Genomic DNA, 120,307 nt, shown 5'->3' with positions numbered 1-120,307 from the left:
CGATGACGGATGGAAAAATAGGGTTTTCCTCCGTCTGCAGAATCAGAGGATTGCAGAACCGGGTGAGATTGGGTGTCAGCAGATGTTCATCCGCTGACACCCGCAATCTCATAGGGACCAATGTATGTCCCTTTTTTCATCCGTACACAGATGGATGAAAAAGCAGACATACGGTCCGCCCGTGTGAAAGAGCCCTTATTGTTTTCAATGGTACAGTTTTCACCAATGGATTTTTATTTTCAGCCTTAAAAATCCTGCTTAGTTTCTGCATATAAAGTGCACTATGCATTTGCTTTTTAATACAAAAAGCTGCAGAGAAGTCTTCAACTACCCCAACTCCCATATCTAAAACAAGTTTAAAAAAATAAAATAAACACACATTCCCTGCACAATATGTTAAAAAAAAACACATTTAAATGCATATGATGTAAATGGGCCCTAAATTTTTTGACATAGGTCCAACTTCAAAAAAGCAAAGAGCAATGCTCAAACGCACTTACCCATAGCAATCAATCATAACTCTGCTACGATAAAAGCTTGTTGCTATGGGATGCTGCACATCGCTGCTTATTTTATTTGCACTAAACAGCAGTATACTTTTTAAATGGTTAATTTGAAGGCTGTGGCATTACACAGCTTTTTTTTTTTTTGAGCTAACCATTTTCTAACATATTAAGAACCATGAACTAGGTCTTTAATATCGGTCTTATTTCACCCACTGTGGTCATGCAGCTTACACAAATAATAACGGCCAAAGGTTAGTGGACCGCTAGTTGAGGCATATTTTAAATAGAGCTATTAATTGATGGACAAAGCGATATATTGATTACATGTATAAATATATATAGAGAATTTTGATAATTATAGTTAGCTGCATAAATGTCTAGTGTAAGATGTATATATTTCAGAAGCACGTGATAAAGTAATATCCACATTTTAAACTGTTAATCGGCATAAAATGTTATATCTAAAATTGATACGGTTTTAGAAATAGTTAACAAATATCAATAAAGCAATACTAATTTAGCTTAATTACAAGTGAGACCTTTACTACTTCTTTGATGGCATTGACCCATTGATGACAGTTGTCTCATCTGAAAAAATGTTAAAGTGTGAAAACGCTATTAAGGGATTTCACAAGTATTTGAGCTGTTAACCACTTTAGCCCCAGACTATTTGGCTGCCCAAAGACCAGAGCACTTTTTGCGATTCGGCACTGCGTCGCTTTAACTGACAATTGTGCGACGTGGCTCCCAAACAAAATTTACGTCTTTTTTTTTTTTTTTTGTTTGTTTCCCCTGAAATAGATCTTTCTTTTGGTGGTATTTGATCACCTCTGCGGTTTTTATTTTTTGTTGCTTTATTTTTGTTTATAGCGCAATTTTGGAAAAAAGCTTTTTTTTTGCTATAATAAATATTCCCCAAAAATATATAAACAAATCTTTTACATATATTTGGTAAAATCGCAACAAGCGTTTATTGATTGGTTTGTGCAAAAGTTATAGCGTCTACAAAATAGGCGATAGTGTTATGGCATTTGACATATATATATAAAATATTTTTTTTACTAGTAATGGCGGCAATCTGCTTTTTTATTTTATTGTGACTGCAAATTTAAGGCAGACACTTTTGGGCCTAATCACATTTATAAAGCGATCAGTGCTATAAAAATGTACAGATTACTGTGTAAATGTGAAGGGGTTAATCCCTAGGGGGCTAGGAAGGAGTTTGTGTGTCCTAGGGAGTGATTCTAACTGTTGGGGGGGGCGCGCGCGCGTGGCTTTTTTGTGATACGACACTGAACGCTGCTCCTGATGAGAGGGAGCAGATGATTATTGTCCTGTCGTTAGGCAGAACAGGGAGATGCTTGTTTAGACTGGCTTCTCCCCGTTCTGCAGCTCCGTGACACCGGCAGATTTAGAGTCCGCAGGTACGATTACAGCGCTCGTGGCAGGGGCGCACACTCCCACACAGCGGCAAATTTAAAAGGGACGTGTATATATACACACACACACGTCGATTTGCGTGTCTGTGCCATTCTGCCGACATAAATGTTCGTGCGGCGGTCCTTAAGTGGTTAAAGTAAACCGGCCAATACTATTGGGAAAACCTTAAAAACATTTTAGTAACCGAAGAGCCATGAAAGCTCAAAATGCAGGAAAACCCTAATATACTAATTTCATCACTTCTTTAAGAGTCAAGCACTGTCCAGCCTCTCTCTTACCTGTCTATTGGTGAGTAAGGTCATAGTGATGGGCCAGTAGATAGGTGCAGAAAGTGACAGGACAGGTCTTGAAACTGGTAGAAAACGTAAAACCTAATTGTGGTGTGCCTTGATATCTTAGGGATTTTAAAGTATTTTTTTAGAAGTATTTAGTTTATAGTTATCATACTGACAGACGTGGCGGCTTACTGTCTAAATATGAAAGGATTTGCCATTTCTGAGCTGAACCGAAATTTAAACTAGATAGTTTACATGATTGTGGACTGTAAAATATTACATTTCCCTCTCTATTTCTGTAGAATCTGCCAAGTCGTGTCTCGCTGCTCCCCACTCCCTAGGAGTTGAACTCTAATTATCCATAGATTCTTTAAGACAAGTATGCAGTGGGATCCACATTATGAAAGGCAGAATAGAAGTGGTTGTAAACCCTTATGTATACCCACTGAAGTGTCTAGCCTCAGGTGATACAAAGAGATTAAACAAATCCTCCTACATAAGTTGTACCTATTTATCTGCAGCCTGCTCTCCTGTACATCCTCCTAAAGCACACATTTTAAACAGTATATCTGAGCTTCAGAAGGCATGTATCTGATGACACACACTGCATAGCAGAGTGTAATCTGGCAGCTGAGTGGAGAGAATGGACACCCACCCCATACACTGTCTCTCAGAGAAACATGCACAGCCAAGGCTGTAAATCACGTGTGTGCCAAGATGGCGAGGCTGTCTCCAAAGCTTTTTAAGTGTGTTCAGAATGGAATCATGGAGATACCAGATGAATGGCAGTGGATAGACATTACACTAGGTGCTTTCGGTCAAAGCAAGTACACACTAGAAAGATAGGCTTTGTTTATTTTCCATTTTAGAGGTTTACAACCACTTTAAAAGCAATACTATCAATTCAGCAGGAGATGGTAATCTGTAAAATCTTTGTCTGATGAATCTTGGTACAGCTCACAAAATGGCTCTCACTGTGTGGAGGTGAGAAATTGCACTTTAATTCCTGCCTGCTGATATAATTCCATATGTAAATGTTATGTTAATGTTTTTATCTGCACAACTTCCGAAATTCCATGATAGTCTACAAATCACAAAAAAAAAAAAAAAAAAAAAAAAAAAAAAAATCCTTGTACTGTTAAATCTGACCAAAAAACACTTAATAACAAACTCTAGGACTAAAATACATTTTAAAAGACTTTGGTGTCATTTGTTATAAAAGACAAATTTTTCATGGCAGCGTTTGTAAAGGAAATGTAAAAAAATAAAACGGACTTGTTATACTTGCCTGCTCTGTGTAATGGTTTTGCACAGAGCAGCCTTGATCCTCCTATCTTTGGGTCCCCTGCTGGTGCTCTGGGCCACTCCCCCCTTGTAAAGGGCCTCCATAGCAAGCCGCTTGCTATGGGGGCACTTGTACATGCTCGCTCCCAAGCCAGCTCTCTGTGTCCATAAAACACACAGTGCAGCTCAGCCCCTTCCCCTGCTTTTCCTGAAGCGGGAGAGCCTCAGCTCTCATGCACATCACTGGATTAGGCTTAAGCAAGTATTATGGGGGAGTTGCTACTAAAGGTTTTTACCTTCATGCATAAAAGGTACAAAAGCATTCAGCCTTTACAAACACTTTAAATTCTTTACTATATTGACACATACTGCAGCTTTTCAGTGTATAAGGGTAAAAGGAGCCCTAACCAAACCCTACCCTGAGAAGGTTGTCCCGAGTATCATAATCTCTCACTGATCAGCTAACAAATTTTATATTAGAAATTAAATTCTATTGGTGGAGATATGTTTAGCAAGCTTTTGTAGTTTGCACCTTTATGTATATGTAAAAGATAACCTGTGTGTGATCTATTTTTCATTAACCTTTTAAGAAGAGGACTTCTCTAATAAATTCTGCCTACTTATAAAAATTAAATAAAGTTTGATACTATTTCCATGTTGTTATTGTGTGGCTGCTAATGAAAAGACAAATGTACCCTGTACGTGTTCAGAAGATGACCTTGGTTTGCAGAGACCTGTAAAGAGAGTAATATTGAATTACATCTAGTTGCTAATAGGACACTTTTACTGTAGCTGAACACATCTATTTATAGGTAGTGGTCTGGGGAGGGTCCCCTGAGATCCCTTCCAATACAGTCACTGAACAAAAAGGACAAGTCGCCCTCTACTGAGCTGTGAACGTGCTGGAGCAATGACCTGCTGACAAACAATCCCCTGCTTACAGCTTCTCTGCCCAGCCACTAATTAAAGGCTATAAAAATAAACCTTTTCACATTGGATAATTAACTTTGTGTATCAGGCTACAAACATTTAATGAGAAGGCAAACCTTTCCTGAACATCCAGCTGCATAATTACAAAAGCGGAAATTTTACCAGTAGAAAAACTTTTGCGGAACACAAACTTTCCAGTTTGATATGATGGCTTCAAGGTCTATTGGAATTTGTGTGTGATTATATATCTCTATACATATGTGTACACACACACAGTGGGGAAAATAATAATTTTAATCTCCTGCAGATTTTGTACATTTGCCACTTACAAATATATATGAAAGATCTATAAATTTTTATCATAGGTGTATTTTAAATGATAGAGACCAAAAATCAACCAAAAATCCAGAAAAAAAATACACACACAATACAAATGTTATAAATTGAGTTGCAGTTCAGTTATTAGAATAAGTATTTGATCCCCAAGCAAAACATGACTTAGTACTTGGTGAAACCCTTGCTGACAAGCACAGAGGTAAGACATTTCTTGTAGTTGGTTACCAGGTTTGCACACAGCTCAGGAGGAATTTTGGTACACTCTTCTTTACAGATCTTCTCCAAATCCTTTTGGAGAATACATACACTTTAGGTTACACTTACCAGATCTGTTGTATTACCACTCTATGTAATACAACTCATGTACTTTGCATGCAAAGTCATCAATTCAATATTACAGATAAAGTGACTCAGTGGCTGTGTACATATTTTTTTTTTTTTTTTTTAAATGACGGAGTAAAGACTAAAATATAAAAAAAAAATAACAGGTAAACGAAATATTGCATAAAATATTTTGTATATTCCTTTTTGAGCAGGGAGAGTGTTATGCTCTTTATTATATGTTACCAGTGGCGGCCCGTCCATAGGGACGCACGGGCGCCGCCGCCCCCCCTGCAGTCACACACAAAAAAAAAAAAAAAAAAAAAAAAAAAAAAAAAAAAACACACGGGCCCTTTAAGAACTTTTATTCGGCTAAAATTCAATTTTTACATTTTAACCGCAGTTCTGGCAGCCTTCTATAGAGGGCGCTGCAGCGCCACCCCCTCTCGCAAATAACATACATTCGTGCATAATTGCACGGATGTATGGTATTGTTGGTTGCCAGCTGCCTGGTCTATTAAGATAACCAGACATAGGGCGCCGGTTACCTGAATAACGGCAGCTGGTTGGCTGAGCGGAACTGCCTATCAAAGCCATCGGCTCTCATAGGCTTTTCAAGTACAGCCCTCCGGCTCTCGGATGTCTATTCTCGGAACGCAGGCCCCCTGCGTTCTTTGAAAAAGACTGACGGCCGTTTCAGCCAATCCGGTTCCCGGATTCTGGTTATCAGGAACCTGATTGGCTGAAGCGTCACCAAGCGGGACAAGACATCAAGGGAGCACGTGGAAGCTTCAGGTAAGTTCATTTTACAGGGAAAGGGGCGACAATGGGCACAGAGAGCGGCAAAGGGCACAGTGGCATTAATAAATAGGCACAGTGACAACAAGGGGCACAGCACAGTGACAACAAGGGGCACAGCACAGTGACAACAAGGGGCACAGTGACAACAAGGGGCACAGCACAGTGACAACAAGGGGCACAGCACAGTGACAACAAGGGGCACAGCACAGTGACAACAAGGGGCACAGCACAGTGACAACAATGGGCACAGAGGCGACAATTAAAGGGCACAGTGACATGCACAGTGGTGACAATTAGCACAGTGGCTGCGTTTGATGACATGGCACAGTGGTGACAATTGATGGCACAGTGACTGCGTTTTATGGGATGGCGAAGTGGTGAAAATTGATGGCACAGCGGCTGCGTTTAATGGCATGGCACAGTGGTGACAATTGATGGCACAGCGGCTGCGTTTGATAGGCACAATGAGGGTACAATATTTTTCATTTGCGCCCCCCCCCCCCCAAAAAAAAATTTTGAGCACCAGCCGCCACTGTATGTTAACCAGTTGCAATAGCGTCTGCTAAAAACACATTTAATCCTAAATACCACACAAGCTGAAATATACACATAGTAAATCAGAGAGCTTCTCCCTTACTGAATGGCTTTAAAATGATTGACTGCGGTTTCACTAATAACCTGTATCTGCCTGAAAAGAATGGACTACTGCTGAGCTGTCATTTTTAGCCAACCCATAGTGCTCTGGGAATCCTGCCATGTAATAAAAAAAAAAGGGACTCGAAGCAATCATAAATTTATTGAAAGCCTCATTTCCACTGCAGAGGTGTACGCAAAAAGAAAAGATCCACCACCACATATCTATCCAGAGAGAAGGGAAGCACACATTCTGCAGAGAGGTTGCATTTGTGAACAGAGATCTTTTTTCCACCTCTGTCTTGTGTTTTAGTGTTACTGCAGTTAGAAAAAAAAAAATCCTGCATGTTTATAATTAATGGAAGACCACAGAACCTTGGACTTTGGTTGGACAACAAGAGTAGCTCTTCCATCAATTGTGTGTCACACAATATGATAAAGCCCTTTATTCTCAAGCACTTAGGCCATCAAATAGTCATTCAATGAATAAGAGTTTGCAGCACAGTACCAAAGAATGACAACCCCCCTTTGACAAGGAAAGCCCATTTTAAATAAAACATGTGTAATTATTTTAAGAAGAAAGGAATCCAAGTATGAATAAACAAGTGTTTCTGAAGAAACACTCATCTTTAAACATATCTGGCAGGAATCTTAGTTGTGAAATAAAAAAAAACACACATTTCCAGGGGTTATTGTCACAAGTAAATAAAATCCATCCAGTATTTCGAATATGTAATGTAAAAACAAGGAAACAAATAAGTTGTGCTGCTAAATACAGTTGCTACAAATGAAACAAATGTCAGCACAAAGGTAGTTTAGGTGTATCAAGACTTACCTTACTAACCCATACAGCACAGACACAAATTTATTATAAGGAACAAAAGTGACAACACCATCCTTTTTTGTGGCTACCTAGTGATATCCACTGATACCGATTTATCTGGCTTGCATTGGTGACTATAATCCGCAAAATGCTGATTATATGATTTGTATGCAAATGCCTTTAGAATAACCAACATTATGCAGTACAACAGCCTATTTAAGGAGCATTTGCTAGATTTCAAAGTTATATAGAAATAAAATAATATGCTTAGAGGGCTATAAAATAAAACAAATCTAATTCCAGTATAGTGACCCATAAATGTGTTGTAGGTCAGGAGACTGTACAATCAGAACGTAACTCTTGTGACCAGGTTCACTTGTCAAGAGGCAGATATATTTCAAAGAGGCTTACCTAACAAATAAATTAGATAACATCTATAAAGCCACAGGATAAACTCAGCAACAGGTTTTAGAAACAGGTTTTAGAAACAAACGACTGATGAAAAAACTAAATTCTACAGAAGTGTCACCATTAACAAACTTTATTTCACTGTAATGAGTCGCTGTAATGATTCTTGAAGAGAAAAAGTCAGAAGTGAAATGCTAGACAGTCACGTAGCTGTTGAATTTCCAGGAAGAGTATGATTTCGTTCCCCAAGAAAAGAGCAGTCTACAATTTAGTCTGAATTCACCAACATCACTTGGGTAGTCTTGAGAGAGCAGATGAAGACTTTTCACCCAAACAGCATGTAGGAACATGTGATTGTTTCATAAGATGAACACTAAGTTTTCACCATATCCAAATTCAGTCGGAGCTTTGTGGATTATGTTAACTACATCGCAGGTTTAGGGGGTTTTACAAAAACCAGCCATGAACCTTTAATATCTCCTGTGGCCTCACTCCAAGCATGGCTGGAATGCAAAGGTGACTTAATAGAAAGGTAACCATTGGTGGGAAATCTTAGAAAATAAAAAGCAGAGCTGGGCTCAAGTCTCTAATTAGGAATCAGACGTAAGATCAACTCTTGTACTTTCCTTTCTTCACTTGAAGTTGGCCCGTTGCCTCAAGATATTTGTTGATGATTTCTTCTTGCACACTGGCTAAGCAAGGCTGGTACTTCTTGTACTCCATAGTGTATTCACCCTTCCCCTAAACAAAGAAACAAATACATGAGCACAACACAAAAAAATGCATTTTCTTTAGTTGATTTGTTATGACTAAAAGTTAGAAACGTATATTAAATGCTTAGAGTCTATAAAACAGAACGGGACGGGATGACCAGGTTTAAATTCATATCCCAAATTCAACTCAAACCATCAGGGAATTCATCCCCTCAACCAATCCCACTGCCTTTAAGCAACTCTGCCTAAAAACTTCTTCCATTGAACATGGACATTCTGTTTCAAATAAGCTACCATGACAAAGGGGTATTGCAAACTGCATACAAATCTTCAATTTTCAGTAGAAGAGAGGAATCTTGTTAGAAGCCATTAACTCTTTGGTATTGGGTTCCAAAACCTTACACAAAATGTTCCTGCAGTACTCAAACTTTTGCTGGAGATACCTACAGTATTGAGGGTGGTTACTAAATATTGTTTGAAACAGGACCTCGACTGTGGAACGCGTTACCAACTAACATCCGAATGGAAGAAAGTCATCGGGCCTTCAGAAATAAACTCAAGACCCACCTCTTCTGAAGGCTAAGGAAGAAAATGTATAAAAAGAGTGGTACTAATGCGCTACCAAATAAAACCAAAATAGGAAAAAACCCAGCAAAAAACAACAAATGATAAAAGCTGCGTATCAAAAAAAGTGAACCAAAGATAATAGTGAATTGAGTATAGATAGCGCTGATTATCAACTAGTGCAAGGTGAGTACAAAGGAAATAAAAATATATAAAAATATTTAAAAATATTCAATAGTGTGAATTATAAATGTAGGAAACAACAACACTATGTCAATATTGCCTATCTACATGAGAGTGAGTCCGTAATGGGTTAACTAGACTGAACCCATGTGCAGCCCTGCAGGAAAATCAGCTGATATCTCCTTCTCACTGCTTCAGAATAGATAGGATAGATCCTCCCAAAGATTCCAGCCAGAAACTCCACATGTAGGTAAAAAGAGAAGAACAAGAGGACAAGCCTCCTAGTGCAATATTGTTGGTAACAAGGAAGGGAGACAAGGACTACACCGACGGTGTGTGAACTCACAAATCCGCCGATTAACACAGGCTCTGAATCTGGTTGCCGCTCAGTGTGATGGTCTCCTCACTCGGATCGTGTCCCGTCACATAGGCTCCTCCCCCACGCGTATCGTCACGTGACTTATCCACGCGAGCAGCCCATGATTAAGTCACGTGACGAGTGACGATACGCGTGGGGGAGGAGCCTATGTGACGGGACACGATCCCAGTGAGGAGACCATCACACTGAGCGGCAACCAGATTCAGAGCCTGTGTTAATCGGCGGATTTGTGAGTTCACACACCGTCGGTGTAGTCCTTGTCTCCCTTCCTTGTTACCAACAATATTGCACTAGGAGGCTTGTCCTCTTGTTCTTCTCTTTTTACCTACATGTGGAGTTTCTGGCTGGAATCTTTGGGAGGATCTATCCTATCTATTCTGAAGCAGTGAGAAGGAGATATCAGCTGATTTTCCTGCAGGGCTGCACATGGGTTCAGTCTAGTTAACCCATTATGGACTCACTCTCATGTAGATAGGCAATATTGACATAGTGTTGTTGTTTCCTACATTTATAATTCACACTATTGAATATTTTTAAATATTTTTATATATTTTTATTTCCTTTGTACTCACCTTGCACTAGTTGATAATCAGCGCTATCTATACTCAATTCACTAAGAAAATGGATACCAAGCGCCTTGAGGTGATTCAGTTTGCATTTGGAGCGCTATACAAATTATTCACTCACTCAGTCCAGTCATACAAGAGTTTTGGGATAAAATCCATGACCAACTTCCAACTGACCATTGCGAAAGCCTGCATTGCACTATACTGCAGACTTCTACCCCTGTTTGGTTTGTGGATAAGCAAGGTCAATGAAATTAGAACTATGGAGGGTTTTATGGCAAAGAGTGTACCACACTGAAGAACTATTCCTTAAAACCTGATTCTATTGCTCAGTCTTCCAAACCACTCCCAGGATACAGTGCCCTTAGTGCGATGCAGGGACTGGTTGGACGCACTCTCTAAAAGGACCTCACTCCCTCACCTAGTCTTGTCTTTGCTTGCTAAGTTTCCTGCACTGTCTTCTCCTTCCTTTGCTTCCCTGTGGCGTTCGAGGGCCTTCTTCTATGTCGGGATACATATAGTCCATGTCCCAAGAATTCTACATGGCTCTATGTTCAGACGTGTCTTTAAATGAGGACCGAGTTCTCAACCTTTATTTACCAATGAGGTTATTTCCAGTTCCAGTAATGCCTCAATTATACGATACTCCTCCCTCCATGTTAATTGTTTATCTGACATTTCCCCCTCTATCTAACCGTCCTGTTGCTAAGGGCCACATGGTGGGGATGATGTCGATCCTGTTAGTTTGGTACTTGGTATGTTAGCTATTATAGGCTGTATCTCCCTGGGAGTCCGAGTTGTGGTGATCTTTACCTATTTGTGTAGCCTCACTATGTACCCGACAACCCTGCTCTCTGGTTTGTGTTACGAGTCTGAATTTTAAAGAATTAAAAAACAAAAAAAAACAGACGCATACAACACAACACAGAAATCACTTTCTACAGATTTTCTGCTGGATTTCAAAGATATCTACCAAATTCTTAGAATCTATAAAATAGAGCAAATATACACCTAATGGACTTACACAAAAAAGCAAGTCAAAGAGCCAAGATCATGTACAAAGGGCAAATTCCCATTAAAAACTAAGGGCCAGATCCACATACAAATAGATCGGCGCAGCGTATCAGAGATACACTATGCCACCGTAACCTTACCTGGCGTATTTTCGAATCCTCAGCGAGTTCGCGCCTTAAGTTAAGGAGGCGTAGTGTATTTCTGGCGGCGGATTTCAAATTGGGCGGGTTGGGGGCGGGTTTCATTTAAATGAAGCGTGTCCCCGCGCCGAATGAACTGCGCATGCGTCGGTCCGAAATTTCCCGCCGCGCATTGCGCTAAATGACGTCGCTAGGACGTCATTTTTTTAACTTAGACGTGAGTTACGTCCATCCCGATTCACGGACGACTTACGCAAAAAAAAAAAAAAATCAAATTTCGAGGCGGGAACGACGGCCATACTTAACATGGCAAGTCTATCTATACGCCGCAAAATACCAGCTTTAACTATACGCCGAAAAAAGCCGACTACAGACGACGTTAGAAAATGCGACGGGCGCGCGTACGTTCGTGGATCGCCGTAAATCGCTAATTTGCATACCCGACGCGGAAAACGACGCAAACTCCACCCAGCGGGCGCCGAAGTATTGCATCTAAGATCCGAAAGCGTACGAAGCCGTACGCCTGTCGGATCTTACCCAGATGCCGTTGTATCTTGGTTTGAGGATTCAAACTAAAGATACGACGCTGGAAATTTGAAAGTACGCCAGCGTATCAGTAGATACGCCGTCGTACTTGCTCTGTGGATCTACCCCTAAAATTCTGTCACTTGGGTATGAGGGAGGCAACGTTGGGTTTAAGTTTATTATTATAGCCTATAAGGAAGCTGATGCATAGGACATTTGGAGGGCTGATACAGTAATGCTGCAGGTACGCTTCTGAAGATTTTGGTGCATACTGTACAGCGCCTTATTAGAATTGCCACACACGTGGAAATAAAATTATTGGACACAGGTCTGATCATTTACATGATCTTGATTAAAAACAATTATTTTACACAACAAAGTAAACAATTTAAATCATATTTCCTTTTAACCACTTCAATACCGGGCTTTAAAACCCACCTCCTTCCCGGGCCTATTCTGGCACTTCTTTCCTACATGTACAAATCCTCATTCTTTTGCTAGAAAATTACTCAGAACCCCCAAACATTATATATGTTTTTTTTAGCAGACACCCTAGGGAATAAAATGGCGGTCATTGCAACTTTTTATCTTGCACCGTATTTGCGCAATAATTTTTTAAACGGCTTTTTTTTGTAAAAAAAACGGTTTCATAAATTAAAAAATAACAAAACAGTAACGTTAGCCCAATTTTTTGGTAAAATATGAAAGATGATGTTACGTCGAGTAACTAGATACCTAACATGTCACGCTTTAAAATTGCGTACACTCATGGAATGGCGCCAAACTTCGTTACTTAAAAATCTCCATAGGCGACACTTTAAAATTTTTACAGGTTGCCAGTTTAGAGTTACAGAGGAGGTCTAGTGCTAGAATTGTTGCACACGCTCTAACGCACGCGGCGACACCTCACATGTGTGGTTTGAACGATGTTTACATACGTGGGCGGGACTTACGTGTGCGTACGCTTCTGAGCGCGAGCTACCGGGGACAGGGGCATTTTAATTTTTTTATTATTATTTTTTCTTTTTTATTTTACTTATTTCTTTATTTTTTACACTTTTTTTTACACTTTTTTTTTTTTCAATCGCTTTTATTCCTATTACAAGGAATGTAAACATCCCTTGTAATAGGAATGTGCATGACAGGTCCTCTTTAAGGAGAGATGCAGGGTCAATAAGACCCCACATCTCTCCTGCAGGCTGGAAAGAATGAGATCGTGAAAAAAAATTCACAGATCTCATTCAAACTAGCCGCAATTGCGGTTTGTTTACTTACGGGGACCCGGGCGTGACGTTATCACATCGCGCCCGGGCCTCCGACGGTCATAGAGATGACTGGTGACCAGATGGTCACCAGTCTTCTCTATGGCAAACATCCGGCGGACGGCGATCATCTCTCCGGGCCCCCGGTGGGACGGGAGAGCCCGGAGAAGCACCGGATGGCGGCGGGAGGGGGGGGATGTCCCCTCCCGCCGCCTGTAAGAACGATCTAGCGGCGGAACCGCCGCTATGATCGTTCTTACGGTGCGCAGGATCGCCGCCGCTAAAAAATGATATCTCAATGATGCCTCCGGGTGCAGGCATCATTGAGATATCCCCCCCGCAAAGCCCATCACGTCATATGACGTCCACCCAGGATAACAGATCCCCGTTTTGGACGTCATATGACGGCGTGCGGGTGTCAAGTGGTTAATATAATTCATCGTTTATTAAATTGCACTGTCAATTCAGTGCAACTGATTTTTGAGAAAGGATTCTTTCAATGAAACCATCATTGGACTGAATGATCATATTGTAACATGTATGCACAGTATTTATTGTCTTAATAAGCGTACCTTAACTGTTGTTACATGGGGCAATAGATCAGAAAGGAATTTGACAATCGAATACTGGAACACCCAACAGCTTTCTACATTTATATTAGAAATCTAGATATACTGGACTGGTCTGGTCAATTACAAATTCTTTCACATCACTTGGCGTGAAGCAAATACATGGTAGAGAGATGTGTATTATCTCCCCAAATGGTTGGCAATAATTACATATATTATTCATGAGATTAAGCCCAGGTTCACATTGGTACGATTTGAAATGTCAAATCGGGCAGCATTTGCCGGCAATGACACTGTCCTAATTAGTGCAACGCCGAATCTGCAGCGCTGCACCGATTTTTAAAAAGTCGTTTCTGTACTACTTTTTGCGATTCCGGGCTGCAATTTACATTGACATCTGTGCAGAAACCTGCACAGATGTCTCTGGAATTGCGGCCAAAATCGGGACAGACAAGCGGGAGTAAAATTGTTCAGCTGAACTCACTCGGCTTCATTCCCGCAGCTCAGTGTGAACCTGGGCTTATCGTGTAAAATACTTATTAAGATAAATGCATCGACTTCTTACATCTACACTATTGTACAATAACACATGTATTTGTTAATATAAAATTGTTAATATTGCCTGTGATCTCCCTGTAGCTTATCTATTCCCTATTACTGGTTTACAATGCCTTGTTCTGCTTTCTCGCTTTCTCATATCAGAGGTTCCAGGAGGGAGTACAGCGAGAAGCACAGTAGTAGCATCATCAATTCTCACTCCAAATATTCTAAAATGAACCCAGGGTAGCAGTGTCTTAGATCTCACACTGTAGATACACAGCTATAAGGTTGTAGGTGCACAAATGCCTTGGCATCCTTACATACCAGAAAGTGCACTGCTTTTTTACAGGAGGAATTCAAAAAGGTAAATCTTTCAAGGTAATGCTTAGGCACAACTATATGTTCCCTATAAAAAAAAAAAACATTGCTTTGAGGTTAGGTCAACTTTCATAATAGATAAAAATCTCAATATCCCAATTCTGAGCAAACAATACATATAAAACAAGTTATAAACAAACCTCTGTACATGATCGGAGTTCAGTTGCATATCCAAACATATCATTCAGTGGAACCTTCAAAAACAGAACAAGACAAATCACTGCATCACGTAATTCACAATATTCATATTTAATTCTAAAGGTGCTTACAGACATACATTTTTTTTTTTTAAAGAAAGGTCGTTTTAGAAACAAGCACGCATGTTTGCCCACCAATGGAGAGGGGCAATGTTCAGTTTGTATTGTAGTCAAACAGCAAATTGTCTTTGATTACTTAGCTCAGCTTTAAAGAGGAAGTAAACCCTCCAAACAAAATGGGAAAAATACAAACCCTGCAAGACAAAGGCATAATCGGCTAGTATGCAAAGCATACTAGCCGATTATGTATTACTTACCTTCAGATTGAAGCCCCCGCAGTGGTCCACGTCCCCCCCTCCAGTCGCCCACATGTTGCCGTGGAGTGAATTCTGGGTATCGCGTCGCTGGTGCTGTGATTAGCCGGAGTCGCGATGACTTCAATCTCGCGCATGCGCCCGGGAACGCCACAGTACAACTGAAGCAACGGCACATAGTGTCGTTGCCTCAGTTGGCTCAAGTGTGCATATGCCGCATGACGTCGGCACATGCAAATACAGGGATATTTCCTAAACTGTGCAGGTTTAGGAGATATCCAGTGCAGCTACAGGCAAGCACTTTAAATATTGCTGTCTGGGTTTGTACAGTGAGGAAAAAAGTATTTGACCCCCGATTTTGTACATTTGCCCACTAACAAAGAAATGATCAGTCTATAATTTAACGGTAGGTTTATTTTAACAGCGAGAGACAAAAAAACTGAAAAAAATCCAGAAAAACGCATTTCAAAAAAGTTATAAATTGATGTGCATTTTAATAAGTGAAATAAGTATTTGACCCCTTCCCGAAACATGACTTAGTACCTGGTGGCAATCCCTTGTTGGCGATCACAGATGTCCGACGTTTCTTGTAGTTGGCCACAGGGTTTGCACACATCTTGGGGCTCTATTGCTTTGTACAGTGATATCAAACACTGAACAGAGCTAAGGCGTTATTGGCACAAAGTAGACTTCATCATTGTGCTTCTTCTCCTTACTTTGCAGTAATTAGCTGAGCAAGATCCTGGAGCAACAGGATTTGCTTATCTGAAGGTAGTCTGAATGGAGATAACACACTAAGCTATCTGGCAGGGCTCCCTACATAACAAGTCTGGCTGAAGAAAACTAGTGAGAATGATTAGTCCGTTTATTGCTGTGTGTTCCATTGAGATTTCCCTCAACCGTCTGTCCTGTAGATGCAAAAGGAAATTAGAAGAAAAGTCTCCAAAGTAGGAAACCTCCCTCAAATAGTTGTCATTTGAAGTCCACATTGGAAGATTTCCCATCACCTCCCAATAGAGTCAACTAACATTTTGGATTTAAGATCACTTTCTGCCCCAGTGACAGTTGTCGCTAGAACAATTCCAGAGGGTAAATCTTCCCAGTGGAGCACAAATAGCAATAAACATGACCAAGGTTGTACATCCCTGTCCATGAATTTTAAACTGAAAAAAAAAACAAAAAAGTTGTTATGAATACAGTTCTAGCTCAGAAGCTGTGAGATAAAGCCACGTGTACTTACATTAGCATGGATAGTGCAGTAGTCATCTGATCCATCTTGACCCAGAATAATACCATGCCTGCGGTTAAGACCTGCAATGACTGCTCCCTGGAATTCATGTGGTGCTACAACTTCCACAGACATTATTGGTTCCAGGATGACCACAGTTGCATTCTCCAAAGCTGGGGCAAAAAAGAAAGAGAACACGTTTTAGATCGAAAATTATAAACTATAGTAAACCTGTTAAATCAGAATACTAAAGGTCTTCTACTTATGAGGTCTCACTCACACTGGCTATTTTAGGTCCAACAGTTTATTCCTGCAACTGAAATCACAAGTGATTCCTGACGGCTGCCACAGTTGGCCTGTACCAAAAGAAAAACAACAAAAAAAAAATATCTGTCCCACACTCTTATCAATTTATTCACGAGACACCTAGTAGGTGATCGGTCTCCCGACCCCATAGGTATCTATGGGGTGCTACTGTGCATATACCGATATCAGGTGAAGAAGCCAGTACCAAGATTGTAAACAACGGGGTAGACTTCTGTGGCAACAGCCCAGAAAATATGGCGTTTTATTTGGGTGGCGTGCCATTTCAGCTCAAGGGGTAGGGACAAAGCACCATGTATTAAAATAATTGCCATTTTGGATTAATAAATATGTTTTTCACTTTTTTTTTATGCTTTTATAACATATTAGCACTGCTAATCGCCTGCAGCCACTGTCTGTCTGGATGAATATTACATTAACATGTCATTGCTTATTGACATGTCAGTAATTGGGTTTACAAACACTTCATAGGGAGGTACTTGGTGAGCACCCCCAAATCCTAGGGCCGAGGAAGTGTTTACATCACTTTGTGCTGTGCCAAGATAAAATCAGTATGACATTAAACTAAAAGCTGGGCACAGCACTACCAGAAATATCACAGACACCATTAGCATAATGCCGCATACACACATCTGGAATTTCCGATAAAAAAAGTCAGACGGAATGTGTATGCCCCATCAGACTTTTTCCGTCGGAAATTTCCGACGGACTTAGAAAGAGAGCACGTTCTCTTTTTTTCCCGGCTGACAAAATTTCTATCTGAAATTGCGTTCGTCTGTATGGAATTCTGACGGAGAAAAGAAAAAAAAGGCAAACTCGGAAACAATTTGACGCATGCTCGGAAGCATTGAACATTTTCTAGGCTCGTCGTAGTGTTGTACATCGCCGCATTTTTGACGGTCGGAATTTGGTGTGCGTGTGTGCATCTTTAGAAGAAGCTTCCTTCTGGGACGACAGCCATGCAGACCAATTTGATGCAGTGTGCAGCCAATGGTCTGAGCACTGACAGGCTGACCCCCCAACTTCTGCAGCAATGCTGGCAGCACTCATACGTCCATTTCCCAAAGACAGCCTCTGGATATGACACTGAGAAAGTGCACTCAACTGCTGGCTGACCATAGAGAGGCCTGTTCTGAGTAGAACCTGTCCTGTTAAACGGCTGTATGGTCTTGACCACCGTGCTACAGCTTAGTTTCAGGGTCTTGGCAATCTTCTTAAAGCCTAGACCATCTTTTTTTCAGATTCTCAGAGAGTTCTTGCTATGAGGGGCCATGTTGAACTTCCAGAGACCAGTATGAGGGAGTGAGAGCGATAACACAAAATTTAACACACTTGCTCCCCATTCACACCTGAGACCTTGTAACACTAATGAGTCACATGACACTGGGAAAGGAAAATGGCTAATTGGGCCCAATTTCACTTAGGGGTGTACTCACATTTGTTGCCAGCGGTTTGGACGAGAATGGCTGTGTGTTGAGTTATTTTGAGGGGACAGCACATTTACACTGTTATACAAGCTGTACACTCACTACTTTACATTGTAGCAAAGTGTCATTTCTTCAGTGTTGTCACATGAAAAGATATAATGAAATATTTACAAAAATGTGAGGGGTGTACTCACTTTTGTGAGATACTGTATATTTGCATCAAATATGATGAACCCTCTAGTATTGAATTATATTGTAATTGCACTGCCTGCCTTTACTTAGTAAAGTGCTGTGTAAACTGTTGTAAAAGCCCCCCCCCCCACCTGACAAGTCTGTGACCCATAACTATATTCCTATCACCAAAGCCGAATATGGCTGGGTGTGACTGAATACCGCACAGTTGCTGTGCATACAGAACCAAACAAGAGCACAGATTACATTTTCTGTCAAACATTCAGACTTTGTCAATCAGCACCGAGGAGGGAGAGGAGATGATCATGTGCCATTTGGAAGGGCCTTGCTTTTTTGGGGCTGTGAAAATGATCTGGCGGCTTTGTAATCTTGTCTACATCCCTGCGCACATTTTACCCCTTGTTGCCATTATGCATTCAACATACCACTGGCTACCTATGAGAGGGACAGACAAGATGCATGCGAAATTTCTGAGACGACTGAGAAGAAATAGCCAATAGGAACAAACATTACCTTGTTTTAGGGCTCCTTCAGCTGCTCTCATGAAGGAGAATTCACTGGAATCCACCATGTGATTAGCACCATCTTCCAGGACAAATCGTAAGCCAGAAATCCTGTGTCCAGTCAGAGGACCCTTTTCACAAGCATCGCGAAAACCCTGCAACAAACAAATTGCAGAGTGACATAAAGAACGAGCTGATAAAATATATACAAATGTGAAAATCTAAGTATTAAATTGAAAAGCAGTCCATGACCAGGCTGAATTCCCAATACACCATCTGCAGGGACATTATATGTTCTTTGTGTGGGATTTACTGCAGATGTTCCAGTTTACTCCCACAATCCATAAACTAATAAATGTCCATACAGGACTGAGATAAGTACATAAGACTGGAGCTCCTTCAGGGACAAACACTGATGTGAAAGTTAACACACATACACGCAAGTATTAGTGCCAAGTGATTTCATGTAGTGTCATCAAATGACTAAAGAAAAAAAACAAGTGTATCCCATTGAAAATTGTGCAGCAAGCGCCCCCTGGTGGTACTACCTTCACTTCTCCTAATTCTTTTGAGCTGCTTCATATCATGTTTCACAAACATCATATAGTTTAACTGAACTCTTGCTATCGGTAGGTTTAGAACTCCTCCAGAACCAAATTATTTTACAGTTGAGAAAATTGCTATTATTGTTAACATGTTTGCTTCCTAAATTGAGTCGAGGTTGTCGTTTCGTTTTTGCAGCACTCAAAGTGATTGTAAGCGATCACCTTGTAAAACAACATTTAGTTTAAAATAGAAATTAAAAGCAAAACATTTTTGTATGTGTAATTAATATATATATTTATATATATATATATATATATATATATATATATATATATATATACACATATATACACACACATATATACACACACACACACACACACACACACACACACACACACACACACATATATTATATTTCTCTTATCGTCCATGGACGGACAACAGCCTTCACAAGTCTTGACAAGTGGGTTATGTTCCTGTTCATCGGAGAGGACTCTCCGATGAACAGGAACATAACCCACTTGTGAAGACTTGTGAAGGCTGTTGTCCGTCCATGGATGACAGAGAAAAGGATTTTACGGCGAGTACAAAAAATCCTATTATTATAAATACCTTTTTTCCCTTTTTTATAAGTGATCACATTCTCTCTGTTCTCAGCTGCATAACAGCTGGGGGGAGGAAAGCAGCAGGACACTGAGCTTCCTGGTGAATGACTGCGCAGTGGGAGCGTGTCAGGACAAGTCTGATCATTGGAGGAGAGCAGGCCGAGTTCCAAGCATATCTAGAGAACTGACCATGATGTGCTCTCCTGCTTAGTGTGGTCAGTTTTTAATAGGAAAGCAGGAGGGACTGGCCGGAACATCAGGGATTTCATATAGAGGAAGCAATAAAAAGAGCACAGGATACTTTCTCATACAAGTACATGGTACAGCAGGAATATGAAGTGTTGGGGTAACAAAACGCTTTATCCATTATTGTTCACAAAAGCAATGTCTTTTTGTTCATTCCACAAATACAAAAAGAAAATGTTTCAACAGATAGACCAGTGGCCCCCAGTACTTATTCCTCAACTACATAGTCTCTGTACTTTTTTTTCCCACCTGCTTGTTTCAAGACTTTCAAAATAAAACCCAAAATAAATTCTGCTCCTTTTTTATCTTAGCCCTATTTAATGCCAAAGATCTGAAACATTTTTTTGCGATGTATAGTGCTGCTCATCATTTAAACAAGCATTGACATGTGCACACGACCTTCATTAACCTCCATAGTGCAAGGGAGCTGTTAACATGCAGAATGGGTCATAAAGAGAATCACGATTCTTTTGCTTAGAATTAAGATCACGATCCTCTCGGCGTAAAAATGTTCACATTATACAAAAAAATTTGGGCTAACTTTACTGGTTAGTTTTTAGGTGGAGGTATTCATGTAGGAGGAGGAAGGTGGAGGTGTTCATGTAGGAGGAGGAAGGTGGAGGTGTTCATGTAGGAGGAGGAAGGTGGAGGTGTTCATGTAGGAGGAGGAAGGTGGAGTTGTTCATGTAGGAGGAGGAAGGTGGAGGTGTTCATGTAGGAGGAGGAAGGTGGAGGTGTTCATGTATGAGGAGGAAGGTGGGATCTTCTCCATACATGAGGAGGAAGGTGGGATTCCTCCTTGTGTGGAGTCTGGAGAAGTCCGGAGAGGCTGGCAATGAATGGGGCCCTGTTGTGTAACTCACCGAAGTCCAGGAACTGCTTCATAGAGAGGTGTGAGGGGGAGAACTTGGAGTAGTAGTCCACCAGTCCCTGGGTGCTGCTGCTGTTGAGGGAGGCACTTCCCACGAGAGCCCTGAGCAACCTCATTGTGAGAGCGAACAGGGCTCTTCTCCTCTCCAGCTACCACATAGGCACACACTGCCTCCCTGCCATAGGCCGCACATCCCGGGCTCCCTCCGTGTCCTCTCTCCGTTTCAAGGATGCATCTTCTCCACTCACACACTTTCCTCCTGCACTATCTAATCACAGGAACACAGCCAGGGGTGTGGCTATACCAATTAACAACCATCGCCGTGTTCCTTCCCCTGGTCAATCTCGTTATCCAAAGAGGACCGTGTCTAATGCGTCTCTGTCAATCGCAGATTCTGAGAAAAGCAGAGGTAGCTGACCAATCAACAGTGTGTTTATCTATCCCTGCACCGCTGACAAGCAGTATCCACACTGGTTCCAACTACTTCAGCTACATACCAGGCTACATCCTGCTAGACCTGAAAAAATCACGGTAACCTCAAGCTGGAGATCGTGGGGGGGTGAATCGAGACTGCGATTAATATACGATTAATCGTGCAGCTCTATTGTGCACTGGGTAAACATACTTGTATCACAATGCACTTACTTTCTCCACAGCTGGTACAAACTGTTTGGGGACATTTGTTCCTACTGTTAGGTCTTCAAATTCCAATTTCGTGTTATCTTCGGGATCAAGAGGCTCAATATAACCAATGACTTTACCATACTGGCCTGCACCACCTGACTGCTTTTTATGGGTGTAGTCAAACCTGCAGGACACAAAAAAACAAAACAAAAAAAAAAAAACACAATTATGTAAAGCTAAAACTGCATAAACCAAATACTATTCACAGGTGATAGAGTATAACAAGTGGATTTAATAAAAAAAACATTTTTAAAATTTGGCTTAGGCAATCTTTAAATAACATGTTAAGGTAGATGAAAAACTACTCCTTAGTAAATTTTAGTATAGATAAGCATATGTGCGGTGCTTTAAATAAATATTCTTCCTAGTTTTTCTCTATATACATCAATAAAAAAAAAAAACATTACATCAGCAAATATTATAATATGCACCCCTTATAAGTGAATAAGTATATACAGTATACACACGACTTGTGAGACATGAAACTTTATACGTTCTTAGTGCAATTCCCTTTACACTTCTTAGATAAAAATTTTGTTAAACACTTCTTCTGGTGAAAAACAGCTTCTGTGCAGGTGTTTAAAAGATACCTGGATGATAAATAGCCTTTTTCCAAAAACACCAACTTCAAAAGTTCAAACAGAACAGAACAGATACCTCTTTATCGCAGAAGGTCAAGATGAGTCTAATGGAGAACCCCATCTCCAACCTCAGGATTGATCCTACCTTTCTGGCCACCAGCATTTCAGCAAGCCTTCATATGGCAGTGATGGCAAACCCTGGCACCCCAGATGTTTTGGAACTACATTTCCCATGATGCTCAAGTACTCTGCAATGTAGTTGAGCATCATGGGAAAATTAGTTCCAAAACTTCTGGGGTGCCAAGGTTTGCCATCACTGCCTATGGTATCTCCCTTATCGGAGCCCCTCAGGAAGAAATCACAAAAGACATCTAGTGGGTCATTTACCAAAGTTGGAGAATGCTACCATGCACAACTGAACCAGATTCTATGTGCACCAGTTTTAGAAAATCTATCCCTAGGGCAGGGCATGACAAATTTGCTTTGAATTTAGGAGCCATGTGAGTTTTGACTAATAGGGCTTCATATTTGGTGATAGAGATGGCCAACCGTTGATCTCTAAAAGGGGGGTCGCTGATAAAAGGGGACTCCAAAAAAATGGGGGGTGGGGGCGGCTTTAAGGAGGGTGCTAATATTAAGGGACTATGTACTAATGTGGAGAGGGCTAAAGGATCGTAAAGAAACCCTGATGGGGGGGAATCCTCTATGCGGCCTTTCCTAAAACTGCAAGACGCATCAGGCGGGGAATACCTATAGCTGGGACAATGTGGTTAGAGGCATACATCCCTGTCAGACACAGTCCCCCCTCCCCATACATTCCTGTCACACACTGTCCCCTCCCTTCTCGTACATTCCTCTTACACAGTGTGTCCCCCCCCCCCCCCCACCCTCCTCATACAGTGTCCTCCTCTGTTCCTGTTGGTAGGGCCCTTGGGCTGCCTCCTATCACCTGGGAAGTAGAGTTTGGCCAGGTCACTCTCAGTCATCATGCAGAACAGGGGGTCACTGTCAGCTCCTCTATGCGACCTCCTCGCTATATTCCTGGCCAGCCAATTGGAGAAGCCGCTGTCCCCAGACCACCTCCCAATTGGGGGAGAGTCAACAGGGGGTGGGAAGCTTCGGCCAAAGGAGAGGCAAGAGGCTGTCCAATCATTGCTCCACCACACAAGTAGGCATGTGATATGCAGCCATTGGAGAAGAGAAGGCAAGGAGCTCAGTGGGCGGCTGCCCGAGGCGTTGCTTGCGCCTGGCGCCACTGCCAGCGGTGGGTGGGCTGCAAGGAGCCTGAGTGTCGGGATCTGATTTCTGGTCACCGTGGCGATCTGGGCTTTTTCGAGCTCTGCCTTAGTGTCCGGTCACACAATTTTCATTAAAAGCAAGCAGCAAACACACATTACAATAGATGAATCTTCAGCATTGAAAACAGGTTAAACCACAACATCAATAACTGTCTTACAGGTACCACTCTATTCATATTCTGGCTATTAGCAACTCACATAGAGCAGACCTGCATGGATGTGATGACATCATGAGGGAAAGCTCCACCTTATGAGTTACGTCCCCATAGTGGGACTTTATCAGAGGATTTTGCATAATCAATGAGGTCCACACTGATGTGGAGACTTAACTGTCAGCTGGTGTGTTTCGTTTGGGTTTGATATGTCATATTTGTAGATAAGAAAAACATATTGTTTGTGGGAGTAGTATTAAATGTTCACACTTTTTTTCAAGAATAGCTTCTAATCACCCCATTAAACATTTGCCAGCACATCATTTATTGTGTACTGGGACACAAACGCTTACTTTATTCACTATACACTGCTGCCAGGTCCAGGTTCCTTAAACTTCCTGTTGGGGAGTGCGTGTACTGAATATCAGGCGATAGAGGAACAGCGCAGGCACCAACAGCCGTCCCTCAATTAGCTTGGAGTAAAACGACAACATCAAGGAGCAGTAGACTGTACCTTGTAAGTTAATTCTCTAGCATTTGAAATGGATATTACGGATATACAGTATGTTGTAATATCTTTAAATTGTTGCAGCTATTGAAAAAGTTAAAGGGCTGGTCCACACCACAAAAAAGCAATCCAGATCTGTTCTGCATGCTTTTTTGCATGCGTGTTTTAAATGCATTTCCAGATGCTTTTTTTCCTTTTTCAACTGTACTGGGGTCCGGTGCATTTTTTGTGCGTGTTTGATGTGTAAAATATCTGCTAAACTTGCACCGTCTAGGAGAGATTTACTTGTGATGTCACCGGCGCATGCGCTCTAAAGGAATGACATACCCACACTCCTCCCACAGAAACCATCCATCAGAGTTGTAAAGCGGCCGCGAGTCACGTAACCGGTCTGAAGACAGCTCAAAATTGGTAATTACGACGCTCATTTTTTTTTAAATAGCTTACATAGTGTGCTATGCCAGCCTCTAATAGAGGGGTTGGCATAGACATAAAATGGGTTAACAAACATTTTAAGAAAAAAAAAAAAAATGACCCCAAATCCTTATGTGTCCCTTTTACACCTGTAGGCTGGGCCCATAGGAATTAATGGAAGACAGGACAGAGTCTCTAGAATAAAATTTCCAAAAGCAGTCTTTGTGCAATGTATTCCCTTTATAGTGATAAAGTGCTATTTAAATTGCACAAAGGCTGCTTTTGCCTTTGGAACTTTTATTTTAGAGACAGTTTTTTAAAAGTGTATTGCAGTACAATGACAATCGTGTTTTTTACATAGGTTGTACGTCATGGGTGATGTGGTATTTTGTTTATGATTTGGTGCAATGTAAGAGGAAGGTGTATTGTAGTTCAGCTATGCAACAACTTTTTAGCACCTTATTTTCATAGATTACGTGTAGTCCCAACAAAGGGGCCTTGATCGAGACTCATTGATATTGTTTCTTCAAAGGAGGGGAAGATGTATTGTAGTACAATTAACGTTTTTTCAGCATTTGGTACATTTTTTGGGATACGTTTGATATTCTTATCTGATATCTAATGAATTTATTTTCTTAATCTAGTTTTTAGAAAGAGGGAGGTGTATTATAGTACGCCCATAGCGCCACACATAACATTTTTGCATGTTTTAGCCACTCAAGTGGTAGGTGTGGCTTTGTTAGGTGATTTTTTTTTTTTTTGATTTTTGATATGCTTTGTAGCACAGGAATTTCACTTACCTGTACATCATTGAATGTAGAATGAAGAGATTAGCAGCAGCAGTAGTTTAGACACAGTGAGCAGTTTTATCAGATTGTGGGATCTTTTTGTAAAGGTGGTCATAGATGGATCAAAATTTGGCTGTTTCAGTAGGGACCAGACACATTTCGATCCATTTGTGCCCACTACAGATGAACAGAAGTCGATCTACTGGTTGACTGCCATTCAACAGCCCTGTGCAATAAAAGCCACTCGATCAGCGGCTGCAGTGCTGACCTGTGTATTCTGACAGCGGGAAGGTCTCCCCACATTTTTTATTTGCTAGAAAATGTAGAACACACAAACATTATATATCATTTTTTTATAACACTCTAAATAATAAAATGGCAGTTATTGCAATACTTTCTGTCACATTGTATTTGCGCAGCGGTCGGTCTTACAAGCGCACTTTTTTTTGGAAAAAAATACACTTTTTTTTTTATTAAAAAATTAAGACAGCTGTAAAGTTATCCCAATAATTTTTTTTATATTGTGAAAGATAATGTTACGCCGAGTAAATTGATACCAAGCATGTCACGCTTTTACCCTTAAAAATCTCCATAGGCGTTGTTTAAAAAGGTCTACAGGTTACCAGTTTTGAGTTACAGAGAAGGTCTAGGGCTAGAATTATTGCTCTCACATGTGTGGTTTGAACACCGTTTTCATATGCGGGAGCAACTCACGCATGCGTTCGCTTCTGGGTGGAAGCTTGTTGGGACGGGGCACTTTAAATTATTTTTTTTCTTATTTGACTTTTTATTTTGACACTGTCCTTTTAAAGAAATTTTTTGGGTCATATTTATTCCTATTACAAGGAATGTAAACATCCCTTTTAACCACTTGCTTACTGGGCACATATACCCCCCTCCTGCCCAGGTGAAATTTCAGTTTCCGGCACTGCGTCGCTTTAACTGACAATTGCGCGGTCGTGCGACGTGGCTCCCAAACAAAATTGACGTCCTTTTTTCCCCACAAATAGAGCTTTATTTTGGTGGTATTTGATCACCTCTGCGGTTTTTATTTTTTGCGCTATAAACAAAAAGAAGCAACAATTTTGAAAAAAAAAAACAATATTTGTTACTTGTTGCTATAATAAATAGCCCAATTTTTTTTTCCAAACATTTTTTTTCTCAGTTTAGGCCGATACGTATTCTTCTACATATTTTTGGTAAAAAAAATAAAAAAAAAATCGCAATAAGCGCTTACAAAATATGGGACAGAATTATTATTATTATTTTTTTTAATTTATTTTTTTACTAGTAATGGCGGCGATCTGCGATTTTTTTTTATTGGGACTGCGACATTATGGCGGACACATCGGACACTTTTGACACATTTTTGGCGCCATTCACATTTATACAGCGATCAGTGCGATAAATATGCACCAATTACTGTATAAATGTGACTGGCATTCAAGGGGTTAACACTAGGGGGTGAGGAAGGGGTTAAATGTGTGCCAGTATTGTGTTCTCACTGTGTGTGGAGGGGAGGTGACCGATCTATGTCCCTATGTACAAGGGACACAGATCGGTCTCCTCTCTCCCCTGACAGGACGTGGAGCTCTGTGTTTACACACAGAGCTCCACGTCTTGTCCCTGTAGTCGCCGATCCCGAGTGCCTGGCGGACATCGCGACCGCCAGGCACGCGCATCGGCATCTCTGGGGCGCGCCCCCCAGTGGCCGGAGGAATCCAGGACGTCAATTGACGTCCTGTTGGATATTCAGAGCCACCGTGAAGCCGTCATTTGACGATGGCCCGGGGCTCAAGTGGTTAATATAAACAAAGCATGACAGGACCTCTTAAATATGAGATCTGGGGTCAAAAAGACCTCAGATCTCATATTTACACTAAAATGCAATAAAAAATAAATAAAAAATAAAATAAATTCTCCTTTAAAAGCTATGAGCAGAAGTGACGTTTGACGTTGTTTCCGCCAGTCAATGCTATGGACTCGAGTGGGGGCCATCTTCCCTTTAATCTGCAGCCAGCCAAAACAGGGGAGAGGACCAATGGAGCGCAGCAGGAGGGAAGGCTCTCTCCCACCCCCGATAAAAGATATCTTGCGACGAATCCACCACAGACTACTTTTATCTGAAAGCGGACCGCCCGCTGAAGAAGAGGATACTGGGATTATGCCTGTTATCTGCTGCCATAACAACGATATTCCTCTTCAAAGTGCCGACGTACATCCACGGTGGGCGGTTGGTTAAACAAAGTAAAAGTGCAATAAATATGGCATGATACAAATGTTCATGTACATGATTGGAGAAATACATCTGGAGACGTCTTTAACCACTTAACCCCCGGACCATATTGCTGGTCAAAGACCAGAGCACTTTTTGCGATTCGGCACTGCGTTGCTTTAACTGACAATTGCGCGGTCGTGGCTCCCAAACAAAATTGGCGTCCTTTTTTCCCCACAAATAGCGCTTTCTTTTGGTGGTATTTGGCGGTTTTTAGTTTTTTTGAGCGCCAATTTTGAAAAAAAAATGAATATTTTTTACTTTTTGCTATAATAAATATCCCCCAAAAATATATAAAAAAATATATTTTTTCCCTCCAAAAAAAATTGCAATAAGCGTTTATTGACTGGTTTGCGCAAATGTTATAGCGTTTACAAAATAGGGGGTATTATGGCAATTAATATTTTTTTTTTACTAGTAATGGCGGCGATCAGCGTTTTTTTTCCGGTACTGCGACATTATGGCGGACATTTCGGACACTTTTGACACATTTTTGGGACCATTGGCATTTTTATAGCGATCAGTGCTATAAAAATGCATTGGATCACTATAAAAATGCCACTGGCAGTGAAGGGGTTAACACTAGGGGGCGGGGAAGGGGTCAAGTATGTTCCCTGGGTGTATTCTAACTGTAGGGGGGGGGTGGATTGACATGGGGAAATTACTGATCTTCTGTTCATACATTGTATGAACAGAAGATCAGCATTTCTCTCCGACAGGACTGGGAGCTGTGTGTTTACACACACAGCTCCCGGTCCTCGCTCTGTAAGGAGCGATCGCGTGTGCCCGGCGGCGATTGCGCCGGCCGGGCACGGGAGTGAGCGGTGGGCACACGCGCCTCCGGCGGCACGCACGCGCGTGGCCTAGTGGCCTGCGCGAGAGCAGACGTATAGCTACGTGCTCTCGCGCAGGGAAGCCGGCCTGCCGCCGTTAAACGACGGCGGCTGGTCGGCAACCAGTTAAAGAAAAAAATGTAAATAAAATATGTGTTTGGGGGTCTGGAACTTTAAACTGGTGCAGAGGCTCCATTCACACCTGAGCGACAAAACGCCTGAAGTGCGACGCTCAGATACGCTGGAGGGGAAAAATAACATTGTTGTCTATGGAGATGGATCACATCTCCACGCCGAACGCCGAAACGCAGATCGCGTGAAGCTCAAACATGTCCCGGACCCTTTTTTGTCGCGCGTAATCAGGCGGCTTCAGCGTTCGGCATAGCCGACAATGACATGTAAAAAACCGGGGTTAAAAACGACACGTTTTGTCGCGACAAATTACGGTACAAAACGCCGCGCTAAGATGTGAATGCAGCCTAAAACCAAGTTACTTTCAAACCAGGATTTTACTGTATTTTTATTCAGCTAAAGCACATGAAGGCTCCAATACTGGCAGCTTGCTATAAATTGGTCATAATAAGGAGTACATACAAGAATAAATCTAAATTTGCATTTACATTTCACCCAATGCATTATTTGCAAATATACACATAAGCATACAACCATATCCTGTGGCAACCCTGTAAATGTTATATGGCTTCCTACCAGAAGTGCAAGACTGGCATAAATAAGCATCCTAGGACGACATCAGGAAGCTTAAAGGTAAAAAAAAATTCCCTAAATAGCTTCCTTTACCTTAGTGCAGTCCTCCTTCACTTACCTCATTCTTCCATTTTGCTTTTAAATGTCCTTATTTCTTCTGAGAAATCCTCACTTCCTGTTCTTCTGTCTGCAACTCCACACAGTAATGCAAGGCTTTCTCCCTGGTGTGGAGTGTTGTGCTCGACCCCTCCCTTGGAATACAGGAGAGTCAGGACGCTCACTAACACACAGCTCCTTTCTCTATCTGCAACGTAGAGAGCGTCCTGACTCTCCTGTAGTCCAAGGGAGGGGGCGAGCATGACACTCCACACCAGGGAGAAAGCCTCGCATTACTGTGTGGAGTTCTCAGAAGAAATAAGGACATTTAAAAGCAAAATTGAAGAATGAGGTAAGTGAAGGAAGCCATTTAGGATTTTTTTTTTTTTTACCTTTACAACCCCTTTAACTTACCATAAGCCATCATTAACAATTACATTTGTTTTAAAATGTTAATTACATTCAAGAATCCAAATTTACTGTGAAACTGATTAATTCTCATTAACAGTGTTGCAATAGTAAACTGTAAACTACGGCTATACCAGGAATTTGAAATGTTATCATTCTACTTCCAGGCAAATTTACAACAGTTCGAAGTTCACTTTCCATTCACAGGGAGAAGATCCTTTGCTCCTCCCCCTGATGTCAGCACTTCCTGATCACAGACTGCAACACAAATCCTGGCAGTGCTCTTTGCAATCTCATTCTTACAAAGTAGCCAGCGTATAAGTGTGTGTGATTACAGCTCATTGTATCAGATCACTGTCCTGCAAGCAACATGGAGCCTATTAACCCTTCACACTACCCAGCCTCGAGAGCAGCAGCTGTTGTGCAGCACTACATCAATTACAAGATGGGGACACCGCATCGGGTTTATGAAAGGCAACAGGTGACAAGCGCAAGCAAAGAGGTGAGCATAACAGAGACAAATATCCACTTCCTACACAGTGTGGTCTTAGCAATGAAATACAAAACCAGCAATTACTTTAAATTGTACATATAAAAAAAAAAAAACCTGAGTGCGGTGGATTATAATTTTACTTAAAGATAAAAGCTTTGTCTCCTTCCACAGAGAACTTAACATTTTAAAGAAACTGATGAATGCAAACAGAACAAGATTACATACATGTTGATACCAGCAAAAGGTGTGGCTACCTGCAGTGCCACGGTCATCTGTGCCCTGGCCAGTTCCAACCCAGTTTATCCAGTTATCTGGCTAAGGTGTGCCCATATTTTACCAATCTGAATGCAGCACACCATTACTAATCCTTATGCACGCAGTGCATGGGCCCAAAAAAAACAAAAACACGAACTGCATTCAGAACCAATAAAAAAAAAAATGGTACTAATGAAAACAGTAGTTTTGTGGCCGTTATAGACATGGTATTTCTGGCATAAAACTTCCCACGTAAAGGATCAGTAAAATGCTTCTGTTTAGATGTGTTTAAATGCTCAAAGACATGCGTTTAAATGCATAAGATTTGCATACTGTTGTAGTTCTCTATTTTTAGGACTCTTTCACACAGAGGGGACCGTTTCTGGGTCCGCTCCGTGTGTCCGCCAAAGCTCAGTGGGGATCCCCGCTGAGCTGTCGGCGGATAGGGCGGTCCCCGCACACAGTGCAGGGACCGCCCTGTCTCTGCTCCCCTCTCCCCTATGGGGGACCGGATGCAGACGGACCGTCTGCATCCGGTCCGTTCCGCCGAACGGAAGAAAAATAGTGTTTCTTCCGTTCGGAAAAGCGGATCCCGACTGACGCGGACGCTAGCGGAAGCTCCATCCGCTAACGGACGCGTTCCCATAGGGATTCATTACAAGTCCGTTAACGGACTTGTAATGAACGGACGAACGGTCCGCTCGTGTGAAAGGACCCTTAATCTCAGAAATCGCTTGCCGTTACATGCATTTACACCCTTACGTGGGTATGATGCATGTCCTCGGATGCACATCTTTCAATTATTAGGTATAGAGATGAATACAGAGCGTGTTTACTCACTTGCATGTCCTCATTGAAAGTAACATACCTGCATTCAGATCCCTCCACAACAACACTTTGAATATGTTTTTTTTCCTACAGTCCTGTGCATGTACCCGTAGAGCAGGGATATGCAATTAGCAGACCTCCAGCTGTTGCAGAACTACAAGTCCCATGACGCATAGCAAGACTGACAGCCACACGCATGACACCCAGAGGCATGATGGGACTTGTAGTTTGGCAACAGCTGGAGGTCCACTAATTGCATATCCCTGCCCTAGAGTAACTGGCTTTTTATTACATCATAAGATCTCAAAAGGCCAGACATACACAGAAAGATCTACACAGAAAGATCCATGAGGCTCAATGACAAACATCTGTATATCCCAATGTTGGCACTCCCATGGATTAGAGTGGGAACATAGGGCCAGATCCACAAAAGGGATACGCAGGCGTATCTGCCGATACGCCGTCGTATCCCCGTTTCTATCTATGCGACTGATTCATAGAATCAGTTACGCATAGATATTCCTAAGATCCGGCAGGTGTAATAGTTTTACACGGTCGGATCTTAGGATGTAGTACCGCGGCCGCGGCTGGGGGCATTTCTTGTCGAAATTCCGTGTCGGGTATGCAAATTAGCACTTACGGAGATCCACAAAGGTTTTCCCCTTTGTTAAGTCTCCGTAAGTGTTAGTTTGCCGTCGCAAAATTAGGGCTGCTTTTACAAAGTGTAAACTTAGTACACCATGTAAAAGTATACCCTTCTTTCCCGCGTCGCTGTCAAATTTTTTTTTTTTAATTTTTTTTCCCCCGCCGCATCTCTTTTTTACCCGTCGCGATTCACAAAACTCGGCGCAACGCAACGCAAAGCACGTCGGGAAAATCGCGTCGGGAGCATACGCAGTACGTCCGGCGCGGGAGCGCGCCTAATTTAAATGGGACTCGCCCCATTAGATTGGGCCCGCCTTGCGCCGGACGGATTTAAGTTACACCGCTGCAAATTTCAAGGTAAGTGCTTTATGGATCGGGCACTTAGGTAGAAATTTTGCAGCGGTGTAACTTAAATCGGAATATTTAAGTTGCGCCCGCTGGCTGTGGATCTGGCCCATAATTCTAGAGAGTTAGCTTAAAGGTCATGGCCATAGTTGTAAGCCTAGATATGCATATAGTAAACACAACCTGCTTTCTCAATCATTCAGCCCAAGTTCTCACTGCTGCGGGACTGAAATCGTGCAAGTTAAGCTGAACTGGCACCATTTCATACCTGCATTTCAAGTCAGTCCTACTTCAGGGGCGATTTCAGAGACATCTGTGCGGGTTCCTGCACAGAGGTCTATTGAAATCACACCCGATGTCGCCAAAAGAAGTACAAAAACGACTTTTGGGAATCAGTGTGGCGCCACACCAATTCGAACGGTACTATTGCTGGCAATAGCTGCCAATTTGGCATGTCAAATTGCATCAATGTGAACCTGAGCTTAAGCACAGCTGTAATGCACCAGACCATTCTGATCCTTTTTGTCAGTTATCTGGTGATATGGGAACCCTCTTTATCTTACGTTTCTTTGAAAGAGGAGACGATGCACCAAATCAAAGATATACTTTTATTACATCTCTAACATACAGAAAGCTGGCTCAGAATGTCCATATTAAGACATTTCTCACAGTTTGAAATTTGACTGCATTGGTTTGCATTGCATTCAGATTAGGAAAAAGCAATTAAATTGTGTGACTTTAAGGCCCCTTTCGCACGGGTGCCGTTCAGGTCCGCCTGTCAGTTTTTTTTGGCGGACCTGAACGGGCGCTCCATGCTCATCTATTTAGCGTCGGATGTCAGCGGTGACCATGTCCGCTGACATCTGATCAAATCAGACAGATGGCGATCCGTCGCCATCCGTCCTGGTGAATCGGATCCAGCGAGATTTGATGAAAACGGACATGCAGTCCGTTTTCGTCCGATCTCTCCATAGACAAGCAGCGGCTTTCGACAAGCCCCTCCACGCTCAGTGAGTAGAGAGGGACCTGTCATCCACCGGCTCAGCGGAGATCAACGGAGAGATCTCCTGCTGAGCTGGCGGACCACTGCAAACAGATCCGTCACCATGTGGAAGGGGCCTAACACAGCTGCAGCGTGTCCTTGATAGCATTATCAGTAATTGATTGATTTCATGATTTGCCTGGAATTGTTCTTGTAGGCACCATTCACACTTGCGAGTGGGGCTGTTACCAAACACATGCAGGAGACCCAGTGATTACGCATGTGTGTGCAGCCCCGTTAAAAAGTCATGGAAGGATAATTGATCCCACACCTAAACATGACCAGTCACATGTAATGCTCATGGAGCAATTATCTGAGATGACGCAGACTGTGTTTAGGTCTGATCACCACATGTTAATCACTCCATGAGCAAATACATGCTCATGCAAAGTACTTTGGACTTTTGTACACATGATCGGAAAATCCGACAACACACAATTTTAAAGCATGCTATCCAACATTTGTCCGAAGGAGCATACGAACGGTAGGATTTTTTGACAACAGCCTGTCATCACACAATTCCTGTCGATTAATCCAATTGTGTGTACGAGGCTCTAGAGCTGTCTTGAGCAAGCTTTGCCTTTAATGGATTGTAGCACCTTTCTGGAGGGCTGGGATCATCTATGGCCAAGGTCTATTCAACTACTTTTCTCTCTATGTATAAATCTCACTGTTGGTACTCTCAAAGATAATGGTGTGTGACAAATGTATACAAATGACACATCTACTTATCCTAAAAGCAGATTTTAAACTAGGCCCCTAAGAAAAATTACTGACCTCAGTGAATATGTGCTCATGATTATCTGCTTTTTTTCTACAGGAATTAGACTGACATTTTTTCTCCTTTTAGCATATTTTAAGAATGTGTCTAAAAACAACTTTATACCCTGTACACACGGTCGGGATACCCGATGGGTCAAGGTCCGTCGAAAAACCTGATGGGAAAAATTGAGAACCTGCTCTTCCATACACACGAGCGGGTTTTCTGACGAGAAAACCCAGATGAGAGCTTTTGGCCGAGAATCCCGGCTGTGTGTATGTTCCATCTCAAAAATGGTTGGTTTTCTCGCACACAAGGCCAGGGTTTCTGACGGGAAAAAGTCAGTCGGGAATCCCGGCGGGAAAAAAAAGAGAGCAGGTTCTCTTTTTTTTTTTGTTCGGCGTTTTTTGGCAGTTTTCCAGTCGGAAAAACTGTGAGGGAGCATACATACACACGGCCGGGAATCATGGGCAAAAGCTCTCCTCGCAGTTTTCCCATCGGAAAACCCGCTCGTGTGTACGGGGCTTTAGAAAATACAGCCGCTATAACGAAGTGGTTTACACTTTAGTCAGCTGAAATGCAAAAATATTTACTTTTATTAAGGGAGTCCCAATTCTGCAGATCCCAAAAGAATGCAATGGGATGTAACACAAAGTATAAATAAAAATGAAGGTTTTGAAGATACATGTATAGAGTGTGTGTGTGATAATCAGGATGTTGGATTTATTTTACAGATCATTGCTGGAGTGGGGAATACATATCACCTGACATTTTCCATAAAAGATACTGTAAATGAGGTACGTGCATCTATATTTTAGACCAGCAAATGTGTGCAAATGTGTGCTCGTTTGTAAAACAAATGTAACCACAAGTCCAGATCTGTTTCACCCCTCCCAGTTCAGGCCATGTTTCAGCGCTGTCACACTTTGAATGACAAATATTTTTTTTGGTGGTATTCAAATCATTATATATATATATATATATATATATATATATATATATATATATATATATATATATATATATATATATATATATATATATATATATATATATATATATATATATATATATATATATATATATATATAATATCTGGGTTTCCCACATATAATTGGCAACAGTTGGCCTTATAATCAGCCTTACTTCTGTACTTAGGAGTAACCGGTGATGTGTATAGCTGCCTGTACAAATCAGATCGGAGTGTATACATGTATGGATATACACTCCTGGACACAGGCTGTCTGCATTGCAGGGCATGCCTCTGTACCTGTAAGCATGTAAATGCATAGACCTGCCTTTAGCAGTGTACAGGTTATCAGCCTAAATGAATTTGTGTACCTTAAAGTGGTTGTAAAGCTTCACTTTAAAAAAAATAAAAAACATGTCATACTTTCCTCCACTGTGCAGCTCGTTTTGCACAGAGTGGCCCCGAACCACGTCTTCTGGGGTCCCTCGGCAGCTGTCTCAGCTCCTCCCCGCATCAGCTAACCCCCTCTGGGAAGCTCCCTCCCAAGAACGTTAAGCTTGCGGGCACGTTCCCGAGTCCTGTATCTGGTGTCCATAAGCCGCCAACTACAGGACACGACCCTGCACCCGGGTCATTGGAGTTGATTAATAGCAGCGCGAGCCAATGGCTGCGCTGCTATTAATCTATCCAATGAAGAGCCAAGAAGACCGGGCCAACATCAAGGTGTTCTCGACCTTGATGTTGGATGCATTAAGGTGAAAAAACATGAACCTTTACAACCCCTTTAATGCATTCTCTGCATTATGGTAACCCCCCCCCCCCCCAGACACTTACCTGAGCCCAATTTAGATCCAGCACTGTGCCCAAGAGCAGCATTCCTGCTCTCTCTACTCACAGGCTCAGGGACAGCAGCAGGAGCCATTGGCTCCTGCAGCTGTGTATCAAATCCTGTGAGCAAAATGCAGGGGGCAGGGCCAAGCTGGACTGTGTGTGTCAATAGCAAGCAGTAAGAGTTAAAAAAAAAAAAAAAATGCAGTTTGAAAGTTACTTTATCCTTTAGTTTAAAATCAAATAATGCAGTTATGTATGCATTTGTCAGTATATTGCACAATAAGCAGCATTAAACTCAAAACAAAAAATGTAATTTCCTGGCCCACCTCACATCAGCACATAACGTGTTAACACTTCATTATGTGCTGACGTGAGGAAGGGCTAGGAAAGGAAAATGATGGTATGTATTTGATAACAATTTTCCGTTATACTGCAGTTTACCAATCATTGAATATGGTGGCTGCATTCCTATTATTATTTTTTTAAGGGATTGTAAAGGCAGGTTTTTTTCTATTTATCTTAAAGTGGATGTAAACCCTCCATACACTCAGTGAAGTGAACAGACTCAGATGATACACTGAGATTAACCAAATCTCCCTACATAGGTTTTACATCCATATCTGCTGTCTTCACATTTATATACTGTTTAGGAAGTTCGGATCTGTTAGGAAATGTTCTCTTCCTGTTTAACACAGAGTGTGATGTCTGGGCATACAGCCAAGATAGCAAAAATTGCTGATTGGAGGAAAGGCACTCACCCCCCTCTCCACATAGGCAGAGACTCTCAGAGGTGTTTTGAAACAGGGCCAGCTATCTGCTAATGTATTTATAGCAACCTGCCCTGACAGAAATTTCAGGCTGGAGTTATCAGGCTTATAACAAAGGAACGGGTCAGGAGGAAGCTACAGGACATAGTTCTTTGAAGAGAGATAACAAAACACTGCAGATATATGTGCCCATCTCATATTTTTATGAATCAGGTTTACATCCACTTTAATGCATACTATGCAGAAGGATAAAAAGCCTTCTGTGTGCAGTCAGCCAATGAGGAGAGATGGGGTGGGGCCAGGTTGGGGCTTCGTGCCTGAATGGACACACGGAGCTCTGATTCGGCTCAGGTGCCCCCCCATAGCAAACTGCTGGCTGTAGGGGGCACTCAATGTAAGGGAGGGGCCAGGAGCACAGAAGAGGGACCCGAGAAGAGGAGGATCTGGGCTGCTCTGTGCAAAACTAACTGCACAGAGGAGGCAAGTATAACATGTTTTTTTTTTTTTTTTTAAATAACAGACAGGAAGTCCTGGCAAAAACTAACTAACGATAAACCTGCTCTCTGTCACATTCTAAACCAAATCTTTCTAACCCTGTAAAGCAGCGGTCGCCAACCTTTTTGACACTGGGGACCGGCTGCGTGAAAAAAAATTATGCCAAAATCCACCAGTGGGTAAGCGATACTTTGCGGACAATTTGTTGAGGCAATGGCTGGCGTTTGCACTTCAATCCTAATGGCACCATGGTTGATATGATGTCAGGATGATTGAAGCGCATAATTACCATTATTACATTGTAACAAAAAGGTAAAATAGTTCAACCATAATGCAGAATCAGTGGGAACCCTGAGTGTGTCACTTGCCACCATCGCCTGCTACCAAATTCAGCTTGCCAACAGATGCGGCTTGTCACCTGCCAACCTGAAACTTATTGTAGTATTCGCGGCTGGCTGTGAGGTCTGGGCGGTGGTGATGTGCGGCGGGCGGTGAGAGATGATGTCACCTCTCTGCTCGCACCAGCACCTCAGACAGTGTTGTTTTAGCAGCCGTCTGTGAGGGCGGAACAGCTGTGATGCGGGGCGGGTGGCGAGAGGTGATGTCATCTCTCTACTCGCTCGCTGCCACCAAACCTCTGAAAGTGCAGCCTTGTCTGGAGCCAGTCTGCAAACAGGCAACGGCCCAGCAGTGGACGGGGGTTGGGGACCCCTGCTGTAAAGCATATATTGCAGTACTTGCCTATTCTGCAGCTGATCTGGTCCGGTTTCCAGCGGCAGAAGCTGTGTACAGGAGAGGGCCGACAACGGCTGTGAAATGAACGGGAAGCAACGTCGCCCATAGAGTTACTATGGGGCTTCAGTTGTCAGCTGCCTCTCCTGCTCCCCTCTCCACACTTTGAAGCTGCCGCTGACAGCTGATGCTGGGACCGGACCAGATCAGCTGCAGAATAGGTAAGTACAGCGATTTTTACTTTACAGGTTTAGAATGTGGCAAAGATCAGGTTTTGCTTGGACTTCCACTTTAATACATCATTTACATGGTTTTTTTTTTTTTTATACAAACTGTGCACGTACCCGTTTACCTCCTGCAGTTCTTCTACAGCAGAGCTTAGAGAGAGGAAGGGAAGAAGCAGCACAGAAGGTCTGCCAGGTTTGCTGCAGTACAAGGAGAATGCCGATAGGAGAGCAGAGATGGATAAATGAGCTCATCATTCTACTCCTTTTGGTGGGGATGGAGAGAATGAAGCTGCAGCAGAGGGAGATCAGGTCCCACCAAGCTTTGCAGCTTCTCTTCTGCAGTTTACTTCCAATCCCTAAGAACTACATATTCGGGACAATCTTCCAATCAGGGTGGCTTAGACATTAGTGGACATTGCTGGAGAGAGATGGGGCTCAGGTAAGTACATTAGGGGGTGCTGGAGAGGCTGATACATAGAAGAATTTTTATTTTAATGTATAGAATGCATATACAACTTCTTTAAGGATTACAGAACTGAACCAAACTGTGCCTTTTAAAATCAGTCTGAAACTCAGCTTTAACAATGGAAATCAGTAAGGGTATGCTCAAATTATACAATTATATATGCATTTCCAATTTTATTTCAATTATTTCTATGCTACTCCTATTAATCTGAGCAATCTTAAAGATTATACACTTAGAGTTTGCTATGCCTTGTTGATAGGCACTGCTGTGTCACAGATTTCACAGAGCCTGTCTTCTGTATTACAGAGGTGCTGAAAGGAGGAGATTCAGGGGGCGGAGTCAGTACAGAAATCACTGCTTGCAGGCAGAAAGGCACCATGGGATATGTAGTCTTAGATATTGGAAGTAAACAGCAGAGGAGAAGCTGCAAAGCATGGAGGGAATCCAGGATGTTGTGGAAAGTGATGGCAGCAGACAGGCAGAACTCACAGCATGAAAGGAGATTTTTCACATAAACTTTTATTGGATTGCCACAAATTACTTTTGTTTGTATCGCTATAACAATTTTAGAGTTATGAAATTAAAAAGTGTATGATGAGACTAAAGAATGCCTTTAAATTTTCATATCTCTGCAGCAACCTGAAATCATGTGCACTGCAGCGGTCTTGTATTACAGTGATGAGACCAGTCCTCCTGATGTCAAATTTACCTTACAAACCAAGCCAGAGAATTACACAGCAACTAAGGACAAAGAATTTTACACAAAAATGAAAAACAACAAAAAGCCGCTGGTAGCTGAAAACATTCCAGGTATTTCTTAAAAAAAAAAAAAAAAAAAATCTTTAAAGTGGATGTAAACCCACTCTCGTCCTTTCTAAACTACTTCCATAGTGCTGATATATAAGGATATACATGCCTCCTGCATGTATCCTTACCTGTCAAATGTTTCCCCTCTGTCTGTTATAAGAACTGAAAAACTGCAGATTCTGTGGGTGGATCTGTTGTCTCCTCTACACTCCCCTTGTCAACATGCATTTTTTTCTGTGTATTCCTTACACTAAATTCTGCTATGATCACCAACATCCAGGCAAAATCCAGAAAAGTAACCACATGACTTCAGAAAATGAGTGGGGGTGGGAATTAAAAAATAATGCCCGTCTCCAGGCTAGTGCATGAGATATGTAAATAACCTGTCACTCACAGCAAGGGGGTGGAACGGACTAAGGTTTTTCTCTGCAAGTCCGTTTTATTTCACTGAACAATAAAAAAAAAGAGGATTGCTCAGAGCTGGATTAACTCTGTGTAGCAAGACTGGGCACAGATGATAGGAAGTCTTATACTCTACATTGTGACATCAAATAAATAAATAAAACATTTCGGGTTTACATTTTCTTTAAAATACACCTAGTCATTTCATCTAAGCACAAGATTAAACATACCAAAGAAGATGCCTTCGGGGAAAATGAAAGGTAAAATGATCAGCAGCTGATGATAAATACAACGTCCAATATTTTTCTGTAGAGCTATGGTCACACTAGCCTGGACAGTTAAATGCATAATTTTTACCATGCAGGCTAGGGCAGTGCTGGCAGTAGCGTTACAGCGCATTACACTGCTTGGCTTTATTAATTCCCCCCCAACTATGTGATACTTCATATATGTGTGTTGCGGTGTCATGGGGTGCCATCCAGTGCAGTGTGGAATGTTGCATTTTTCTGTGGCACACATCACACCAGCATTGTGATGTGAATAGGGCATGTGCTCTATGAGCTCTAATGGTGATCTGCGTTTATCCAGTGCAGAAAACTGCAGGTCACGGCATATAGTGTGCATGAGCCCTAAAAGTCAAATTTGCTCCACACTGTCAGACTTCTATCCTTCTTATTGGTCAGTGAGGCCATCACATAAGAGGATCAACGTGGAAGCTTAGGAGGTTAAAGAGGGTAGTGCCAAGCCTGACTTTTACATAAAAACTAAGATTTGGATATAACTTATCTGCAATTTCTCTCTGAATCTACTAACTGTTTGATTGTCATTTTTACAGTAGTCTCTGTTTTATGTCATCATATGCCTGTGATATAGAAACAAGTTTATCTGACCGTTTAACTTGCAGATATGTTTGGCAATGTAGCACCAGATATGGAGCCTGTACGGAATCTATCTATAGCTGCTGCTGGTTTTGTCAAGTGGAAAAATTCAACAGAAAAGACATTATTTGCAATGACGGTTATTGACAAGGTTGAGCAAAAGGTATGTATAACATACGCTGTACATGAAGAAAAAAGAAAATTGTTGCATAAGCCATCAGTCAAAACTGAATTTTGCAACAGCTCACAAACGTTACTAGAAATGCTCTTTGCACAAACATTTAGCACAGAAAACATAAGTGGATCACAAATCCTTTACCCTTTAACACCATGTCCACTGTGCTGCATTTTCCTGCACACTACCACGCTTGTACAGTATGAAGGGAACAAGGCACATGGAAAACGATTGTTTTATGTGCCCTGTTCACACTAGAAATACACAATGGTGTGCAGAAAAAGGCAGCTCAACATGGTATGAAAAAGTCCTGATCCTATAACTTTAAGTTTGGTCAAACTGCTTAACAGCTGAGTTTGTTTGCAGATAAGAGATGACGCGCTGGAATTCCTTTACAATGTACGGATCCATGAAATGGTTACTCAGGTATGCACAGACTGAAAGTACATGTGTTTTGCTGGTTATACGATGTACATTCATGCTTTAAAGTGAAAGTGATTGTAAAGTCAAAAGGTTTATTTTATCTTAATGCATTCTATGCATCAAGATAAAACGCTTTCTGTGTGCTGCAGCCCCCCCCCCCCCCAATACTTCCTGAGCCCCTTTTCGATCCAGCGATGTTGCAGGAGAGACTCGGCTATCCAGGAATCTCCCTCCCTCAGACCGCAGCAAAGCGCCATTGGCTGCCGCTGCCGTCAATCAAAGTCAGTGAGCCAATGAGTTGAGAGAGGGGGCAGGGCCGCGGCTCTGTGTGGGAATGGACACAGGGATCTGCAGCTCAGCTTGGGTACCCCCATAGTAAACTGCACCATTTCTAAACAGGATTTTTAACACTCTTTCAGGTGCCATAGCAGCTAGGACAGTGTTTAACCACTTAAGCCCCGGACCAAAATGCAGGTAAAGGACCAGGCCCCTTTTTGCGATTCGGCACTGCGTCGCTTTAACTGACAATTGCGCGGTCGTGCGACGTGGCTCCAAAACAAAATTGGCGCCTTTTTTCCCCCACAAATAGAGCTTTCTTTTGGTGGTATTTGATCACCTCTGCGGTTTTTATTTTTTGCGCTATAAACAAAAATAGAGCGACAATTTTGAAAAATAAATAAATATTTTTTACTTTTTGCTATAATAAATATCCCCAAAAATATATAAAAAAAAACAAAAACATTTTTTCCTCAGTTTAGGCCGATACGTATTCTTCTAAATATTTTTCGTAAAAAAAAAAAAAAAAAAATATATCACAATAAGCGTTTATTGATTGGTTTGCGCAAACGTTGTAGAGTCTACAAAATAGGGCATAGTTTTATGGCATTTTTATTAATATTTTTATTTTTACTAGTAATGGCGGCAATCAGCAATTTTTTTTCGGTACTGCGACATTATGGCGGACGCTTTGGACACATTTTTGGGACCATTGGCATTTTTATAGCGATCAGTGCTATAAAAATGCATTGATTACTATAAAAATGCCACTGGCAGGGAAGGGGTTAACACTAGGGGGCGGGGAAGGGGTTAAAGGGGAGTTCCACCCACAATTTCACTTTTTAAATATAAATACCCCTGTAATACACAAGCTTAATGTAGTCTAGTAAAGTTAGTCTGTAAACCAAGGTCCGTTTAGTTAGGTTGTTAGAGCATTTAGTTAGTTTATAATCTAGAAATAGACCGTGGCCATCTTAAGTGTGGGCATCGTGAAGCCAGACTGTATGACTTCCTAGATTTCAGCCTTGCAGATCTCGCACATGCTCAATGCTGCACAAGCGATGTAATAGGTTTCAGTCAGTTTTCCATAGCAACGGGAGTGTCAGAGGAAGTTGCCGCCCCTTCTCTATGCAAATAGGCTATTTGCAAGGACTACTGGGATACATGATGTCTATCCCAGAAACCCTTGCGAAGTCATGAAGGACTACAAAATAAAAGTATGTACAAGCAACAAAACAAATACAAATTGTCCATTCTGAACACTATGAGATTAGGGCATGCAGCACAGACAAACATAAAAAAATGGGTGGAACTCCACTTTAAGTATGTTCCCTGGGTGTGTTCTAACTGAAGGGGGGGGGGGTGGTCTGACTGAGGGAAATGTCTGAGCGCTGTTCATACATTGTATGAACAGACGGTCAGGCATTTCTCCCCTGACAGGACCGGGAGCTGTGTGTTTACACACACAGCTCCCGGTCCTCGCTCTGTAATGAGCGATCGCGGGTGCCCGGTGGCGATCGCGGGAGTCAGGGGCGCGCGCCCCTATTGGCTGCTCGGCGAGATGACGCATAGCTACGTGATCTCGCCCAGCAGAGCAGACCTGCCGCCGTATAACTGACGGCTGGTCGGCAAGCAGTTAAAAGGCTTTTGTCTGTAAACAAAGTTTGGGCACCAAAGTTGAATAGCATTTTGCAGACACATGCAATTTTAAGGCATGACATGTGTGGCATCTATTTACTTGACGCAACCTCATTTTGTATTTTACAAAAAATGGGGGCCATAAATTGTGTTTGTGTGTACTAAAATTAACTTTAGTGTATTTATTTTACTGAAAATATGCATTTAATGAACATTAACAAGTAAATGCCCATATTTGGGTCAATTAGTATGGTTCAAACATGATTCCTGTAACTTATCAATATCTGCTTAGATAGGAAATGGCTCAGATGGTAGATGTGGTTACATAACAACATATATTGGATCATAAACAGCAATTGTCTCTTGCGCATAAGCAAGATTGCCCGGCAGAAGTAATACATCACAGCACAAAGGATATTGCTCAAAGCCTTGCTGCTACCCAAGACTGGGTATGACCTTGAGTCTTTATGAAAAATAAATGAACAAAAAAGAGAGTGCACCAGCCTAGTGTATTATCCCAAAGCAGTTATTGAAAAGTAAAATCATAGGAACTACCTCACAAGCATAGGAAAAAGATCGGTTAGCGAGCCACTCATGCGTAACTCAAGGGTCCTATACTTATTAGTCTCCAGACCATGGAGGGACCTCACCGGGATCCCTGCTGGCTAGACGAATTTCAAAGGAATATCCTTGTTCTTCAGAGCCTAGCAGCAGAGGCTCCTTCAGCCGAATATACACACTCATGCAATCATACCCACATCATAAGAACTGAGAACACCCCTAAGTGGGAGGAGTCAAGCCTGATAGAAGAAAAAGCCCACCCAAAGGTTCAAAAATTTATAATAAAACTATTATTTCACAGAAATTCACATGTAAAAATACTAATGCTGCCAACCCGGCCTTCTGATGTTGCACTCTGCCAATGATTGAACACTAGAAAAGAAATAGAATGGTATACCTGTAATGCAACTAGCTTCATAATTTGCAATGTCCAATTTGCTAAAAGCGGCAAAATAGACAAACTCCTCCCTGGTGTCCAAAATGGCAATCTAATGTTTGGAGTGCAACCAGAAGTTCGGGCCGCCACATCCGGTCCGGTGGCACCCACCATTTTGCTGGAGTCGGTCACAAGAGGCAAGCCATGTTGAGCTTCAGAAGCGAGGACCACATCAACATCCAGAGCCCAAGTAACAGGTCACTGCGGCTAGTTCTCGAAAGTTCCTTTGAAACACATTAGCCAGCAGGGATCCCAGTGAGGTCCCCCTATGGCCTGGAGACTGCCAAGTCTAGGACTCTTAAAGGGGTTGTAAAGGTAAAAAAAAATTCCCCTAAATAGCTTCATTTACCTTAGTGCAGTCCTCCTTCACTTACCTCATCCTTCCATTTTGCTTTTAAATATCCTTATTTCTTCTGAGAAACCCTCACTTCCTGTTCTTCTGTCTGTAACTCCACACAGTAATGTGAGGCTTTCTCCCTGGTGTGGAGTGTCGTGCTCGCCCCCTCCCTTGGACGACATGAGAGTCAGGATGCTCTCTATGTTGCAGCTAAAGAAATGAGCTGTGTGTTAGTGGGTGTCCTGACTCTCATGTAGTCCAAGGGAGGGGTCGAGCACGACACTCCACACCAGGGAGAAAGCCTTGCATTACTGTGTGGAGTTACATACAGAAGAACAGGAAGTGAGGATTTCTCAGAAGAAATAAGGACATTTAAAAGCAAAATGGAAGGATGAGGTAAGTGAAGGAGGACAGCACTAAGGTAAAGGAAGCTATTTAGGGGGGGGGGGAAAATTGTACCTTTACAACCCCTTTAATCTACGGAAGAGTGGCTCACTAAGCGATCTTTTTTCCTATTCTATGATTTTACTTTTCAATAAATGCTTTGGGATAATGCACTAGGCTGGTGCGCCCTCTTTTGTTAATTTTCTATTGGCTCATGCCTGGTAAACAATGTTTGGCAAATTGGAAAATGGGTCTTTAGATTTAGCCATGAAACATAACTGAATATAAATAAATGACCCAGCTACAAAACATGTCAGATCAAGAAAATAATGGTTATAGTGTAAGAGAACCCTTCTGCTGTTACTGATGCATTCTATATTTAGTACAATGTAATACACTGACAAACCTCTGAATTACAGGAAATGATTTCATGGCAAATGGAAGTCACTTGGAACCCATCAGAAGGATTAAAAATAAAAAATCAGAAACGACTCCCAAAAAGAAATGAAGACAACTAAAAAGTCGACACTCCAGAGACTGGACATGACATAATGATTTTATACTTACGGCACTCTTTTGTTGACAGTCTCCCTAAATGCAACTTTTGGTTTGCCCATAGTGCAAGGACAGATATATTCTCTCTCCATTCTCTGTGGGAACAATACAAAATTGTAAAAGAATAAGGGGAAGAAATATATATATATATATATATATATATATAAATAAAAAAATAAAAAAACTAGTTTGGTTCTTTGGACGTATGTCCAAATAGTGAACCATGAAGCACAAGCTGAGCCCCGGGACCACATCCAGCCACTTCAGGATGAAGTTGAGGAGTAGACTGAGGCAAACTAAAGCCTTGATCTCCTCTGTACTAAGGTCGAATTCACACTGGGCAAATCTGTAAAATCGCAAAGCAGCTGCAGCGATTAAAAAAATGTATTAACATTTTTTTTTAAAAGGAGTAGTGCGGGGTTTGAAAAAAAATAAACATTCATACTCACCGATGTATATGTAGCATCAAACCTATGCTGCATCCGTTTTCTGCTGCCTCTACACCGAGAACTGAGCGACCACAGGCCGCTGACTGCTCAGTTCTCAGATCTGCTCTGAGCACAGAGCAGTGACTCACTGGAGCACCAGGCCGTAAAAGGAGTGGGAGCAGCTGGCTCAGGCTCCTAGCTGCACACAGAGGCTGAGTCAGCTGCCAATCAGGCATCTGGGTAGTTTCCAACATTATTGTCAGAATCCTTGCAGAGCCTGGAAAACACTGACGCCAGCCCACAGCAGACTTTAGCCCGCTGTTGGCTGAATCTGGGTAACAAGAGTGCAGAACTAGATGCACTCCTGTGACTTACAGAAGTATAGGCAAAATAGCTTTGACAACACTTCCCCTTTAATTATAACCCCTATTGCTTGTGCACACCCGCAATTGAAAACGCACAACCAGGGTGTCAATGTGTAAACTACAATGCAGCACATGTGAGGTATCGCCACGAATGTCAGAGTGAGAGCAATAATTCTAGCACACAAGCCTACAGTTAACGCTTTTAAAAAAATTTTTTAAAGCTTTTAAACTATGGAGATTTTGGGGTAATGTAGAGGTTTGCGCACAATTTTATGACTTGAAATGCTTGGCATCCATTTACTTGACACAACCTCATCCTTTATATTTCACCAAAAAAAAATGTTTTTGCACTAAAATTCTTTTTCTTACATTTCTTCCTGAAAACTTGTGTTTTAATAAACATTTATGCAAATATCATGCAACATTTTTATTGTACAGTGTCTCTGGTTTTAGAAAATGTTCTGGGGGTTTAAGGTAATTTTATGGCCAAATAAAGATTTTTACATGTGTTCAAAAAATGAAAAAATAAAATAAAAAAACGCTCTAATGCCAAACTAGGTAAATAAAGATAATTTGACCAAGCAGCCTAGATTGATTACATTTCAAGTCTTATCTAAAGTTTTTAGTAACAATCTGCAGTTTCCTATAAGCGGAGTTCCACCCAAAAGTGGAACTTCCGCTCATCTGATTCTTTCCCCCCTCCAGTGTCACATTTGGCACCTTTGACAGGTATCCTGTCCCCACTTCCGGGAGTCACGGCCTTTGATGCCACGGCTCCGCTCCCTCCTCCTCCTTCCCCCGCCACCGGGCCATTAAGAGAGAGCGGAGCCTCGTGCATGCCTAGTAGGGTTCCCAATGTGAAGCTGTAAGGTTACACTGCCAGGTTCCCTTACCCACAATGGCGGCGGCAGCACCCGACAGCTGATGGTAACAGAGTGCCTAAAATCTGACTTGTATCTTAGTGCAGACTTCTGGGAAAATCTGAGCCAATCACACAAGCAGGAAATTACATTTTTGAAGGCCTTCTGTACACCAACAGTGTAGAGAATGCCCCCAGGTTACAAAATTTCATTGACTTTTACAGAAAATTACAGTGCTGTAGATTTAAATGGTACTTTAATAACATTAAAGCGTTAGTTCACCTTTACTAAAAAAAATAAACTGCCTATGTAGATAAGAGCAAACTGTGCAGCTTTGACCAAAGCTAAATAATGCCCTTGCTATAGGTGTAGGTAATTTATGTACCTCATGAAGCCTGACTGGAAAACTTCTAGGACATAGAAGAGAAGAGAAGCCTAGCCGTTACTGCTCACCTTTCAAACACCGAGCTCAGAGCTACTTCATCCGGGAGAGCAAAAGCATGTGAGGGGGTTTGAATCAGAGAAAGTGCGCACTTCTGTGATGGTGAACAGGAACAACTAGGCTTCTCTTTGCAACCATCTCAGAGTTTTCCAGTCAGGCTTTATGAAGTATGACCTACACCTATAGCAATATAGCATTATGCAACTTTGATCAAAGCTGCACAGGTTGTTTTGATCTACAAAAGCAGTATATTTTTTATGAAGGTGAACTATGCCTTTAAAATTACATATGGCTTTTGTAGCAATCGCATGTGACTTTTTTTTCCTACAAAATTTGAGCTTCCCTTTAAGTTGGCCATACACCAAGATTTTATGGTTCAATAAATATTTTACAAACTTTTTTTACATTATTTACAAGAACTTAGTACAGAACATAACAAAAATTGTACAAAGTGCACCAGGAGGGGTCACAATGCCCCTATACCGGTACCAAATATACAAGAAAACACACAAGACTATAATCGTCCGTATACAGAGGAGTTGTGTCCAGTGGCGATTCGGATTCAGCACAAAATGAAGAAAGGCACTGAGAAGCCCATACCGTTGGGGTCAGTCAAAGTGCAACTCATCATAAGGAAAGGGGAATGGAAAAGACTAGAATGGAAAGAGGGGGGGAGGAAGGACCAGGGGAGAGAAAGATGGAAGACCAGACTTTGAGAAATGCATTATATTTGTCTTCCAGTATAGCCATTCATTTCTTGTTGACCATAATGCTATTTAGGCGGGTCTTGACTCCCTGAAACTAATTGCGGGTGCTTTCCAAGAGTGAGCAATAGTTTGCTTAGTGGTAATGAAGATGAAAGTAATTTGTTTTGCTTGCCTTTTACGCACTGCCGGTATAGGTTTATGTAGCAAGGCCTCAACTGGGTCTCTTAAAGGGGAGTTCCAGCCTTTTTTTAGGTTTATTAAAAGTCAGCAGCTACAAAAAGTGTAGCTGCTGACTTTTAATAAACAGACACTGAAACTGCTCCATGGTCCAGCAACGCGGCCACCCAGAGCTCCTCTCCCCCCTCTCCGGCCGGTGCCTCCATTCATAGCATGGGAGATGACCTAAAGGGAGGGGCCACCTAAGGCGAGAAGAGAAGTGGCCGAGGCGGTCCCTGGGGGGAAGGAGGAAGTGGGACAGGAAGTTCCACTCCTACCGAAAACCCCACCCCCCCCCCCCCCCAAAAAAAAAAATAGGACATGCCAAATGTGGCATGTAATGAGGGTGAGGAGCGATTAAGGCGGAAGTTTCACTTTTGGGTGGAACTCCGCTTTAAGGTTGCAGTGGAGGAGCGTGTCAATCAAGGTATACACGGAATCCTTAACCTGCAAACCTCCAGGCAAGTGGACCGTACACTTATATCTTTGTTTAAAAAGGTTTATATTAGGAATTATACTCTTCACCTGCACTCAAATGCAGCTGCTTCCTCCTCCGCAGCCAGCAAGAATTTACTTCAATGTTTAAAGAAGCATGTGACCTACTCTCCTGCTCCCTATTGCTATGGCCAAGCACTGTCACATGATGTCAGCACTTCCCTCAAATCACTGCCTGTAGAGAAGCAAGGAAGCGCAGGCATAGTGAATATAAGAGAAATGGAGGACGTCCCTGCTAAAGAAACCTTGCCTGCACCCACGCACTGGTAAACTGACCCTCACTTCACCATCTAGTGCAGTGGTTCCCAATGTGTCACCTGTAGATATGTGGTCCTTTTTCTGCATCTAACATCTATCAGCAAGTATCATCCACTTCACATACTAGTCAGTGTGACTCTCACATAACAGCTTACAAATATGGTCTTTCCTCCGGCTTACTAAACATGAAATTCATCACATTTCAGGTGGATATTTTATTAGGATTTCCCGAAGTAAGAATTATTTAGGCATTTCAGAAATCAGTGTAAGGCCAGTTACACACGAGGCGGACTCCGTCTCCGCCTTACACCGATTTCTCCGCAGATCTCCGCTGAGCCGGCGGATGACAAGCTCCTCTGCTCACTGAGCGGGGAGGGGCTTGTGCAGCGCAGCTGTTTCCTATGGAGCGATCTGATGAAAACGGACAGCATGTCTGTTTTCATCAGATCTCACCCGATCCGATCCGCCTTGGATAGATATGGACGTATTGCCATACGTCTGATTTTGGGGGATCGGATCGGGTCGGATGTCAGCGGACACGTCTCCGCTGACATCCGACGTTCCATAGGACTGCATGGAGCGGCCATTCAGGTCCGCTGTCAAAACTGACAGGCGGACCTGAATGGTCTGTCCGTGTGAAAGGGGCCTAAATGTAAATTGTGATCTTCAGAATGTAAATATCTTACTGCTAAGGGTTACATCATGTATTATACAAAATTATGAGTATATAAGAAGATTGTTGTTAGATTACCTGAGCATAGATCTCCAGGTGAAGCTCTCCCATGCCAGAAACAATGGTTTCCTTGCTCTCATTATCAAAGTGCACTCTAAAAGTTGGGTCTTCTCGTGTAAACCGACCGATACCTTTGGAGAACTTATCTAGATCATTCTGGGAGTAAAAAAAAAAAAAAAAAAGGGTCAACAATAACTGGCCAATCAAGATTAACATTCAATTTGTGTTTACTCAATTGGTTAAAATATATTTGAATCTAAAATTAAAAAAATCATTAGGAGCAAAAAAAAAAGAAAAACAGATTTTGCCTATTGTGTCCTTATGCGCAACAAAATTAGAGAAGAAAACTTTTCATTTATACTGACACCTTGCAAACCTTAAAAAGTGTAAATTAATATATCACCCTTCATAAAAAAAATATATTGGGTTTATATTGGCGATTTTTTTCTTTTTCTTGAATGCTTCATGTGGTGTGGAGTGTGGCGGTATCGAGACTACAAGAATATAGCCTGGAATTAAATCTTTACTCATGCCCAATTTGACCTCTTTTTAGTATAAGCGGTCAACATCTTGCGGTAAGGTGCCATCCATGAGCACTTTTGGTGATTTTTCTTGCTTTGGTGAAGGTGGAAATCTTTAATTAATCAAGTTGTATCACCTTTCAAGTAGCTGTTACTCATCTACTTCACATATGGACTTTTTTGCACAATAATCAATCATGTATTCACAACTTATGTGTTTCCCCAAGTGGGGGCTGTCACTTATAATTGTATTCATTTGATTGTTTGTTTCATCTTATTTTCACTCATTATCCAATGGTCACTTTTTTATTAATTTATTGGTATGCAACATATGTGCTAGCGCCTCTTATTTCTCACCCAATTGTTCAATTACACCCCACTGTAATTTTAGAGAGCAGCTCAGCTTTATATTATTTATGATATTCACAAAAATAGTTTTGGCGCAAGATTCCATTTTTCTTTTAACATATTAATTCTGTTCGCATATTTACATTCTGCCATAATGAAAGTGTTAACAACACCAAAAAACAGTCTGGATAACAAACAATGATCAACGAAGCAAACAAGATGGCTGTCAGAATCTTACCTTGTTGGCAGGTTTCATGGCTACAGAGATGACTGGATCTGGTACATGGATGGACTCCTGTAACCAAGAAGAGGATCTATCATTTCTAACAGAAAACAGACGCATCAGTGTACTATACAGATCTTAAATTTTACACAGCTTATTAAAAACGGTCCGTTTTGACCATTATACAAGTAAATCTGGAGGTAGGGGTTGCTTAGCAACATATTACACCCTAAATATTGCTATAACATGTAATATGTTGCAAAAGTTGTAACTGGACTTTGAAGCGTTAGTTCATGTTTTCACAAATAAATGAAAAGTCAAAGTAACTCACAACATTGGTAAGTGCAGTCACATGACCAACGCGGACCAATAAGTGTTTTCCATTGCTTGCATAATACATTTTACACAGCCTTTGGCACTGCGTAGTAATGTTTTAAAGTGCCGGACTGGGCAGGGAGGCAGAAAATGGGCATCACATAATGTACATGCAACAGGAGGAGAAGTGGGGAGGGTGTTAGTTGACTTTTTTGTGAAAAGATGAACTGACCCTTTAATTAGAAGAACAGTAAATTAACCTTTCAACACATGTGCGGCATTATTTCACTGGCCTAGCAATGAATACCTCCAAGGAGGAAAGCTAGTCCCGCACCAATTTCTGGTGGTATCCAGATACTGAAGACCATCAGCAAAGTTTCACAAAATTACAACAACATGGCAGTTTTTTGAGCTCTGACAAATTAGGTTTGCTATAAACCATATCCTGTTGGTGCCACTAAAGGTTGTGAAGAGGAAACTCCACTACAGTGTTGACCAATTAATAAATTATGTATAATATATATATATATATATATATATATACACACACACACACACACACACACACACACACACACACACACACTAGCTACATAATGGGCAATGTTGACTAAAGACACATGTCTTTCCTGTCCACATAGCTGAAGTGAAAGGCAGTTCCACATTTTTACTGCTCTGACAGGAGAAAAAAAAAAAAAACCCTAAAGCCGGGTACACACTCTTAAAAAAAAACGGTCAGCTCCAGTCGGCGCCGCTGTACTAACCATGCAAGGCGAGTTCAGCGAACTACCCGCTGAGCTATTGTGCTCCAACACAGGCCCCCCACCAGAACACTCCAATTAGTCCTTTTAGACAATTGCAGAGAGCGCTAATCAGGAGTCTGTCAACTGCTGGTTTTCCAGCATGCACAGGCGGCTTCTTACGGTCAGACCAACATACATACAGGCCGAATGTTGGCCATTTTATTTTTTAACCGCCCACTGTCTTCCGACATTTGACCCATGTGTACCCTGCTTTACACAGTTTAAGATTACATTGTTTCTCATCCAACTGCATGTTTGGCTGTATGACTTCAGAGACCTTAGATTAAATAGCTAATTTATGATACTGTAGTTACGATTGATATTTTTGTTTATTGCAACCATATCCCCTTTTTACTGGCTCTTCTCCAGGAAGAATAACTTTAGTTTCTGTAGTCGTACTAAGGATGTCTGTTTAAAACCATGGGCATGCAACTTACCATAGATAGGTTGTCATTGGATTTGCTGGTAAAGGTGTCTCCACTTGCACAGTCAATCCCAAACAATGCACAGATGTCTCCTGCATAGGCCTCATCTACATCCTTGAAAAACAAGTTTTAAAGAAACAGTTTATTTTAAGGGGTGTAATCATTCAGAATAGAAAAAAAACTGAATGTTTTAATACTAATGAAATGTTAACGTGCACCTAAATTCACACTTCAAATTTAAAAAGAAAACGGAATCCCTGGCGCTCACCACTGAAACCAACAGGGGTACACAACACCTCGCCAGAAAATTTCTGCCTGAGAAACCAATAGAGTAATACAGAATACAGGTCCTGTATGACTGAGAAGAAAGCATTAAGTCTAATAAATGGTGAATACTTGCACTTTAATCCCTTCCCGCCACCTGCCCATTTAAGTGCTTCTAAATGCCAGATGGTGGAGGCAGGCATTCGATCATGTGACCACTGTGACTGGCTGTCACATGATCCGAAAGCTTCCGATCACAAGTAAGCATCGGGAGCTTTTCAATCCCCACCAGCAACTGTGCAGGGGACGCGCACGCAGCACAGAAATGTTTACAATTAGGCTGAATATATGCGGCCTCTCTGCGTTAAAGCCCATCATAGTAGAACGGAATACTAGCTTCCCACCTAGTGACCAATTAAAGTGGAGAAGAGTGGTAAACAACTGGGGGGAGAATGCGGCATTGTTGAACAGCCAGGTCCAACAAAGTCCTGTACAGGTGCATCAGATATCACAGGAGAGGAAAATACCGAGCAGGCACGACTAGAGCTCCGTCTCAGGCGGCGATGCTTTTTTGTTTTTAGTCCCAGAACTTCTTCTTTGGGAAGACATATTACCAAGCAAAGCCAAGGTACCAAAAAATGCATATACTACTGTGCTAGTTTAGCAATTTCACATAAGTATGCAACTAATAACACAGTTTCATGCTAGAGTAGGCGTCTTATTTTGGGAGTGCTCAGCCAACCACATGGAGATCTTACGTGCCCTTACGCTGCTGTGTCTCTTTAAAGGAAAGCTCCACGCTAGTGAAGGCTATTTTATCACTTCCTGCCTGTATTTGCCATGGAATAGCACACGCGCGTCCGAGCACGCTCACGGGTCCGCCCGCCCTCTCCTAATGCTAAAAGCATAAAGCGTGCCCCTGTGCGCGCAAGACCTAGGGGCTAATGGCGGTGATCAGACACAAGGAAGATATCCCTGATACCTGCCTGAGAGGATGGGAAAAGACAGCCATTCATGGTAGAGCTTCTGCAGCGGAAGGAGTGTGCTGTCTGAAGGAACTGACACTGCTCTGGAGCATGGCGAGTGGAGCTCAGCTCTTTACTCCCTCCAGTGGTGGCCAGGAAAGAGACACCTACTCAAAAATAGGAAAGGTCCTTAAGTTAAAACTTAAGACTCTTTCTTAGCTTACCTTGTCCCCGCCGCAGGTTTTCTGCCAAGCAGAAACGATCTTCCCCCATCACGGCGGTGTATGTGTGTCAACCTTCAGGGATATGGGTTCCTACTTAAAGGAGGCCTCTTCCCTGGGCCTTGTAAAAGACTCTGCCAGGACTTTTAGCGTAAGTAGCTAAAGTGCTGGACCTTAGAGCCCAGTCCTCTGAAGAGAGACATAACAAGCGACACCTCGTCCGTGAGGTCCAGATACCATCCAGTTTTGGCGTAAAATTTTAGGCGACTTGGATGGACCCGAAAGTGTAGCTTTTTTACCCCCCCCAAGGGTTTCTTTGGCAGAGCTTCCTTAAACACATCCTAATTGCATCCAACACCTTATGCCTAGTACACACGAGAGGATTTATCCACGGAAACGGTCCGGAGGACCGTTTCCGCGGATAAATCCTCTGGCGGATTTTGATCTCATGGTTGTACTAACCATGAGACCAAAATCCCCGCGGAATTCCCTCCGCGGTGACGTGTCGTGCCGTCGCCGCGATGACAACGCGGCGACGTGCGCGACGCTGTAATATAAGGACTTCCACGCATGCGTCGAATCATTACGACGCATGCGAGGGATGGAATCGGACGGATTGATCCGCTGAGTCTGTACAGACCAGCGGAACAATCCGCTGGACTGGATTCCAGCGGATAGATTTCTTAGCATGCTAAGAAATTCTGATCCGCTGTAAATCCATCGCCCGGAAAAATACATGCGGATAAATATATCGTACACACCAGCGGATCTATCCGCTGAAACCGGTCTGTGGATAAATTTCAGCGGATCGATCCTCTCGTGTGTACGGGGCCTTAGACACTGGCGAAAAAACTGAGGTAATTCCCTTAGGGGAGGGGTTATATGGAAGGGAACTTGTCTTCATTGGTTGTGCCAGTGTCCAATCACCTCTGGTGACCATACAACCCACTATGTAATGAATAGAGGCCCTGTGTCCCGTGGCGTACGATAAATAAATGTTTAAATTAAGTAGAGGAATGATAGAACCCCTGTCAGCTTTTTAATGTTCTATATCCTGTACATTCTAACAAATGAATTATAAGTAAATATCACCAATGCAAACTATGGCTGTTGGTTTATACAAGTATTAAACAAATCAGGTAAATATATTTTCTCAGTACTCATGAAAAGCACTGTACCTCCATTACGTCTGCATGAAGACAGACAAGCCTCTGTACACGGACTTTCTTTCCAGTTCTTGTATTGTAAATATAGTCTCCCTTCTTCAGCATTCCCTGGTACACGCGGACATACGTCAGCTGACCAAAGCGACCAGCCTAATACAGACGAAAAAAAAAGGCACATTTTACACTTAAGAAACATGCTACTTCCTGATTGGGTTATTAGATCATACACAGTCAACTTCTGCAAAACAGACTTAAACAAAACCTGTCAGGCTAGCAATGAAGGAACAGTTAAAGTTGACTTTGAAGGTTCATGCCCAGAGTTGTCATTCTTATCTTACTACTTTGGGAGCCACAGACTCAGTTACACATCAGGGTGTCCCGACAAACATGTTATGTTGATTCCAGGTTAGTGACTCACCAAGCAGTACAGTAACAATAGGAATAACAGCTTTAGAACGCAGGCCTTCAAGAAGTAGTCATATATGGCATACATATACATGTCATATATAGTAGTGCTCATTTTTATCCTGACAGATTCCCTCAAGGCCAAAACTAAGTGAGGCGTCAAGCCATAGTCTTGTCTTACATATGACAAATTCAATTAAAAACCTAATAAAAAAAATACACCTACCTCTAGCTTGAATGCCAGTCCAACAAACGGATGAGTGCCATCCCTGAGAGAGCTCATTAATATCTTTGCAGACTCTTCAGCTCTTAAAAGAAAAACAAGTTTACCATTGTTAAATGAGTTAAGAAAAAACGTACACATTGAACAATTGTCACCCGTTTACACAGCAAACATCTAGTTCAGTTACATAGAAAACACAAAACCCTATATACATTTTTACACAGATTATCAACAAACATATGTGCATTTAACCCTTCCACTGCCAGACATTTTTGCAGACATTTAAAAAATCTTTTTAGGCCTTACGATTATTAAAGCCCCAAAACATAAAAAGAAAAAAATCTGAAAGCAGACACCCTGTAGTCTGAAAAAGTGGTAGTTTCAATTAGGGCTGCAACTAACGATTATATTCATAATCGATTAGTTGGCCGATTATTTTTTCGATTAATCGGATAATAGCCTTAAAAAAAAAAAAAAAAAAAAAATGAATAGCATTTTTTATTTTTTTGGCGCACACAAAATGCCGCAAAAACACATTACATGCTTTTCTGCAGCTTCTCAATTGAAGTATATTGAAGAAAAAAAATAGCACCGTTTTGCGTTAAAAAGTCCTCGCCCTTTCCAAATACGCAGCAGCTAAAAAAAATCATGGATGTGAACGTGTCCCACAGGAAAACATGTAAATGAACTGTAATGTCTTTCTGCAAAAAGCACAAAAACACAGAGGTGTGACCCCAGGCCTGAGATGTGTAGTAAAATAATTGGGGTTACAAAAAAAACAAAAATAAGTACAAAAAGAGCAAATAATCGCTACTGTAAGGGGTTTGTTTTTTTACTGTGGGACAGTGAAATATTTACAGTAGATTTGCTTTTTTGTACTATAAAGGGCTCATTTTAGTTGCTTTTTATGTTACTGGCCGATTAATCGATTATGAAAATTGTATTTCATAATCGATTAGTTGTTTCGGCCCTAGTTTCAATATTTTATGTCATCGATATTAGCGCAACAGTAACCTAATTTTAGGAAACATAAAATGTATTAGCCATTTTTTGGGTAAAATTTTAAAGATGAGGTTGTGCCAACTAAATGGTGTGAAGCCTCGTACACACGATCAGTCCATCCGATGAGAACGGTCTGAAGGACCGTTGACATAGGTTAATCTATGAAGCTGACTGATGGTCTGTCGTGCCTACACACCATCGGTTAAAAAAACGATCGTGTGAGAACGCGTTGACGTAAAACACAACGACGTGCTATAAAAACGAAGTTCAATGCTTCCAAGCATGCGTTGACTTGATTCTGAGCATGCCTGGATTTTTAACCGATGGTTGTGCCTACAAACGATCGTTTTTTTGCCATCGGTTAGGAATCCATAGGTTAAATTTAAAGCAAGTTGGCTTTTTTTTAACCAATGGTTAAATAACCTATGGGGCCAACATACAATCGGTTTGGACCGATGAAAACGGTCCATCAGACCGTTGTCCTCTGGTTAACCTATCGTGTGTACGAGGCCTAACAGTGCCAGACCCTGCCACTGTGTTAGTAAGAATAAAAATTACACAGGGTTACTGTGGATGCAGGTTGAAGGGCTCCAGCATGTCAGAGTCAAGAAAATTGGCTTTTCATTTTTTGAAATCTTAGCTTGGGGTCCAGAGGCTTGAAATGTTTTGAGAGGAAAGAAGCCTCTAATACTGGTCCAAGATTTGTGTGTGCAGGTGTAGACAGCCTTTTAAAATTAAGGACCTAGCATTAAGGCTCCACCCAGGAAATAGAAGGTTCCCTGCCCCGAGGTCTGGGTGTGGGCAGGTACAGCAGGGCGAAAGGGAGGTACAGATTGTAAACGTGAGTACAGTGGTGCTGTGAATCAGTTAGGAGGAACCGACATGATGCCTAAAGCTTTAAGCTGGAGCTGGGATACTCCAAGAAGAAGCCCAGAGACTGTCATTTTGCTTTAGGGGTACGGAGTGGTGTTGGGAACCCCTGCGAAGATAACACTGTAAGTTACAGTGGGACTTCTTTAAATAAAAGTGAGCCACGCGCCCTAATACAGCATTTCCTGGCTGGTCTAATATCACTGTAAAGCACTAACTACTTGAGCGAAACCCCCAAATATCACAACGAATACCCAACAAGTCAAGTCTTAAAATTGAACGTGCCTGTGAAACGACAGCAAACTTTGATAACTTAAATTCTTCATAGGCACCACTTTAAATGTCCCTACTGGTCTTTAGATTGGAGTGAACTGCGAATAATGGCCTTAGAATTATTGTTCTCACTCTCATGTGCAGGACAATATGTAACATTTGTAGCACAATTAATGATTTTGCTTGCAGAGGCCCCCCATATGTGCATGTATGTAGGGGAAAGTGCTTGTGTAACTTTCTCACTAAACTTTTTATATCACATGTGGGATAAACAGTCCCCTATGTAAGACTGTTACAGGTTCTCCCTTTAGATTCCTGATGTCTTACTAGTCCATTGAAGCTAATAAAGCACAGAATGTGCTCCATTAGCTTCAAGAAAGCCAATGCAACCACCACCCCCAAGAGGTAAGTTGCCATGTGTTATTACGTTTTCATTCTAGAATTTAGATACTCTTTATCCAACATTCATGAAGCATAACCTGCCAGTCCTCACAAGGCCAGCCCAACACACACACACATTTTTCCCTGAAATGTGTGTAATAATTACTATAATAGTACATAAAATAAATATGTTCAAACTGTGTATGCATTTTTGCATATCAATTGAAATTGGTGCCTTTTTTCCCCCAGATTTTCAATCCCAATCAAAAGCAGCCAAGAAATAAAAAAAAAAATTCTGCCTTCATGTACACCACTGTAAAGCTGGCTCTATGTGGATCGAAATTTGGTCTGATCAGCAAGAACTTGCCAAATTTCGATCCATGTACAGCCACTATGCTTAAACAGAAGTTGATCTGCTGGATGACTTCTGTTCAACCGCTCTGTTGAAAAAAAGCTGCTTGATCAGCATGACAGGCTATAGACTTGCAGCGCTGATCAGTTTAAAGCGGGAGTTCACCCATTTATTAAAAAAAAATGTTTTTCCCCTTAGATTCCTGCTCGTTTGGTCTAGGGGAATCGGCTATTTGTTTTAAAATATGAGCAGTACTTACCGTTTTCGAGATGCATCTTCTCCGTCGCTTCCGGGATATGGGTCTTCGGGAGCGGGCGTTCCTTCTTGATTGACAGTCCACCGAGAGGCTTCCGACGGTCGCATCCATCGCGTCACTGGTAGCCGAAAGAAGCCGAACGTCGGTGCGGCTCTATACTGCGCACCGACGTTTGGCTTCTTTCGGAAAATCGTGATGCGATGGATGCGACCGTCGGAAGCCTCTCGGAAGACTGTCAATCAAGAAGGAACGCCCATTCCCGCAGCCCATACCCGGAAGCGACGGAGAGGATGCATCTCGTAAACGGGTAAGTACGGATCATATTTTAAAACAAATAGCCGATTCCCCTAGACAAAACGAGCAGGAATCTAAGGCTAAAAAGTGCTCTCTAAGGGTGAACCTCCGCTTTAAGTTTGATGACAGAACACAATAACATTCATCTCAAATGTGTGGATGGGGGAATCGTGTCAGTTTTTTTCCTTCAACCTGCTAGTTGTATGGCCAGTTTTTGACTTAATGCTGTAGACACCTAGCATAGAAATTAAGATTTTCTTCTTAATCTCCAAGCTTTTTGATGAATGTTTATTTGGGAAATGCATCTAGGAACTAAAAATTACAAAGATTTCCTAAAAGAACAGCACCCTTGGCTGTGCCCTCAATTTACACTTCAACATTTTATTGCCAATAATGCACAGAAACATAACCTATAACTTATCTAACCCTGACTTACTGTTCATTGAGGATGGCATAGTTGGACACCTCAGCGGGGTTTGGAAGATAATCTAATACAGAGTCTAGCAGGGGCTGGACACCCTTATTTTTTAGGGCACTTCCCACCAGAACAGGTGTAAAAACCCTATTCAGTGTAGCTCTTCGGATGGCCAACTGAGGAAAAAAAAGTGAATGTTAGTCTCCTCATATACAAGAAAATGAAAAAAAGGGAAAAAGACAGTCATATTAATTTCCATGGTCCACCTTTAAGTCAGCAGTAGATGGGATTTTCTCTTCTAGGAACATCTCTCCAAGGATTTCGTCCGAATTGGCCACACTTTCTATCAGCTCTTGTCGCCTATCTGCAACCTCTGCTCTGAACTCAGCTGGAATATCGTCGTATCGCACATTCTGCCTGTAAGAATATTATAGAGCATATTTATTACAGTGGTGGTCTAAGCACAGTGAGAACATAAAAGGTTTATATCTGATGCTATGGCTTACAGCACATCGTTGCTTATGGCCCAATAATAATAAATAAGCCAATTGCTTCCTTATCTCTACAAATGCAAACAATAAGATAGAGAAAACACTTTGCAAACTATACATACCCAAATTCTCCATCAAAATATATAGCTCGTTCTTCAACGAGGTCTATGACACCTTTAAAGTTACTCTCAAGTCCAATAGGAATCTGGACAAATGCTGCATTGTGGTTCAGTTTGGACCTGTTGTATAAACAAAAAATAAATAAAAAAAATGGCCAGGGTCCTATGACTTCTACATTATATGATCTCTTCCGAAATCGATACAAAACATTCAGTGATACTCACTTGAGCTGCTGTAGGGCCCTTGCAGGATTGGAGCCTTGCCTGTCGAGCTTGTTGATGAAAGTTAGAAAGGGGACACCGTATCGCTTCATCTGTCTGTTAACTGTCATAGTTTGGCACTGAACCCCTCCAACTGCACACAAAACAAGGACAGCCCCATCCAATACCCTCAGTGACCTCTCCACTTCAATTGTAAAATCCACATGACCTAGAAGACATAACCAGGAAAGGCAAACAAATTTAACTTCACATATCAACACCAAGTAATACATCAAAGCAAGATTAAATTATGAAAGCAAAATGTGCTCACAGCCAAAAAATACAATCTAAAATGTAATACAGACTGAAGTTTAGAAACAAAAACTGCTGAAAAACTCTAAGCAGTAAATATGTGATGAGATACAACTTTCTTTCATTCATTTTACTGCACTTGTGAGCAAAACAATAAAGTTAAGTAAAAATAATAATAACAATAATAATAAACGTGACATCCTCATTTTAAGATACAGTTAAGCGCAAAAGTTTGTGTACCCTTAGAGAATTGGTAATATACAGTACGTGCCATAAAGAAAAACACGAGTGAGCAGGCAAAAACACATTTCTTTGTTTTTTTATGGGATTCATAATCAACTGTAGGTCATACCAGAATGGCACAAACATAAAACAAAACATGGCAACAAGTAAACAAATGAAATGATCCCTGTTAAAAAGTCTGCACATCCTCAGTTTTTAAAGGAACACTAAGGCCTCGTACACACGATCGGTTAACCAGAGGATAACGGTCTGATGGACCGTTTGAAGTTGGTCCAAACCGATCGTGTTGGCCCCATAGGTTATTTAACCTTTGGTTAAAAAAAAGCATGTTGTTGTGTTTTATGTCACCGCGTTCTGACACGATCGTTTTTTTTAACCGATGGTGTGTAGGCGTGACGGACCATCAGTCAGCTTCATCGGTTAACCTATGACAACGGTCCGTTCTCATCGGATGGAGTGATCGTGTGTACGCGGCATAAAGGGTCGTTTTTAAATAAATATGTTATACTTACCTCCTCTGTGCAGTAAGTTTTGCACAGAGTGACCCCGATCCTCCTCTTCTGGGGTCCCTCCGCTGTGCTCCTCTTCTTCTTGAGGACCCCATTGGCGAGCCGCTCTGACCTTGGGGCACTTGTGGGGGTGCGTGCTCATGTCCTGCTGCTGCGTCTATGGACACAGACAGCAGGACTTGCCCCCACGTCATTGGATTTGATTTACAGCAGCGGGAGCCAATGGCTGTGCTGCTATCAATCTATCCAATCAGGACACAAGACACTGGCCGGAGCTGGTGTGCTTGATCCAGTTGGGGGGAGGCTGCTGCATAACAGGGTTTTTTTCACCTTAATGCATTAAGGTGAAAAACTTTGAGGGTTTACAACCCCTATAATACTGTCCATTGCCCCCTTAAGTTTCAATGACAGAATTGCAGTCTTTTGTAATAGTTGTCTATGATGCCCCAAATTCTTGCAGGTGGTATAGCTGCCCATTTGTTTATTTGTCTTGGCAAAATGCCTCCAGCTCATGCAAACATTTGAGATCTCCCAAAAGTGGCTTGATGATATTAAGGTCAAAAGACTGAGAAGGCCATTCCAGAACCTTCACCTTTTTCTGCTGCAACCACTGGGAGGGACAACTTGGCCTTGCGCTTAGGACCATTGTCATGCTGGAAAGTCCAGGAGCATCTCATGCTCAGCTTTAATGCAGAAGAATGCAAATTGTCTGCCATAGTTCTCCGAGTCATTTAGATGTTCACTGCCAAACTTCAGATGGGCCTGTACATGTGCCTTCTTGAGGAGGGAGACCTTGCGGGTGGGGCAGGATTTCAATCCATGGCGGCATATTGTGTTACCAAAGGTTTGTTTGGTGACTGTGGTCCCAACTGCCTTGAGATCATTCACAAGCTCCTCCTGTGAGGTTCTGGGCTGATCCATCACTTTTCTCATCATCACCCTTACCCCACAAGGAGAAATCTTGCATGGAGCTCCAGACCGAGGGCGACTGATGGTTATTTTGCATTTCTTCTATTTGAGAATAATGGAAGAAAGATTCTGTGGACAGGATTATTTTATCCACATAAGGAGTTGTCGTTAGGAGCACCTACTTAAATTGACAGGACTGATCTGTCTAGCACATGAATACATACTGTACTCAGTCTGTTGGTTGGTAGGGGGATCAAATACTTATTTTATTCACTGATCTGCAACTCAATTTATAACATTTGTATTTTATTTGTTTCTGGATTTTTGGTTGATATTCTGTCTAGCATTTAAAATACACCAATGATAAAAATTATAGACCCTTCATTTCTTTGTAAGTGGGCAAACCTACAAAATCTGCAGGTGACCAGATAATTATTTCCCCCACTGTATGCTACCCTTCCCAGCTACCCCATACTCGGTTTCCTTTTACACTCACATCACTCATTTCAGCCACAAGATAGCAAACCCTGTGTAAGCTCCAGGTCAGTACTTACACAGAGATAAGGACTCTCTCAATGCACCCATGAGACAGTGCTGTTTATCTGGGCAGCCAACCACCAATGCTCCCCATACAGGTACTGTAAATACCACTTATTTTTCTTTGCTACCTGTATCCTGTGGCAGAAGGTCAAAGGGAAAGTAAGCTTGTAAAGCTAGGGAGGGCAGCAGTTACACAGATCTGTGACTAGGCCCTAAATGGGAAAAAGACAAGTGAACCTTAAGTACATTCAATCTTTCATTCTGGGTGGCCATGAACATAGGGAGGAGAGAGAGAGTAAAAGCAGGCCATTGGATCACAATTTTACAGCCTCCCAACCACTCACCTAAACACAGCAATGTAGCCGCTAAGGGTTATATCTAAGCTACAGCAAAAATGAAAAGGCTGCTACCAAATGCAACCCATTCAAGTAAACAATTAGAGCCACAACCATGTGCAGTGTACACAATTGCAGTACAGTGGTTCAAAGCAGGCAGAGAGGAGGTGACTTTCCATCTGTCAAATACCCTCTGAAAAGCAATTCACTCACTGTGAGGCAACAATATAGTTGCATATATAAACAAGCCATTAGGGTGTTGAAATTTACGGGTGAGAAATAAAAAAGAAAAAAGAAAAAAAAAAAAAAAAAAAAAAAAAGAAAGATAATAATGACAACTTGCTTTAATTCTAGAATCAAAGCTCCAAACAAAATAATTGTGTACTTGTACCAAGAATATTTCATTAAGGAGGAGTTTAAAAAAAAAATTGGGTCGGTAACAACAGACTTTATGAAAACAGATTTTGGTAACAACTTGGGGGTAAAATAGATTAAAAAAGAAAAACAAAAAACACAGAAACCTAGCAATAGGTGAAGCACAGAAACCCACAGTAAGCAATCAAACTGGTCAAAGATATAAAAATGCATTTGAGTTGCTATAGCCATTCCTTACTTAGGCATTGTTTTTTGGAAAGTGGTTATACCAGTTATACTGTTAATAGAGGGCAATAGAGCCAACAAAAGTTATGCCCCTTGAAGCCATAAAACACATTATATAGAGTTTTGGTCTTGGCCACAGAACATACCTGGAGTGTCAATTATGTTAATGTTGGTATTTCTCCACATGGTGTAAGTGGCAGCAGACTGAATGGTGATACCTCTCTGGCGTTCTAGCTCCATAGAATCCATAACAGCGCCAACACCATCCTTTCCTTTTACCTGCAAGAGAAGAGAATTGATTACCTGAACATCTCCAGAGGCACTAGATTGGAGTGAATAGTCCAACTTCTAGCTTTCTATAGACAGGGCAAATCCTTATGTCCCCCCAACAATAAGAGAAAATCTAATTTGAAGCAAGCAGATTTCTGTTTATTGCCTTCTTTCTTCATAAATTTTGACCAAAATGTATTCTGCTACATGTCCGCAATAAAGAAAATCTTAATAAGTGTATAATGATTGGTTTGTGAAAAAGTCATAGTACCTACAAACTATGGTGTACATCAGGGGTGCTCAACCTGTGGCCCTCGCAGCCCTCTGATGTGGCCCTCCACCTCAAACCAGGGAAGCACACTATTATTCCATGTGGGTTTGGTGTGGTTTCTGAATACGCACCAAAACTCCTGAATGCAGGCGTTTTGCTGCGCTTTCAGAAAGTGCACCATAACCACAAGACATATTGGAAGCCTGGCAAACTGCAGCTAACCTGTGGTGCAGGTAAACACAGCGCATCAGTGTGAAAGCAGCCTTATAGGGGGCTGAAAACAGTAAAGGCTCATTTACATTTGCAGTTTGGGAGTATGAAAACCAAATAGTTAAAATATGTTCCCCCCCCCCCCCCCCCAACCACAGGTGGTGTAGCGTCAGGGGTCGCAATGGTGACCCAACCCCATGCTCAAGGAGGCCATTGCGGCCTCCCTGTCACATTCTGTTTTATACTTGGATAGGCGAGGTGGCAGTTTTTTTTTTACTACTACTAATGGCAGTGATCAGCATCTTAACATAATGAGACTGCGATAGTGCGACAGACAATCTGACACTAACTGACACTGATATCACCAATGAAATTAATACAGTGATCAGCAATAATACTATACACTGTCACTGTACTAATAACACAGGATGTAAAGGGGTTAACATCTAGGGTGATAAAGGGGTTAAATGAGTGCCTAACATGTAAAAATGTGTGTACAGTGTGCTGCTTTTACTAAAAAAAAATCTAAGTTTCTCTTCCCTGCTTTGCAGGGATGAGAAACAGGAGAGATTATTCTCTCTGTACAGAGCTCTGTGTTGATTGTCAACACAGAAATTTGGCTGTGTACAATCAGCAGGTACCAGCTGTAAATCATTGGCCGAGACTTGCCGACAGGCTCCCACCATGTACGTTCACAGCAGATCCCGGCTGGGAGCACACCTGCGCACACCCCAAACCCAGAAGTAGAGAGCAGCGCACAAGTACATCACTTTGCCTACACCGGCCACCTGTCTGCAGTACATTGCAGGCGGGTAGTGGTTAAGGAGAACTCTGGTCAGGTGTTTACTTCTGTATGTATCCCTATTAGGGAAACTCTCCTCTTCAATTTGTCCTAGTGACCACTATCACTATGACCAAGAATGAAGGAAAATTTAAAATTCGGAGCGGTCAGCAGAACCAAAGGTTGTTTGCAATTTGGAGAGATGTATTCACTTCCTGTTGTGCCTAAGGAACAGGAAGTGAAGGGAAATCTCCTCTAATTGCACATGGGAGACAAAGAAAAGAAACCAAGAACCTGAAGGTGGTTTTAAAGCCAGACTCCATGCCCACACTGCAAGGGGTAATTGCTAGTTTTTGTCCAGGGGAACAATAAAAGGAGATATACTTACGAGATCCTCTGCTCTTCCCTGTAACTAGATCGGCCCCCATAGCTTCTACACCCCTGCACTCTAGGATCCTGACGTCATCAAGACCAGAACAGGGATATAAATGTGGGGACAGCAGGGGGCAGTCCACCATCGTATTATTGGGGACCACAGGATCAGGTAAGTAAAACTGCTTCTCCATCCCCTGGACAAAATTAGCTTGCAGTGGGTCTGTGCCCGGAGTTGGGATTTAACCATTCCAGATATGCTTTTGATATACTATAACCAATGGGGGCTTATCTTACCTCGTGCATGTGTGCTATTTTGCCAGTGTAGTAGAGAATACGCTCAGTCACGGTTGTTTTACCAGAATCAATATGGGCAGAAATCCCGATGTTGCGAATTCGTTCATTTGGAATTATGCCAGAGGAGCAATGCCGGCAGATGTTCAGAAGTAACTGAAAAGGTAAAAAATAAGAATAAGAAATCAGAATCGTTCCAGTAATCCATGTCCTTAGTCTGCTTGTCTTCAGCAAACTGTTTTCGGGCTTTCTTGTGCATTATCTTTAGAAGAGGCTTCCTTCTGGGACAACAGCCATGCAGACCAATTTGGTGCAGTGTGCGGCATATGGTCTGAGCACTGACAGGCTGACCTCTCACCCCTTCAACCTCTGCAGCAATGCTGGCAGCACTCATACGTCTATTTCCCAAAGACAACCTCTAGATATGACGCTGAGCACGTGCACTCAACTTCTTTGGCCGACCATGACAAGGTCTGTTCTGAGTGGAACCTGTCCGGTTAAACCGCTCTAGGGTCTTGGACACCGTTCTGCAGCTCAGTTTAAGGGGTCTTCTTATAGGCAATCTTCTTATAGCCTAGGCAATCTTTATGTTGAGCAACAATTCTTTTTTTCAGATCATCAGAGAGTTCTTTGCCATGAGGTGCCATGTTGAACTTCCAGTGACCAGTATGAGAGAGTGAAAATAACAAATTTAACACACCTGCTCCCCATTCACACCTGAGACCTTGTAACACTAATGAGTCACATGACAGCGGGGAGGGAAAATGGCTAATTGGGCCCAATTTGGACATTTTTACTTAGGGGTGTACTCACTTTTTTTGCCAGTGGTTTAGACATTTATGGCTGTGTGTTGAGTTATTTTGAGAGGACAGCAAATTTACACTGTTATACAAGCTGTACACTCACTACTTTACATTGGAGGAAAGTGTAATTACTTCAGTGTTGTCACATAGAAAGATAAAATAAAATATTTACAAAAATGTGAGGGGAAGGGGAGGCGGGGGACTCACTTTTGTGTGAGATACTGTATATCTGATGCATAGAGAGGGAACAACTGTACAGAGAGATTGGTGTCAACAGATGACTTACATTCATTTTCAGAGACAACAAACGGAGAATACTGAAGATATATGAACATTGTAAACCTCTGAAGATTTATAGTATAACGGAAGGCAATTTCATTTTGGATGGAGTGGAGAGGGATTAGAACTAGGGGGTCAACTGATTATCAGAGCGGCTGATTATTGTGGCCGATATTCAAATTTTTCAAATCGGAGTCGGTCACAAACCTAGCGATATTGGTCAGACCTCCTCCCCCTGTCCTTACAGTCTCTGCCAATCTCTGTCAGTGGTGCGGTGGGCAGCAGAGAGACGATATCATCTCTCACTGCTCGTCTCACATCACCGCTGTTCCGCAGGTGTCAGCAGGACCACGAAAGCTGCTCTTGACGCAGCTGTGGGCGAGCAGAGAGATAGTTATGTCATTTCTCACTGCCCGCACGTGGAAGTTTACCTGCTCGGACACCACTGGAGAGAGGCTGCCAGAAGTAGCGTAAGCAGTGACAAGCTTCATCTGGGTGACAGCGGCAAGCGACGCGTCTGGGCGACAGCGGCAAGCGACGCGTCTGGGCGACAGCGGCAAGCGACGCGTCTGGGCGACAGCGGCAAGCGACGCGTCTGGGCGACAGCGGCAAGCGACGCGTCTGGGCGACAGCGGCAAGCGACGCATCGCGTCTGGGCGACAGCGGCAAGCGACGCATCGCGTCTGGGCGACAGCGGCAAGCGACGCATCGCGTCTGGGCGACAGCGGCAAGCGACGCATCGCGTCTGGGCGACAGCGGCAAGCGACGCATCGCGTCTGGGCGACAGCGGCAAGCTACGCATCGCGTCTGGGTGACAGCGGCAAGGTGACAGTGGCAAGCGACACGCCACGTCTAGGTTGGCAGGTGACAGTGGCAAATGACACGCCGCATCTAGGTTGGCAGGTGACTGGTGTACAGAATATCGTCACCCGATATTGGCTATCGGCCTGAAAGGCGGGCAGAAATAAATAAATTGGTATCAACAGACCCCAAATTAGAACACCTGTCAGTCTTGATTGCTGTCTGTGCCCCCATTAGGGATGTTCACCCACTCTGGTTGTTCCATTACCATTGAAAGTAAAAGACAACCCAAGGCTGTCCCCAGAACATGAACATACCTTCCAATGGGCACACTAGATCTAGTGGCATGCTGGGATTCCGTCACTTTGGAGGGATTCCCTAAAACTTCCAGTTTAGCTATGGGACAGGAAGTGAAAGGAAATCTCCCCAATGAGCAACAGAAGACAAAAATAAACCTTACAGGGATCATAAATTTACCTGATTCTATCCAAAACAAAAAGGAAAACACTTTGTCTTTAGTTCTACTTTAAATTATTAAGGCTGACAATGTTTTTTAAATATATATATATCAGTACTCCACTATTCCTAAACTACAGGGACTCGCTACATGAATTTATTTAGCATGTTAATTGAGTTAACAGGAAACAAAGCCTGGCAGCTCAGAGAGGACTGGCTACACACAGACCTCAGGGAGCCCAGCTTCCAAGGACACTGTTGGCACAGCAGAGCTCCCATGTACGAGTATCCCCGTGCTGTCATCCTCCTAATGGAAGAGTGGAACTACAAGTACCAGCTCACCCTCTCACAGACCACCTTACCTGATTCCTAGCAGTCACCCCGGTACGATGTGATAGCCAGGGCCCGATGACACAAGCAGCTCTTAGAATTCCCATTTCTGCCTCTGAAAGTCACGCTGATCTCTGTAGAAGAGAACCACTTCCGGGAGTCAGAGAAGCCGGTGGCTAGGGTCAAACACAGGACTTCCGGTAATTGGAACGCACACTTTACAGGCTTGTGAAGTGTGCGTTCCAATTCTCGGAAGTCCTGTTTTGACCTTAGGCCACTGGCGTTTCTTCCGTTACACATTCTGACAGGTCGCTGTCTCCCGGAAATGGTTCTCTCCTACAGAGATCAGCGTGACTTTCAGAGGCAGAATGGGAATTCTAAGAGTTGCTTGTGTCATCGGGCCCTGGCTATCACATCGTACCGGGGTGACTGCTAGGAATCAGGTAAGGTGGTCACGTGGGTCTGTAATAGTGGAGTACTGATATATATTTTTTTAAAACATTGTCAGCCATAATAATTTATAGTAGAACTAAAGACACAATGTTTTCCGTTTGTTTTGAATAGAATCAGGTAAAGTTATAATCCCTGTAAGGTTCATTCTTGTCCTCTGTTGCCCATTGAGGAGATTTCCTTTCACTTCCTGTCCCATAGCTAAACAGGAAGTTATAGGGAATCCCTCCAAAGTGACTGGTCTCAGCCTGTCACTAGAACTAGTGTGCCCATTGGAAGGTTTCCCCTTTATTCATGTTCTGGGGACAGCTTTGGGTTGTCTCTTACTTTCAATGATAATGAACATCCCTAATGGGGGCACAGACAGCAATCAAGACTGGCAGGTGTTCTAATTTGGGGTCGACCAGTATCGTTTTCTCAGAACTGATACTGATTTTTTGTTTGGCCGCCTTTCAGACCGATAGCCGATATTAGGTGCCAATATTTTGTACATCACTGTCACCCGCCGCGCAGATGCAGCGTGTCACTTGCCACTGTCACCCGCCGCCCAGATGCAGCGTATCACTTGCCACCCGCCATCCAGATGCAGCGTGTCACTTGCCACCCGCCATCCAGATGCAGCGTGTCACTTGCCACTGTCACCCGCCGCCCAGATGCAGCGTGTCACTTGCCACTGTCACCCGCCGCCCAGATGCAGCGTGTCACTTGCCACTGTCACCCGCCGCCCAGATGCAGCGTGTCACTTGCCACTGTCACCCGCCGCCCAGATGCAGCGTGTCACTTGCCACTGTCACCCGCTGCCCAGATGCAGCGTGTCACTTGCCACTGTCACCTGCCGCAGCGTGTCACTTGCCACTGTCACCAGCCGCCCAGATGAATCGTGTCACCTGCCGCCCAGATGCAGCGTGTCACTTGCCACTGTCACCCGCCGCCCAGATGCTGCGTGTCACTTGCCACTGTCACCCGCCGCCCAGATGCAGCGTGTCACTTGCCACTGTCACCCAGCGCCCAGATGCAACGTGTCACTTGCCACTGTCACCCGCCGCCCGGATGCAGCGTGTCACTTGCCACTGTCACCCGGATGCAGCGTGTCACTTACCACCCGGATGCAGCGTGTCACTTGCCACTGTCACCTGACACCCGGATGCAGCGTGTCACTTGCCGCTGTCACCTGCCACCCAGATGCGTGTCACTTGCCATTGTCACCCGGATGCAGTGTGTCACTTGCCACTGTCACCCGGATGCAGCGTGTCACTTGCCACTGTCACCTGCCAACCCAGATGCGGCGTGTCACTTGCCACTGTCACCTTCCAATCCAGATGAAGCTTGTCACTGCTTAAACTACTTCTGGCAGCCAGTGGTGTCTGAGCGGGTAAACTTCCATGGGTTGGCGGTGAGAAATGACATAACTATCTCTCTGCTCGCCCACAGCTCTGTCAAAGGCTGGGTTCACACTACTACACTACTTTGATCCTACTTTGCTCTGCTACATCGGTCCTACATTTATCCTACATTGGTCCTACATCCATCCTACTTTCATGAACAGGATACTACTTTGGTCCGACTTCAATGATATTCAATGGGCCTGAAGTAGGATCAATGTAGGACCAAAAGTAGTACAGGGAGCATTTTCAAAGTCCGACCGACTTGTGTAGGACCAGTTAAGACAGCTCTCATAGGGAAACATTGAACACAGAGCAAAGTAGGATGAAAGTAGTGTAGTAGTGTGAACCCAGCCAAAAGCAGCCTTCACGGCCCTGCTGTCACCTGCAGGACAGCGGTGATGTGAGACGAGCAGTGAGAGATGATATTGTCTCTCTGCTGCCCACCGCACCGCTGACAGAGATTGGCAGAGACTGCAAGGACAGGGGGAGGAGGTCTGACCAATATCGCTAGGTTTGTGACCGATAGCGATTTGAAAAATTTGAATATCGGCCACAATAATCAGCCGCTCTGATAATCAGTCGACCCCCTAGTTCTAATCCCTCTCCACTCCATCCAAAATGAAATTGCCTTCAGTTATACTATATGTAAAAAAGGGTCCCCCAAGGAGGGTTGGGACTTTGAAGGCAACTAGGTATAGGTACGGAACCAAATTTATAATAAAGTGATTTATTAAATATTTTATAAAAAAAAGTCAATAAGTGCATTACAACACTATGATTGACTGATTAAGAATAATATCAAAATACAATAGATACAAAGTAACACTGATACAGTCTCCTGATTAGAGATTAGGCCCAACGCGTTTCAGGATCTTGTCCTTTCTTCAGGGGCATTCCCTTATGGAGAACAGTGTACATCTATAACATAAAACACAAATTAGCGCTGAGAATATGGATGCAGGGCACCCTGCACAAGGAGAGAGAGCAGCAGTGATTGGTCTTTGTCACAAGAAGCTCCTGAAGGGGAGAAGTTTCACACTGCACAGATCTGCAATACTAAACACATCAAGGCTCCACTTCCTCTAAGCCCAGTTCATCCTGGACCTGCTCCACCCTGTGACTGGACAGTGAAAGGAGAAGCAGCACACCCTGTTGTACAGGCATTGCAAAAGGCTGATAGCAGAAAGACATCTAAGTATCTGGTGATTTACAAGAGCAATGACCTGGTCACAAAGCTTCCTAAGTAATCCTCTTCTGTTGTGCACGGTCGGATATCGGAAGTACTGTTAACACGGGTGGCTTTAAAAGTGTTGATGCCGAGCATGAGAGTGCAAGGCATTTCAATTTGGTGAGTGCGTTTCTTAAAGGGGTTGTAAAGGCAACAAACATGTTATACTTACCTCCACTGTGCAGCTCGTTTTGCACAGAGTGGCCCCGAACCCTGTCTTCTGGGGTCCCTCGGCGGCTGTCTCGTCTCCTCCCCACAAGAACTCAACACCCTTCATGCGAGCAAGCTTGCATGGTGGTTAGTTCTTGCGGGCGCGTTACTGTGGGGGGTGACCTCTAAAGGCACAGGAAATCTTGTGAAAATTGATGGCAAGATGAAGGCATGTTATCAGAAAATACTGGCAGACAATTTGCATTCTTCTGCATGAGATGCTCTTGGACTTTCCAGCATGACAATGGTCCTAAGCACAAGGCCAAGTTGTCCCTCCCAGTGGTTGCAGCAGAAAAAGGTGAAGGTTCTGGAATGGCCGTCTCGTTTTGACCTTAAAGTGGAGTTCCACCCACCCACCCAAGTCAGCAGCTCCAAAAAGTGTAGCTGCTGACTTTTAAAAATCAGACACTTACCTGTCTCACGGTCCAGCGATGCGGGGTCACAAAGCCTTGCTCCCTCTCCCCCTCCTCTTCGTTCTTACTGCAGGCGCCCGGCTGTGGCTTCACAGCCGGGCACGCACTGCGCATGCGCAAGCTGCGCTGTGAGTGGTCGGGCAATCTTCTGGGACCTGTGACGTGTTCTAGAAGATTGCAGGGAGGGAGAGGTGAACTTCCTTCCGGCGCGGCAGAGCCCAGGGAGGAAGTGGGAGCTGTGTGCCCATAAAAACTGGGTATCCGCCCCCCCTCCAAAAAAAATTACATACAATGTGGCATGTCAGGGGGTCACCATCACTTAAAGCGGAAGTTCCATCGAGCCACTCTTGGGAGATCTCAAACGTTTGCATGAGCTGGAGGCATTTTGCCAAGACAAATGGTCTGCTATACCACCTGCAAGAATTGGAGGCATCATAGACAACTATTACAAAACACTGCATGCTGTCATTGATGCTAAATTCCCGTGATGGAAACAAGCGCATCAGCTGGTGTCTTGTGTCCTGATTGGATAGATTGATAGCAGCCCAGCCATTGGCTCCTGCTGCTGTCAATGAAATCAAATGACACAGGGGGGGGTTGGGCGAGTCCTGCTGGAGGAGGAGCCAGGAGTGCCGTGTGGGGACCCCAGAAGAGGAGGATCGGTAAGTATAACATGTTTATTTAAAGGGGTTGTAAAGGTAAAAAAAAATTAGCTTCCTTTACCTTAGTGCAGTCCTCCTTCACTTACCTCATCCTTCCATTTTGCTTTTAAATGTCCTTATTTCTTCTGAGAAATCCTCACTTCCTGTTCTTCTGCCTGTAACTCCACACAGTAATGCAAGGCTTTCTCCCTGGTGTGGAGTGTCATGCTCGCAGGTGTTCTGACAAAAGAAGATCGAACCACGTCACTTCCTGTGACATGGAATCGGCTGTTGCTGAAAAACCACATGCACTGCGCATGCGCAACGCATAATATGCGCATGCGCAGCGTTTCATCACTGACGTCGGGCATGTCAAATTCTTCGACTGACGACCATTTTGCTGCACCCCGCATTTGGCTGTACTAAATCTGCAGTCTGAAGATGGCAGCGGACATCTTTTTACACCCAACTCTTGCATTTCACCCTTATTTTTAACAGTAATCTCTGCTTATATAGTGCAAAACAGTATTTACATGACACTGTTTAGATGTTGAATTTTGAAAGCAGATCTGACAGGTTTGATAACCTGACATAATACTGCTGCTTTTAAAATTCAACTTAAAAATAGTGTCACGGATATGTAAATACAGTATTTATATAAGCTCAGTTTAGTGCTAAAAATAAGTGTGAAAAGCAAGAGGTGGGTGTAAAAAAAGATGTCCACTGCCGCCTTCTGTCTGCAGGTTTAGTACAGCCGAGTTCGGGGTGTAGCAAGCTGGCCGTCGGTCAAAGAATTTGACATGCATTGTCCTGACGTCAGCGATGACGAGCTGCGCATGCGCAGATGAAGCAGTGTGCATGCACAGTGCATGTGGTTTTCAGCAACAGCTGATTCCATGTCACAGGAAGTGACGTGGTTCGATATTCTGCCGGATTTGTCAGAACACCTGTGATCTCAAATAATGCGTCATTTTCAGTGAGGTTGCGTCAGAAAACCATTGTTCCCACGTTTTCACTGCACATGCACAGACTGTATTACGTGTCCAGAAAAATGATAGAGCGGGTGGGCGGAGCAGCGAGTTGGTTCATGTCAGCGGGAGAACCGCGTCCAGCCCTCTTCTCGCCACTAACACGCCCCTAGGCTGCTCTGGAGAGGGGGCGGGCCCCGTGCATAAGCAGTGTATGTGTCAGTGGAGTTCAGCTTGACAGAGCGGTGCCAGTGGGAGGGGCCAAGGTCATCTAAGGTCGATAAAAATTCTAGAAGAAGAGACGTGACATTGGAGGCACTGGGAGAAGAGCAGAGACGATCTCTAACCAGAGCAGCTGGCAGACTCATGGATTTTCACAACTGTGTTTTGTCAGATTCTGTGACCTGTCAGAATTCGTAACGAAAGTGATGTTCCGTTGCCGTCATCTTGCTACACCCCGCACTCGCCCACAGTAAGGGTACAGCGAGAAGGTGGCAAGCAGACATCTTGTTACACCCTCCAGAGTCTGCCATTTCACACTTATTTTGCCACTAAACTGAGCTTATATAGTGATATTCAGTGTTTTTAAGTCCTTATGACTGTTTTGATGTTGGATTGTAAAAGCAGCAGCAAGCCTGCTGATCTGACAGAACACCTCAGATTTTAAAATTTAACATCAAAACAGTCATACGGATTTCCAAATACTGTATTTCACTAAAGCTCCGTTTAGTGGTAATCATAAGTGTGAAATGCCAGACTCTGGAGGGTGTAACAAGATGTCTGCTTGCCCCCTTCTCACTGTATCCTTACTATGGAGGAGTACAGGGTGTAGCAAGATGGCGGCGACAGAATGTCACTTCTGTTTTCATGGTGGGGCTCTCATGTAATGGAATACCTGTGATGTTATAGTGGGCCTCTGATGTAATATAGGGAGGGCCTGTGATGTGATGGGGGAGCTCTGATGTTACAGGGGTTCTAATGGGGACTGTGATGTTATGGTGACTCTGATGTTAAGGGGGTTCTGCAGGGGATGTCTTCCCTCCTCCCATTGCAGAGCGCTCGGAGGAAGTGATCACTTGTCACATCCTCATAGTGCTCTATGATGGCAGCGCAGTAATAGCATTTTGATGTAAACATAAGAGGACAAAATTGTGACGTCTAATAAGTGTCTCATGAATGTACTCACTGACAGGGAGTCTGATAAGACCTGTGTCAGCTGGTGTAAAATGTCCGATAACCCGCACACATGCACAGTGAATGCAACACACCTCTCACCGACAGGGAGTCGGATAAGACCAGTACACCGGAAGTAATGCAGTCCAGCATTCTTATGGGTGGAGGAAAATTATACAACTGCAGTCTTCTCAGACTCCCTGTCGGTGAGTATACCCAGGAGGCATTTATTAGACTTGACAATTTTGTTCTCATAGGTTTACATCAGTTGCATTGCAGTGTACAGTGATAGCAGACTTCAAACAGTGAGGCAGGGGCCAGAGGGTCAAAAATCGTTATCATTTCAATCAGTACGACTGGCTGGTGTATGAAGATCCCATTACATCACAGTGTGGATGATGCTGCTGTTAGGAAGTTGCAGTGTTTAGGAGTCTTTGCGCACTTGTGGTACTTGTAGTGGTACCTGGGTTTCTGTGTAGCGCTCTTTCCTCTCTACAGCGCTACTGTCATAGAAAGCTGGGAGGATGTGACAAGCAGAGGAGGGAAGGCGAATTGAGGTGTTATATTTTTTTTGCACAGTATGGTGGGGCATTTATCCTTTTACCATTTTTGTGCTAGTTGAAAATATGAACATCATAAAATTGTATTTTTGTAAAGATAAATGTAAAAGCTTTTTTTTTTTCACATTTCACTAAATGCTAAGGGCCAGATCCAGAGAGAGAGTACGCTGGCGTATCTACTGATACGCCGGCGTACTTTCAAATTACCCGCGTCGTATCTTTAGTTTGAATCCTCAAACCAAGATACGACGGCATCTGGGTTAGATCCGACAGATCGTAGATGCAATACTTTGGCGTCCGCTGGGTGGAGTTTGCGTAATTTTCCGCGTTGGGTATGCAAATTAGCTTTTTCTGACGATCCACGAACGTACGCGCGGCCGTCGCATTCTCTTACGTTGTCTCTAGTCGGCTTTTTCCGGCGTATAGTTAAAGCTGGTATTTTGCGGCGTATAGTTAGATTTGCCATGTTAAGTATGGCCGTCCCCGCGTCGAAATTTGAATTTTTTCTTTTTTTTGCGTAAGTCGTCCGTGAATCGGGATGGACGTATGTCATGTCTAAGTTTAAAAAATGACGTCGTTGCGACGTCATTTCGCGCAATGCACGGCGGGAAATTTCGAAACGAAGTATGCGCAGTTCATTCGGCGCGGGGACGCGCTTCATTTAAATGAATCACGTCCCCTAATCGCCGATTTGAATTCCGCCGCCAGAAATACACTATGCCGCTGTAACTTACGGCGCAAATTCTTTGAGGATTTGAAAGAACGCCAGGTAAGGTACGGCGGCGTAGCGTATCTCTGATACGCTGCGCCTATCCATTTCTATGTGGATCTGGCCCTAAGTCTTTAAAGCGGAGGTTCACCCTAAAAACGTTTTTCTAACATTACATTGTGCTCACTTCCAACATTGACAGTATGCTGATTTTTTTTTTGCTGTACATACCGTCGTATAGCTATTTTCCCCCCGGCTTCCGGGTAGTAGCTCCCGAAACTGAAGCCGAACTGCGAGTCGGCGCTATACGGTGCCTGCGCACCGACGTTCGGCTTCTTTCGGAAACTGGTGACGCTCCTTATGCGTTGGGGGGAAGTTTTTGTCATCACGTCAATCACTGAGGCCCCGTACACACGACAGAGGAACTCGACGTGCTTGGCACGTCGAGTTCCTCGTCGAGTTTTGGGATGAAGCCGCCGAGGAGCTCGGCGGGCCGGCTTCTCCCATAGAAGAACGAGGACAACGAGAAAATAGAGAACATGTTCTCTATTTTCTCGTCGAGTTCCTCGGCGGCTCCATCGAGCCAAAACTGTACAGACGACAGAGTTTCTCGGCAGAATCCGGGTTTTGACCGAGTTTCTCGGTGAATTCTGCCGAGAAACTCTGTCGTGTGTACGGGGCCTTAGCCTCTGCATAGGAACGCCCACTCGGGAGCTACTACCCTGAAGCCGGGGGGGGGGGGGGGGGGGGAATAGCTATACGACGGTATGTACAGCAAAAAAAATCAGCATACTGTCAATGTTGGAAGTGAGCACAATGTAATGTTAGAAAAATGTTTTTAGGGTGAACCTCCGCTTTAAAGTTTTCACGTGATTGTACTATTTTAGCTGTGAATGGTGTTCTACGTTTATAGGTATGAGGACATTTTCAAATTCCTTTCTGTGGGGGAATACCAATCCGGTTATGACAAGTCAGAGATATAGTTTCAAGTAGACCACTGCTAAATCTACCCTAAGGCCTCATTCACACTTGGCCGTTCGGGTCCATCTGTCGGCGGACCTGAACGGCCGCTCCATGCATCGCTATGGAGCGTTGGATGTCAGCGGAGACATGTCTGCTGACATCCGACCCGCTAAAAACAGACGTATGGGGGCCACGTCCCCATCCGTCCATGCGGATCAGATCGGGTAAGATCTGATGAAAAGGGACATGCTGTCCGTTTTCATCAGATAGCTCCATAGGAGACAGCGATGCCCAACAAGCCCCTCCCCGCTCAGTGAGCAGAGAGGAGCTTGTCATCCGTCGGCTCAGCGGAGATCTGCGGACTGATCTCCCGCTGAGCCGACGGGAGCAGGCCGACTCCGTAGCGACGGAGTCCGCCAAGTGTGAATGAAGCCTAAAGGGTCAGTATCGGAAATACAATCAATTTTAGGGGTTTTACAAAATAGCTGTCATGAATGTAGCTTTTGAATTTTCACTTTCATTACAGAAGGCGATATCTTCATTGGAAAAAGAAGGTAAATGAAATCGGAGGCAAAAGCAAAGGAGATCTTTGCAGAATTCCACTCATCACCAATTGGAGGCCATGAAGGAATCAGCGTACGCAGTCGGCAGTCTGCTCAAGATTCTTCTGGCATGGAATAAGCAAAGATATTTGGAACTGGGTACCCACTAATTACTTTAGTGGGACAGTGGGACTAAGTGGCACACGGGTTAACAAATGTTTTCCTACAGATCGAGGAATGTGAGCAGTGCCAGGAGGTTGGAAAGCCTTTAGAAGCTCCTCAGCCCTTACAATGTATTAAGGTAATTAACTATTACAGCAGGGCTCGACAAATCCCAGGCGCCAGGTCGCCATGGCGACTAGAAATAGGGTCCTGGCGACTTGGCTTGGAAGGGGGGCTGGCACCATCTGGTGGTGAGCAGTTGGTATTACAAGTTGTTACCACCAGATGTGTAAGCTGGCGCCATCTGGTGGTGGCCGTTGGTATTACAAGTTAAGCATTTACAAGTTAAACAGCAATTCTAATGTAATTTTTCACTATTTTCACTGCCATCTTCTTCTCTCTAATTAGAACCCCCAAACATTATATATAACATTATTTTTTATCCTAACACCCTAGAGAATAAAATGGCGATCGTTGCAATACTTTCTGTCACAACGTATTTGCGCAGCGGTCTTACAAGCGCAATTTTTTGGGAAAAAAATTACTTTTTTAAATTAAAAAATAAGACAACAGTAAAGTTATCCCCATTTTTTTAATATTATGAAAGATAATTTTACGCCGAGTAAATTGATACCCAACATGTCATGCGTCAAAATTGCGTCCGCTCGTGGAATGGCGACAAACTTTTACCCTTTAAAATCTCCATAGGCGACGTTTAAAAAATTCTACAGGTTGCATGTTTTGAGTTACAGAGGAGGTCTAAGGCTAGAATTATTGCTCTCGCTCTACCAATCGCGGCAATACCTCACATGTGTGGTTTGAACACCGTTTACATATGCGGTCACTGCTCACGTATGTGTTCGCTTCTGCGCGCAAGCTCGTCGGGACGGGGCGTGTTTTCTGGCTCCTAACTTTTTTAGCTGGCTCCTAGATTCCAAGCAAATTTGTCAACCCCTGTATTACAGTATAACATAACAGATATTTACGTTAGTAAATTAAAAATAATTATGTTTTTATCACATTATGTGTCTTCTTTAGGGTAGCTTGTTGGGATTGACCTAACCGGGGATGGATTTCAATCCATTTTGATGGCCACCAATTACTTTTCAAAGTGGGTGGAAGCTTTTCCACTGAAGACAAAGACCGCAGCAGAGGTGGGACGCCATTTATGTGTGATGATCTACCAACATGGTTGTCCGAAGCGCATACTGTCTGACCACAGGCAAGAGAATTCGTCATCCAAGTATGTGTAATTTCCATTTACCATTTTTGTAAAATGGTTTTGTAATCTGTTGGTTTATTATCATTTTATATTTCTGTGTTTTTTTTTTTTAAAGCTCAATGATCGGATGTGCAGTATGTTGGGTATCAAAAGGAGCATGACGGCGGCGTATCGTCCTCAAACAAATGGACTGGAAGAGAAGACTAATTACAACATCAAGCGGTAAGTTTAATTAAGTCTGGTTTATCTTTTAGAATTTTATCAAAATGTTCTTCCACAGGTTTCACTTCAATACAGGGCACTTCACCTCCAGATGCCAGCCCCCCACCCTATATGATTGAGTATGGGGTACATTGTACCCTTACCCATTGACCAAAAAAAAGTGTCAAAAATAAAATGCATTGCACATGTTTTTAAAGTAATTTATTAAGCAGCTCCGGCGTCTCTTCTGACTTCTTCTCCCCTCTCCGGCTCTTCTGCGTCCTCCGCTAATGTGTTCTCCCCTCTCCGGCTCTTCTTCTCTCTCTCTCCGGATCTTCTGCCCGCTCTCCTCTGCTGTCTTCTCGCTCTACTTATATTGGACACATCCGGAGGCCTTGCCCCTTAATGGAGTCACCACCATCAGGCCAGGTGGTGACATAAGGGGTGGGGCCTCTGGATGATGTCACGCGGTGACCCCGCCCTATGCCAATATAAGTAGAGGCACAACTGCGCACCCGGCATTAGAGCCGGAGAGAGCATTGAGTCAACATCAGAGGAAGAAGACAGCGGAGAAGACTGGGCAAAACAGCGAGAAGTCCCATCAGAAGACAGCGAACAGAGGGAAAACAATCTGAGGGAGAACCAAAGCACCCACCCCCACATATTGAGGGCTTGTGGCCTGGTATGGTTCAGGGGGGGGGGCCTCGCTTGTCCCCACCTCCTTTCCTGACCTGCCAGGTTGCGTGCTCAGCTAAGGGTCTGGATTTTGGGAAGCCCCCCCCACAGCAATTTTTTCAGCATGGGGGGATTCCCCTTAAAATCCATACCAGACCGGAGGGCCTGGTTTGCTTCTAAAGGGGGAACCCATGCTGTTTTATTCCTTTTCCATGCAGCTTTCCCCGCAGCCCCCATTAAATACTTGCCTGAGCCCGATCTCGACCCATCGATTTGCACAAGAGCTGAGGCTGGCTCGGTTCTCTCGCTCCTGATCGGCTCAGATACAGCAATAAGAGCCATTGGCTCCTACCAATCAGAGGCAAAAGGGAGGGAGCAGGTCCCCTCTGTGGGTCCTATGGAAATGCAGAACAGGGCTCGGGGGCAAACATGCACGAGTGCTCCCATAGCAAGTGGATTGCTATGGGGGCACTCAGCCGAGGGGGTTGGTTGGAGCGCCGCCGGGGGGGGGGGGGGTCCGATCAGAGGAGGATCAGGGCTGCTCTGTGCAAAGTTATAAGACAAAGAAGGTAAGTATAAACTGTTTTGTTATAAAAAGAAAAAAAAAAAAAAGCCTTTACTAGTACTTTAAACTAATCTTTATGAAGTCAAATTAGCGTAATTTGACCTGTGCCAGGACTAAATACAAATTGATACCCAAGCTCTTGGCACTAGGAGCTTGATTCAGTAGTTGTAGGCATGGCGACATGTGAAAATGTTGACGTTTCCCTAAGCATTCCTAACATGTAAGGTCAATGCATATACTAGCACTTAACCTTCCCCATATCTGAAGTATAACTGAAGACCAAACTTTTTTTTTTTTTTTTTAGTGGAGAGGGATTAGTACACCCGTTAGGTTATTATTGCTGTCTGTGGAAATTTACCCTCTCTATTTCTCCTGATGACTGTTATCACTGGGAGTGAAAGTAAATCCCAAATGTTCATAGGACATGTTTTTCCAAACACATCAGCATTTACAGTACAGGGGCATACAGTAATATTGGGTGGTGTTATTGCACTCACTGACCCCAGCGTCCTCTGTGTACAATGTGATGTGCTGCAAAAATTCAGCTGGGGCTGAATTTTTTGCCGTTATTTAACAATGTATAGCTATTGTACAGCCCTCTTGAAGTGTCGGAGCCCTATATAGTTTAGGTTGATCATCACTGCCCTAAATGAAAGCATATTTAAACCGTACCTGGCTGTTTTTTATTACTTTTTGTATTGCAGCACATTTGTCTAGTGACAAGTGGTAAAAAAAGGTGATAAAACGAAAAGCATAAGCATATGTGTAATATGGGGGATGTCTAGCTCAGTGGTAGATGTGTTTTTAGTGAGTCCACACCAGTCAGCTATTAGGTTTAAAGGCGTTGCATCCCATTTTTATTAAAAGAAGCAAAAATAAAAGTTCATCCACAGTATTGCCCACACAGCGTCAGACAAAAAGAAAGCAGATTTGATAACAAACTTACACCAACTTCAAAGCACAAGGATTGGTTGTACTAGTTATTTTACAAGAACTGTTTTAAAATTTCTATCCAAACCTATTTAGAGTTTCAAAACCAAAATGGTGGCATCCATCCATCCAAATACTGACATAAAAACCTTCACACCACCATCTTCTACACACATCAAAGCTTTCTTTTTTTTTAATGTGGGGGACCAACACTTGTGATTTGTAGCACCACCATTTGGCCTATGTGAGTGTTCAAGAAAGGGTTCATCCTGCTTCTGGCTCTTCTGTAAACCCAGAGCATTCATGTCATAGGTTACTTGGACTAACTCCTATTGAAGGACCTCTCTGTCACAACCTCGTCTGCAAACGTCAAAAAGACAATTCCGTTTCTTCAAAATTTTGGCTTTCCGAAGCCTCACAAAAAGCACACCGCAGACAAGACGTCTGCGGTGTGCTTTTTGTATGTTTTAACACCAGTTCCCAGCCAGCACCCACCTGTTATAACCACTTTCAGAAATGTGTGCGATGGACATATTTTACTGGATCTAATCTTGAACACCCAGCCAAGAATTTTCCTTCTTCAGGAGGAAAACTTCTTCCCTGAGGTTTCACCTGCAGACCCTCAGGTCAAAATGGCACCCCTCAGCAGTGTTTAATTAACGGCGTTTAAATAAACGCTATTACCCAACGATGCCCCTTTTGAGGGTAACGAGTAATCTACCAGATTACTCTTCCCCTCACGGCAACACCGTTCCCATTACTTGGGCGGCGTTACCGTAATTACACCTACCTGTGACTCAGCCGTCGCCCATCCATTATTAAAAAAAAAGCGCCTCCCCCTCTGACTGTTCCGTCCGTGATAGGCGGAACACTAATTTTCCCAGCAGAGCCTCTGTTTAGTGTTCAGCCTATCACGGATGCCTTCTCATCCTCGGCCGAGAGGACATCCGTGATAGGTGGAACACTGAACGGAGGCTCTGCTGGGAAAATTAGTGTTCCGCCTATCACGGACGGAACAGTCAGAGGGGGAGGCGCGCTTTTTTAATAATGGATGGCTGACATGCGGAGAACAGGAGAAGGTAGGGAGGCTGGATCTCTGGATGAAATCTTGAAAACTCCTGTGTTAAGACAAACACCAAGTTATAGGTTGGTGGTTACCTGCCATATGTTATTGTATAACAATGTAAGAAAAAATATTGAATTCTGATGTAGATATGAACCTACGTGAATATTTTAGTTTAATGCAGAACGTACAACATCAATGCCTGCCCACTACACCTGGCCTATAGGAAAGTAGCCCACACTCCTCAGTTCAGTTAAATACTAAATAATCTCAGATTCTTGGTCAGGTGCACTGATTACATCCTGCTGGCCATATCTTATATAGACCTTTTAAAGGGCCATCTCCTGAAGCTGAAGACAATCAGTGAGGCAGGCATGTTACAGATGGCACAGTGAGGCATGTTACAGATGGCACAGTGAGGCATGTTACAGATGGCACAGTGAGGCATGTTACAGAATATTAAAAAAAAAGTCAGTTACTTTGCTGAGTAACTAATTACTTTTTTAATGTAGTAACTCAGTCACTAACGCAATTACTTTTTCGGACAAGTAATTTGTAACTAATTACGTTTTTAAAGGAAGATGAGTAACACTGCCCCTCAGTTTGCTTAATTGTAGCCTCCCTAAAATACTTTTCTATATTAAGTCGCTCATATAAATAATTTACCTCCTGTGCCACCTTAGAATCTCAATCTGGTGCGCTCTGTCTCAAGCGACCCCTTTTTGAGCCAATTAGAGACATTCCCTTTGAAAACTGCACATGTAAGGTGTCTGTTATTAGAGCAGTTTCTGAGCTGGCAGCCCTTTCTTGTAAAATAACCTTCTCTCGTTCTGCACAAGAACATGGTGATTAAGACCAAAACTTTCCTTTTTACCTAAGGTATTCTCCTCTTTCTGTCTCAGTGTCCTCCCTTCCATCTGTCATGACAAGGAAACTGCCTGCATGTGGTCAGGGTCTACATGCCAGCTACAGCCTCTATTTGCAAGACTGAGTCCCTCTTTTTTTTCTTTAGGTCCTTTAGAGTACTGTACATCCTGCTTCCCGATTCACCATTACTAGAGGGATCAGACAACTTATCTCTAGGGCCTACACCTGGGGTTTCTTCCTTTCCCATCAAAGCTCATTCCACCAGAGCCGTTGGTGTCTCTTGGGCTTTTCAAAATTAAGAATGTGTCTCAAATTCACATTGGCCGCCACCTGGTCCTATGTTTACACATTCTCAAAGTCCTACCAGATGATTGTTCAGGCCTTGGCTTATGCAAACTTCAGCTGCAAAGTGCTTTATGCTGTTATCTGTTTGTTTTTTGGTGGGGGATGTCTTAAAGAAGTTTGGGGTTATTAAAAAAAAAAAAATGTACATATTCACCTCTATTCTACAGCAGCTGTCCCCCATCAGCTCTAAGAATGAGAACCGAGTACTCGCATGACTGCTGATTGCTCAGTTGTTGGTCAGCTCAGAGCAGAGAGCGGTAACTGTCAGTCACCACTATTCACTCTGCCCCTTCATCACTCGCTGAAGAGCGGGCTAGCACAGCTACTTTTGGCTCTCAGCCATGTGCTGAGAGACAGAAGCAGCAGTCAATAGAGCAGCTGGATCCCGACAAAATGGTTGGGATTCTTCCAGAGGCTCAAGCAGTTTTGTGATGTTAGCCGACAGTGGACTTTTGTCCGCAGTCAGCTGATCATGGGTCACAGAACACAAGCAAGCGCAATTCCGGTGACCCAAAAAAGCTTTAGCCATGCTTCTCTTTTAACCCTTGTTTGTGGGTCAGTTGGCAATTCTGTTTTGCTATGTTGTTGCCTACCTTATCAGTTTATTTCTTGGGCATGTCCCATGATCTATGAATACACGTCCTGTGTCCCTTAACCACTTGACCACTGGGCACTTAAACCCCCTTCCTAACCAGACCAATTTTCAGCTTTCGGTGCTCTCACAATTTGAATGACAATTACTCAGTCATATAGTGTAAAAAATAGTGCAGCGCAAATAAAATCTAAGACAATATAATAATAATTTAAATATTGAAGAAAGTCCATATAGTGCACAAGTGAAAAATCCAAATAGTGCTCCAATGTAAAGTGATTGAGTGCAGTAAATCAGAAATTCTGTGATCCACAGGTAAAGAATCCTCCACCGATTAACTAAATAGATAGTTGGCCTCTCACCTCAGCCATTCGACCATGGCTAGGTCACAAAGCGTTTTACACCTCCCAGGTGTGAGCAAGAAACCTTTAAATCCCAATAGGCAGACAGCTACCAGCAACTCAGCTCAGCCAATATCCAGGTCAGCAGGAGGGTATATGTGAATGAGAGAGGAAACAGACTAGTGCTCTCTGTCTGATATAACTAGATATTTATTGAAAAACAGGTAACAACTTACAATTAGTGGCACTCAAAGCCGAGTGTGAAGCATCAATAGCGTGTATCAGAGCTGCAGGCTTCCGATTCTATGATCTGTTCACACACCAGCATGTGAGACGGCGAGCGCGGGTGACGTCACGTAGCTCCTCCCCCTTTCGTACGTTACGTCCCAATAGGCGGGACTTCATCAGCATAGGGTGGGGAGATCAACGTGTGCGTCCCGCTGCGTGTTATATAGTATGCTGTTGCCTCGGCAACCTAGCACAACAAATAAAGACCTGCCAACAGCGCCATCTTGTGTCTATATAATAGAAGACGGTCAGACTTAAAGCGGGAGTTCACCCATTTCTAAATTTTTTTTTTTTCTTCCCCTAGATTCCTGCTCGTTCGGTCTAGGGGAATCGGCTATTTGTATTAAAATAGGTGCAGTACTTACCCGTTTTCGAGCTGCATCTTCTTCCGTCGCTTCCGGGTATGGTCTTCGGGAGCGGGCGTTCCTTCTTGATTGACATTCTTCCGAGAGGCTTCCGACGGTCGCATCCATCGCGTCACTCGTAGCCGAAAGAAGCCGAACGTCGGTGCGGCTCTATACTGCGCCTGCGCACCGACGTTCGGCTTCTTTCGGAAAATCGTGACGCGATGGATGCGACCGTCGGAAGCCTCTCGGAAACCTGTCAATCAAGAAGGAACGCCCATTCCCGAAGCCCATACCCGGAAGCGACGGAGAGGATGCGTCTCGTAAACGGGTAAGTACTGCACATATTTTAAAATAAATAGCCGATTCCCCTAGTAATAACGAGCAGGAAGCAAAGGGGGAAAAGTGCCCTCTAAGGGTGAACCCCCGCTTTAACAGATTGCCAAGCAGACTGACAACAACTCTATGCGCAACATAAAGTGGAAAGATGGGGGCAGATACAATATTCTTTAAAAAATTAATACTAATTAATAAATATAATCAGATTTAAGTGACATCAGCCACGGTCGCCTTCTCACTAACAAACAAATATTATGAATGACACCAAGGACATTCATTTACTGCATAACATAGCAAAATTTGCCATATCATGCAGCACGGAACAGATTACCAATAATATCTCAATCCGTCGATACCAGCATATTAAAACAGTATAATATACAGTATATAAATAGAATTAAATTAAAATTCATATAAAATTCATATGTAATCCATACAGAATCATATATAAAAACAAAGCTTCTATCATATATAAAAAAATTATTTCATAAATGATTCATATAAAATTCATGTAACATTCCCCAATACACAATCAAGATACAAAATTACTTAAAAATATTAAAATAGAATTATAATTTTTTAAAAAATTATTAAAAAATTACTTAGCGATTGGAAATAAAACAATTGAGATCAAACTCCACGTTAAGGCCGGCCGGGGAGGAAACTTTAGTTTCATATATCCAGAATGATTCTCGTCGGCTAAGTTGCCGGATATAGTGTCCCCCTCTCCAATGCTTAGCAACTTTCTCGATGCCCCAAAATTTGAGACCTTTAGGGTCCCTATTGTGGCATTCTCTAAAGTGCTTTGATACACTGTGGTTTCGAATACCCCGTCGTATATTGCTAACATGTTCTCCCACTCTCACGTGTAACTCACGAGAGGTGCGCCCTACATATTGCAACCCGCATTGGCATTCGAGCATATACACCACACCTACAGTCGAGCACGTGATCAAATCTTTAATAGGATATTCTGTCCCAGTGACAGTAGCAACAAAGGACTTGCGCTTTTTGATATTAAATTTAGCATGTTTGCAAGTTGCACATCTGCCACACGCGTAAAAGCCTGACAGGAAATTAAAGAGTTTTGGCCGAGGGATAACTGGCGGGTCTATCACTCCTGGGGCCAGGCGATCTCTAAGACAGGGGGCCTTCTTGTACACAAAAGCAGGACGCTCAGGGAGAACAGGGCCAAGTACCATATCTCCCTTTAACACAGGCCAATGTTTGGCCACTATTTTCTCAAACTTTTTGTGTTGTATGTTGTAATCCAATAGCATTTTATAGTTGGCTACTTCTGAATCAACATCAGGCGGTCTATCTTTTATGATCAAACTCCTGTCAGTATTTCTAACTTTTTCTATTTCCTCCTTGATCACAGGCATAGAGTAGCCTTTTGCCACAAATCTAGCAGCCAATTCCTGAGATTGCACTGTGAAATCAGATTCTAATGTGCAATTCCTACGCAGCCTAACAAACTGGCCTCGAGGAATATTGCACAACCACAATCGATGGTGGCAACTGGTTAATGGGATATATCCATTTCTATCTACAGTTTTGAAATGATTTCTGGTGACTAATCTGGACCCAGATTTGAATATTTCAAGATCCAGGAAGGTCACCTGTTCACAAGAGACCGTCCACGTTAAGACAATCCCCTGATCATTGGAATTGAGTTTGTTCATAAACAACTCCAATGCAGGCAGGTCTCCCTCCCAAATCATCACCAAATCATCAATATACCTGCGATAGCAAAGTAATTGTGGTGGCATGTCCAGGAAGACCACGTCTCGCTCCCAGCGGGCCATAAACAAATTGGCCACACTGGGAGCGAAACGGGCTCCCATCGCAACACCGCACCGCTGGAGAAAAAACTCCTTGTTAAACCAAAAGTAATTACTCTCCAAGCAAAATCTCAAACTGTCCAAAAGAAAACATACATGCTCTGGCTTTAGGTCAGCAGCCTCCAGAGCCCATGTAACTGATGCCAAAGCAGCATCATGACCAATTATTGTATACAAAGATCCCACATCTGCGGTCACCAGTATAGTATTAGCTGTACATGGGATAGAGTTCAAAATTTGAATAATCTGCTTGGTATCCCGCAAGTAGGCGGGGACTTTACACACTAATGGCTGTAAAAAAACGTCCAGGTACTGCCCCAGCCGCGATGTAACGGAATCGATTCCATTTACTATCGGACGTCCCGGAGGTCTTTCTGCATCTTTGTGCAATTTGGGCAGAAAATATATTATCGGGGTCCGACAGTAGTAGGGATCTAGATATGCAGCCTCCTTTTTATTAAGGACACCTGATTCCTTGCCCTCTTCTATTAACACATGGAGTTTATTTTTAAGCGTAACCATTGGGTCACCCCTAAGAGGGAGGTAGGTAGTGCGGTCACCCAGCAGCCTACACATCTCCTCATAAAAGTAGGCCTTGCTGAGGACCACTAGGCCCCCCCCCTTATCAGCCGGGCGGATCACAATATCATTGCGTTTCTCCAGAGAGACAATGCCTCGCTGGATACACTGTGAGTCCCTCACTTTTTTAATCCGAAGGTTGTCAAGGTCTTTGCATACTAGATTACGAAAAACTTCCAAATGCTTAGTGTCAGTGTATTGGGGGTTAAAAACAGACTTATTCCTTAATTTAGAATGATTAGAAATAACATTAGGGAGAGTTCTCTCAATCGGGTTAGAAAGGAAATATTTCTTTAAATTTAAATTCCTTACATATTTCTGGACATTCACATAAGTCTCAAATTTATTTAATTTACGTATAGGCGCAAATTTCAGACCTTTGTCCAGTACCAGCATCTCATCCCCAGTGAGAGTGACCCCACTGAGGTTGAAGATCCCGGCACCGATTACGCCCTTGGTCTTTTGGATTCGTCGAATGGCTGAGGTGAGAGGCCAACTATCTATTTAGTTAATCGGTGGAGGATTCTTTACCTGTGGATCACAGAATTTCTGATTTACTGCACTCAATCACTTTACATTGGAGCACTATTTGGATTTTTCACTTGTGCACTATATGGACTTTCTTCAATATTTAAATTATTATTATATTGTCTTAGATTTTATTTGCGCTGCACTATTTTTTACACTATTTGACTCTGGGACTTTTTATTTGAATTTATCCTGAGTGCTGGCTTGCAATCTTTTGTTTTTTGTGTTTATTATTCCAGCGCTGAATTTTTCTTTATATCACAGTATCTTTCATAATTCATTTTTATTCACGCCGCAGGAATGGATGTATTTTCATACTTAGAGAAGCGAGAGGTTACTCTCACTGATGTATTCTCTAAAACCACTAATATCTCCGACTCAGGAGATTTGATTGTTTCTTTTAAGAAATTAGGACACCTATTTGAAAAGAAAATCAAGACCTGGTGGGACATTGTTACGTTTGAACAATATTTGGCTACTCAGATCATCCCCAGACGATTGAGGTGGGACTTACCACCTAATGATGGTCTGGTGGATGATGAGTCTAACTTAGAGTGGTTTAAATTTTTCACAGCCAAAGGCTTTGAGTTAATCAAATTCCTTTTGACCCGCAAGCAGCGGAAAAAACTATGGCTAGATAGTCAAATTAAAATCATCTCTGATGCTATTGAGCAACATAAGGATACTCCGGATTTTTTACGTCTCTCTGGGGAACTTAAGCTTAAACTTGTCAAATGGGACAAGGAAACCCAAGAGAAAAAACGGAAAAAATTTCTAAGAGACGTGGAAGATTTTGGAGTACCAAATGTCTATAAATGGCAGGCTTTGAACTCTCTGTCCCTGACACAGGTGCAGCCTCTGCCTATGGATACCTTAGAGCCACCACCTACTCCAGCAGCACATGAGGCTCAAGGTTTTTGGGCTGCTAACAGCACTCGTGACAGAACCCCTACTGGATTGGCTACACCAACGGGGAAAGGGACTGGTCACGTGAGGGGAAGGGGTAAGAATAAAAATGGTAGAGGTAGGGGAGGGCACCCCACAGGTAGACCTGCTTATACCTCTTCATCCCAAGAAACTCCACCTTGGAAAACTGAGTCCAAGAAAGGGAGAGGTCAAAAAAGAGGGGGCAGCAACCGCTTGATAGGGGCACCACCTCCTTTACCTACGTATAATTACTACGCCCCCTTACAGAATTATTGGGAGGGACCCCCACCCCCCACTAATCAACAACATTTTTTAGGACAGGGGAGGACCCCCTGGAGGGGACCTCCGCCCTTTCCACCGGTATGGACCGGCGAATGGAGGGAACCCCCCTTACCCTCCTCCTTTGGCCCAGGCCCCCCCGTTTGTGGGACAACCCAGGTCCAAAAGAAAAAATCAAGAGGAGTCAGAGGGGGGAGACGAATCCAAAAGACCAAGGGCGTAATCGGTGCCGGGATCTTCAACCTCAGTGGGGTCACTCTCACTGGGGATGAGATGCTGGTACTGGACAAAGGTCTGAAATTTGCGCCTATACGTAATTTAAATAAATTTGAGACTTATGTGAATGTCCAGAAATATGTAAGGAATTTAAATTTAAAGAAATATTTCCTTTCTAACCCGATTGAGAGAACTCTCCCTAATGTTATTTCTAATCATTCTAAATTAAGGAATAAGTCTGTTTTTAACCCCCAATACACTGACACTAAGCATTTGGAAGTTTTTCGTAATCTAGTATGCAAAGACCTTGACAACCTTCGGATTAAAAAAGTGAGGGACTCACAGTGTATCCAGCGAGGCATTGTCTCTCTGGAGAAACGCAATGATATTGTGATCCGCCCGGCTGATAAGGGGGGGGGCCTAGTGGTCCTCAGCAAGGCCTACTTTTATGAGGAGATGTGTAGGCTGCTGGGTGACCGCACTACCTACCTCCCTCTTAGGGGTGACCCAATGGTTACGCTTAAAAATAAACTCCATGTGTTAATAGAAGAGGGCAAGGAATCAGGTGTCCTTAATAAAAAGGAGGCTGCATATCTAGATCCCTACTACTGTCGGACCCCGATAATATATTTTCTGCCCAAATTGCACAAAGATGCAGAAAGACCTCCGGGACGTCCGATAGTAAATGGAATCGATTCCGTTACATCGCGGCTGGGGCAGTACCTGGACGTTTTTTTACAGCCATTAGTGTGTAAAGTCCCCGCCTACTTGCGGGATACCAAGCAGATTATTCAAATTTTGAACTCTATCCCATGTACAGCTAATACTATACTGGTGACCGCAGATGTGGGATCTTTGTATACAATAATTGGTCATGATGCTGCTTTGGCATCAGTTACATGGGCTCTGGAGGCTGCTGACCTAAAGCCAGAGCATGTATGTTTTCTTTTGGACAGTTTGAGATTTTGCTTGGAGAGTAATTACTTTTGGTTTAACAAGGAGTTTTTTCTCCAGCGGTGCGGTGTTGCGATGGGAGCCCGTTTCGCTCCCAGTGTGGCCAATTTGTTTATGGCCCGCTGGGAGCGAGACGTGGTCTTCCTGGACATGCCACCACAATTACTTTGCTATCGCAGGTATATTGATGATTTGGTGATGATTTGGGAGGGAGACCTGCCTGCATTGGAGTTGTTTATGAACAAACTCAATTCCAATGATCAGGGGATTGTCTTAACGTGGACGGTCTCTTGTGAACAGGTGACCTTCCTGGATCTTGAAATATTCAAATCTGGGTCCAGATTAGTCACCAGAAATCATTTCAAAACTGTAGATAGAAATGGATATATCCCATTAACCAGTTGCCACCATCGATTGTGGTTGTGCAATATTCCTCGAGGCCAGTTTGTTAGGCTGCGTAGGAATTGCACATTAGAATCTGATTTCACAGTGCAATCTCAGGAATTGGCTGCTAGATTTGTGGCAAAAGGCTACTCTATGCCTGTGATCAAGGAGGAAATAGAAAAAGTTAGAAATACTGACAGGAGTTTGATCATAAAAGATAGACCGCCTGATGTTGATTCAGAAGTAGCCAACTATAAAATGCTATTGGATTACAACATACAACACAAAAAGTTTGAGAAAATAGTGGCCAAACATTGGCCTGTGTTAAAGGGAGATATGGTACTTGGCCCTGTTCTCCCTGAGCGTCCTGCTTTTGTGTACAAGAAGGCCCCCTGTCTTAGAGATCGCCTGGCCCCAGGAGTGATAGACCCGCCAGTTATCCCTCGGCCAAAACTCTTTAATTTCCTGTCAGGCTTTTACGCGTGTGGCAGATGTGCAACTTGCAAACATGCTAAATTTAATATCAAAAAGCGCAAGTCCTTTGTTGCTACTGTCACTGGGACAGAATATCCTATTAAAGATTTGATCACGTGCTCGACTGTAGGTGTGGTGTATATGCTCGAATGCCAATGCGGGTTGCAATATGTAGGGCGCACCTCTCGTGAGTTACACGTGAGAGTGGGAGAACATGTTAGCAATATACGACGGGGTATTCGAAACCACAGTGTATCAAAGCACTTTAGAGAATGCCACAATAGGGACCCTAAAGGTCTCAAATTTTGGGGCATCGAGAAAGTTGCTAAGCATTGGAGAGGGGGACACTATATCCGGCAACTTAGCCGACGAGAATCATTCTGGATATATGAAACTAAAGTTTCCTCCCCGGCCGGCCTTAACGTGGAGTTTGATCTCAATTGTTTTATTTCCAATCGCTAAGTAATTTTTTAATAATTTTTTAAAAAATTATAATTCTATTTTAATATTTTTAAGTAATTTTGTATCTTGATTGTGTATTGGGGAATGTTACATGAATTTTATATGAATCATTTATGAAATAATTTTTTTATATATGATAGAAGCTTTGTTTTTATATATGATTCTGTATGGATTACATATGAATTTTATATGAATTTTAATTTAATTCTATTTATATACTGTATATTATACTGTTTTAATATGCTGGTATCGACGGATTGAGATATTATTGGTAATCTGTTCCGTGCTGCATGATATGGCAAATTTTGCTATGTTATGCAGTAAATGAATGTCCTTGGTGTCATTCATAATATTTGTTTGTTAGTGAGAAGGCGACCGTGGCTGATGTCACTTAAATCTGATTATATTTATTAATTAGTATTAATTTTTTAAAGAATATTGTATCTGCCCCCATCTTTCCACTTTATGTTGCGCATAGAGTTGTTGTCAGTCTGCTTGGCAATCTGTTAAAGCGGGGGTTCACCCTTAGAGGGCACTTTTCCCCCTTTGCTTCCTGCTCGTTATTACTAGGGGAATCGGCTATTTATTTTAAAATATGTGCAGTACTTACCCGTTTACGAGACGCATCCTCTCCGTCGCTTCCGGGTATGGGCTTCGGGAATGGGCGTTCCTTCTTGATTGACAGGTTTCCGAGAGGCTTCCGACGGTCGCATCCATCGCGTCACGATTTTCCGAAAGAAGCCGAACGTCGGTGCGCAGGCGCAGTATAGAGCCGCACCGACGTTCGGCTTCTTTCGGCTACGAGTGACGCGATGGATGCGACCGTCGGAAGCCTCTCGGAAGAATGTCAATCAAGAAGGAACGCCCGCTCCCGAAGACCATACCCGGAAGCGACGGAAGAAGATGCAGCTCGAAAACGGGTAAGTACTGCACCTATTTTAATACAAATAGCCGATTCCCCTAGACCGAACGAGCAGGAATCTAGGGGAAGAAAAAAAAAAAATTTAGAAATGGGTGAACTCCCGCTTTAAGTCTGACCGTCTTCTATTATATAGACACAAGATGGCGCTGTTGGCAGGTCTTTATTTGTTGTGCTAGGTTGCCGAGGCAACAGCATACTATATAACACGCAGCGGGACGCACACGTTGATCTCCCCACCCTATGCTGATGAAGTCCCGCCTATTGGGACGTAACGTACGAAAGGGGGAGGAGCTACGTGACGTCACCCGCGCTCGCCGTCTCACATGCTGGTGTGTGAACAGATCATAGAATCGGAAGCCTGCAGCTCTGATACACGCTATTGATGCTTCACACTCGGCTTTGAGTGCCACTAATTGTAAGTTGTTACCTGTTTTTCAATAAATATCTAGTTATATCAGACAGAGAGCACTAGTCTGTTTCCTCTCTCATTCACATATACCCTCCTGCTGACCTGGATATTGGCTGAGCTGAGTTGCTGGTAGCTGTCTGCCTATTGGGATTTAAAGGTTTCTTGCTCACACCTGGGAGGTGTAAAACGCTTTGTGACCTAGCCATGGTCGAATGGCTGAGGTGAGAGGCCAACTATCTATTTAGTTAATCGGTGGAGGATTCTTTACCTGTGGATCACAGAATTTCTGATTTACTGCACTCAATCACTTTACATTGGAGCACTATTTGGATTTTTCACTTGTGCACTATATGGACTTTCTTCAATATTTAAATTATTATTATATTGTCTTAGATTTTATTTGCGCTGCACTATTTTTTACACTATTTGACTCTGGGACTTTTTATTTGAATTTATCCTGAGTGCTGGCTTGCAATCTTTTGTTTTTTGTGTTTATTATTCCAGCGCTGAATTTTTCTTTATATCACAATTACTCAGTCATACAACATTGTACCCATTTGAAATTTGTGTCCTTTTTTTCACACAAATAGAGCTTTTTTTTGGTGGTATTAGATTACCTCTGGGTTTTTTATTTTTTGCGCTATAAAAGAAAAACGACAGAAAATTCTGTAAAAATAAATAAATAAAAACTTGTTTGTCATATTCGCAGGTTATTTCTCACACACAGCATATGCATACCACGAATGACACCCCAAAACACATTCTGCTATTCCTCCCGAGTATGGCGATACCCCAAGTGTGCGACTTTTACACGGCGTGGCCACATACAGAGGCCCAACATGCAGGGAGCACCATCAGGCGTTCTGGAGCACCCAGGCCAATTCTGACATTTCTCTCCTACATGGAAAAAATCACCATTTATTTGCTAGAAAATTACATAGAACCCCAAAACATTATATATGCAGAGTATTGGGGGCATTGCAGAGTATTGGGGGCATTGCAGGGTATTGGGGTATTGCAGAGTATTGGGGTATTGCAGAGTATTGCGCAGGGTATTGCAGAGTATCGGGGTATTGCAGAGTATGGGGTATGGCAGGCAGAGTATGGGGTATGGCAGGCAGAGTATGGGGTGTATGGCAGGCAGAGTATTGGGGGTATGGCAGGCAGAGTATTGGGGGTATGGCAGGCAGAGTATTGGGGGTATGGCAGGCAGAGTATTGGGGGGTATTGCAGGCAGAGTATTGGGGGTATTGCAGGCAGAGTATGGGTTATTGCAGAGTATTGCGCAGGGAAGGATGGCTGGATCTGTGAATGCAGTTGTCACAGATCCAGCCACAGCACTGCTGACACCCCGCGCTCCCCCCCCCTCTCTGTAGCGAACGGTACAGAGAGGAGAGGGAGGAACCGGCGTCATCAAATGACGCCGGTTTGTTTACAAGTGATCGCTCCGTCATTTGACGGAGCGATCACGTGGTAAACGGCCGTGATTAGCGGCAATTTACCGTCATCCGTAATGCGCCGGGTCTAGAGCGCAGACACTTCCGCGAGCGCGCCCCAGGGGACGCGCAAACGCGGAAGTGCACGAGGACGTCCCAGGGACGTCCTGTCAGAGTAACTCGACCGTGCTGTAGCAGTATTTTTGCTATAGCGCGGTCGGCAAGTGGTTAATGTACAATTTAGATAATTGGAAGTTTGACTTACATGTAAATTCCTTATCTTGGAGTAGAGTACAGGACACAAACACGTTACCTCTCTCTTGTTTAAATAAAATAAAAAAACACTGGAGTCTCAGCGTGGATGGGGGTTCTAGGATTGTGCACTGGGGCCAACCCTAGCAAGTCCATTCACCTGAAGGTAGTTGCATATAACCCATTGTCTAAGAATACAAAGTCCTGTACTGTCCAAAATAAAGAATTTACATGCAAGTCAAAATTCCTATTTTATTTAGCTTAAAGTAAAACTATAGGCAAAACTTTTCATTTGGGATAGAGTAAGGCAAGGTTAGGGATGCACAGATGCATATTTTGTTCTACGAGTATACTAGTTTTTTTTTTGGTAGCCGATACCAATTACTGATGCCTACCACAACTGTTTTGTTTACAAATCGGTTGTCAGCAATGGTACAAAGCATTTAAAAGTTACTTACAATGAAATAAGTTTGTTTTAAAATTTTGCGTTTTAATGTGAAACGTGTAAATATATTTTAAAGGTTTAAAAAAATTAAAGAAGGAAAATAATTAAATGGAGAAGGAGAATAAGGAGTTAATTAAAGGGGGTTGTATAGCTTCATGTTTTCCATCTTAATGCATCCTGTGCATTAAGGTGAAAAAACACCTTGCAGTCACTGCCCGCCACCCCCCCCGCCACGGGGCCCCTGCTTTATTTACCTGAGACCGGAATCGCCTTGGGCACGATCCCGCATTGCTTTAACAGAGCTCTAGTCGGCTCTTCATTGGATGATTGATAGCAGTGCAGCTATTGGCTCCTGCTGCTGTCAATCAAATCAATGAAGCAGCACGCCAGGGGCGGGGCTGAGTCATACACTTGGCGGCTATGGCCGTAGAGTGTATCACACTGGAGCGCGCTCGCAAGGTAATCCCCTCGGGAGACTGCTTCCTAGAGGGGGGGGGGGGGGTTAGCACTTGTGGGGAGGAGCCGAAAGAGCCTCCGTGAGACCCCAGAAGAGGACATTCGGGGGCCACTCTGTGCAAAACGAACTGCACAGTGGAGGTAAGTATATGTTTGTTTTAAAAAAAAAAAGAACCTATACAATCACTTTAAGCCTGATTAGAGTAAATTAAGGGTTAAAACAGAGGGACATTTTACTGCTTTCCTATCGGCCACAGTACATATACACATCATGGTAGGGAAGTAGTTTTTACCGGCATTATGGTTGATGCTACAACCATAACCCTGGTGTATTTTTTTTAGAGCTGGCGATTGTCTATGTAAAAGTATTCGGAGTGCTTGGGTAGCTGAATACTTTTACAGGTGGTGGAAGGGGGGTCCCATCCCCCCTCCCGCTGCCATTACTGGTCTCTCCCGAGCGATCAGGCAGCCCAGTAATGATGCGGATGGCGGCATCCATGTCCGGCCTCACAGTGAGAGGAACTGAATCTGTTCCTCCCACTGTGTGACGTGAAAACAGCCAATCAAAGACTATTTTGTCAATTCCAGTTCCCACTCTTTGTAGCAACCGATCAGACCGATCAAATAGATCCCCCATCTCTCCATAAAGAGTAGCGGCCATTGCTATCAAAAGGGATGTTTACATTTCTTTTCACAGCAATAAAAGCGATTTACATTCTTTTCTTCAAAAACACTAAAAAAAGCAAAATAGACAGACAAGCTAAATAATTAATAAAAAGATGCACACCTAAAAGCTTTTACAAATAATCCTTCACAATTTTAATACTAATTAAGACAAAATTGTGATTGCTTCATTTTAAATGATTCTTCTTTAATTTGTTTAAAGGTCCTGAGCAGAAGAAAGCTTCTGGAAAAAAAAAAAAACAGTGTCAGTCTCAGTTATTGGAAGAAGCATGCTCAACATCTAAGGCACATGTTCAGAAAACAGAGCGTTCAGAAGAGGCTGCGGACGCTCCACCAGATGACGCGTTCACCAAGAACTAAATGGTGAAGAGAGCATTTTAACCAAAACCCACGTGTGCAGCAAGATTATACAGGGTATGTGCATCCATATCATGTACTGGCTAGAAACTTCACAGCAGTTCAATCTGAGCAGGAGTATATAGGCTTGCTAATTACATGAAGGAATGCTCAGGCACTATGGATTTCTTTGTAACAAGGATGCTGTCACTCCAGAAAACAAAATGCTGTATGAGCTTGATAAAACAAATGGTTCCCTTCAAAGTGCAGTTCACCTGCTTTGTGAGATCAAAGACCTCAAAGTTCGTCCAGTGCTGCAAGTCATACAGAGCAAATGAAGCCAATATATGGCGGAAAGAACAAGAAAATAGTCATAGATCTAGATCTCAAGATCACAGTACACAGCACCGTAAAAGATGCAAAGAAAAATAAATGAAATATTTGTAATATGCAGAAGTTAAATACACAAAACGGCGAACTACAAATGAAAAGTAATGGTAATAAAAGGATCAAAGAACTTCCCTGTGTCCTTTGCTTAGCTTCCAACAACATACATTCTAATTCCATATTTTGCCTTACAAAAATGATATGTGGGGGTATAATTTTTGATTCTGCCCAAGATGTTACATTTAAATCAAAAATTTAAACCCCAATATCTACATTCTTGACCTGGGTAAGTGCATTATCAATATGCTGAAGTAGAAGGGTCACCATAATAGCCAGGTAACTTGTATTTTCAGAAGGGGAGGTGAGCAGTGGCAGCCTCAGTGTTACATTCATAATGCTTTCCTTTACACCACCCACATTGGTTAAGTTAGTTATTGGTGTACTTCTATGGACTTTATCCCCCACTGTTTTTAACACTCTCTGGAGCTGCAGTGGAAAGATCTCCCTACTGGTCAATTTTCACCAGCCAGAAAGTCGCCCAATAAAGTATATACACAACTGCGTTGGTGTACTGAGGAAAATACAAAGCATCAGTTTTATCTTTTTTTAATATATATATCTGTAAATGTCATTTAAAATGAATGTAAACATCTCCTGGCTGGGGGGTAGACTGGGAGTGTGTAATCTCTACATGTAAAAGTCCTCCCCCCGCCCTTGTCATTCTTACCAATGGAGCGCACCCCAGAACATGACTGCAATGCATAAATACAGCAGCCAGGTGCTAAAGCCCATCCACCTTGCATATAACTGAAGCCTTACACATCCTTGTGATCTTCATGGGATATAGGAATTTGCATCCACTGCCTGTATGTTTAAGATATGAATAGTATAGGTGTACTTTAACTACAAAAGCAAGTGTTTTATAAGCAATATTAAAAAAAAAAAAAAAAAAAAAAAAAAATGAATGAACCCAAATGTTTATAATGAAATTTATTTTTTAACATTACATTGACCATTTACATATTTGAATTTTAAGGTATTTTGGAGTTTCTGTAAAAAGGTTTATGAAATTACATACAGCCTTTGTAATTACAAAGCAGTTCATATACTTTCTGGCTCCTGTTATTTTGATGTTTTTCTAACTATTACACCATTACAACATGAGCAATACAATACAACCAGAATGAAAAGAGATACGAAAAATCATAAAAATTAATCAATCACTTTAAACCAATTTAGTTTCTAAACAACTACAATGATTTTCCAATGAGCGCCATTTAATTTAAAGTGGCTGTAAACCTTAGACATGAAATATGAACAAAGCACATCCCTCTATAGTGTGTACATGTCTCAATCCAAAGCACCAAGTGTAATTTCTGTTATCTGCTTTGTTCCTCTATCAGCATGAATCACTTCTGGTAAGTTTTCCTGACACCAAGAGAGAAAAAAAAAAAAGCAAAGCGGGAGCTCCAGCTGATTGACAGCCTCAGCTCTGTTTCTGTGTGGAGGGGGTGTGTCACTTCCCTCCAATGAGCTCTTCATCCCCCTTTTTTCTGACAGCTTAAACTTTATAAATACTGCACTTTAAACAGCTATAGAGAAGAGAAAACCGCAGATAAACTGGTACAATTTATATAAGAATTTGTTTCAACTCTGTATCATCTGAGGCCAGACATTTTACTGGGTATATGTAAGGATTTACCAACCACTTTGAGATAGATCAAACTTGTAATGCCTAACTTTTGGTTTTAGTGGAAATAGATGATTATTAAATCTCATAAATATCCAAGATCATTATATTTTTTTCCCAATCACAATATAAGTCACTATAACAACTATATTGCCCAAATGTCAGTGAATAGTTATCTTGTTAAATAACTTTATCAACTGTTTTTTTTTGTATGGACTTTAATAACAATTTTGTCTTGTAACATAATAACCAGGGCCCACGACAGTTAAAGACTGGAAACCTTTGGCCTGGGGATGGGTGACACAACCAACTAGCTCATTTATGTAAGGAACAGACTTAAGTGAGGAGCTCCAGCAGCGGGGAGGCTTTCACCATCCACATTGAGTGTGTGGACGGGAGAATGACTCTTCTATGGCCAGCCTTATGTGCGCTAAAGAAAGTGTACCACAAGTGTGTCACAGTGACTGAAAGGCATGATGAAAAGTGGGTCCTAAAAGACAGTTTAATTGGGATACATCTTTTCACATCTTCCAGCTTTCTTTGTGGGTATTAGAGCTGCACGATTAATCGCGGAGAGAATCGCAATCTCGATTCTCCCCGCCCGCGATCTCCCCGTGGGATGACCCGCGATTCTTCTGTGTTCACCGCTGGTTCCACGTAACCAGCGTGGAACGCAAATGCTGCCGATATCGAAACCGACGTCAGCAGCCTGTGCCGCTGGATAGATGCCGGAGCTTCTTTCACAACAGTAGTTTGTATCCATGCGCCACCCAGTGGTTGCCGGCGGTACTGCTTCTGATGTATTAAACCTTCTCACAGTTCTGTACAACTGTGTGTATCCATGCGCCACCCAATGGTTGCTGGCAGTACTGCTTCTGATGTATAAAAAAAGAGACCAGTGATATGTCTATAATGTTAAAGACCATATAACTCCTATGAAAAAATCAGAATCAAAGTTTGATTCTGCTTTTTTCATAGGCGTTATATGATCTTTAACATTATAGACATATCACTGGTCTCTTTTTTTAGATATTCATATTTTCAGATAAATCACAGGTTTATGTATTAATTTTTTTTTGGGGGGGGGGGGGGTTCTGGCATTAAATTTTTGAGAATCGTGATCTTTTGTCTAAGCAAAAGAATCGTGATTCTCATTTTGACCAGAATCGTGCAACCCTAGTGGGTATTGGTTATTAGTTCACTTGACTTCTAAAGCCTTCGAAAATCCATCGGACAATTGTCCGATTTTCCGGACAAATTTTGGATAGCAGGCTTTAAAATGTTCCGTGGACAACGGTCTGTTGTGGAATTTTCCGATCGTGTGTACACAAGTCTGTCGAACAAAAGTCCAAACACGCATGCTCGGAAGCAATGCTCACCAAACACATTAGCAAAAGGTTGGCGCTAAAGAGCTGAAAACCACATTGTTTCGTGTTTGTTGGCTGACAATTGTGTGCCATTTATATGCAAGACAAATTCCTGGCAAATGCCCTTCGAACAAAAGTCCAACGATTTGTCTACGGACTGTGTTTATGAGGCAGTGAAAAAATGTCATTGCTTCATTCATCGGCATTCTCAGAGGAGATAATTTCCCTCTGGATGCCAGTTTATGAAGCTTTGCCTTCACTCCTCTACAGTTTATAGATTGCTTCTCCTTTGAAGAACGCCCCCTGATACTGGAATCTCGTGAGACTTTACAGTACCAGAATCTCACTGAAACACGGATGTCAGTTTATTAAGCAGTGATAAATTATCGCTCACTGCTCAGTACATAGACAGACGACGCGATTAATGCTAATAGAAAAAATAAAATTTTATATATTATATACACACAAAAATATGACGGGGCATGGTTACTGTCTTGGGGGGGTCTGATCGAGGTAGAAGGAAGTTAATAATCTTCCTCCTTAGATTCTCTCTTCACTCCCTGATTCTCCACCTCTGAACTGGTGAATCTGGGAGGGTGAATTCTGACACAGATTGCCAGTGAAGTGCTGAGAGCTCAGCTTCATAAACTGGCCATTTCTGTGCCAGACAATGAGGATTCTCTATGGGCAGAGATCATTGGCGGGAGAACATGTTCTCCCCCCATTATCTCTGTTTAAACGCTTTATGGCCTGATCAGTAGCGATTCTCGGGATCACCGCTGTTCCGTTTCATAAACAGATACCTTAGTCAGTACCGGAAAGCTTCACTCCACCAAACTTTGTGATTGCTGGTCTGAACAGGAAGCAGATAATGGCTGAGCTCTAATCGGAGTGTTCTGGTGGAACAAAATAGCACAGCAGGGGCGATTGCTGTACTAACATCGGATCGTTAGTAAAGCGGCTCCAACCTGAGCTGTCTTAGTTTCTTTTTTTATAAAAAAAACAAACTAAAACTAGTAGTGTGTACGAGGCTTAAGAACCAACATATATTACTGGCCTGGGGCAAATCGCTCCCTCTTCCCCATCCAGGTTTTTCCCTTGCTTACAAAGGCCAACTAAGTTTGAGACTGTCAGAAGCAAGTGGATATTGGGGAAAAAAAAACAAAAACACTCTGTTAAGCATATGATATAACTTCTCTCCTAGGTCCGATGAAACACAGAGGAACACTGGTTTTAGTTACTCATGTATGACTTGAATGCATTAGCGCAAAATAAACCTGTCACAAATCACACCAAATCAAACTAAGTGTACAGAGACATGTTCAGATGGTACAAAGATACCTACAACTAGGCAAATATGCTGATCCTCTTTTTTTTTTATCCTGTAAAAGTCAAGCTGGATCCAAGCCTTATTTCAGTCTTCTCAGTTGGTCAACAAGCACATTGAATGATCAATAAAAAAAAAAGTAGAAATAGGGCAAGGTTAAGACCTCAGTTTTACAGGAAATTATTTCACCTGCTTATATCTCTGGATCAGTTACTTTGTTGACTGATGATAAACACATAAGCAGGGGTGATTTTCATATAGCACCTATAAAAAGGGGTTAATTTTGACACAGAACACTGAATCACAGTGGGTTTATAAAAAAAAAAAATTGGATTTTATGCTCACCGTAAAATCTCTTTCTCTGAGTTCATGGACGGACACAGCCTTAATCTTGACTTGGTGGGTATTAGCCTTCCTTTAGGAGTTGACTAGGCAGAAACCTAAACAAAAGGTCAACTTATCATACACACCCTATAGCTCCGCCCAGGGGGCAGGCTCTCTGGGTATAGCCCCTCTCTCTGCATCTCGCAGATCAGTTCGTCAAAAAGTAGTACAAACATAAAAAGGAGGGGAGGGTGCTGTGTTCGTCCATGAACTCGGAGAAAGAGATTTTACGGTGAGCATAAAATCCTATTTTCTCTTTCGTTCATGGACGGACACAGCCTTAATCTTGACTTAGTGGGACGTCCCAAAGCAGTGTCAAAATGAGGGGTGGAAACAGCAAAAAAATTTAACTTCACCCCAAAACAGAGCTCCTCAACTGAGGAGTTGTAACTCTAAACAGCCGCCTGCAAAACTTTGCGGCCGAAGATGCACTCACATCAACTTGTAAAGTTTAGTGAAAGTGTAACCGGACGACAAGGTCGCCGCCTTACACACCTAGGAAACAGACACTTGATGTCAGAAACCCCAAGAGGCACCATTGCCCTGGTCGAATGCATCGTGATAGGGAGGCGCCCGACCCTTTATGGCGTAAGCCTGATCAGGATCTGTCGGGTCCACCTCAAAATGGTGGCCGAAGAGACCGCTGGGCCCTTCTTGGGACCAGCCACCGAAACAAACAGTGAGTCTGAACTCCGGAACGGAGCCATAACAGACAAGTATATTCTTGGAGCTCGGACAGCGTCCGAGGAATGCCACGTCGTCTCCTTAGGATTCGACGTATGGCAGTACAATGTCTTCTTGAGATGGAAGGTCGAAATGACCGTAGGAAAAATCTAAGGCTGCGAACGCAGCACCATCTTATTTTTGTGGAAGATCAGATAGGCAGCCTTTCATGACAAGGCTGCCAGCTCAGAACCCGTCCTAGCCGACATAACAGCCACCAAAAGGGCCACTTTCTGAGAAAGTGTCAACAAGGGAACTTCCCTAATGTTCTCAAACAGTGGTTCTGAGGCACCTAGAGGTCATGGCGTTAAGCCATTGACTGTAAGGCAGAATGACCTATGGGACCTTGCGACAGCAGATCCTCTCGTAGCAGTAGACGCCAAGGTGCGTCAGCTATTCAAATCCCCACGGAGGTAGTGGAGGACGGACCGGAGGGGCCACCTGCCAATCCCCCTGTAGAGATGTTCTCACTAGAGAGTGGGTCGCTGAAAGAGAAACAGCCAGGGCAGATATCTGTCCCTTAACCAATAAGTCAGTGGATTCCACTTCATTTCCTCGCAAGAGGCTAAGTAAGCTCTCCAAGTGCGATAATAAATCCTCCTAGAGGTTAACTTCCTAGCCTTCCTTATGGTAGGAATCACAGAATCCGGCAGGCCCTGGTCTCTAAGTACCTGGCTTTCAATAGCCATGCCGTTAAGCCAGCGACTGTAAAGCAGGATGCAGTATGGGACCTTGTAACAGCAGGTCCTCTCAGCGGTAGACGCCAAGGGAAGTCTGCTACTAGCCGCACTAGATCGGTGTACTATGGATGCCGAGGCCAATCCGGAGCAATTGGGATCATAGGAATCCAGTCTGCCTCCACTCTGCGAAGCAGAAGAGGCAGGAGCTTTAGAGGAGGGAAGGCATAGATTAGCTGGTACTGACTCCACAGCGCCACTAACGCGTCTGTCGCGTCCGCCCATGGGTCACCTGATCTGGCCACAAACCTCAATACCTTCCGATTAAGTCGAGACGCCAGGAGATCTACGTCTGGCGTGCCCCCTCTTGGGCAAAGGAGCTGAAACACCTCTGGGTGCAGAGACCATTCTTCTTGGTCCAGCATCTGGCAACACAGGTAGTCCGCCTGCCAGTTTTCCACACCCGGAATGTAGAAGGTCGACAGTGCTGGTATGTTCTTTTTTGCCCACCTTAGGATGTCAGCGACTTCTGATGCTGCAGCCGAGCTACTTGTTCCTCCTTGATGGAAGACATATGCCACCGCCGTGGCGTTTGTCCGACTGGATCCTGACTGGACGCCCTCATAGCCTCTGAGACCATGTGGAGAGGTACAGCCTGATCGCCTGAAGTTCCAGGACCTTGATCGGCAAATGGGAATCCTCTGGAGACCAGCGACCCTGGGTCGACTGAACCCCCCCACCGGTAAGGCTGGCGTCCGTCGTGATGACTATCCAGTGATAAGGATCGAACGACTTCCCGGGCAGAAGTTCCGGTGAGGTCAGCCACCACACCAAGGAGGGCCTGGCCAGGTGGCTCACCCGGATCTGATAATCCAGGGACAGAATCTACCTTCTGTAGCACTCGCGTGCGAGATAGCGCCTTTGGTACCGCCTCGAAGGAGGCCACCATGAGGCCCGGGACTCACATGCAAAGCGGAGTGACGACTCTTCTGGGATGTCAACTACCGCAGCCCGAAGGTCTGCAACTTTTCCACAGGGAAGCAAACCTTTGCCTCTAAGGAGTTTAGAATCAATCCCAGATACACTAGGCATTGAGTCGTTACCATTACTGACTTCTGAATGTTCAGTAGCCACCCAAGTGTCTGAGGGCCTGGGTTATAGACACGTTCACCTCTAATTCTGAGGCTGAAGCGGCCCTCAGAAGCAGGTCATCCAAGTAGCCCACGACAGCGAAACCACGTTGTCTTAGTAGGGCGAGAATTGAGGCAATCACCTTGGTGCCGATGCCAGGCCAAAGGGGGAACCACAAATTAATAGTGGTCTTCCCCGACCGAAAGCGCAGAAGTTTCTGATGCTTTGTGCATATGGGAACATGTAGATAGGCATCCCTGATGTCCATGGATGCCAGTGGGTAACGTACCACTAGGTCTTTAGGTACATAAAAGGTCCTTTGTGGTCTGTCCCATTCCTTGTATAAAAGTTTGTCTAATAAGACACACAAGGGAACACCTTAGCAGTGCGGGTCGCCTACGGAACCCAAAGGGAACCGGCGCTACTGTTGCTTCTACAGACCCCTCTATTTTTAGGGTATCTCGCACTGCAGTGATAAGGTCATTTACCAGAGCCTTCTCGCGAGCTGACCTGGGTCCAGAGTCATCCTCACTGTCTGGCCGCTCTAGGTCTGCAGTGTTAGCTAGACCTGGCTCCGTATCGGAGTTGTCCCTAGAGGATGGCTAGGGGAGTGGGCGCTTTCTAGCCCCCGTTCTTTCACGCGCTGATTCCACCTTGGCAATGAAGGCCTCTAGGATTGCCGACCTAGGGTCCACCAGTACATCGGGTAAAGGGGCATCAATTGCCAGCTCAGGTGTTTCAGGGAAAGAAACGTCTGTTTCTGACGCCATGTTGCCCACACGCTTGACACAGGGTTTCCAAGCAAGGTGGACAACCCACCCTCCTAACTGCAGCAGAGATGAGGGGTACCCCCCAGAGGACTCACCGCCCTGGGATCAGCAGTGCAGTGCCGTTTAGCTGAGCTGCTTCTTGTCTGCTGATTATAACGGTCAGTCTGCTGAATGGCTGCTATCTACAAGACTGTTGTCCTTATCAGCTTGTTTGCTAGTCAGCAGCGTGTGTCTGTTTGGCTGCTGAGCCAGGCATACTGAGGCCCCAAAAGCATGGCCACCAGTGCTGTAATACTTGCATGGGCTACAAAAAAAAATGTCCGCCGAGCGGGACCTAGAGGCCCCAGTTTCATGGGGAGATGCTGCTGGAGGAAGCCCTTCTAAGCGCCCTTCTTGGGGCGCAGGGCGCAGAGCGGCCAAGAGACGCGGTACAGCCCCCCTTGGGCGCTGTGTGAGCAACTCTCCAGCGCTGGGCGGCTACAAGATGATGGCCGCCATAGTGCATATAGACCCCAGAAGTATGGCCACCGAGCTCTGAGTAGAGGCCAAGTGGCTACAAGAAAATGGCTGCTGTAGTGTATATAGACCCCAGAAGTATGGCCGCCGAGCTCTGAATAGAGGCTACAAGAAAATGGCCACCAGGTATACAAACAATCCAGCATGGTACAAACACACAGCAGCAGAATCTCTTATGCAGCTCTCTACATTGAAAAAGGGAAGCAGCTGCTGACAACATGGACACAGGTAAGCAATATCTATGCACTTATACTTTATATTGGTTCTCAGGTGGGGCTCCCCAGGGCAACCCCCACCTCAACAGTCTAGGGAGGAGGGAAGGGGAAGGAGGGGAGAAGGGAAATATATATAGCCCTTTACTCACCTCTCCAGGGATGCCCAGCTCTGTCTTCTTGCCGAAGCAAGGTAGTAGTATTTACCCTCCTGTGGTTTTATGCTGGAAGCATCCTGGACAGTACATCTTCCGCATGGTAACGGAGATGACTGTCGGCCAGGCTACTGCGACTCGGCCCTGCAGACCGGTATGCAAGCCCTGGAACGTATAGCTCACCGGCCACCCGTAGAGCGACGGGCATGTCGTGGACGACCCAGCGCGCAGCTACGGTCGGCACATGCTCGATGGCCGAAACTGGGAAGAATACAAGGATCCAAGATCCAGCCTGTCGCCCAGTCGGCAGTTGATAGAAGATCGCAGGAAAAAAATAAAAATCCAGCATCTTGAACTAACAGCCTCCAAACCATGGGCCTGAAGGGGCCATGTCTTCTCCTGAAACTAGGCAGAAAAAAATGATCTGCGAGATGCAGAGAGAGGGGTTATACCCAGAGGGCCTGCACCCTGGGCGGGGCTATAGGGTGTGTATGATAAGTTAACCTTTTGTATAGGTTTCTGCCTAGTCAACTCCTAAAGGAAGGCTAATACCCACCAAGTCAAGATTAAGGCTGTGCCCGTCCATGAACGAAAGAGAAAATAAAATGCAGATTTCTGAAAAACAAAAAACATAACTGACAAAAGTATATAAACCTTTTAAGCCGGTCTTTAGTAGATGCACCTTAACCAGGCATTAAAGCCTAAGGTCTTTATGGACAAGTCTATCAGTTTTGAACAGCTTGAAATTTTCCTTATTTCTTTCCAAAGCTTCTTATGCATTGGCTGACTTTGTGGGCGTTTGAACAGTCCCTTTAAGACCAGCTGCAAATTCTCTCTTGGATTATGTTCTGGACTTTGTCTTGGGCATTTCAGATCCTTAACATTGTGTTCAAGACATTCTTGGGTAGCATTGGCTTTATGCTCATTGGGGTTGATATCCGAAAAGCATATTTTGCAATGAATTTTCACGTTGTTAGGGAATTTTTCTTAGCTTAGTGAAGGCAAGGAAAATAACAAAAAATATTTTTGCTTGTACATGATTGGATGATGGAAGTCAGCTGTGCTTCACCTCATTAACTAAATTAAGTGAAAATTCCCTTGCAAACTGAACAGCCTATTCACCTTTAGTAAATCAACCCCAATGATTCAGAGCATAAAACAAACCATCCAAGAATAGCTTGAAAACAATATTAATGTCCTGGAATGGTCAAGTGAAAGTCAAAAACTTATTCCCATTGAGAATTTGGCTCAACTTGCAAAGTGAACATCCTATTTGTCTTTAGTAAATCAACCCCAGTGTCTTGCTGGAAGAAAACATTTCCGCCAGCAATTTCCTGTATTTTACATCTATCTACCTTCTACCCTCACACGGCTCTCAGGGTCTTTTGCAGTGAACCATCCTGACAGTATAATGGTGCCACCACCAAGCTTCACGACAAGGATGGTGCATATATGATTATGTGCAGTGTTTGATCTAACAGCCATAAATTCAATTTTGGTCTTCTAAGACCACATACACTGTACTCTTCTTTTAGCTGACATAGGCATCTCCAATGTGTCTTCTGGCAAACTGTAGGTAAGCATTTAAGTAAAAGGTGGTTCTCTTTTACCACAGTCTTACAGCTACAACTGGATAAGCACCCAGGCAACAGTTGCTATATGCACCGTTTCTCCAGTCCAGCCACTAAGGCCTGTAACTCAGAGTGGCCATATATCGCATGATGGCCTTCAATAGTCTACCTTCTTGCACACATCCTCTAACGTTTTTGGTAGGTGGCCTTTTTTTTCATAGATTTACAACTTTGCTTTACCCTTTACATCGCTCTAATGCCGCGTACACACAATCGGTCCATCCGATGAGAACGGTCTGATGGACCGTTTTCATTGGTTAACCGATGAAGCCGACTGATGGTCAGTTGTGCCTACACACCATCGGTTAAAAAAACGATTGTGTCAGAACACAGTGACGTAAAACACGACGTGCTGAAAAAAAAACAAAGTTCAATGCTTCCAAGCATGCATCAACTTGATTCTGAGCATGCGTGGATTTTTAACCGATGGTTGTGCCTAATAACGATCGTTTTTTTTCTATCGTAAAAAATTTATCAGAAAAAACCTACGGATGATTCTGATCCCAGCGCTCAATGGAAAAAAGGGTTAAATGTATGATTGTTTTATGCAGTAGAAAAGCAGCTATTATAATAAAATAGTGACATAAAAAACGATGTGTTATTAAGAAATATTAATAAAACATTAACAGCGCTAAAAAAAGCCTATCAAATGGCTTATGAGTCCAATACTCATATACTGCAATGGTTAGTTGAGGAAAAAGTTTATAAAGTTATGTATGCATAAAGGTATTATGTAACATGTGTCCACACTCTTTGTGAATCAATTAATGATAGTCCTTGCACTTCCTCTAATATGCTGTTCTTTGTGTGGAGTGATTTCACAGTATAGCTGTTTGTTCATTCAAATGCTGATTGGAGCTGTCTGTGATTTCCCCCTAAGGTATTGTACTCACCAAAAAGTAGTACTTTAAAAGCATTGGATACATCCACTGGTGGTAATCATTCATCGGTTCTCCTCCTCTGGTGTATAGTGATGATCCGTACGCTCTTCAATCAGTGTAGCTTATTTTTAACAAAATCCAGAGGGATACTCAATTGTTTCCACTGACGGGCTATTGCGATTCTTGCCGCTAGCAAAATGTACATGATTAATTTCACCGATGTCTTGGGCACCTCATCAGGCAATCAAGAGCACAATTGGGTGAGCATCAGCCCCAAAAAATGGAAGTAAAATCAGGGACAGCTGAATTCTGACAGGGGCTAAGACCGCTCATAAGCCAATGGATGGGGAAACCACACAGGTCTCTGGGTCTCCCGAGACCCAGAGACCTGTGTGGTTTCCCCATCCATTGGCTTATGAGCGGTCTTAGCCCCTGTCAGAATTCAGCTGTCCCTGATTTTACTTCCATTTTTTGGGGCTGATGCTCACCCAATTGTGCTCTTGATTGCCTGATGAGGTGCCCAAGACATCGGTGAAATTAATCATGTACATTTTGCTAGCGGCAAGAATCGCAATAGCCCGTCAGTGGAAACAATTGAGTATCCCTCTGGATTTTGTTAAAAATAAGCTACACTGATTGAAGAGCGTACGGATCATCACTATACACCAGAGGAGGAGAACCGATGAATGATTACCACCAGTGGATGTATCCAATGCTTTTAAAGTACTACTTTTTGGTGAGTACAATACCTTAGGGGGAAATCACAGACAGCTCCAATCAGTTTTTTTTCTATCGGTTAGGTATCCATCAGTTACATTTAAAACAAGATTGTTTTTTTTTAACCTATGGATATAAAACCAATGGGGCCCACACACGATCGGTTTGGTCCGATGAAAACGGTCCATCAGACTGTTCTCATCGGTTTGACCGATCGTGTGTATGCGGCATAAGATTGTTTTGGTTGTACTTCACAAGGTATTCAGAAGACTTTGAAATTTTACTGTAGTCATTACCATTCAAATTAAATAACTGGAATGATGGTGTATCATATGATATTAAATATGGTATTTTTTATTTTTATTTCAATGACTTTGTAGAAATCTGGTTTCACTTTTACATGGAAAAAGTATTTCTGTTGATCAGGGCCAAAAAAAAAAAAGGATAAAAAAAAACCCACTGTGATTCAATGTTATGTGACAATAAAGATAATTTCCAAGGGTGTGAATACTATTTTTTTTTTCTTTTAGGCACTGTATGTGCAGTTTGAGTTGATTAGTGTTGACAGGTTAACATTACTTTTTAAGCCCATAATATAAATCTACAGTCCTGTTAAAAACGTATCAACAGTAAGTGCATAATAGACATTTACAAATGGCAAGTGCATATTTCTATTGTAACATATTAACATTTTGTTATATTTTGCTTTTATCCCATTACTGTGTTTTTACTAAATTTGTAGAAATTTAGAAACCCTTTATTAAAAAAATAATGCTGTATCGGCTTATTTTTTTCTTATAAAATGCTTACAATTGCATGGCTGGTAATAACAGAAATGCATCTTTTGGTTTGCTAAAGTGCATGATGACTGGTATGCAAAGCTTACTAACTAGAAAGAGAAGTGCTACAACTGACCTACAGACCTCATTAGTAATGGTAGACTTTACAGAAAAAAAGGCAGAACCGCTCATATGTGCAGATCTTATTTATTTATAAGACCCTTTTACAACTTGGATGACACAAGTCCCTTTAAGTGTCTTAGAAGACCAACATTTCCTATTATTCCGATTCAGTTCTTTGCCAGAGATTTGACTTTGCCTTCTAGATGACCATTTTCGAAATGCACCGTTCCCTACATTTGAAAAAAGAAAAAAAAGGCAGGTTTATTTCATGTAAAATTAATAAAGCAATGATAATTAGGAATAATTGGACCAGTGATTTACTGGTGCAGTTGCAGTGCTAAATTTTTTCAGTGAAAGTTAAGCTGGGCATACACAGGTTTAAAAAAAAAAAAAAAACAAGACCTGACAGATCCTCACATCTACACAAGCATCCCCCTTTCGTCAGATTGAATAGCACTGCAGCCTTTAGCTGCAAGTGCTGATAGAATGCTGGCTTTCCAGCAGGACCATTTGACAAAAGCCAGTCTAATGAGTGGCTCCTTTTGAACAAACCTGGGAGCATAGAGTAAAATCTAGACACTGCTGCTGAATTGTTGGTGTACCCAGCTTTAGGCGGGGTTCATACTGGTATGCTGCTTTTTGGCTGCAGTGCAGGTGCAGTTTCCGTGTGCACTTTTAGAAAATGAGGCAAAAATATGCAAAGGTACCATGAATAAAAACACATGGAAACTGTATACACCCATGCTGTGGCCAAAACGCAGTGCACCAGTGTAAATGCAAATCAATTTATAACTTTTTGGAAATGCGGTTTTCTAGATATTTTTGTTGTTCTATCTCTCACTGTTAAACTCAACTCACTGTGCTTGGAGGAGGAGGAATGTTGCCTATGACCCCAAGAACACCATTCCCACTATCAAACACTATCAAACATGGAGGTGGAAACATTATGCTTTGGGGTGTTTTTCTGCAGGAAAGGATGAGGACATCTACTGTCAAATCTTGGGTGAAAACCTCATCCCCCTCAACCAGGGCGTTGGAAATGGGTCGTGGATGGGTATTTGAGCATGACAATGACCCAAAACACATGGCCAAGGCAACAAAGAAGCACATTAAAAAGGTCCTGGAGTGGCCTGGCCAGTCTCCAGACCTTAAATCGCATAGAAAATATGTGGAAGGAGCTGAAGGTTCAAGTTTAAAAACGTCAGCCTTGAAACCTTAATGACTTGGAAAAATCTTATATAGATGAAAAGAGTGGGACAAAATCCCTCCCAAGATGTGTGCAAACCTGGTGGCCAACTAAAAAATGTCTGACCTCTGCGATTGCCAAAAAGGGTTTTGCCACCAAGTACTAAGTCATGGAGTCAAATACTTATCAAATACTCACTAAAATGCAAATCAATTCATAACTTTTTTGAAATGCGGTTTTCTGGATATTTTTGTTGTTCTGTCTCTCACTGTTAAATGAAACCTACCATTAAAATTATAGACTGATCATTTCTTTGTCAGTGGGCAAATGTACAAAATCAGCAGGGGATCAAATACATTACCTCACTGTAGGCAGGACCCTACTAATAGTAAGCAGAGGGCTTTCTTTATAAACAGGTGAAGAAATGACATACAATGCAACGCCTTGCGGCCCGATAAACATAAAATAATCACAAAAAGAAGGGCAGAGGGAGCCGAAAAGTAGAAACAGAAGAGAAGAGCAGGGAGAGGAAAGAAGAGTCCAATAGCGTTCGCAATAGAGGATTACTAAATTCACAGAAGGGTATTGTTGAATGTAAAACCCAAGGTTGCCAAACCCAAAGGAATTTTTCAAGGGTGCTGATAAACGGCTATCAGTTTCTCATTAACCAGAATATCATTCATATGGTTTTTCACAGCTTCGAAACCGATTACGGGGGTTTTCCAGGCCTTCACAATAGTTAATTTGGTCACAGTGAAAAGATGCAGCGCCAATTGTCGCTGTGGACAAAGCAATTCAGTAATTGGTTTATAGAGAAGGGCTTTGTACAGATCTCTTGAGGTTGATGCGAAGTAAAGTGTGAAGAAGTGCATAGACACTGACCCAAAGTCTGCACACCTTTGGGCAAGATGCCATTCTGCCTACCTGCGAACATCCCCAGAAGCAAAGCAAGGATTAAGCAGGGATGAAGCAAGCCTAGCTGGTGTAAAAAAACATCTATACAAGATTTTGTACGCGTTCTCCAAAATAAGTACATTTTTATAGTTTTTAGGGTCATGATCTGCCAGTCCTCCGGATCCAGCCCTTTCCCCAAGTCACTTTCCCATTGGAGATGAGAGGGCCACAACGGTGGCCTTCAAAATTATTTTGTTTGTTGAGCATCTTGGAGCTTCAGAAAGTCGCTCAGGTGTAAACAGGGCCTAATAGACACAGTTTTGCACTTGTATTTGGCTTTTCAAAACACACACTGACGTTGTGATGTGGACACACTAAGGAGTGTCTGGCTAAACTAAACATAAATGTAGTGTTTGATTTTACTGACCTAGCACCTAGGTCAGGAGGACCAATGGAATGTGGGCCAGAGGCTCAAAGGGTTGCTTCTGCAAGGCAGAAAGGACCAGATTCAGATCCCATGGACGCAAGGGGGTCTTGATTGGAGGATTAAGACTGATCACCCCTTGTAAAAAGGTCTTAACCAGAGAATGTGTAGCCAGTGGCCTTTGAAAAAATATTGATAAGGCCGAGATCTGGCCTTTAATGGTGCTTAAAGGATCACTAAAGGAATTTTTTTTTTTTTAGCTAAATAGCTTCCTTTACCTTACTGCAGTCCTGGTTTCCTGTCCTCATTGTTCGTTTTTGCTTTGAAGTTGCTGTAATTCTGCTCTGATCTCCACACTTCCTGCTTGTCTGGCTCCTTATGAAAAATCTCATGGCAGCTTTTCACTGTGGTCCAAGCGGTGTGTCTAAAACTCCTCAGAACCAATCAGATTCATTTTAAAAACAAAAACACTGCCCTGGATTTGTTTGTTTTTGTTCTGTGGGTCTCTTTACTTCACAGAAACATGAAACCAGTTTAAAAACGGAAGTGAAACTGCAGGTACATTATATGATTGAATTTAATCTATTTTTAATCATTTTTAAAAGGAATCAGTTAACTTTTATGCCTCTATACCCTGTAAACAGTCATTTCAGCAAAACATTTTTTTTCCTTTAGTGACCCTTTAAGGCCAACTTCATGTCTGCCTCCATCTGCAGAAAATATAGAATTATGCCAATGAGATACCTCCGGTGATGCCACCCTTTGGCTTCGCACCAGGCCACATAAGACTTCCAAACTCTGTAATAAATAAGCCTGGACGCTGGCTTTCTGGCATTAATTAAAGTAGATACTACTGAATTAGAGAGACCCCTCCTCTTTAAGATATGGCATCCAACAGCCAAACCGTTACATTTAGAGGCCGTAAGGAAGGGTGGAATATTGGACCCTGAGAAAGCAGGTCTGGACGAAGCGGAAGGGTCCATGGATGTCCCACCGACATCCTTACAATTTCTGCGTACCAGGCCCTTCTGGGCCAAGCTGGAGCGATCAGAAACACTGGTTTCTCTTCCGACTTTATCCTGCGAAGGAGGCGGGGTAATAATTGCAGCGGAGGAAACGCATAAATTAGGGAAAATTTATCCCATGGAAACACCAGCGCATCCGTTCCGCAAGCGAGTGGATCCCTCGTCTGGGACAGAAAGTTGCCCACCTTTGCATTGAACCTTGATGCAAAGAGATCCCCATCTGGTATTCCCTACCTCTGACAAATGCCTTGGAAGATGTCGGGGTGAAGAGTCCACTCCCCTGGGAGCAACGGTTGGCGATTTAGAAAGTCTGCCTACCAATTGTCTATCCCCGGAATAAAAACTGCAGATATGCACGGGACATACTTTTCCGCCCAGATCAGGATTCAATCCACTTCTTTGGGCTGCACGACTCCTTGTGCCCCCCTGGTGATTTATGTATGCCACAGCTGTGGCATTGTTGGACTGAATCCTGACTGGGTGACCCTGCAACCTATCCGTCCAAGCTGATAGGGCTAGACGAGCTGCCCGGACCACTTTCCCTGGAGAGACAGCCCCTCCAGAACTGCACCCCAGCCCAGAAGACTGGCATCTGTGGTCACAACTCGCCAAACATATGGGAACAAAAGACGTCCCTCTTTGTAAATTCTGGGGAACTAGCCAGCAACAAAAGGCTCTGCCGGACTGTTCGGGAGAGGGACATAGGGAGGTCAAAGGCTTGGATTTTCTTGTTCCAAGCGGATAGAATGGCGTGTTGAAGTCCCATTGAGTGGAACTGAGCAATTGGGACAGCCTCGAAAGAGGCTACCATTTTCCCCAACAGCCGCATACAAAGGCGAATGGAGGGCTGACGCTTTGACTTGACCAACTGAACTAGCTCCCTTAAAGAATCGATCTTTATCTGGGGCAGAAAGATCTTTCTTTGATCTGTGTCCATGAGTAGACCTAAATACTCAAGTCTTTTCACAGGCACCAAGGCTGACTTGTCCAGGTTGAGAACCCAACCCATGGATTCCAGGTATCTCACGGTTCTGTGTATCACTGAGTTTAGATCGGCAACTGAACGATCTACCAACAACAGATCGTCCAGATTGGCTACTATAGATATGCCTTGAGATCTTATTTCGGCAAACAGGGGGGCCAGTACCTTCGTGAATACACGAGGTGCGGTGGCCAGACCGAAAGGTAAGGCCACGAACTGAAAGTGGCGTTGATTTAATGTAAAGCGTAACAGCTTCTGATGGTTGAGGAAGATAGTAATGTGTAAGTATGCGTCCTTTATATTGATGGACGCCAAAAGTTCCCCTCCTTGTAAGGAGGCAACCACCGACCGGATCGATTCCATCCGGGAAAAAGATCGGACCTTTAGGAACTGGTTTAAGGCCTTGAGATCCAGAATGGGTCTTACATCTCCGTTTGGTTTGGGGACGGTGAAAAGATTTGAATAAAATCCCAAACCTTGTTCTTCCAGCGGCAGTTCCCTGATCACCCCTTGGGATAATAGATGATTCAAGGCCAATGTTAGAGATTTTCTTTTTCCCGGGTCTTTCGGGACGCTTGAGGCCAAGAAGCGGGGTGGAGGAAATTCGCTCAACTCCAGCCTGTAGCCCTCGGAGACCGTAGAGGACCCAATTGTCTTGGATCCTCCCTTGCCAAGCTTCCGCAAACAGCTGAAGTCTTCCCCCCCACCTGGCTAAGTGGTCGTGAACCTTCATAATGCCGACTTAGATGCCGGCTTACGATTCCAAGGTTTTTTGGAGGCCTGAGGCTGGCCCTGTGGTTTTCCACCCGCATTAAACCGTCCGGGAGGCTGTCGGAACTGCCTGGCAGTGGAAGTGCTAGGAATAGGAGAGGAAGACTTTTTAAAGGAGGGGGTACCCCTAAACCTTTTCTTCACTGGTGCTTTTGCCACTGGAAATTTTCTGAATATATCTATCCAGATCTTCCCCAAATAAACGCTCCCCATGGAAAGGAAACCCTGCCAGTAGTTTCTTACAAGGGGTTTCAGCCGACCAGTTATTCAACCAGAGTAATCTGCGCATATGAACTAGAGTGTGAGACGGGAGGACTGTTGTATGGGGTCCTTGATAGCATCTACCGCAAAGCATAATGCCTTGGGAAAGTCAGCCAATTCCCGAGCCTGTTGAGCCGGGATATCCTTCAAGACCACTTTTGACTGGACTTTTAAGGCTTGGCAAATACCAATAGCCGCTACCCCAGGTTGGGCTACCCCTCTAGCTGTAGCGAACAAGGTTTTCAACAGCGTCTCTAATCTCTTGTCTGTCGGGTCTTTGAACATTTGAACGTTGTCCACCAGACCAGACAGGTCATATTCTTGTTTATAGCTGCGTCCACCATGGGGACACCCCACTTCTTAGTGAACTTCTCCTCCATGGGGTATAAAACCGAAAACTTTTTAGGAGGAAGAAAAGATTTATCCGGATGTTCCCAATCCTTGTAGATAAGACCTTCCAGTAGGGGATGAACTGGGAAGGAATTGTTAGCTTGAGGAGCTTTTAAAGAGCCTAAAGGAAGAGACTGAACTCAATGCTGGCTCTAAAAGGGGCAACTTGAAGGCCGACCGGACCATCTCAGTGAGGGACTGCACCAACAGTCTTTTGGACTGAGACGCCGAAAATGGTTCCCCTCAAGAGTCCGAGACCTCTGGCCGACCCTCTGCCTGATCCCCTGAGGGTAAATCCACAGGAGCATGCCCGAGATCCTCCGAGCCTGATGGCGATCCCTTCGATTTTTTCGTACTTCTAGTCCCTGAGCCTTTAGCCATAATAAAGCCGAGGTACTCACAAAAGTTGCATCCACTTGCGGACCTATAGACGAGCACTGACGCTGCTATTTGATGGTCAGCAAGATGCAGAGCCCACTATGCGCCTTAAGAAAATGTCACTGTCCACCATCCAGTAGTATAATACTGAAAACTTGTGCACAAATACTCTGTGTCCACCGTCTGCCAGGATGGGTGAGGTGGACTGAGCTTTTATGGACTAGGTGCAAGTCACCTGACCTGCTCTGTCCTGCAATCTCTAGCTTCATAAAGAACAGCTGAGAAAGACCTCTTGCGTACATGCGTGCACATTACGAGGCTGCACACACATGTTGCCACACGCGGACCTGAAGCCCCATGCACACCGCGCACGCGCTAGACGCAGGTGCATAAATTAACCACACTTGCACATGCGCCTATGACACGCACTATGCGTGCATGACGCTGACGCGCCCATACACAAGGTTTGGAGCTACCGCAGCTACCATGTGAGGACCAGGTAAGACAATTTGTAGCCAAAACTTTTGGACAACTTTTCTCTGCTATTACCTGCACAGGAGGGGCTAAACGACTGAGCATAAACACCCCTCCTCCCCACAGCATTACCAGGACAAGTGATAGGAGAGGCACAGACAGACAGCTTAGGCAAAGCATAATGGCTCAAAAAGAAGGAAACTTTCAGAACCAAGTTCTGAAAGCACCTTCACTTACCTGATCCAACGCCGCAGGACTCTGCACACACAGAGCCCAATCTTCGCCCATCACGGAGAGCAAAGTCTGCAGACCTTCAGGGACCGGGGTCCATGGACAGGAACACCACACCCCTGGACCCATATCGCACCCTGTCAGTAAGCTTTTGGTATTCGGAAATTGACCAAAGCACTGAATACCCAGGATCCAGCCCTCAAAAGAGGAGCATTATAGGCCAAACCCCGTTCTTCTCAACCGGGGCCCGGGTACCATCCAGTTTGGCTAAGAAGCACTTTGGATGGACCCGGATTTTATGGAGGCTTTTTAAATCCAGCATGGATCTCTCCAGTGGAGCTCCTCAGAGCACATGTTCACTCGTGACCAACACCTTAGACACTGACGAAAAAACTGAGGTACTCCCGGTATGGGAGGGGTTATATAGGGGAGGGAACTTCCTGCCTTAGGGGGGTGCCAGTGTCCATCACCTGAAGGTAGACTCTATAACCCACATAGTAATTACTATGCTTCTCTGTGTCCCGTGATGTACGAGAAAGAAATATAATATTGTGGAATGGGGATCACACAACACTGCAGTTTTGCATGTACATAATACTGGCACTGCTGATATAATTGGGGATCACACTGCTGGTCACCATACCCATCTCTTCTCTGAGTTCTCTCTTACCTTTACTCTGTTGAGTGCCAGGAGGAAATGTCGTCACGTTAAGGCGCACCTCACACCTCATTGGCTGGAAGCGCCTAGCACACGGCTGGCAGCCAGGCCCCCCAATCCTAATCCGGATTGTCGGTGAACATCAACCAATCCAGGTCACGCTCCAATTCGCTCAGAGTCAGCACAGATGTCCGACCATGAGGCCTGCACACTTGCAGACATTGATTGTCTGGACTCAGCAGTATGCCGGCAGAGGCACGGCTGCTGCCTGCAGGTGAACATCATCATCCAAATCTGCTCACACACAGGCATAGAGCCACAGTCTCGGGAAGCTGCACCCTCCCTAGGCAAAAGTGCACCCTAAGCAGCCGCCTAGCAGGAGCGCCAGCCCTGTTTGTAAACACTTTGGTTTTATATTTGTTGGGGGGGAATGGATTGTAGAAAATGTCTCATAAGGTAAACAAACGATTTAAGTTTTTACTAAAGATATGTCAGCTTTTCACTTCACGGGTTTACAAATGAGAAGAATTAAAAGCGCAACTTAAAGATTTTATTTGGCTTATTTTTTTTTGTATCACTTTGCTGATATTCTATTTTTCCCATAATTCACTTTTTGGGTCCCAGTACGGTAACAATAGTTACGATCAAGATCGGTTCTGTAGGTTTGTTCTTAAGTTGGAAACCACTTAAAGTCTATTACTTGCAAATCATCAGGTTTCAGCATTTAGGCTCTATGACCAAGTTCAGTATTCATGCTTCCAGCGTTCCGTCAGTATATCAAACCCGTCAGATTGGGTCACAAAGGCGACATTCCATCAGCTGTGCATGCATTCCACTGTTACCAGGTTTTCTAATCTGACAAAACACATGCAGTCAGAAGGCGGCAGCGGACATCTTACTACACCCAGCTACGTCTTGAATTTCAGAGTAATTTTAGCAATAAAGTGAGCGTATATAAATAAATCTAGTATATTGACATCTGTGATGAGGTTTTGATGTTACATTTTGAAAGAAGCTGAACGCCAGCAGTAGGAAGGTGGCGGAGGCCATGTTGGTACAACCGGCACTGCTCAGCGCTAAACCTTTAGGCTTTCAAATCTGAACATCCAAACAGCATCACAGTTGTCAATATACTAGATTTCTTTATATACGCTCACTTTATTCCTAAAATTACTCTTCCGTTACCAAATCTGACAGGTTCGTTATTCTGACAGAACACCGGTAATATTGAGTATTCCACTCAAGAGGTTAAAGGGGTTGTAAAGGTAAATGTTTTTTCAACTTAATGCATCCTATGCATTAAGGTGAAAAAATATCCAATGGTACCGCCCCCCCCGAACCCCCGTTTTACTTACCTGACCCCTCGAAAGTCCCGCGCACGTCCATGTGATGGTCTTCGGTTCCTAGCCTGGCCGTTGATTGGCTAGGCTGGACGGATTGATAGCATCGCAGCCATTGGCTGGCGCTGCTGTCAATCACAGCGGATGACACGGCACGCCGGGGGTGGGGCCGAGTGATACAGTCGGCGGCTA

At 43.2% G+C, this 120,307-nt stretch overlaps 3 protein-coding genes across 4 annotated transcripts in view; 1 reads left to right on the top strand and 2 right to left on the bottom strand.

Moving 5' to 3' along the window:
* Positions 1-7,374: 7,374 nt before the first annotated feature.
* GFM1 (G elongation factor mitochondrial 1) lies at positions 7,375-69,038 on the bottom strand. The gene is made up of 18 exons (XM_040349257.1): positions 68,901-69,038; positions 66,203-66,355; positions 64,148-64,280; positions 60,578-60,782; positions 60,356-60,472; positions 60,009-60,159; positions 59,764-59,918; positions 55,903-55,984; positions 55,284-55,421; positions 52,668-52,769; positions 51,128-51,184; positions 50,039-50,176; positions 45,529-45,611; positions 21,692-21,854; positions 18,786-18,930; positions 16,342-16,502; positions 14,731-14,784; positions 7,375-8,498 (listed from the first exon to the last, which is right to left on the bottom strand). The coding sequence occupies exons 1-18, from the start codon at positions 68,973-68,975 to the stop codon at positions 8,367-8,369; spliced, it is 2,244 nt and encodes a 747-aa protein (XP_040205191.1). The 5' UTR covers positions 68,976-69,038; the 3' UTR covers positions 7,375-8,366.
* Positions 30,016-45,666, top strand: LXN (latexin). Its single transcript, XM_040349258.1, has 6 exons — positions 30,016-30,290; positions 34,891-34,953; positions 39,280-39,454; positions 40,758-40,894; positions 41,273-41,332; positions 45,381-45,666. Exons 1-6 carry the CDS (start codon positions 30,159-30,161, stop codon positions 45,477-45,479), a joined length of 666 nt encoding a protein of 221 aa, XP_040205192.1. The 5' UTR covers positions 30,016-30,158; the 3' UTR covers positions 45,480-45,666.
* A 42,128-nt stretch (positions 69,039-111,166) lies between the features above and the next one.
* The window catches only part of MLF1 (myeloid leukemia factor 1), a 138,697-nt gene continuing 129,556 nt past the window's right edge, over positions 111,167-120,307 (bottom strand). For both annotated transcript variants that reach the window (XM_040349255.1, XM_040349256.1), the window contains one exon: positions 111,167-111,331. In XM_040349255.1, the coding sequence (XP_040205189.1) occupies positions 111,301-111,331 (31 nt within the window). In that variant the 3' untranslated portion in view covers positions 111,167-111,300. The remainder of the gene's footprint in view (positions 111,332-120,307) is intronic.

Source organism: Rana temporaria, chromosome 4, assembly GCF_905171775.1.
Source record: "Rana temporaria chromosome 4, aRanTem1.1, whole genome shotgun sequence".
Classification (NCBI taxonomy): domain Eukaryota; kingdom Metazoa; phylum Chordata; class Amphibia; order Anura; family Ranidae; genus Rana; species Rana temporaria.
Note: the sequence above shows the minus strand (reverse complement) of the source record. Positions and strands in the feature narration are given on the sequence as shown.

Excerpts from the sequence above, each read along its gene's own strand:
- GFM1 (XM_040349257.1), bottom strand. The coding sequence starts at position 68,975 with ATGGGAATTCTAAGAGCTGCTTGTGTCATCGGGCCCTGGCTATCACAT. Across the intron at positions 59,919-60,008 it reads CATCTACTGCTGACTTAAAG|TTGGCCATCCGAAGAGCTAC; the intron begins GTGGACCATGGA and ends TTTTTTCCTCAG. Across the intron at positions 52,770-55,283 it reads TTCATGCAGACGTAATGGAG|GATGTAGATGAGGCCTATGC; the intron begins GTACAGTGCTTT and ends TTGTTTTTCAAG.
- LXN (XM_040349258.1), top strand. The coding sequence starts at position 30,159 with ATGGAGCCTATTAACCCTTCACACTACCCAGCCTCGAGAGCAGCAGCT. Across the intron at positions 30,291-34,890 it reads TGACAAGCGCAAGCAAAGAG|ATCATTGCTGGAGTGGGGAA; the intron begins GTGAGCATAACA and ends TTTATTTTACAG. Across the intron at positions 41,333-45,380 it reads TCCATGAAATGGTTACTCAG|GAAATGATTTCATGGCAAAT; the intron begins GTATGCACAGAC and ends TCTGAATTACAG.